The 144179-nt window shown below is 33.7% G+C and overlaps 1 protein-coding gene across 1 annotated transcript; it reads right to left on the bottom strand.

Moving 5' to 3' along the window:
• Positions 1 to 28326: 28326 nt before the first annotated feature.
• On the bottom strand, positions 28327 to 130544 carry LOC137924860 (protein turtle homolog B-like). Its single transcript, XM_068768242.1, has 22 exons — positions 130302 to 130544; positions 84403 to 84622; positions 68859 to 68991; positions 67505 to 67618; positions 60088 to 60173; positions 58266 to 58379; positions 56901 to 57022; positions 53179 to 53236; positions 51826 to 51977; positions 48444 to 48588; positions 46136 to 46266; positions 45748 to 45901; positions 43948 to 44042; positions 42556 to 42646; positions 41315 to 41428; positions 40021 to 40133; positions 39426 to 39609; positions 36614 to 36742; positions 33115 to 33204; positions 31992 to 32296; positions 29537 to 29759; positions 28327 to 28418 (listed from the first exon to the last, which is right to left on the bottom strand). Exons 2-22 carry the CDS (start codon positions 84500 to 84502, stop codon positions 28327 to 28329), a joined length of 2745 nt encoding a protein of 914 aa, XP_068624343.1. The 5' UTR covers positions 84503 to 84622; positions 130302 to 130544.
• Positions 130545 to 144179: the final 13635 nt, after the last annotated feature.

The raw sequence follows: 144179 nt of genomic DNA, 5'->3' as shown, positions 1-144179 counted from the left end.
TTTTTTATTCATTTATATATTTAAAAAGCAGTTTTAAAGTTTTACGAAAAAATAATATACAAATCATGACGGGGCAATTTCCTATCCACCTCTTTGATAGAGTCCAGCTCGCGAACGACCTCGAGTGATTATTTCGCGATGGAAGCAAGAGAGTACGATACGAAATTCGACTTGCGAAATTTACTGCAAATTGAAATTTTTAAAAACGCACCGGTAACTGTGTTTATATTTTGCCGCGCTAAAAGAAAGTGGATTGATATCGTATCGAGCTTTTACATTTCGTTAAAAATGATTGCAAATTTGAAAACAAATTTTGTTTAAATATTTAAATCTGTACTCAATTTGTGAGTAATCGAAACTAATTCAAGCTGGGGATAGCCTAGTAAATATAGATAAGTCAGGTATGATAAACGACCACTTTGTTATCACATTCCATACCAGTTCTTTAAGACTTTAATTTTGTTTTAATTAGACATGCCATAATCAAAATGTAATACAACGTTGACATTAATCTCATACAACATGGTACATATTTAAATATGCTTACCTATTGTAGTCGTACACAAGCCGGGCCATAATTATGCTGGCCGTAAATATCGGTGAAACGTTTAAAAATGAATAAAACAAGTAATTAATATTAAACAGATAATAAGACACGAACAGTCAGCAATATGTTAGGTGACTCCAAAATACATGGCTCATTGAGCAAATGACCGCTTGTCAGTGAGGTTCGAGGTTAGTTTTAGATTAAAAGCGCTCAAGCGAAGAGAGCACCTTTCAGTGCCGTGAGTTGTCACCAGTAACACACGGTATGTTTATAATATGATATTAATGAACATTTCAACATTATGTTAAAAGCGATCAGCAGTTGAACTATTATTAACCAGCCATTCAGCGTGTTTCTGACCGTTTCGTTAAAAAACCCTGAACACTATTTAGCCTTAGATCAAATTTTTGGTCTTATTTTGTGTCAAGTAATATTATTTTGTCTACTGTGCGTTGATATGACTAACTGTCATATCAGTGACGACATAAAAGTCTTGGAGATAATAAATATAACATTTATTACCAATAATAAATGTTATATTAAATTACTGCTATGCAATTATTTCTGTTTATTTAATTAAAACTTTTGTTAAATTATATAATAACGGAGGATTATTTAAAACGTAATTTTATAAGTAGACTGGCTGTATCTCATGCAGAGGTTTTTGCTAAGCATTATTATTTACTCATCTTTTTCTTTTCAGCCGAAAAACACACATTTCAAGGCATACGACTTCCCAAAAATCGCCACGATAACATTTCATTAGTAGACAAGTGTCTATTACAAGTGTAATTCTCCGAAAACGCTTGCTGAGTTAAAGAAAAACATTGGATAATAAATGGCAGCGGTCATATGATTAAAACCAGCAGGAGTGTTTTTGAAAATCTTGGACACCTTGATATTTCATTCCTTTGTTTAATAAAATATATATTCAAAAATATTCTGTCAAAACACAAAATGTATTTTTAACATTATTTTCGAAAGTAAATTATAGCTAATATCATTCTCATAAAGCCACTTTAGAAAATTACTCAGCTAGGTTAGCTAGGTGATAATACAATAAACCAGTGAACTCTCTGCAGCGGTCATAATAAAGTGCCGCGGAATAATTTACTCCAGCTTTCGAGTTGCGAATTATATAGTCGAAAGTTTCATGTTGTGGCCGATTTACGCTCTGACGGAGTTCATCCTTTATTAATACATTTATTGTTAAAAATATGAATACGAATAATTGTTTATACATTTTATGTTTTTTTTTGTGTGATGTAGAAGTATTTCGTTAGGCAATTTCTTTTCCTAGTGAATAAAAAATGGTAGATGTTGTGCCTGACTCTTTATGTTATGAATCTAATTTAATACATATATAAAAAAGGCGGTTTTGATGCCTCAAGTAATTGGATATACGATTTTAAAATCTAAAGAGTATATATATAAATATATGTATACATTTATAAATAGATAAAAATTGTAACTGCTATTTGTGGTTTTACTCCCATAAAATAAAACGTAATCATACAAAAATAATTTTCGTGAAATTAAATTTACGTATATTTTTAAATTTACTTTTTTTACCTTGAGATATCGGACAAGAAAGCTAAATTGTATTTTTTTTTAATTCGCAACATTATTTGTTTGAGGTCTCCATTAAAAATCATACTATCAAACTATGTGTATAAGTTATAATTTAGCTTAACCTTCGACAAATTAAATTAGAAAGCTGTGTTTACATTGACCTCTCAAAGTGTCCCATCAGAAAGCATGAAAATTTATTATGATGAAATTGATCAAAATATAACTGGTGTGGCTATGATTAGTGATTATTGATTGATTTATATTATTATCCATTCATCATTTATTGTAATCATTAACGTTCATCACGAGAATTAGGCAAGAGGGGCCCAATTTAATAGAAACTAGAAAAGAATTGAAATCCTTTCCTTTAATTTGAAATACTTCAACGTAAAATACATAGCTATGAGAGTTTTTATTGCGACATGATCTATAATAAGCGAGCAAAAAGCATAGCCCGTTGTTTTGGTTACACTCACAAATGTCCTTAATTCAGCTTACAGCTTATCTTGTCTTATCTTTTTACGGGATTGTTTCCGCAACGAAGCTTATTGATATCACTTTTCGTCAGGGTTCGCTTTTAGTTTAGCCAACTTCTGAATAAAATCCAATTGACCTTTGTTGTTGGAAACAATCTCAGGGTGGCCTCTCGGTGAATCGCGGTGGGTTGCCTTTGCGGGATGCTACCTCTGTACACTAGATAATTACGTGAAAAGCAGTTTCTTTCTCTTACAGATATGGCATGCACAAAAGAATGTCTGCAACATCTAAAGTAAGCAGAAGTTTGTTAAAAAGAGACTAACCACCAGACGCATTTTAGGTCGCGATGGCCGGAGGTATTGGAGAGCCAGTAGGCACTCTGTGTTTGGCACTAATCGGTGTAACGTAACTCCTGAAGATGCCAGGTGGAGGGGTGAAACACGTGTTGGGTGATTTAACGGTGGTAGTTGTATAATTCGCATTGTTTGCCGCATGCGCAATTATCAGCGGGCTGGTGGGCGGTGCACTTTGTTGCACGACTACCATTGCATGTGCGGAAGTGGCTAAATATAAGTCCTTTTCTTACCAGTAGGTTATGGTAAAAGCGTATTACAAATAAATTTTATAGCGATGTTATTTCTAAGTGAAAAATGATGGACAGAAATTTGTATTATAATAAACAACATGGCCCTAAAAGATGTTTTCTATAACGTAAATAACTTATTCGCCTCGCGGCTTTATAGTATGAAGTAGCAATCAATTAATAGATGTTACTATATTAGACTTGATAAAAACAACAGCAATAACGTCTTCACCTCATTGACGATACTAAATCTTTTTTATAACACTAATCGGCCAGTATTGCGAGAATTTACTCAGAGGCAAGCCGCCGTGAATGCCTTTCGCCTTTTTTATTCTTTTTAAAAATGTTTCCGGTCGCTTGTAGTAATTGACAGCTGCATGGATCCAATCGATTTATAATATCACATTCAAGTATACCCATAATAAATCTACCAGAGTGTTACCATTAAAAATATATAACAAAATGTAAACCCATTACACTAGTCTTATTTCACAAAAAAACTACGTGCGATCTCTACATAGCATAGTGATTAATTTATTTTTTAAACTTTATTGATATAATAGTACTAGATCTCTCTTAATTTCAAGACAAAATAAATACTGCTGTTAAGAATTCTTTACAAATCAATCCACAATACCTTCAAAAAAAGCTTTTTTTTAATTAAAGATAACATATATGCACTATCTTTCTATGAACACGGTGCATTATAGTCATTGATGTTACAGCTCATAGATGCCCACTGTAAGGTATAGGCCCCTTCCAAAGTTATATATGGGGGATATACCATAATCGCTACGTTTTCCAGACGGTTGGTGATCTCATTGCGGTGTTATGGTACGCACAGGATGCTTTTGCCCATCCTCTGGAAACTTATTTGTGAGCAATGACAATATATAATTAATGTACAAAGTGTGGATAAAAAAAATTCCCGATAGTCGAACCCGCGACCTACGATTGCAAGTTTCAATCCTCTACCGCAGGCCACCGCTCAAGTGCCATCTATATTTACTTACACTTTTTTTCAAATTGTGAAATGGCGAATTTATATAGTACATATAGGCAATCTCTACCAGTCAACATACATATGAAGGTCGAGTTAGAAAATGGGAAAATACTATCTGCTTAATGAATACTATATCGATTACATAATTATTAATATACATTTAAATTAGAGGTGTTGGATGCAGGCGGCTTCCGACCGGCCTTTTGAAAATCTAGGAAAACCTACGTCCAGCAGTTTTATGTGTAAAATGAAGATCATTTTGATAAAATATGGAGTAAGAAAAGGATCAATATTTAGCCACTTCCGCACATGCGGTGGTAATCGTGCAACAAAGCGAGTTGAGCTCACTCTGTGTTTGGCACTAATCGTGTAACATAACTCCTGAAGATGCTCCGTGGAGGGGTGAAACACGTGTTGAGTGATTTAACGGTGGCAGTTGTGTAATTCGCATTGTTTGCCGTATGCGCATTTATCAGTGGGCTGGTAGGCGATACACTTTGTTGCACGACTACCACATAACGATTTATTAATTCACATTTATCTTTTCTTAAGGAAAATGTTCTGTGTACATTCCTATAATTTTTATGTAAAAAGAATAGTGTTTATATATTTCCTACATGTCAGATTGCTGCTTAAGATTTTGGTCAGTAATTAGATTAGACCATTTGTAAAAGAGAACTGTAACTAAAATTGATTTGTTTAATTTTACATATTTTTATACAATGTATAAAAATTAACCTTTTTCAAATTCCGTAATCATTATTTAAAAAAAAATTAGATAACTACGTCTAGTACTCAGTATATGACACATAAAGTCGTCTCAAATAAAAATATATGCATCCCCATATTGCAATGAAGACGTCAGATCGTATTTATAATTTACTAGCGAAGATGATTGCCGAATGTGACGTCATAACTCATCTGCCGTTACATATGGTGCACGCTTGTAGGTTATGACGGATTTAAATTTCACGTGTGTCGATCTATGCTGAATATAAATTGAAAGTAAAAATTTTACACCGAAATAAATCCGTAGATTGACGAATATTCTAATTAACTTAGTATATTTTTTTTATTATAGGAACACCGCGGCTTAACTTAGTATACAGGTTGATTGGTTATAGGTGTAAAAGCTTTTAAGGTGACGAATTTTTACTTCATTTGCTATTAATTATAATACACCGTGTCCAAAAACCAATGTATTCAGAAATAATAAATTATGTAATTATAATACGGTAAGAAAATTTGTTGTCAAAATTTGGATTTCTATGCGTTAAAATTTATTATTGTTTACTATCTGTCGCGGCAGACTGAGTTGCCTAAAGCTATTGGTCTATCGCAATTCCAGAGAAAATTTAAATTAATTCACCATATGTCAGAGAGATCACTTTATAAGTGAATCGAAATTGGTGCAATAGCTTTAACGCTTTTTGCTGATAAATGACCTAGACATTCACCCTTTTAAAACTTTTACATCTTTAACCACTCACCCTGTATAACGATATGGTTTTATGAGATTGTTGTATAAAAAAAATAAAATAAATTAGTTGTTATTTTTCATATAAAAAAGTTTATCCTTAATCGCTTCTAATCTGTTCTCTGAAATATTGGTTCATAACAATATCAACAGATTGATCCAAAAATTTATAATTACGGCATATTATAGAGAGAATTGTTTATTATAAGCAAAACATCCTCTCATTTTATAAATTATGAAGGTAAAAGTGTTTACAATAAATCTAACACTGTATAAGATAATTGTAATTTTTATTTCGTAAGTTTATTTTCGTCTTTTTAAATGAGTCTTGTAGATGTTGATATTTGTATAACATACAACATTCGTTAATATTCAAATGCAATATGGGGATAAATTAATTTAAGACTGGGCGACTCTTAATAGTTTAATGTACTGAAAATGAAAATGAAACCTAACACGCATTATAATATTTGCAAGATAACAATTTTAATAATAAAATCGTGGCGTTGGTAGACTTCCCACTGAGTGGAGCGATGACACAGTCAAAGTCGCGAGATGTCGCTGGACGCGGACTACGCAAGACCAATAATCGCGGCGATAGCGGGAGGCCTATGCCCAGCAGTGATTGTTTATCGGCTTACTTGATGATGGTGACGAAAAGTTTTGTTCATAACCACTTATTTCGCGACATTATCCAATGGAAACTTTATATGCACGTAATTAAATAGTCATGATTATCATGACAGTTGTACGATAGACGTCCACTACTGTATAAAAGCTTTCCTTATAGATTTATAATGACACCCGTTAGGAGCGGCATTTATCCTGCGTTATCCGTCGATTTTAACCAGGTCGCCTGTCCGGTTAGTGTTTATTCGTCCAACGTTGCGCTTAATGACCCGTGGTCTCCACTACCGAAGCAAAAAGCCCCAGCGGACATTTGTCCGTTCTTCACGTTATATGGGCTGCCCATTGTCACCTTATCAACTTATCAACCCACTGGGCTTTGTCGGTGACTTTCGTACGTATACAGATCTCATTTCTAGTTCGATCTCATAAATAAACTCTAAGGATTTCTTGAGAAAGTTTTGCCGTAGCAAAAATGGATAGTTTTATTTTTACACCTTACGACTATATCGCTTTTTTTCGTATTCTCACCCCGCTAGACATACATAGGCCTCGATCTAATCACTCTCTGTTTTCCAATATAATCTGAAGTCAAAGCGTCGTGTTCACCAGATATAACTCATGATAATCTCTCACTCATAACATCCGATTCATCAAAAGATTGTATAAGGTCTTTAAAATAATGGGAAATTGCGACAAGATCAATTGTACTTTTATGCTGCAAAAGGTGTTAATTAATAAATAATCAACCAAACAATCTCGAGTTTTGAAGGCAAACGACCTAGTTAAACTAACCTAGTAAAGTGTAATTAATTTCAGCTGACAATGCAATCAAAGTATTTAATATAAATCTCTAAAGCTATTCACAATCTTAAAAGACCCCCATCACAGCTTTTAAATAAAACGTTTTAGCTAAAGACGAATTTAGAAAGTTCAAAGCGTACATACATTTCCGGCGGCCATGTTTTTTAGACTCGTCGGCACGTTTTTGTAATTGACATCCGTTCCGACAGATTAAAGAGTGCGTTTTTGCAAAAAACATTATTTTTTACTTATTTCATATAGGTTACGAAATTTTAGTATTATTTTGTGGTGTCTTATCGTAAAATCGATGTTTTCAGAAATAATAAATAACATATTGATTGTATGGTAAAAAAAATCTTTTTCAATATTCGAACAGCTACATATTAAAATTAATTATTGTCACTATCTGTACCCGAGGACTTTGTAATGTCAGAAACATTATGCCATGTGTACACACATACAACACAGCTGAATTTAAGAAGGTATATGTTCCTACCTGAGTTCAGTTATGTGCAGTTTAAATATGGACTGTCTTATATAAAAGCTAAGCATAATTGTCTTGTTAGTTAATTAGTTTATTTAGACATTGTATGCCTACAGAACTTTTAAGCTCATACCGCTGCTTTAGTCAAATACCTTTGGACAAATTACTCGTGTGACCGACAGCCATTGGGGAGGAATAGTTCTCGGTTGGCTACAACGAGCTGATAGATTGGGCGAAGGCACTTCCCCACTGGTTGGACCGACGACATAGTCAATATTGCTGGATACGGGCAGCGCATAACTGGTCCCTCGTAGTGGTATTTAGGAAGAAGGAGATTTAATTATATTTGTTTCCGAAGGCTGGTGCTTCAAAGTTGTGTTAATGCTACGAGTTTTAAATTTCTCAAGAAAAAGTCCGGTCATCTACTTCACAGTCACGTCCATAGGTATACTATATTATTCCTCAAATGTGTCTATTATTAAATAATTACAACCGAATTTCAAGCGCCAAGTGGAGCTGAAGTATAAAAAATGTGGGTTATTAGCACAGACGTCATGCAAAAATCCAAGGCACACCATTAGTGGCACTCGACCGCCGCGCAATATTTTTTATTTGATTCCTCCGAGCACGTCCCCGTAATTGACAGCTGCGTTCCGCTCGATTTATGAGCCGAAAGTCTTTGTTTTGGCATAAACTTTTGAGTTCGACTGATATATTTTATTTAAAACAAACAGAAATTAAAATACAATGACAAAATATTCGCTTTTATTTATTCTATACTAGCTCACTCGTAAGGCATCGTACTATCAAAAGTTATTGTTCTGTCGCAACTTAAACAAAAAAAAAAACAATACACAGTTATCACTATATTTACATATTTATTTCATTCAACTGTTGTATTGTATACCAGGACATGGAAATATAAAATACTTAAAAGAGGAAGTACAAACGACGGTCACGTCGCAAGCGGCGATTTCTTCCTGACAACATTTGAATGAACTTAAGTTCTAAGTAAAAATAGAGCGGTTAGTAATCAAGTGATAGAAGGGATTGTAAACACATATCATAATAATAACAATTGACATAATACATAAACTATATATCCATAATTATTAATTGTAACATCCTAATAGTATTCGTAAACGACGAATACTTAAACTAATATATTCTATTTCGTACAACTCAAGACGTTAGTAGACGCAACGAGAATAGGCGGATCAAAGACATAGTCAAGTTAGCGATATGACACAACAAATGAGTTTTACATTCAACCCTTTAAAACTTTTAATCCTATTTACAATCAGCCCTGTGTAAAGTGATCAATGTAAAATATATTACAATAACTTATTTTTATGAAAAGCCAATAACTTACTAATAAATAACTAAATAAACTATATATAGATATTTTAAGTAGAATTACTACAGAAAATATGAGAAATAATAAGCTACTAATGTAATATATACAAAATATATCTCAAGTAAAGATTATCATCGCAAAACCATCATCAAACAGATATGAATGTGAAGCTTAGTAGATTTGATAGCGATGTGCTATAAAAGGGTTTACAGCTGAGACGTATGGCCACTCATGCAGATTACACGACACGCAAATCTTGTTATATTATAATAAAGGTAAAACTTGCGGTGTACACCGTAAACCTTGTAATTTTGCGGTGCTATAGTAATAAGCTATTTTAAGTAACAAAGATTCAGTTATGTAATATTTTGAGTTTGAAGAATTCTGGTATGAGAATACTGGTGTATAAGATTTCAATTGACCATAACTATAATTTTCAAAAAAATTATTTCCACATTTTTAAAAAATGAAAACCATTAGACGTGAAAGGCGACATTGCAACGCGACCATACTTACACTTTCAATGGTTCCCCAAAGAAACATAAAATATTTATTAAATACGTACGCTGACGATCACACACCAAGTAAAGCCAATATAATGATTCAGAAAACAAAACAAAATAAATATTGAAGAAACACATAACGAGATCGCAAATATTTATTCTTAAAATAGATATGAAACAGGATGTTTGTTTTTGGAATTTTCCAAATTACATAGCCAACATCTTTTTAATACCGCAATAATAATAAAAAACTCAGAGGTAAAAAGATTAGGTTCGCGTTTTAGGTTTAAGTAAAAAACATATAAATAAATTTGCCCGCTGTGACGTACCACCACACGTTTAGATGTAAGCGTCTAATTCATTCTTAAATTTGTTTTCGTTGAAGTTAAGGTCGTAAGAAAAAAATATATGCAGGCCGCTTGTATTGCTATTCAAAATCTATGGAAGCATACCTTGCCCAGCCATGGACATCTTACAGCTGAAATGATTAAAATGATTGAGTTTTAATTAAATATACAAAGAAGTGTCGGCTTTGTACAATTAAAGACAACGTCTGCGAGTTAAATCAAGTTATTGTTTACACAATTGCGCGTGGTCAATCGCAAAATCTTTTTAAATATTCTCAAACTCAGCAATAACAAAAAATAACACAGAAACATATATCTTACATCTAAGTTCATGAATGATGTCTTAATAATATTAAAGATTTACCAACTTTTACGTACGTCACGTACCAAACCCTTAACGTAAAATAAAGCTCATTTGCGGTCAATTAATATATCGTATACCCTATACAATTGGGAATTTTTTAAAAAAAAATAATTGACTTAATAATGAGTAAAGGTAAAAGGCATAAATTTCAATTAAGAAGATTTAGAAGGTCCGATCCTTGGGGATTCTATAATGTTTTGTATCCAATAAGGATCTATTTTCAGAATACAATATCTTTATTTATAAAACTTATGCCAAAATTACAACTTTAAAATTTAACAAAACCTTATTTTCGTATCATTTTGCAACATATTTATTGTATGATATTTATTCCGATAAGTGACGCTGAAATTTATATTACATTTGTTTAACATAAAAATGAAGTAAAGGCGTAAATTGTTTTTATAGTAATTGGTACGTAGACGGTGATTCCTTATATCAAATATATATTGAGAAGTAGAATAACACAATACTTATAAGCCAAAATTTCATTTATTTTATGAAAAAAGTGACGGATGTTGTAAATACTAGAAATAAAAATAAACCCCTAACGACTAAATTTCATCTACAAAATTTTAACAAATCATGTATATATCGCGCACAACATAGAGTATAAAATAAATAAAATAAATACATACTCCATGGATCTGTGTATGCAAAAATAATAAAGTTCACGTGACATCTTATATCTTCGTTTTCTTAGTTTTAAATCAATAAGTATATTATAAAATAATTCTTATTGTAACATTTAAGGTTTTTTAGTTGATCGAAATGTGCGGCATTTAATTTGATAACTTATTACATTATTGATATAATAATGTTTGCAATAAAATTTGTTAAGGTTCTTCTCAGCAAATCAACTATCCGAGTCGGTGGTAGGTTACTACTTATAAAGTGGAAATAATCTTCGATTCAAATATGTATGAAAATGCCTACTTGAGTAAAGGTATCTTAAATTTAGAATTTTAAATTTTGTTTTTTTTTACTGAAAGTAATAGAACAATGAAATATATTTTAGAGTAAAGATAATATCGATGTGTTATAAGCCTGAATCGATTACTTCCAAAACTTATCTAATTTGTGGCTATACTGTGTTAATTTATAACTGAGTTAAACCCATAATAGTCTATTAGAGTGGTCGTTAATAAACCGCTTCGCACTAATGTAATACATCTGCAAAACCAGCAGTTGTATTATCAACCTCTATGTAAGTGTTTAAGTTCTGAAGTTTTGTCTTTATGACTTGTTATCCTTTAATTAACTTTTTTTCTTTCTCTGTTACTTTCTGCTTTTTGAGGCAAGTGCGATGCAAGTCAATTTGATGTTTTCATTTATCATTGTATTATATTTATAAAATGTATTAGACCGAAATAAGATCGCCCATTGTATTTTTTATTCATTATTATGAAACTATTTATATATTTCTATATATTATTTATATATTATATATATTTTCTTCTAGTGTGTACAGTAAAGAATATTAAATTAAATTCACAGTTTTCTGAACATTATATTGGATCCTATAGAGTGAACAATACCCATATAAAGATTAGATAACTTGATGAAGTCGAGTCTTAGATGCAAATAACAAAAAGAAATGCTAACATTTACAAGTCTAAAGGAACGTGTTCGAGCAAATCACATCTATTTCATTAAAACTGTACGAGAAAACAAACGATCAGGAAGTCAATGTTGAGGGGCCGTTAAAGAGAAACAGCACTAAATTGTTTGTCGTTTCAGCCCACACACCCCCACTACCAGATTTAGATCTTCCCATTATCAATGGGGGAATATACTATAATCGCCACGCTTGGCAGATGGGTTGGAGATCGTAGTGTGGCATTATGCTATACAGAGGACGCTGCTGTCCTATCCTCTAAAAATTTATGATCGCAATGCTATATAATTAATGCACAAAGTGTCAATTGTATATAAGACTGTATCACAGCAATAGAACCCGCGACCTCCGACCGCAGTTCTCAGTCCTTTACTGCTTGGCTATTCAACTAAATTGTAACTAGAATAGAACTGGGCCACGTCTGCGGCCATATAACAACAGTCGCCACATGTTTAACTGTAGTTTGCATTCTAATGTTGTTTTTGTTACTCTAACCACGCTAATATCTGCGAAACTTTGTTACAACATTAGGTTTTTGTTTACATATTAAGGGATGTGTCCAATAGATAACACCGTTTATTTATTTTGTGTATTTAATACTCCTTACACATGTTCATAGTCTGCTTGCGTAGTGTTTTAAATACTTCTGTCACGTACGTAGGACATCATTAAATCGGGAGAAGTTTATAATTGTCAACAATGTAGAAAGTAAAAAGGATATAATTAACTTACTTGTTAGATTGATGCAGTTACAACACTGTGCTTTGAATGTGAAAAAAGATAGAAATTGTGAAGGATGAAAGGAGAAAGTGAAATAAAAGAATAATATGACGTCGTAGAAACGTAACATCCCTTCCGCACACATGGCGGGGGGAACGAGAGGTCCCCAAGAGGGGGAGGCATAAATTAAATACTCCTCCGTGTACCAGCCCATAGAACTTTCTAAACAGTAATGCCACGAGAAAAATTTTAGCATGATTAGCCACGACCCTTAGTCATAGAACATCTACAAAAAAATTGCATACGTAACACCAAAAAGAAAAATTGTGGTACCATAACAATATATAATGGGCAATTATCACTGGAGTCAATTTCTTACAAACAAGCATAGTACAGAAATAGAAGAACGACTAGTAAGGGGTATTCAACCTTTACTTTGTACAAGATGGTCCAGAATATGATAGATGTACTGTAAAAATAAATACATAAATTCATTCACAAACATGATTATTGAATGAAGGTGTAAAAGATTAAAAGGGATGATTGTAAATATAATGAACAATATTTACAAACATATAATATAATATCATATATATATATATATATACATATATATATATATATATATATATATATATATACATATATATATATATATATATCATATAATATCTGTATAAAATGATCACTGTGAAATATAACGACCAGTGTATTTTAAAGTTTCAAATCAGGTTGTAACAAAACCAATACAATGCTGTGTAGTGCATAAAAATAAATATTCTAAAATAACATAATATGAATATTAAAATATGAATATGTAGTCGAGAGAGATGACTGTCGAGCAGCTTCTCTTATGTAATTCAACTTTGTACACTTAAGTCTGTACTTTTTAATTATTTACATCAATAACATTTGCTAGCAGTGGCATTCATCATTATTATTTCAATTATAAGACGTCCGCAGCTGGGCTCAGGCCTGCTGCATAGATTTCTAATAAAACCTGTAGGAAGAGGCCTGCATCCTGCGTTTTTCAGTGTTCTTAAGTCTCCAAAGCCTTAAGGTTCTAGTGGTCATCTATTTAGCACGCTATGTGGCCCATTGTCACTGTCAATCCGCTGAACAATATCAGTCACTTTTGTTCCTCTACGAGTCTCCTTAATGTTCTTCCTATTTTTTAAAATATTTTATTCGGGCTATAAATTACGTATCGAAAAAAATTCACAGTCTCACTCACCATTTACGACCGAAAAGATATTTTTTTAATTATTTGGTAAAAATATTAGTCGTATTAATTGTCATGGATTCCTTCGCTCATTATAAAATAGCACGATTAACTGTTTTCATTTCGTAAGTATTTATTTCGTCCCACTTCAACACGTTCAGCATCGGATGTGCGGAAGATTACCACGTCAACTTAATAAAGGTCTTTTTGTTTTTATCACATTTGTAATTACGAAGCATTTTCTTTGTACATGCAGTGACGTAAAATACGAATGAAAACTGTTCTTTTAAAATAATCAACAAGAAGGAAACTGTTTTGAGCTATGATATAAATCAATTTTGTAATAATAAGAAAGTTCTCTTATCATATGCAGTAATAAGACGGGAGTAATATCATATCATAGTTATAATAATGTTACTTACTCTAATACTTATATTAATAGAGCGTGTAACGTTTAATAGAATTATTTATTCATTATTTTAGTTGATATTCTTTATTGTACACGTTAAAATACATTTAATAAGTTTTACAATAATATACAAAAAAGTACAATAGGTCTTATCACACAAGGCTTAAGTGGTCGCTAAGAAACAAATACATATAGATCATTCAAATAAGCGACCGCGTTGGACACAATAGAACCAAACACAACGTATTTACTATTTTTCATTGAATCTGGGAACGTACAAAAAATTTCTAGTAAATCTAGGAAATTCAAGGCATTTATCATATATAATATCATTAATAATCTTGCTAATTATTTTAACTGACATAAACCAAAGATTGTTTTAAGTTAAGTAAGCTAAGAGTTACTTTAAATTTTCGCAATCACAACAAAGGCGATAAATAAAGGCGTTGCCACACCGGCGCGGTCCAACAACGACGGTAACAATAAAATGCCCGTTGAATGCACGTATATTTAGAAGTGCCTCCCGTTATACTGTTCTGTCAGCAGCTTAATGGCGTCGAGAGCTCGTTGGGAAAAAGGATTCGTTTAAAAAATTGGCCACGGTCGTTGTATTTTACGAACACAGCTTTTTGAAACGCTCTCTAAAATACCTACATTTAGTTTTGAAAGGTGTGCGTATATTTTTTTAACATTTCGAGTGCAAAAATAAAATGTCCAGTTTCATTTTTTTATTTTTTTATGCCGCGCCTTGCTACTCACGTCATTCACTAAATGGCCAGTTTGATTTAATTATGTTAATGCCTTTTTTAAATATGATCCAACGATTAAGTGAATACAGTGTACATGGTAATAACGCCTTTTATTGCACCAAATGGACAAAATAAAAAGATTAATTTAGCTAGAGCTACATCAACAAACACGCTTTCATCTCACTAGATGTGTTATTACATATAATTACAAAACGTTAAATTATTTTTATTCGTAAATCCATATTGCTTAGAAGAGTGTCGAAAAATTAATAAATTGAAATTTTACAATCCTTCATAACACATATTTCGTATTGAGACACAGTGGCACGTCACGTTCACACGTCTTTCGAATTTAGCTTTCGGTGTGCCGCGAAATTATAGTTCAAATTTTAGTGTGCCGTAGATCAAAAAAGGTTGCGAAGCACTGGTCCAAAGGTTTATTTTTCGTAGACGAACTTCACTACTTGTCTTAAACATAATTAACTTTGTGATTGTACAGTGCAGAAAGCGCTTAGCTTAAATCTCTTTACTGTAACTAAGCACGATCATTTCATAGTTCGCAAAGTCTTGTAAGTGTTTAGCGGGTGCAGGCGAAATACGAGTACCACATTCTTAAACCCTAGATCACCAGTTTACACGAATAGCAGGCGGAAGTGAACCCGTGCATGTTCGTGTAAATTCAATCCAAATGCAGTGACAGCATTTACCTTATTGACGGCATTCGAATTTAAATCCACGTTCGAATTTGAATTCGAACACGCAAGAGTTGTTAAAACAAAAGGTATTGTGGCCTCAGTGGCCAGCATTATAACGTGTTCTTACATGAACGATACATATTAAAAGAAAATAATTTCAACATTAATATAAAACCTCTTTTTATCTATTTTAGACAAAGGGTTCACGTGGTATTGGACTACTGCCATATGAAGGCCTCTTCGATCTTCATACAATTCATTCTGTGCCGATCCAACCTAATAAACTCCCATTGTTATCTCGTTGCATCCGTTATATCTTTTACATTTTATTACATGCTCGTGTACTTGTTATATTTCTAATTAATTACCAACCCAGCCACTACGGGTTCGTTATACAATTCCACCCTCTCTTGAAGCTTTTCCCACATCGTAACCAATTAATTCTCGCACGTAAGGCTTCATTGGAACGATCTGACTTAATTGTCTAACCAACGAGAAGCAGTTAACAGTTATTTATCTGCTTTGTTTTTATTCGTTATTACAATTAAGATACTTTGGTTCGTTATTTACTTTTCTATATATTTCTATACAAATGCAAAAAACTATGTTATAAAATATAGTTCTTTTATAAAATATAGAGCAGGGGTGGAAAAACTGTGGCACGCACGCCACATGCGGCTCTTTGAACGATTATTTATGGCTCCGATTAATTGCCCAACTATTTCAGTATTTAAATTTATATAACCTATGTCAGCTCATGGAAAATCGAAACAAATTACTAGTGTGAATAAAAATTATTATCATTCCACCATAAGATTAGGGAAATCCAAACACCGATCATAATTTACTAATCGGCATCTTAAGTATTTTTAGGAGTGCCATTATATCTATTTTATTATCTATTATATTATATTCGTTTGTGTGTTTTAAATTCGTAATAAATTGGTGATCGCGAAAAATTTTAAATTTCGAACAATGGCTCGAACCATCAAGGAGTTTTGTTACCCCTGATATAGAAGCATGCAAGACAAGACAATGTGAATATCGGCCGCTCCTTCTGGTCAGTCCATCATCAACACTCGCGACGATAGCTTATACACTTTTTCCCTTGACTCCTTTTCCTCGCCACACTTTCCAAAGGCGTAGTACAGCGGTTTCAGTAGCACTATTGTTACGTATAATATTATATAAACTTTAGCTTCGATTTCGACGCTCATTCGTTTAAGACAATTTAAATAAGACTAAAAATTTATCTCAACCCACGTAGCTTTTATTTTCTTCTCTACCAGTATACATAACGCGTTTATAGCAAACGATCCAGCGTGTCGACTTTTTCGGGCATCATCAAATCAGACTGCTAAACGTTAAATACAGTCCAATGACAGGTTCTCTCTGAGGCTTTTGATGCCCAGATAATCTAGGAAGTCTATTCTAAGAGATATATGAATATAGTAACATTCTGGAAGGAAGGCCCTTCTGAGAAATAGCAATAGTAGCAGTTAATATCGGGGTTCCGTATAGAACTTGCTTTAGTTGCTACAACGTCTAGATCAAATGCCCGCGGTTCGCGACCCGATGAAGCTATGTTTTTTTTTAATTTCCTCCTTAATGGCCACTCGTTCCCCCTATCGTATTAAGGTCCCTGACCTTATTTAGCAATTATTCTATTAATTGTTAATGTTTTATTTCTCTTCAAAATTTCTACTGCTACATCCTGTTTTATTCTTCACATTTTATTTTAATATTTTCTATCTCTTGCTTCGCTATATTCGTTACATTATTTGATATCACTTAAATTACAATTTAAAATTCCTTATTTGTGTTTTATATTTAACATTTTTTTTCTTGGTATACCTGACCTTATATTTTTAAATCTAATATTTATTTTTGTTTTTTACCCTCTTAACAACTTTTCTGAAATAATCTATGAATTTGCGGCGGCGTTATTTATCTGCCATTAGGGAGGCAACGGTGTCACTTTTCACCTTTTCCTTTAGCTCCATTTTACACTCATATCCTACTTTTGCAAATACCGAGCGTTTTTGCGTGCGGCTTTAAGTATCAATAGACAGCAATTATCTGTGACAAAAAAATATATCGCTATGACAATAACAATTGACACTTTGTTCGATAATTTTCAGTTCCAATCATTCAGATAATTTTTATTGTATTAATATAATTAAAACTAACAGACTAATCAGGTTATAAATTAGCGGTGTAGTGTATGTATTCTAATTATAGTGATTAGTACATAGTTATTTTTTATTTGCTATTTTAAATAACTTACAGGGTGATGGGTTATAGATGTAAAAGCTTTAAATGGATGAATATATAGCTCATTTATCAGTAAAAAAACCTTATAGTTTTTACACCTATTTTAATGACCCTATATAAATTTATCAACGTGAAATATATACCATTAATTATTTTTTTCTACTAGCATGTAACAGGCGAATAATTCCAGCCAGCACGAACTATGCAGAGACAGTAAGTAAACAATCATTAATGTTAATATTTAGTAATACAAAATTTTAAGCCATCTTATTATAAGATAAAAGATAAAAATAATTTACGTTTATTTAACTTAAGAACTTATGAAAGAACTCATATGAATCGTCATCTTATTATCTAAATAAAATTTATTAAAAGAAATAGATTCTTTTAATAAATTTTATTTACGCCTCCACTTTGCTTCGCAAGGCGTTAAAGTTGTGGAGAAGAAGCAGGAAGAAACTCCACGACAATGTATTGTCATTACGTTGTTACACATACATTCTTTCTGAAGCCATTTACAGCTATTGAGAAATACATTCACTCCTTTAAAACTTTCATATCTATAATTAATCATCCTGTATGTATTATAAGTAATCTGTACAGTCATCATATGTCCATTTTCATTATTCTTTATTGTTGTCATGAAGATTGCAATAAGACCACCTTAGTACTTTACTTATTTTGCCTGTAACATGAAGTCTTTAAATGTCCTGTTGATCTTTTTCTTCTTATTATTTTTAGTCGATAGACACCCTCTGCAAGGCACAGGCCTCCCCCAAAGTTCGTCACGATGACATATCTTGCGCTGCCTGCATTCGCTGTTGATGTTGAAAATGAGTATGTCATAAGTTACAATAATTAAATAATTACAGGCTTTCACAGTTATTTTGACTACATTTTCACCAGGAACATCTACGTGAATGCGCTACAGGGCAGTGAAGAATTGATGGTGAATAGTATGACATAAAAATTATTAACTTACATTATATCTTTTTACAGAAGTACTCGTGTAGAATTAGTCTTATATCTTAGTTACACGAAAGCTTATTGAATTTCCTGATCACACGTGTTGAAGGCATTGGGCATACAATTAATTATAGCAAATATAGGTTGTAAAATATAACGCAATCTCAACCCAAGTTCATTTGTATGAAGTTCTTTTTCAGACAATAGTTGACGGCTCGGTTACCTGGACACAAATAAATATGTACAAGTTACAATGTAGAGAAGAAAGTAAAATTCGTCATTTAAAACCGAAAATCAAATTCGAAATATTCTTTTTCCAAATTCTGGTTGTAAAGACATTAGATTTATTCCTTGCCACGTTTTATTATTATTTGGAATTGTAAGTGTAATTTAGAGTAGCATAGCAATTCTTTAGCATGCTTCATTAAAAACTCCTCCCTATGTAATTTTTGTAAAGTTTTTGTTTAATAAACTATCCAAATTTATTATAGAAAAATTCAGATATAACTATAGAAAAATATAGTTTTCCCATATATACAAGGAACGTAGAGAAAAAATACAATAACAAAATCAAAATCAAAACATTCTTTATTCAAATAAGCTGTTAAAAGCCGTTTCGTCAATCAACATATAATGTTGGTATTGTTAGTACTAAATGAAGCTATCGCCAGCTCAGATGGCAGCTCTCTACTGAGAGATCAGCAGGCGCGAAACTCAATGGTTGTTCTTTACCAAATATAGTTTTACAAAGAGTCAATGACAAAAATTAGCTTTCCAACTGAGCATCACCAACATTTAATTCAACACGTTAACATTAATATAATATTTTTGGATAGTACGATACACTTTTTTCAAAAATACGTTTTCAATATTGATTTTATATTTCACTGAAATTTTTTTTGGAATTTTGTTGTATATACTACGTAAACCTTGTGCCATACATTTTTATTTGCCATTTCAGTCGTAAAAAGTCGACAGCTGCACACAGCCTCCGTAGATTCCCAATGGGACTGGTCGGAAATAGCCTGCACCTTAACAATCACGATATGGGCGGATGTCGAACGCTGGGCTTGCCGGTCTCCAGTCGAAAGCCTTAAGGTTCTAGCGGCCATCCGTTCTTTGCACTACTTAGCCTGCTCACTGCTACTTCATCCTACCATGTTTAATATTAAATTTTATTTAAAAATCAATTGGCGATTTTTTTTTGTAATGTCTTTCTCAATCACCCTATTACTTTTCCTAACTGATTGTAACTCCGTCTGACTCCATCAACTATTTCGTAATTTTTAGCATTGCTTGATGTATTGTAGCATTAATTGGTAACTTCGGGCCTAAACCAATTGACAATTTTGTTTTGTAATGTCTCTCTCAATCACCCTATTACTTTTCCTAACTGTTGAGGATTGTAACTCCGTCTGACTCCATCAACTATTTCATTATTTTTAGCATTGCTTGATGTATTGCAGAATTAATTGGTAATTACGGGCCTATCAATATCTGTTTTGACAACTTTTCGGGACTATGACATCTTGATCATTTTTCTTCATTTCCAAATTAATATTGTTGACTTATATTACCTAATTATAAATAGCTATCACTCACTATTTTATTATTAATTATATAGTTAACATATTTTCCTAGATAATGTATAATTTAATCGTAATAAATAATTTACAAAACACCTGATCTAACTTCGAAGAAACAAAATTCTAGAAGCTATTCAACAGCGTATAAAATTTTATAATTTTTCCATACATTCCTTTATCATTCATAAAAAGCGACGGTTTATTTTTAAAGTCAACTCTTTGCATCAAGACACAAACTACAACAATCAGGTTTCTTTTCACAATAAACCTACCACACTTTGAGTAAAATTATTTAAACGTAACATTTAACACGGTGTTTTACGTTTGAAAACGCTCAACTAAAGGCTTCATGTTCTGTGAAATGCAACACATATAGTGCACGCTATTGTTCACTATATAAAATAAGGAACATTATATATTGCAAAGGTAAAGTAGTTCACACATTGTAACGTACCACACCGTGATCATAATATAGAGGTGTCAGAATAAGAATAGTAAAAACAAAACAAAAGTAAATTAGAGCCACTAAAATTGAAAGTGAACATTTGTACTCTTTAAAAATATATTACATAAATTAAAAAATATATACAGTAACATCGGTGGTATAAAATTTTGAAAGAGAACCAGTGCATGGGTCTACGGCTGCGTGTCCACCATCTACTTTGCTATGTGACCAAAAAATTTAAAAATACGCTATGTACATAACGTCTCCCCATCGAATAAAATGGTAAGTACGAAAATGCAACTTTTCAGGAGAGACGAAAAAATAAATATAAGTTGTTGTACTTCTAATATTGATATATTTTAAATTATAATCTTTGTAAAGTTTGAAAGCTAATTTTATATCGAAAAAAACTTTGAATATTTATAATTGAAAGAACGCTTTGCGCATAATCTTTTTAATCTTATTTTTATTTAGAGAAAAGAAAGATAACTTCGCCTGTCTCTACCATTTTTAGCTAGAATATTGTGGAAATAATTGACAAGGTATATTGGAAAGGATAGATTGCACATATATAAAAATCCTATAGAAATGATAACGGGGTTTATCATTTTATAGCGGAAAAGCGATTATATACACCGAGTTCCATCATTACAGATTCATTGGTTTTACAAGCAGTCCACGGGATTCGTAACATTCCCCTACACCATATACAGTTACTTTCCCATTACGATCTTTCTACCTTAAGTACGGAACGCTGCAGTGGGTAGACGCCTTTATCGTTCAAGGACCGCCCGCGGTGTGAACGCTTTGTGACATACTGCACAAGCAAATTGCACTTTCATTGTTTTAGCGTACTGTATAAACACCCATCTCAACGGCGCGATTTTTATTTCCAACAATTAATGGCTATTTGAAAAGAACTCTTCAGCTGCCGTTTAGTTTTTTTTTTTTTGTTTTGTCAAGCTCCCCTTTGTGTTTTCGGCTAACGGATTTTTAATTACCCCGATATCGGTCGCATGACTATGGGATTTCTCGTTGATTGATAAAAACGGAGCTATGAAATAATGTTTCTCGCCTCTCGGCCAATTTCTACCCACGTATTTGTAATAGATAGACGTGAAAATTTGCATAAACATGCATAAGACAGTAGAAAAATTACGAAGCATTTTTTTATTTAAATAGAATCGATGGATTCAGTAACAATTTATCTGTCATATATAAACAGAAGCGATACACATTAACATATAATTTTTTTTTAAATAATTCTAACTGAAATAGTCAAAAATATTACATAAATCAATTTATATTAATACGCACTTAAGATCACTTAGTGACCACTTAAAAGAAGAAAATCCGAAGAGTCCAATTTAAAAATAACTTGCTCCCCTATAAAGAGAGATCTTTGAACTGATCTAAAAATAAGTACCACAGATAACAAGTTTTCACCCGTAGATTAATACAATATTACGACAAGAACCGTGTGGCACCTACACGATAATCAGCTGAGGTAAGTAACATTTACAAATTAGTCTAAAGAGTCAGACAGTAGTCTTAGTTCAAATTGAAAACATGTTCCTTTCAAAGCAGTTGATTGACAAAATTTGGTGTTCTGTAGAAACTGCTGACTGTAGTTCGTCATCGCTGTAGAGAAAATAAAATAAAATCTTTATTTATTTCTTTTGTTATTTATTTACACTTAATTTTACACCAAAATAGAAATAAAAAATATCTAAAAGGAAATGAAACAAAAATAGATAACTGAATGAATTTATTTTATGGTCCCCGTATTTCAGGGACCTCTCGTTTCACTATTATTTTTTTTAAGTTATTCAGTATAGTTTTATTTATTTTTCATCTTTCATCTGTCATAATATTTGGAATTCTATCATCTTCCTTCTTTCCTTCATTCTTGTTGCTTTTATTTACATACTATCTATGCATAGCCTTCCATCCTTTGCCGCAATTTTTACAATTTTCTAGTACATTTTGTTTGTGACATACTTATACATTATAATTTACAATTCTTATTCGATAAATACAATAATTTACACAGAGGTACAACGGGCAGTCACAAAACACTATATATATCAGAGTATATTACACTTGCACATGTACATGTACATATATATTCACATAGACATACAAATTCATTCATACATACACTATACACACACATATTAAGAGGACCAGAAAGTAATATTTTCTTAAGTTAAATTCACACGACTACATTTTTAACAGGTTTTTATTTCTAATTAACAATATGTCCACCTTCGCTATCAACAACCTTTTGCCATCTAATATACAAGTTTTCAATGCCAGAGCGGTAGAAATCAAACCCCAACCAGAAATCAAAAGTTTCAGAAATAATACATAACGTAATAATAATAAAGTAAGAAAATGTATACTTTATATTAATATTAGTTATTGTATATTACTTGCCAGAAGTTATTTACATGTCGTATACGAAGACAAAAATCAATTTAAGTAAAATATGTTAGAGCGATCACTTCATACAGAGTGATAAGAAATAAACCTAACAGCTTTAAACCTTGTGTTGCTGACCAATGAGCTATGAATAATAATAAAGTCCGACAAATTTCTTATGAAACTGTAAAACAATAGAACACCAAAATCAGTTACACGGAAGATTCAATTTTGAATTATTTACACTCCATATCAACAATATCAGTGACAATATTAACAACACGCTGCAACGTTTTAGTAGTACAGCGTCATCTAGCGGAGAGTAGCTAAATTAAAGTTGAACCACGTATTTAAATAAATCAAAACATGTAACTGTACACCCTATAATGTGTTTAATTCTCTCTATTCTACTTATATCGGTATATAAAATTTTATAATTTTATACAAATTCTCGGTATATACAACTAAGATTATACAACTAAGACAAGTTGTAAGAACAAACATGGGGAAGTCATTTTTCAAAGGATTTCTCCACAAGACAAGTTTATAACCTTTAATGAGGGTTCAAGGCGAATTACTACAGCATCTTTGTATTATTGATCACATTACTGATGCTCGTGACGCCAGGATATGGAGTAATCTTCAAATTTATTATGCTGCGCCTCTTATATCCTATGTCCGGCATCGTGGAACGCGAAACAAAGATTAGTGACTAAAGCTTGTCTAGTTTAGGATTTATTCGTCACCTGTTAGATCCTGTTAGATCAGTCTCGATTGACCTACTTCAAAGTCCACATCTTAGTCCGGTAGCTGAATATGAAGAAGACCAAAAAATTGACAAGTTTTATTTTGGTACTTCTCGAATGTTCGTCTTTCGATATATGGCACTTTTGGATTTTGACTCTACCTCCCAGTTTCAGCGCAATGTGTCCGTTGAACGTAAACCTCTTATAAAGATTCTCAATACAAAACAATTACAAATGTATATTTGTATTATATACGTATCTATTTGCGTCTTTAAATTAAAAACTACGTGAAAAAATATATATAAAATATTTTAGTTAGTTAGTTTAATTATTGAATATGTAACTGAATTTAAATGCATCGATAACCTTAAATAATTTGATTTCAAATTAATTCCAATGTGCCTTGTAGTCTCAAGAGGCGATACTGGATGAGCATCCAGGATACTGATTCGTCCCAATATCGGGAATGCGCTTGACTATTGTTTGAATAATAGGTATTTACTAGATTTGCATTGTTATTTTAGGTTAAAATTAAATGTCAACATTCCTTGAAGTAAATGCTTCCTTATGTTACACAATCACGCTGATTGTAGGTGTAAAATCTTTTAAGCGGTGAATATATACTCGCCTATTGGCAATTAAAGCATTGTACACTCTTTACAAAAATTAATAGTTTTAGAAATATTTAACAACGTAATCATAACAGCAAAAAAAATTCTAAATGTTACTACATTTAAAAGTAAGTGTTGCTTTATCTGTCCTTGCAGGTTGTGGTGGAAAAAGTTATTGGCCTGTCGCATTTCAATGAAAAAAATCATATTTCAGCCATTTCATACAGGGTGAATGGAAACAGGTATACTCTTCCCTTTTGAGCTATGATTTATGTGTTTTTGGATTTGTGTTCGTCCGGAACAGGATAATAAGTATAATAGACATATGATTTTTACCAATTTAATAAATAATACCAATTAATTTAGTTAATTATGTGCAATCATTGACAGATGGATATACGCAAAAAATTCTCCGTGTCAGACAGCCTCTTTTCAGAGTCTGTTTTAAGAGAAACAAGAAGTATTGGTATTTTACGAAAGTTAAAAATAATTCAATAACAAACATTTGCATTACATATCGCGAATCATTTTAGACGCCTTTGTCTATCATCGAAATTTCTCATTTTGGTCGCATTCGATTTGATTAGTTAAAAAGCGTGAATATGCCGGTGAACAGTGATCATCATCATCATTTCAGAAAAGTACGACCACGGCATAGGCCTACCGGTAAGAAGCCGCCATATATAATAATAATTAATTGTGTAATAAGAATTTAACTAATAATGTTATAATAGAAACTTAACAATTACGGAAACAGCACCATCTATCCACTAAAAAATAAAAAAGAGCGATAACACGCCAATAAACAGAACGGTTACAAATTTATAAAAGAAAAATAGTGTAACTGATCTGTTTTGTACTCACCCGAATGAAATTTACAATTTTTCTCTCTAATATGACAGATATTTTGTGTTCAAATTAAATTTTACTATTCCATATGACTTACTGTCGTTAGACCGTCAAGACATGGTCAACTTACCAGCATCTAAGTTCAATTGACTCGAAATCCTTAGCAACGAGCTAAATGTATTTTTACAAAAACAGAAAGAATCTTTAGAATCTTTATTTTCAAACAGATATGGATATAGTTATGGTTTCCACAGGATGCCTTTTATCACATAGCTATAGAAACAATGAAAACAATTATAACATTTTAAATAATATATTATTTATGCGCTATCATTTAAAATGTTATATAAAAATTGTGACAGACACGTTATAAATACAAGAAATAAAAATTTATTCGTAGCGTCGAAATTTTGCGTTCAAAAAGTTAACAAATCATTCATGATTCTATGTGTAGGCATATATAATAAAGTTCCAAGATATCTTAAAACTTCCTTTTCTTAGTTTAAAATATAAAATCAAGAGTAAAAAATTAAATAAACTTTATTATAGAACTTAAAAGGTTTTAACTGATCGTTACGTGATTGATATTATAATGTACACATGAAAAATTGTTAAATTTCATTTAAAAGAGCGACTGTTGAATTACTGGCCGGCTATTATTAACAGATCAGCGTTGCAATCCGATGGTAGGTTACTACTTATAATGCTAAAATAATTGGTTAAACAAAGGCGCATGTAAATGTCTATTTGAATAAAGATATAATTAATTTATTACAAGCCAAAATTTCCTAGTTAAATACAACCCCAAAATGAACTTGTTTAACTAAGAATATCAACATAAAGTACATGAAGTTTCACTATTCAGTACCAGATGGCAGCCGGTAACACATTGAATTGTATTCCCACAGAGGGACACTTAGCTGCATAAATGATTCGACTTTAATAATTTAACTCTTCCAGGGCCTGGCTTTACAGCCATAATTTACAGTGTACTTTTTCTTGTTATAACGTCACGCAAAACAGGATAATGTAATCCTCATTAATTATAAATTATTCTAGAACAAAATAAATAACTCAGCTAGTAACTGATGATTGTGGAATGTCCTATGTACCACACTCCTTACTGACGTTGTTATTTAGACATCATGACCATGCACTTTTAACAACATAGGATTATTTTATGGGTGGGATTCCTCATCATAAAAAACTATTGAATTAAAGTATTGAACCTCCTTTTGGTGTAATATGAGAAAAGTTTTGATAAAATAATTGAAATGTATACACCTAAGTCTTTTTTAATACAGTAGACACGTCCATTAGAAAAGCAGGCAAAAAATCCAAATTTGAAAATGTTCCACAACTATAAATATGGTGTAAAATGAAAAAATCTTAATATATTTGAAAAAAACGTGCAAATGCAGTCATCAAAATAAATCCATATTACATAAGTATTTATTGAACAAAAATAATTCGTTTTATTACAAGAATTTTTTTTCAAATAAAAATTTTATTACCCTTTGAAATTTGGAATTAAATAGAATTTTGAAATAATATGTAGAAGTTTTTGTATGATACTCTCAAAATAGTTATCAAAAAAATTTAGGGATTCGCGCTAGAACAATAAATTCGTGTAAAACTGTATATTTATTCTTATTATTAAACCGCGTCATTTCAAAAAGTTAGATTTGTTTTGGATTTATTAGATTTAAAAAACAAAATTCTTTAAGAAAAAGTTAAAACTAAAGCAGTCTAAATCAGCACGATCAACTTTATTTACCAAATGTTACATTACATTGCAAACAAATAAAACAAAGTAATTACTTATTAACAAACTTTAATTAATTTCTCGATAATTTTACATTTCAATTTGAATTTATAGAGCTTAAATCACAAATAACTTTCGTACGACTTTGTATACAGTCTCGTATTGTACAGTCACGAGCAAAAATACGTTACTGTTCGTTTTACTTTAACATGTTTATATTCAATAATAATTTCTAAACATTTCTGTAATCACATGTACATTTTTTCACGTAAATAAACTTTAATATATGTATTTTATCCAAGATAAAGAAATTATAGAAAAACTATCTTCGTAAATATTTAATAAAAAACATTAATTTATGCAAATAAAATGTTATGTTCAATTGACTTAAGATATTTTCTGGTAATTTTCCGTTTGCCAGTCTATGGTCTGGACTCCAAATCTTAAGGTGACAGCAGCCATCTGTTCATCATCATATTAGCTGATAGCCATCCACGGCGAGGCTTAGATGCCCTCAAGATCTTCACAATGACCGGTGATAATTATAAATTTTACTGAAAATTAAAAATCACTTAACCTAGGAAAAACAGGCTTTGACGATTTTATTAAAATAAATTATACAAAAACTATAATTAAATTATAAATAAAAATTTACACAATTATTATGGTCCACTTATATTAAGTAAAAAAAAAATAAAGTAACTAATTTTCTAACACTCTTAATTAAAAATTGGTAACAATAGGCTGAAAAATATATTAGAAATATTTAAAATAAGACTAATATATTATACAGAAGGATTTATTTTAAAAAATTGACAAACAATTTATTTTTCATGAATAATTGTTTAAAGTAAACATCATAAACAATACTATATTAACTCTATTAAATGAACATATATGCAATGAACACGATATATAAAATTTAATCTGCTCTTCTGTAATAGACTGTACATACGATAATAAACACCCTGTAGATTTATATGAATCAGCGCACAATTACCGATCGTAATGTAACATATGTTTACTCGCGAATATACTAAGTACATTTTTAACATTAAGTACTATAATCAAGTTGTGAAAGTACTGAATAAATATTTAGTATTTATTCCGTCATTTCTCCGGGCTCCGTTCCAGTTTCCACGTGTCTGGTGGCCGTTTTTGTGTCCTTCGTTGGTCTTTTTTTAGGCGAGATTGCTAAAAAATAAATATCACATTTCAATTATAGATTCAATAGACATTTCATTAGACTCAATAATATCTTATAAAGGACCATATTAAAACTATCATAATTACATTTCTTGCCTATAAAATTTAGTTTTAATTTTAGTTTGATGACGTCATAGGTAATAAAACGGCGAAAAAAAGGACCTTTACTAACTAAATATACGCCTCCCCCGAAAGATTTCCAATACTAGTTAGAAACAGCCTGCATCTTTTAAATTTTACAAAGTTGTCTGTCTGATATTTGAATTAAAATCCTTAATCAAATAAATAAATAAATCATCATCAAATAAATAAACCAACCATTTAGAATTAATCTTATTAATTAAAACTTATTAGATACATTAACAGGCCAACAAATAAAATTAAAAATATATTTATAAATACATCTCTTTGAAAATTATCCCTTTGGTGAACAGAAATAGATGTGTCTATTGCGACACCAAAATGATATTTTGACGACGGACAACACAAAGTTCACACAATCGACGTGTGATATTATATTTTATTCCACTAACATAAACTCTATCTATATGTCCTAAGATAATGGTTTAAAGTTATTATTTGTGTTTAGTCTCCTGCCGTCTTTCTGAGAGGAAACCTATGGCTCGACTGTAACATTTATAATAGTTTAAGTCAGGGGTCGGCAGCCAGTGGCCCGTATGGGATTGCAGTGCGGCCCGCGCAAGTAAAAGCAGTTTCGATGCTGCACCCAAAGCATTATCATATATATTTCTGTTTCACTATTTTGTTTTATGTTCGCAAAAATTGGTGAACTTCTTTAGGCGGTCATCATCATCATAATTTCAGACATAAGACGACCACCGCTGGACATAAGCCTTTCCCAGAGATTTGCAATAGGACTGGTTTTGTGAGGTTTGAGCGGCCTCCAATAATTTTAACACGGTCGTCTGTTGACCTTGTGGGTGGACGTTCTACTTTGTGCTTCCCAGTCCGTGGTTTTCCCTCCCGGTAAGGCTTTAACGGCCTTCTGTTTGTAGGTATTGCAGTACTTAGGCCTCCTACTTCCAATGTGATCGGTAAGAAATGGCATTTCCAACTTTAATCTTAATAAGTAAAATAAAACTTACGATTGCTTCCCGGTCGTGAAGTGTTATAGTCTTCGTGTTTATAATACACGCTGTTGTTCTCCGTACTGACCCGTACGTTGGGGACGCGCGGGTCACGCAAGCCCCGCGGCATGTACCTTTCGAGCTCGTGTAGCTGTGATATGCTGCTCTTGCGTAACGCGTCGCTGTACACTAAAGGTGGAGGGAGATACTCCTCAGGCGGACGCAGTTGTTCCAGAGGTAACTATAAATAAATTTATTTTTGAGACAATATCAAAACATAAAAGTATTGGTACAATTCACAATAGAATTATATAATTTATCTATATATAGCATGACTGCTTCCAGGCGTACAAGTTTAAAAGTGATAAATGAGTGAAAATATATATTTTTAGATTTAGATTTACAACCTATCAAAAAATCATACTTTTTAAAATAAAATCGTAATATATTAAAAAAGATAATATAGTAAAAAAGCGTTTTTAACCTCTTGATTTCAAACATCCTGTGTAAAGTGACCACCCTGTAATATATAACATTTTTTTTAATTGGAATACAACAGGCCAGTAACCACTGAGAGAAAAAAGTACTTAAATATTTTACATATGTAACCAATCATCCTGTATATAAATCGATTGAACTAAGCAGTAGCACGCTTTTTTAAATTCTGTATAATGTATGTGATATCAAAACTTCAATAATGCTCTGAATAAGAAAAATGTTCTCGTAAATGTTTGACGATAAATCGCAATTGAAATGAAATCAATCTTCGTGCAACCCTAGAAGTTTTCTAGAGCGAATTCGAGATTAGAGAAGCCATTGGGATGAGGAAATAAAAGCCGGGTACGCGAGGGATATCTGCACAACAATGACGACACACAAGCGTTTGATATTATATCAACAAACTTTATTATTTGATATAATATGAATTCAGATTATGTAATAGGTTGAGAAACGTTTCTCCGCGTTTTATATGAAAGTTCAAGACATATTTTTCCAATTTTATTTAAATTGATCTATAACATATAGGATCTCAAAGTGACATAATGCCGTGGTTGTAGAAAATTTGAGACTTAAAATCAAACGAACGCAAAAAAACAGTTTTTTAAAGGCGCCCGTCTTTAAGGATTTCTCTTTCCCCCTACCATGGTAAAACAAAGCCTATTTATATAATTAATAATTGTCACTGAATATTATTATTGTCATACTTCTCTCATATTTAATATATTCTATTCGTTTCTCTTTTTTTGCATTCACAATATCTTGCATTCATTTTCTTACCTTTCCTTTCGTACATCGCCTCATTTCCATTACCTCTGCAGGATCCTACATTTACATTTTCTTTTATGTTTGATTTTTACATTTATTTTCCTTTAGTTTAATATTAATACACATAGTTTTGACAGACCTCTATTGATGTCAACCTACCACTGAATAAATAATTCTGAAATTACTGAAACACTGAAGGCACGCCAGGCCAAGGCAGCTCTATGTATATATACAGTCTTGAATCGGAAGATAAAATATTTGTGATTATCATTTTAATTTAATCGATATTTTACTACTAAAATACTATTTACGACACTCGACCTTAATTTTAATATGTCCCAAATAAAAATTATGTTAAATCAAACTCACGAATATAGAACAAAAATATAAGCCAAAATTACGTAACTCTTCCCTCTTTCGCCAGAGTAGATATTTACACGCAACATTAACTCAATAACAATGTTTACACAACATTAAAGAGAATAGGATAAAAATTAAACGGTTTGTTTAAGACAACCCAAAAAAGAATAAACTGTATATTGATGGAATCAAAACAAAGTAAATTTAAATTATAGATGAGTTTGATTTTGTTTTTATAACCAAGGTAAACAATGATATTTGCAATAAAAGAATAAACACTTGTAATAAGACAAATATGTCGTAGAAAAAATTAATAATAGACGTGTGATGCCATTGATTGTTGTATATATGAAAGAAATAATAATGAGATTAAAACGCAGGTCACAAACAGCGGTACAGGTCTGAGATTTGCGATCATAAGTCTCGGGTTCGATTCGCGGAATACAATCTTGATTCACACTTTGTGCGTTGATTGTATAGGATTGCCACTTTTAACCAACAAGTTTACTGAAGATGTTAAAAAATAGTTTAACTCTTAATAGCCTGATTTACGAAAGTGATTTTAATATTAATTAATTTTTAATATTAATGTGTTTGCTTAAGGGTCTAGATGAAGGAAAAATAGATTTTTCTTAAATTTCGTTGGAAAGAATACTACACAACAGTAAAATTCGTACAGCTAGCCTATAAAAAACTAACAGTAATGTGAACATTCGGTTTAAAAGATTGGTATCAAAAATTGAAACTCTAGGCTATTAAGGGTTAAGCAAATCATTCCGAACCAATTAACTTTAAAACTCTTACATGTGTATGTTTGTTTTAAAAATAAAAATAGTTTTCAACTCACCAAATCACTTGTATCCAATGGCAACGCATTTTTATATCTCAACCAGTCTTCGTAAACGTTATCGCACGGCTGCCAGCAAACGTTTGGTCCCAGGTTTGGCATTGGCGCCAGGCTTTGCTGGTACGCAATTGGTACGCGGTACTTGGTATGATCGTACTGACTACTGGCAGGTAGAGAATGGAAACTGTCAAAGTTAGATGGCTCGAACTTGTCAAGATTTGTTTTGGACATTAAAGGCCGATGAGAATTAATGGAGCAGTTGTCGGTAATTTTTGATTTTATCGGTATTATATCGGGGTTTTTATCTGCAAGAAATACAATAGAAAATGATCATTAATAAATAGTGCATATGTATTTATATAAACATTTGAATGTCACAATTTAAAAATGTCATAAGTAATATAACTTAATAGATAAAATTCCTATTTAATATATATATATATATATATATGTATATATCTATACATATATATGTATAAATATCTATATATATATATATATGTACATATCTATATATATATATATATCTATATATATATATGTATGTATATATATATATATATATATATATATATCTTGTGTACATTGAGATGATTCGACGACCTGTTGGAATGATAAATGCCTTCACCTGAGAGGAATGGGCAAAAAAAAAACAGTTGGACGATACATAAAGTAATACATAGGACTACTTATTTAATAAACATTACAATAGCTTGAAGTAAACACATCATCCCAAAGGTGTGCTATCTTATATAAAGTCATTTACAATGCAATAATCCTTGGTACACGAAAGTTCTTTGATATTTTTTTTAATCTAGTAATGGATATTTTCTGTGATCGTATAATAAAGGTGTATATATTGTTCAGAGAAATATTTGCTAGCTCGATGAAGTAGTCTCAGGTACACATGATTTATTTTGTTTTTATAATTAAATGATATAACTTATTACATCATTAATGAGTGAATAAATTAAATCTTTATTTGATCAACACCAGTCATTGAGTCCCATAAATAAGTACAAATAAAATAGTAATGAATAAAATTTGCAGATATAGGGCTTTTACAATTAGCAACACTGTGACGACAAAACATTAAAAGTAAATAAATGAACCATATACTCACCCACGCTATCATTACTCTCCGTTTTTTTCAAACTCGCCAGTAATACGTCGGAAGTGTCGTCTTGAGGCCTCTTAGCTTTTTCATTGTTTTCTAAAAGAGAACAATAAATTAAAAATATACATTAAATAATCATGAGTCCTCGAAACATTTGAAAATTACGGCTGTTTTATGAGAAAATTTTAAATTCATATTTGAGATTTGTTATTTATATACGTAAGGAAACAAATTGAACTTCATTATAATGACATCCTTAATTTTCAAAATAAAACTACGAAAGTTTCAAAAGTGTTGATCTGAGAATCCACTACAAATGTTATCAAGTTTTTCGACATCAATATCTTAAATGCGTTTCTAATTTTGAATCAACACTACGATATACTTGCATGCTTCAAGATAGGAATGCCAATTATCATAATTTGATAAAAAAAACTAGAATAAACTTGGGCTACTTTATTATTATAGGTTCATCACCATCATCATTTCGACCACAGGCCTCTCCAACACATTTCCAATAGTATTGGTTGAAAGCAGCCAGTATCCGTCTTCCGACAATCTCTACAAGGTTGTCTGTCTTCGTGGACCATCATGCCCTACTGCGCTTGCGCAAGATAACCCTTTTCTTACGGCAGTCCGTTCCGCCGAATTGACGCTACTGAACCGGGCATGTGCGCCGCGAAGTGAGCACATTGTATGGCGGTAAGCTGATGTTCGAATTTTCTCATTTGTGTTACATATATAAAGATTTCACTGGTATATTAATTATAAATAGAAGTTAAGATAATTCTTAGTAATTTATTTGGCTGTAATAAATCTTATAACAGTGATCTACACATAAGCCCACATTACAAGGTGGATGCCGTCTAACTCCGGCGTTAGTAACGAAAGGGTTAAAAGACGATAACAAAAAAAAAGAAACTAAAAATTAAAAAGCTACATGTAAACAAAATATAAGCCTCCTCAAACATCGCTATGATGAACGGTGTTGCACTGCCCGCATTCAAAGACTTCCAACATCTATAACGAACCCGTCAGTCCTATCTACGTCGCGCCTACCAATTCGTGGTCACGACTCAAAAATCCGTATACATTAAAAAAAAATACATTGATCTAATTGTGTATCGCAATAGTATGACATACATCATATTACATATAGTAAATAATTAACATAGTTTTAATTAATAAAAAAACGTGTGGTCACCTTAAGTTGTATTTAATGTCAACCAAAAATCGAAATTCGATTCCGGCGCATCTAATTTTATGTCCATCATAATCTAAAAACGTGTGCATCATAAACAGCGGCAGATGAGTTACGACATCACATTCGGCAATCATCTTCGCTGGCAGTAAATTATAAATACGACCTGACGTCTTTATTGGAATATGAGTACGCATATATTTTTATTTGAGGCGACATTTTACGACTGCCGCAACGTATGCGGCAAAAGGAAAACGTCATTACAAAAAATTATTATCTTTAATATATTTTGGTTCGAATTTTTTTTAAATTATCTACTTATAAAACCCTGGATCGCTTATAACATTTATTATTTTGCACCAACAATAAAATAACATTAAACAATATCATTACGTACTTAAATAACTAAGTTGGTAACCAAACATTTTAATTAATATCTATTAAGATGTATTGTTATGGAATTTCTTCCTGTTTCTTCTCCACAACTAAACCACTTTGCGAAGCATATAAGAGTCCAAAATAATGTTCTAATAAAGAGACTAATATATAGCTACCTCCGTTATTCATAGCGGAAGTAGCTATATATTAGTCCAGTTCCCTTTCTCAGTTAGGATGGACTTCCGCGAGGTAACGCAATAAAATAAGAATTCTTTTAAATTCCAATTATGAATAAATGAATTTTGTCTTATCTTATTTTTACTTATAAGTAATTATTTTTTTCCACGCTTTTACTCGTACGCAAACATAAATCACTATATTAGAAGCAAGCTATGTATATATTATTACGTACATTACACAACAAAAGGACAAAACAACAAACAATGTTTTAAACTGTATGTACTGCCGTGAGACCTTAGAACCTCATAAATATGGTACTGACGGAAGAACAGCGCTGTCGCAGTGTTTTGTTTAACGCTCAACAACATATGCTGTCAGCTCTTCTCTTAGTCGACACAGTGTTGCCAATTGAAAAAGTACAACATCTACCAGTTTCATTTATTACTCTATTACATGTTATAAGATTCGTAATTATTTTGTAGATCATATAAAGACGTTTCTATTCTATTCTAAATTCAAAAAATACACATGTTGTTACTGTAGATAAAGTTCACTTTTGTTGTGTATTGATTTTGAAGTGAAACGACGTGCGATCATTTTATGTACCTTACATTGGACACTGGTCTGCTACGTACATACGCGGTAATAGTAATAATACTGCTGCCGTAATGAAGTACAGTCGACGTTATACACAGGTTGAGTACGAATTAAAAACAGTAAATACTCCTCGCACCCATTACAATAGCGAAAGTTAGATAATGAACAAAAATTTAATCAACAACTATTTACGAATGTAAATAATGTTTATATGACTAATTTCTATCAAGATAGAGATCAAATTCAAAACAGTAATACGGCTGATTAACATTTTATGTCGAGACCAGCTACAATTATGCCCATCATATAAATACGACAGGTTCCAAGAAGAAAAGGTGTTCGCTCTGAAATAAGATAAGGATGAAATCATGGTATTAATACGTAAAAACGACATCCAAACCTCGTTACGCCATCTAACGTGGTAATAGATTTTTCATAATAAATCGTGAGAGGTTTTCACAGTGTTTCGCATCTTGAGTCTCGTCCGTGCAATACACGCATGAGACCGAATGCCGGCTAGGCAAAAATATAGAGAAGGCAACACTTGCCTCCATTATAATCGAGAAGGATGAGAGAGAGTGCGTCCTCAATTTCTTTAGGAAAGTTACACAATATGCAATAGAAAGGAACAAAACATAGATGGATAAAACATTGTAAAGTTAATAAAATAGATTCATTGATGTTGAAAAAAATAAATCCGTGATAAAATTGATGTACACGAGAAAACATTTAAACCAATTAAAATTGTGATACTGTAATATAAATAGATAACTGACGTGTTTGAGAATGTGCGAAAGGAATGGAATGATTAAGAAAGGAAGATGGAATGGTAAAATGACAGGAGGGAAAAAAGATATTGTGTACTATGAAAGACGAGAACGAAAATAAAAATTCAAGTGAAAAAATATTAAGATAAACAAAACTCTGTTCCCAATTAAATCCCCAAAAAGGTCCCCAATAGCGGGGGCCCTAAAAAAATACACGCACGAGTTCGTGTGACGTGATATTGCTACCGCATGATGGACACTGTTATACAGCCAGTGGGTGCCTGTTGTTTGACGGACAACGACGACAGATATATCACATTCATATATTTGCCTGTATACTTCTTATATAAAATATAGCGTTACAGCAGGACTGTAAACGTACCTCTGTTCTTGCCGAAGTACTTGCAGTAGCACATCGTCGCCGACACAGCAGCCGTTACCGCGAACAGCCCCATGGCAATCAGCACAGTCACCAGCAACGTCGTCAACTCGACTCGAACAGGAACTTGGGCTATAGAATCGCATTGTAATGATAAAACTTTACTATAAAACCCAAATAGAACTAATAAAGTGCTACTGAAACTGCTGTACCGAGCCTTAGGTATAAGCGGAGTGAAGGGAGGGGGAGTGTCAGCCCTTCCACGCTGCGCTGTACAGCAGTTTCGGTGGCATTATGGTGCTACAATATATATAACTAATCTCATTATTTAAGAGGTAAGGATGTGTTTACATAGAAGCAAAATGTCACTATATCTAAAGTTTCAATAGATGTATTTATATAAATATTTAAATTCAACATACATATTTTTTACTTTTATTTGCAGTTTTTCAATAAACATATTTTTGTTAATTAAATCAATTGCGCCTTAAGAAAAATTGCAAATTTATTTATTTGTAAAATTATTTTTAGATAAGTCATTTAAAAAGTTGTAAAATTCTTTATTGTGTTGTTATTTTGATTGGTGACACTAATGTTACATCTGCGGAAATCACTATCATCAGCCACAGGACGCCCACCACTGGGTATCTACCCCGATTCAGATTTCTATAAATGGCCTGTTGTCATTTAACAATAAGACGTTTATCAAGTCACTATTATGTATGCTTGTTTATATGAATGTTTGTTCTTATTTTACTATAGATTTTGTACCATATTTTCGTTAAAATACACATGATGAATATGGTTCCATTTAAGCGTATGTTGTATTAATAATTTACTGCACTTGTATGTTTGTTCTATTTAAACTGAATGCTTTAATGTATTCGCAATATTAATATTACATAACAATAAACCCTTGAAAATATTAACACTGTTGTTTATTATAAAAAGTAAATTTAATCAAAACATTTCATGTTATGAAAAAGTTTGTGTTCGGAAATATTAATATTAAAAACAATGGAATAAATATTAATTAATACCTTGATACGCACCTTCGAAAAGGCAGTACTTTATTGTAATTTACATTTAAATGCGTATTAATCATGAAAGAGGTCAGAATAAAGACCTGACAATCCAGATCGTGCTTGCGTAAAATTATCTATCACTTAGGCCACATTACATGTAGGAGCACGTATAATATAGAGAAGCTAATAGTTGTCGGCCATTTAGAGGGTAAAAGGGTAAGCGGATAATACCTAATCGCTGAACTGACGCAATATTAAAAGCTTGCAACACCACCTTGCACAGATTCGTAAAAATTTCACAAAATAGAATAGTTTTAAAAAGATGATAAGAGAAACACTCTAGACCACGACACTCGACAGTCATGAAAGAGCGACGAAGAAGAAATACCTATTAATAAATAAAATTTTGCTCAAATTTTACTGCCAGGTTCGGAATTCGAAATTCTAAATTCAAAAAATTTAAATTCAAAATTGACTGTACTTCATACATCATATAAAATGACGATTTTTAATAGACACCGTCAGTTTTAATTACTCTTTATACCATACAACTTTTTTAATTCGCATAATAATCTTAATACACTATATTGTACATTTAAGCAAGATACAAAAAATATAATAATAACACAGAAGTACAATTGGTAGTTTCGAATTGAAAAAGATCTAGAATTTAACATAGAAGTACGAAAACAGAATAATTACAATATAAATAGAATGAAGACTACTAATAAGGGCATAAATAAACTCCTCCATAAACTTAGAACTTGTCAACGATCTGTGGCAGAGGTTCCCTACCTTTTTGTGTGCCACGCCCCAATTTAGCCGTTCTAATATTCTTATGTCCCTCTATGTATCATTCTTAATTATTTAAGAATTTGCTAATATCTAACACTGTATTTAAATGACCTGGATCGAAAGAGTTAAACTATTGCCGAGTCCATTTCCAAATGGCCCTCCTGTGGGATGTGAATCGTTGGAAAACTCTGCTCTATAGAAATAAGCATGCTTGGATACTCAAAATTAGGCAATAAAAGGGCACAGAACTTGAGAAAAGTCCTGTGCAAAAATTGAAAATGCTGTGTCAAAAAGTAGAAATCTAAATCTAAAATGTCCATGAGCCCGTTACATTTTGAGAGAATTAAATGATAAGTGGACATAGTCCTCCATTGTATGGCGTACACCTAGAGGCAACGTAATAAGGGAAAGAGGCAGATTCTATAGACGGTGGTGCGAAACCTTAAATAAATTGCAAGGCCATTATGGATACACAAAACAAGAGACAGTGAGAGTGAGACTACTCCGCTAGCTCAGTGACCCAAAGTGGGTCTTGGCCTCCGAAGCGAGAGACTTCCACTTTCCGCTATCTTGCGCCATCGTCTGCCATTGGCTGACATTCAATTCGCGCAAGTCTGCCTCAACGCGATCGATCCAGCGATACCTGGGTCTACCCACTGGTCTTCGACCCCTCGGTTTTTCCAGGTACGCTACCTTCACGCTCCGATCCGATCCCATTCGCTCCAAGTGACCAAGCCAGCGGATTCGTTGAGCTAAGAAGAGCTCGAAGAGACAGTGATAGATAGAAGTAATTGCGGTTGGCCAACATAAAACAGAATTAATAAATAATATGTGGTAACGCTGTATTCTTATTGTTAAACTAACTATTATCCGTTTCCTGGTAGATATATACAATACTCGGCTCACAAAGCAAAACGCACACGATGTTTGCCTTACATCGAAAGTATAAAAACTATTGGACCTTTTACAAATGTACCTACTTGTTACGTACATACCCGTTCTCCTCTCAGGATATTTGAGCAGTGTACAGGCGAGTATAAATGCGTCACTGGAGCCTTTGGCGTTATGTGCCCGAACGGACAGGGTGAGCGGTCCGCGGGAATACACGTCCGATGCGTCGAAAGCCGGAATTTCGTTGCTTATGTTGCGCAGAAGTAAACCTGTCTCCGTGTCGTATATCTGATGAAATAAAATTGTATGTATGGTGGAAATTAAGATTAACATAACAGCTGGACATAGGCCTTCTAAATAGATTCCCGATAAGATGGGCAGAAAGCCTGCTTAAGGCGTCTTCCGACAACCTTAACAAGGTAGTATGTCCATCTTATTTATCTCGTTTTATTTAAAAAAAAACTAAAACATTTAAAACAAAAAAAAAACTTATATAGATTTTCAAAGTATGGACACAGACAGACAGAATGATAATAAAAATATGGAACAGACACAGTGCTACAGAGGTGCTCCATAAGGATTTTAAATAAAATACGACAATCTTTTCACTTTAAATTGACTTGTTTGTAAGTATAAGCTTTAAAGATATATGTATGTAAAGGTTACATGCCCTGAAAGTCATTTGTTTATAAAGCTCACCTCGAGTACAAACCGTTGCCGCACCCCGCCGTCGTAGCCGGGCGTGCAGTTCAAAGACAGCGAGTCGAATGTCACATTCGTTACTTCACAGCTCTTCACGCTTGACGGCTTCTCTATACGCACAACAAGTCACATTATCACAAGGCTTATTGAGTATTCTTAAATCGATGAATATGTGGTTGAAAAAAAAACGTATCGCATTTGATCATACAGACGATTTTGGTTATAGGTGTAAAACCTTTAAATGAGTGAATGTATATTATATGTATATATAATAGCTCTGTTTTTATTAATTCTAATTTGTAGCGCCAGTGTTTTTTTTTTTCAATATTTTTTTCGCTTATACTAAATGCAGATAATTGGCAAAGAGTTGCCGCTATTTGATACGGATCTTTCTTCTCCCAGCTACGGGTCACGACTGCGTTTTATCATTATTTTCATTACAGGTAAATGTTATACATATAAACAATACAATTTGGAAGTTTTACTCGATTATACATTAATTGGTGCATTATTTCATATCAAGTCGCTGTCCAAGCGCTACAGACCGTTAAATGCCTTGAAGTATAGGACAATATGCCGGGCCAACTCATCAAAAGATTCTGCCATAGATTTTTTCTTGAGGAGGTCCGGTAAGTTGAACGGAGATATATTAAGGTTTTCATTCGTTTGCTGTCAATTATTGTATACTCTATCCAAAAATCAATGATTTCAGAAATAATAACTATCTTACTGCAAATTAAATTTATTTATTATTTACTATCTGTTCCTGCAGACTTTGTACTACTAATTAATGTAGAATATTTCATAATGATCACTTTATACAGATTAATTGGAAATAAATGTAAAAGGGTTGATTTGTACTAGGATCTTTTGCCAAAGGCCGTTACGCTAAGGTCTATCACAGCGCTATATCTGCTGCTAAAACTTTGAAAGTATATTCTTTAGGAGCTCAAGATCGAAGCGACTCCTCACGGTAATCGCTCATCCTCCAATTTGTACAGATTTGGCCCGATTCTTGCTAAAGAAGAGAATGGCTTAATATAGAGAAGTAGCCAAACTTTACAAAAAGCGCTTAATATGGAAGTCACAGGAACATCCTTAAATATGTACGCCTAAAAGGTGAGAAAGAGATGGCGAATGATTGTAACACGTCTGTCCAAGAGACTGAAAATGTAGAAAACGTTCAAAATTGTCTTCGTAAAATGTCCTCTTAAATATGCATGTATAAGTTTAAATTTTACGATACCAAAACACAGTATAAATGATGGAGATTTATCCCCATCTCACTTACCTGCTGGTAGGATATGAAACAGACATGGCTCGATCTGAACCCCAACGGAGTTTGTACTGGAACATTGCACCCAGCCGTAGTCTTCCACGCTGCTTATAACGTACTGCAGCACACCTTTTAAGACAGATTTCTAATGTATAAGGAATAAACGTTCGTGCAACTGATGACCATTGGAGCCGAAAGTTCTGGAGTGGCGACCACAAGCTGACAGACGCTACGTGGCTCACCATTAGGTGGACTGATGCCGGAAGTCGCTGGATATAGGCAGCTCCGGACTGGTGATCTTTGAGGGAGGGCTTATCCCTTGCAATGGTCTTCATCAAGAAGAACGAGGCTCAAAATTTTCCTCTACTTCCAATAATTTAAAATCAACAATCGAATGAGAACAACTGATTGCATCGCCGACTCATAAACACATGTAAAATTATATTAATTGTGACATCATTAGAATAGAAAATAATTAACAGATAAATTATAAGAAATATCCACAGGAGATATATTGATAGTAAAATAAACTCTGTGAAAGAACCGCAGACATAAAAAATGATAACGCTGGACTCCCCCTGTAAAACACCCGATCTTTATCACAATGTAAGGGATACGCGAAATCATTCCCAGGTACTTTACACCCTTTATTATATTTGATAACGTCTGTAAAACCCACATATGTTAGATATAGAGGAGAATAAAAAAATATTTAATACATATACGTATGTATGCATGTTTTTAAATTTATTTTACATGAATCAATTTGCTACATGATTTATAGTTATGTACTTCTAATTTTCTTCTATTTGACTGTAATTCAGCCTTTATTTAGTTATAATTAAACTTATGGCCAATTAAACAGTTCATTGCACGTATCTACTGCTGGTCTTTACCTAAAAAACAAAATTATTCCTTTTAAAAGACCGACATGCGCAAGATGACCCATAGATCAAGCTAATTCGGACGTTAGAGTAAATATGAGTGTAGAGATGTAAATGTTGAGTCACAGGTGGGGGGGGGGGACGATTGACAATATGCACAAGAGATATTTCAGAACAGACGGATTAACACCTTCTAATCAATGCAAATAATAGTGGACACCCCAACCAGCAATTTTTGTAAATGTAGCACGTTGACTTTTTAACAAATTTGTTGGAATAACCCGCTTGGTTAGTTATCACCTGATTTCAATTTGACGTTGATTTATGGGAACTGAATAAATGTATACGTTGAAATAAAATAATTGAACATACCTAATTCGTAAGACGAGTGCGTTGCAGATGTTTTGAGTTCACGTTTGCTATGCGTCGAGCTGTTAAACCACCATCGGTATGCCATCGGTTTCTAACAAGAAATAATTACCAATAATTAATATTTATACACTCTCACTAAAATGATCAAGATAGTAAAAAGTAACTATTATAATGCTACCGAAACCGCTGTACCGCGCCTTAGGGAATGTAGCAAGAAAAGAAAGCATAAGCGAAGACTAATGGAACGGAGCGAACGATACTGTCCCCGTCTTGTGGCGCCCATATCCAAGGCGCGGTACAGCGGTTTAAGTAGCACGATAGTAACCTTATTTTATAGGAAGTTGGATTTGCAAAAGTAAGTCAAAATAATTGTATTTAAATATCAATGCGCTGAGATAGCAGTGGGCAGATCACATATCCCAGAATAGATGATCACAGAGGCCATTAGATTCTGGAGTGAAAACCACAGAACGACAAGCACAGCATAGAACTTCTTGGTAATCTATGGATGCGGCCTAAGTGTCGCAGTGGATGTTTGATGGCAGAAATGATTATATACCAATTACCGAGTAGTTATTATCAGAGCATCTTGTATCTTTAAATGGATATATCACTTAAAATAAGAACAAGAGAATGCTTTTCTTACCTTATGACATAAAATTGTTAAAATCAATTAGTAGATTTAAATTTATTACCACTGATAAAATAATTTCGACACGAGAAATATTAAGATGATTTATAACGGTTTAAATATTCTCAATATTTTAAATTAAGAAAAATGAGCGCCGAAAGAAATTTTAGAGGTTGCTACTAATGAATTAAGAACTTTTTTTTTAAATTATTATCGTTTCTAACGTTATATTAAAAGTAGCCGTCTAGTCGTTAAGAAAAAAGTGATCCATCATTGTCACTGCAAAGCCATGTTCTTTGATCAATTAAATTAGAAAACCATGTTAAAATTGGCTACTTTATACAAACCTTTCAGATAGTAAGAATATGGTTTCTTTAATTTCATCTTCAATTATAAATCGGTATTGTTACAGTACCCGGCGATAAATATGGCATATCGACCTTTGGAAAGAGACAATAGCACGAAATACGACTGACAAAATGTCACATAGGTAGTGTGGGACAGAGATAATGCTCTACGAAGCCAAAATAAGCCGATTGTCTCTTTCCAAAGGTCGATGTGCACTATCTATCGTGGGTACTGTATTTTATTATTACTATTTTATATTTATAAACATCTTATTTCTCTCTTATTATCTGTTTTATTATCTCTTATTTTCTCTTATATCGCATATATGTAGAACAAAGTTTATTATTATTATTTTAACAAGAACTACTACTTCAATTGGATTTTAATGTACATACAGTTAACGTGGAACTTACCTTTGGATTGGCGTCAAGTTCGCATCGAATCTCCACTATTTCTCCCCTCGCCGCTCTGATCAAAGTCGGCTCTTCAGATTTGCATGTTGGTACGACTGTCCAAATAATAAGAAAATCAGGTGTGCCAACATACAAAGAATAACCAAAACAGGCTAGAGCCGAGGCACCAATGGGAGCCCTCGTGCTTCGCTATATATAAACGTTTAGGCTTTAAGCAACATCCACGCCTTGCCCATGTGTAAAATATGTCACTTAAACAGTAGTATATCAGGTAAAAAAAAACATAATTATTTTTTTTTTGTAGAATTACATACGGGACAAAAAAAGAGTCGTGGCCAAATTAACATTAGGCTGTTTGTGTGTGAAAATGTTTCAACAGTGCCAACAATTGCTATCGAAAAAAAAATGTAACGGAAAAGTGTCCTATTGAAGATTTATCCATGACAAATTAAAAAAGAAAAAATACTATTTTATTAATATATATTAGCTGCAATAAAATACACGATTAATTGATGTAAAAAAATCAGAAAACATAGGATATAATAAACAGAAACAAAATACATCGACAATAATAATAAATAAGACCAAATTGATTTCAGAACTTCGCTGCAATATAGCCCACAGCCACTGTTTCATAACTCAAACGAAGAACACGAGAGATAATTAATAATTAAGTCGCAATATAACTTTCATCTTAACTGAAATGCAGCTTCTTTTATTGGTTATCAAGTAATGTCTGTTCGTCCATTGATATATATTTAAACCACTTTATTTTTATTAAATTTTGACCATTATTTTAACACCAATACACTATATAATATTGCAGAAACTTTTCAACAAACAAAAATTTCATTACAGAAATTTATTCATGAATTTTAAATCTTAAATTTGCAGGTAATTAAATATAAATAACTTTATCACCTTTAAAGCTTATTATTTAATGGACAGTTCGCTACTGAGCGAAATTAACACATATAACCTATCGAATCCGCAAGTAGAATTGGCAGTGTGCAGACCACATAGTACGCAAAACAAACGGTCGACCGCTGCTATTATAAATATACATGCCAACATCTGAAACAGACCAGTGGACGTCTTACGATTGAAATGACGACAATGACCGGAGCTATGTAGTGGCAATAGTCGACATATGAATTGTAAAACGAACGCCAATGATCTGTTGCGAAATAGTATCTCCCAGTTACATCTATAACTGCTTCGATTAAATTGAAATGTTTGGATATTTAAGATACTTACTAGCATCTCTTTGTGCATTATGTTGAATTTTAAATATTAAAAACTTAAGAAAATAAATCGTTGCGAAAAAGCAATGGAGAGAGCTATGCTCGGAGTTTCTCTACTAGATCGAGGAAATATGCAGCAGAATCAAGAATACCGACCATGAAATATTTCTCGTCTGACTTGCATTGAGCGGGGCACATTGCACGTGTAACCTTCAGCGGTTGGAGCCAAAAGGTATTCGAGTATCGACCACTAGACAGTTAACGCGTCGTGGTGAACCAACGACACAGACCAGATTTCAGGAAGTCGTTAGATGCGAGCAGCGCAAGACCGGTCATCGTAAAAATCTTAGAGAGAGACCTAAAGCTTAGCAGTGAGTCTACAGACTGACATGAAGATGATGATGAAAATACAAGACCTGCTTCACTAACGGCGTTTCTTCTCAAACAGCAAGACTACCGAAAAAAGCGTTAGATATTGGATCTACTACAAGTTTCAGTCATAGATTTGGATCAAATATTAATTTTATTTCCCAATTTAAAAAAAAAATCTATTTACATTTGACATCAAGCAACAATGGCTCGCTGTGTCCATCACCCAAGCTGTTCTTGGCCGAGCAGACGTACGCGCCCGCCGCACTCCTGGAGATACGCTGAAGCACCAAGCTCTGATTGGCCAGCAGAACTCCCGTGCCCGGCTTCACCATCGCACCCTGGTGGAAAGATCATTAAGGTCATGATGACAATGAGAGATGTACATTTCTTTCAAAAGTATTTATCTGAGTATGTATCTTAAATGTTGTTATTGTAAGTCCATTGTGAAGGCCACAATAAATTGAGCAAAATTATGTTTTATATTATAGAGAACAACTGATCACTGTAAATGATTAGAAATTAATAATATGAAAATGAGTAAAAAATGATAATAAATATTGTAATAACATTACGTTGTGTGTGAACACGACATGTGTGTGCGAAGGATGTGCGCGAACTCTGCAATCCAAATAAACGTCGGAACCTTCCACGACTTTGTCGGCGTCTATATTTGCACCGACGCTTAGCTTTACCACTGGCAAATCTGCGAACAAAGCCTCATTTACTAAGACAGATTTAAATTTAATTAAGATTTTAATTTAAGCTTAAATAAAATTACGTAAAAAAAATTATATTACCGATTACATTTATCGTTAAGCCTATGATAAGGGCGACCGAGCTCCTTTACAGTCTGAGCCATGTTTCAAAATTTAAAATGAGCATTAAATTTAAAGTGTAATACTTTTTTAAAGAGAAATTGTAAGTATTGAAAATATATAAATAAAAATACAAAATATGTGTGATATCATAAGTTTTCAGTGATTTGAGATGCAGATCAGTATTTGTATTACACTAATTTTTTTGTTGAATAAAACTATTAATACTGGTACTTTGTTTCGATTCCCCAGGAACTATGACATACGCAGTATAAATTTATATATCGAAATAATTCGATAATCAATCGAAGCTAAAAATAATCGTTCAAAGAGCCGCAAGTAGCTCGCGAGCCGCAGTTTGGCCACCCCTAGCGTATAACATAACAATGAGATATATATTTACATAAAAACAATAATCTCTTACAGGCTAGTTAAGAAAACAAAGCAGTTCATAACATTAAAATTAATAAAATTAAAAAACAAGAAAATTAAAGAGTATTTAATTCACATTTAAATTATGCTCCAGAAAACCGTTCAAGAATCCATTTACATAATTTGCAAATGCAGTCAAAGTGTAAGTCCACTAAATCGCTAAATCTGTTCGCGATTCGGTTAACTCTTAATGTTGGCGAATTTTCATCAAGAATTTTTCATGTCATCATCTTCACCATTACTTCATCCGTGCACATCAACTGCCAGACTTCCAGCCTTCACTATAGATTTCCTATAAGACCGAAAGCCTTTACCAAGTAAACTCTTCCTTGAGGGTGGACGTCCTATGCAGCGCTTACTGGTTCGTGGACTCCAGTATAGAACCTTCGATCCCAAAACCCATCGGTCTTCTGTTCTGTCTGTTATGTGATCACTACCACTTACACATACTAAACTTTCGTCTTAAACAAATCGTCTCCAAGTCTTATTAAGCGACTATGAGTTTGCCAATGAGACTCTTTGATTGGGCAGCAGTATAAAAAAACTCAACAATATAACTTGCATATAAATAACAATTTCATTATCGTTGGATCTCCTATAGCTAGAAATGTATGATTAATGAGCAATTAACAAAAATTATTAATTTCTATCTCAAAAACCAACGACTCGAATTGTTTACTGCGCTAACAATCTAGACTACGGTATTAAAATTTAAGATATGACCTCTTTAGTTCTTGTCTCAGACCATTTAGATAAGTATAGAGAGAAATTTTAATACTACATAACTTTAGAAGCGATGTTCTAAAACATAGATTGAATATATTCGATACAATAAATTTACAAAAATTTCAGTACGCGAAGTATATAGCATTAAGGTTTTTTTTTAGTCTGTAAACTTCTATACAAATTTATATAAATGCTGTAAAAGTGGCTGCAGTGCAGTGCACTCGCTTTGAATTTCACGACGATAATGGTTAAGGATTTAAATTTGTTTAAAAAAGGAACTGAATATTCTTAAAAAAGTTTTCATGCCGCTTTTTCAATAGTGTCCCAATGTTATGAAAAATAAAGACATTTAATTTTATTATTAGACCTATAGAAAATAATTGTCCATTTCTATTGAAACGATAAAATTAATATTAAATGAAAATCTTAGAAGATGTTACCGAAATATACACCTTTAATAACGATGAACAAAATGAATTTATTATTTAGTATTCATACAGAGATTTCTCTTTTATTATTAATAAAAATAATAATAAAGCTTTAATTTTATTTCATACATGTTATTAACTCGTGATAAATAAGCATCATTAATTAAATACATTATAATTTAATCGTGAATTTTATTATGATTTTAATTAAAATAATATATAATTTTAAACTATTTTTTTTAATATGTAGACCATGCAAGGGTATAAGCTATTTATTTTATAACTGTAATAAAATATCTTTAAATTATAAAAACATTAGAGTTTTTAACCATTGTAATAAAAACTCTATGAAAACACGTTATATTCTTACATGTAATGCCTGCCATTATTATGAAAAGCTCGCAAATATTTTTACTAAAATCCTAGAGAATAATATTGTCTATTGTCTCTGCTGTAAATACAATATGATCCATATTTACACTGTATCTCCAGCTTCCAGCCGTCTTCTCGTGTAGAATGAATCAATGTTGGCTGGACCACTCTGCACGACAATACCTTGCCGCCATCTTCGATAGCCGGCACAAATGTAAGTACGCTGCTAGTGATGTTCCCGTCCAATGCGGTCTGTTAAAAATAAAATAAAATACGATAATAAAGTAGACATTACTTTAGATATTTTTAAAATGTTACTGGTAACATTACGCACTTGTGGAGACGTCGAAGTTGTCAAAATTCAACAAATTATGTAGAGTTATTTGTAATTAAAATTGTAATTTTTATGTTAGTTTATCGAAATTTGATATTTAATAGTATATTTAAAGGATCAACTAATTAGGAACGGTGTAATTTTTGATTCAACATCATTATTTCAGCCGTAGCAAGTCCACAGCTGGACATAGGACTCCAAAAGGGCATCTGTCCACCTTTGAATGAACATCCTATGTTGCGCATGTTTTTTCGTAAAAATCTATTTCAAATAAAAAAAAATCCTACTTGTTTAATACCTATAATTTGCATCTATTTATGTCACCATACTGTAATCAAACAAATCCTAGTTTACTAAAATCGATGTTTCTTAATAATTAAAAACTGTAAAATACAGCAAAAAAAACAATTTTTTTTACTATAGTTGCCAAATATGCTGAAATGGCTTTTTTTTGGTTCCGACTGCCACTGCGCCACAAATGAAATTTGTAGATTTTAAAACAGTGGTAGCTCAGCGGTAAAGGACTGAGACTTGCGATCGTAGGTCGTGGGATCGATTCCCGGGAATCAGTCATGTATATAAATTACACTTTGTGCATTAGTTATATAGGGTTGCCACATACAGCAGGGTTCTTTGCGTATAATAATATCATACTGCGATTGACAACCCGCCTGCTAAACGTGGCGATTATGGTATATCCCCCAACAGATATTTTTGGGGGAGGCATACGCCTGGCAGCGGACGTCGATGGTCTGAAATGAACGACTGTTAGTACAAGGATATTGCGTCCTCGCTATATAAACTTTAACGACAAACGTAATTTAAAAATAGTAGACTTTCACAAACAATTTAATTTATTTTAACAAAACCATCGTTCAGTCATTGATGTAGAAAGAAGCCCACGTAATGCTCCCAAGGGCACATTAATTTATTACTGAAACATCATTAATAATGTAAATTGCTTCCTAAATTTAGCCAATAGCATCTGAGAGGGCGCATATTAAGTAACATTAAAGTACCTGTAATTAATACGGGTCCCGGGTTAATTGATATTCGTATATTAGCTTTCGTTCGCGTCTGTACTTAATGTTAATTACTATTTAATTGCTTTAAGATTTTCTTAATTAGTGAAAAGTAAAATTTTAATGGCAGCTGACTGAGACTTGCGATCGCAGGTCACCAGTTCGATTCTCGGGATACAACCATAAAATTCACACTGTGCATTGATTATATAGCTGACGAACAAGTTACCAAATTATGGGCGTCGATATAGCGTTCCTTGCATACATATGGATGAAAATTTCCGTTTGCTTTCTTATAGCAAGTATACTCACATATAGTTGGTAAGAAAAAACACTTTATTAAATCTTTAGAATTTGACCGGCGGCCCATAAGGAAGTGTTCACATATCATACGTCAAGAATGCGTTCAGAACACTTCACAAGGATCTAGAGACATTAAATTGTGTTTTATTGTCTACTGTTAACGATAGTCTGCGGGTGATGTGACCTAAATAACGTAAGATTTCTCTTCAAGCCTATCGTGGAGAGCCTAGTCTTAATCTAGAGTTGATCTAAGATGGTTTGGTGTGTCTTGCTATAAAAGGTATGCGTAACATTTTAAGTAAGAAAAGGACCAATATTTAGCCACTTCCGCACATGCAGTGGTAGTCGTGCAACAAAGTGCACCGTCCGCCAGCCCGCTGACAAATGGGCAACTAATGCGAACTACACAACTGCCACCGGCAAATCACTCAACACATGTTTCACCCCTCCAAGGGACATCTCATCAGGAGTTATGTTACACCAGTGCTAAACACTGAGTCCTCTGTGTTTGGAAGTGGCTAAATATTGGTCCTTCTCTTACTTAGGATGGACTTCCGCAAGGTAACGCCTGATTCCATTAAATACGCGTAACATTTACTATAACAAAGTTTCGATTACTTTAATATAAAAAAGTGTTTGAAGACAATAATTTTACACGACATCTAAGGATGAACAATGTACAACAAATTTGATTTAATAATATAGAATCTGTAGAATAGAGCTAGTTTTTAATATAACTATACCTTTAATAAATTATTGGCGAATATTGTTTTATATCTTGTGTAATAAAAAATGTTACTCTTTACGTAATGATATTAAGAAATATTCAGTAAAACTCAGCAATAATAAATCAACGTGACAATCGACTAAATGACGGGACTAGCGAGGCGAAGCATAAAAAAAAAACAAATAAAACGTGACATTTTATTATTGAACACGAAAATGTTGAAAAAAAATTCACACACCTTTCAAAACTAAACGTAACATTTTTTTAAAAAACCGTTTCAAAAGGCTTCGTTAGTAAATTACAACGACCGTGGCCAATTTTTTAAACGAATCCTTTTCCAAACGAGCTCTCGACGCCATTAAGCTGCTGACAGAACAGTGTAACGGGTGGCACTTCAAAATATACGGGCATTTTATTGTTACCGTCGTTGTTGCATCGAGCCGGTGTGGCAACGCCTTTATTTATCGCTTTTGTAGTGATTACGTCATCGCTATTTGATCTGCGATATTTTTTTAACTTTTAGCTTTAAATAGTGACTGATGGTTGTTTTTTAGGGTAGCTACTCCTCTTTCTCTTAATTAAAACCTGTCACCATCTACTTTGGCTACACAATTACCAATACTGGCTGATTCGAAGCAGACATATGAAGACAACGCACTGGCTAAGAGCGCCTAGTGTGAGCTCTGTGACATATGAAAGAAGAATATAATTTAACTACGGGTTTTCTCCTTAATATCTTTTACGATGCCGAGACGCTTTTGAGATGTGGTTGAAAGACGTTTCCGCCTATTAGCTGAACAGCGCGACGAACTAATGCCTTTGAACTGAATCAAATCAAAATCATTATTATTAGTATGTCTCTAATGAATGGTTGAGTATTTTGGACATACTGATTGATCGTCAACTTAGTAATTGGCAAAGTGGAGGGAAAAAGCAAGTACATGAAGATCAATTCGGTGGACCTTTGATGCGTTATACTTAAACTATTGCAAACTTAAAAGTACTATACATAACAAATATACAGTCTGGTCGACCTACCGCTCGACATAATTAAATATTCAGACCAGGTCTATGTCCTGCATCTCGAGGTAGTTTATACTTACCGTTTGAGTGACCGTATTAAGCTTGGTGCTTCCCTTCCACCAGGAGATCGTAGGCGCTGGTCGTGCCCCCACCACTTGACACGTAAGCGAAGTGCTACGCGCTGCTACGAGCGTACGCCGTCCGCCTTGTATTCGCACCCATAGCGGCCGTACTGGTAACAAACATCGACAGTTATTTAAAAGCTTTCCAGCGTAGCAACGTAGAGGGTAAAAGAGAAAGAACTGAAACATTTAATAAATCGTAGACAAAGACTGCTGTAATAAGATTCAATTCTTTGTTATGATCCCCTATCGACAGGACAATAAATAATCAAATACAAATTAAAACATAGATTAAGGATTTTGAATACCGCAACTGTTGACATATAATCGTATATATATATATATATATATATATATACATATATACATATATATATATATATATATATATATATATATATATATATATATATAACATTGGTAGGCGACGGCAGCGTGGTATTATGGTACACAAGAGGCTGCTACCCATCCTTAGGAAACTTGTTTGTGACAATCGAATATATTTAATCAAAAAGTTTGAATTATATACGATTGTATCTTGGAAACCGAGCCCATGACCTACGATCACAAATCTTATTCCTCTACTGCTGAGCTACCAGTGCATGCATTTTTTTCTCAATTTAATAATTTTTTTGTTTTGCAGCATTTATAAAGACACTTTTACAATCTACGAGATATTTCAATAACTTGTTATAAATAGCTTTTTAATTACATAATTATTCTTTATTCATTAAAATAAAGCATCTCATCAACCCAATGACCTGGCGAGGGGAGGGTGCGGTCGTTTCTAGGGCACGGTGCCCGCCCTCAATGCGAATCCAGAGCGAAACTGACCACAGACACGTTCATTTTTTTCTATTTTTTTCTTTATATTGCTAAACCCGCGCTCTTTCTTTTTCTGTATAACTGTGATTGTAAACCACAATGATAATAATGGCTATTTGATTTGTTGATTGATTTTAATTACAACGAAATATTAATTACCGTTATCATTTCAGCCATAGGATGTTTACTATTGTATATAGGACTCCTCCATTGTTTTTTCACGATCGGTCTAAATCGACCTGCATCCAGCAGCGTTTTTCTACCACTAACAAGATACGACTTATTACGCCCTTACCATTCCGTATTTATGTGTAAATAAGCAGGTAAATGAAATTAACGTAAATAAACGCGTCTGAACTAAATTCTGAATTAATAGCTTTAAATTAAACAATTCAAACAGTTATTCGATACATTTCAATTGATCCACTGTAACAATGCGACCTATACATTCTATAGCTCATTGAATTACGTGTACAGTTTACTTACAGTTCATATCGATGGATAGAGTGCGGGACAATGGCGCTATTGATGGATCCGTCACCGCCTGCGTGGAACAATATAATTGTTAGTTATAATTGAATTTATCACCTCTAATTGATCACGATTAGCCTTTGAACGCAACTGTATACAGTAATACCCCGCTTTACGCGAGGGATACGTTCCAAAAAAAATCGCGTTAACTGAAATTCGCGTATAACGAGGTTTATGATTAAACATAGTAAAAAATTATTACAAAAAAATACAAATCATTTTAATCAATCACTTTAATTCTAGGAACACTTTATGCAACGGAAAAATACATCTATTGTCTTTTGGGTAACGTTTTGTTAACGTTCTTGTAAAATACGTTCATAACACCCAACACTGTTTTTAATTGTTTGACAGATGGTCAAGACACCATAGAGAATTTGATGACTCATTATATTTAAACCCATTCTTTTGCGTAATTTGAGGCATTTGAGCGCGAAATTTGCAATTCGCGTTATAGTGAAACCGCTTATAACGGGGTCGCGTAAAGCGGGGTATTACTGTAGTTACTTTCAATGGTAAAAAGTGAAATATATCAATACAGTCAGTTACTGATGTTATAGTACACAACGACAAGCTATTTAAATAAATATTTTCAAAATCTTCTTATGTACACTTGACGTGGTCAAACGAAACATATTTTATTAAGGCTCATACAGAGCTGGTTGCAGGGGAGGTAATACAACACCCTACTCCAATCCCCATGACCCCCAAAGCCATGACCACATATGCCGCTCGCGTCTTTATTACGAGTGGGATCTCGACCTTAAAACGTTGAACCACAAGAACCTCGTCTTTGAAAGTAAAACATAAAGATAAAATTCCTTTATCTAATTGATTCAGGCGTTACCTCGTGGAAGTCCATCTTAATTAAGAAAGGAACTAATATATAGCTACTTCCGCTATGCAGCGGTAGTCGTGCAATGAAGTGCACCGCCCGTCAGCCTGCTGATAAATGCGCGTGCGGTAAACAATGCGAAACACAACTACAGAGATGTTATACCGACTTAATCGACCTTAGGCCGGTCGGTCGGTCTAACATCTCCTGAGGATGACCTGTGGGGTTGTGAAATACGTGTAGAGTATATTATCCGTGGTAGTTGGTAATTGGTCTTTTACTCAATATTGGAACTTTAAACAGAACTCCTATTGGTCTACAACTTTTTTTTAAACTGTAATGCTACCACGCTTGTTTTTTTTAAATTATTTAAACTAAACAGACGATAATTTAAAGTATTTCGTGTATATTACGAACCGTTTTAACATTGTAAAAACGAATCTTTAATGCAGTTACTTTAAAGTTTTAAAACTCCGGCGGTGTACAACTCTTTTTTTATTTTTGACCGCTCTTCACAAAGAAATTCCACAATAACACATCATTTAAACAAAAGTTTAACAATATTGACAATATTTATAATTTTTCTTTCAGATATAGCTTTAATGAAAACAAAATAATCAAGCGACGTCATTACCAGGGATTCTTAGTTTACAACAACGACGAACAATAGAAACACACTTTTTTTACAAATTGCTATCACATGAAGTATAAATATTTTGATTTTAACGTTATATCTATTATCAAAGATAAAATTGTACTAATAATAAATAGACACACACGTGTAAACATTTTTTAATTACGTTAAATGGAATAGTATTCTTCTGTGTGTGTATGCATACAAAAACATACACAAATGTTTGTGTATGCATGCGTGTTGTGTAGTTATTGTGCGAGAAAAACTTTATTGCGCCACGGGTTTTAATTTATAATAATACCTTTTATATAATCGCATTAATACGAACTAAGATGAAGTGAAAATTCAATTTTAAGTTTAATTAAATTTACTTTCTCGGGTCAGACAGAAGCCTCTCCATCTTAATACTTTAAACGTTAATTGATAGATGGCAAACAATTGCAATATACAAAGTAATTGGATATAATTTGAAAAGCTTTAAGGAGTAAATATATAGCTCATTTGTCTATAAAAAGCTATTACCTCTATTTCTAATCATCCTGTATGAAGTGATCACTATATTTTTTTATTGCTAGGATCTATGTTCCACAGTTATTATCGTCTGTGTTTCTGTTTTACATTTACGTTTAATATTTAAGATTTTTTTTTGCTTACGTTTTTGCAAGTAAGTGTTTACTAAGCTAAGTAATTTAAGTTTCTTCTTAAACTATTTCCTAACTTCAACTTTAAACAAAAATATATAATTTTTTTCAACACACCTTGAAATATGTAACATTATTTGATTTTTTCTACCAAAATAAGAGATGCCAGTAACTTCTGATATAATAAAATCTTCAGGGACTAATAGAAAGGTATATATATACGTATTTATGTATATTTCATGGGATCAGGCGTTACCTTGCGGAAGTCCATCCTAAGTAAAAAAGGACCAAAATTCAAACACAGAGTCATAGTCTCTGTATTTGGCACTAATCGGTGTAACATAACCCCTGAAGATGGAGAGGTGAAACATGTGTTGAGTGATTTGACGGTGACAGTTGTGTAGTTCGCATTGTTTGTCGCATGCGTATTTGTCAGCGGGCTGGCGGGCGGTGCACTTTGTTGCACGACTATTACTGCATGTGCGGAAGTGGCTAAATATTGGTCCTTTTCGTATTTATGTATGTTTATGTGTGTATATTTTGTACACGTTAACTACCCATTATTTATACTTCTACCTTTTCTACACTATGGTTGACTGTAAGAGATTGCCTTATGTGATAAGATCGCCCAGTGTCCAATTTTTTTGTTTATTATCATGAAACTATTTAAATTAAATAAAATACAGAAATTGACAATTAATGAGCTATACATTCACTGTATATGCTTTCTGACTTTGTACGGCCAGAAGTTATTAAAAAGTCTTATACCAATAAAAAATAATTAACATATTTCAAAATCATCCTTTTTTTGTTCATTTTCACTTGCTGACACTGATAACCATTCACCCTGTTTACATTAAAATATTTTTTATTTTACCAGTAACAAAAAAAGTAATAAAAAGTAAAGGCAAAAAGGTTTTCGTCGTGCGGTTTTCAACCGCATTGCCGCGGCACTTTGTGTGTCGCCAAAATTTCATACGAGTCAAAGTACGAAGGTTGAATTTCTCATTAAAATTACTCTCATTGACATAAATCCTTTGATAAACGTAATGCTTTTTAGCAGTAGACATTATTTAACTTTCAAAATTATTATTAAAAATTGCGCGTATATTTAGGATAAGTATATAGGATGATTGGTTATATCTATAATAGTTTTAAGTAGTGAACGTTAAGCACATTAGTGAGCAAACGAAAATAAAAAAGTGATGACTCTGAAAAATGTCACCTATTGTTTTCTATTAGAATGAGACAGGTCTATAACGTCTGGCAGTACAAAGTTTGCAAGGATAGTGGACAATAATTAATTAAATTTCAATTACGTAGTAATCCGAATTTGAAACAAAAAAAGTATTTTTTTTAATTACTTATAGGCAGCAAATGAACAATACATTGACTCTTTTAAAACTCTTATGCCTTTAAGCAATCATCCTGTATAACTTATAAATTTACCTCTTTATATGTCGTCTCTAAAAAAAATTGAGAACGCGCTAAAACCGATAGATATTTTATAGACAATGCTGACAAACATTAAATATGTTCTATCAAAGTCATCAAAAGTACCACTTACCTGACAAGTAACCTCAGTTCCATAATCAGATCTATGTAGATTGAACATCACTCTGGCCTTTCCTTCAGAGTTGTCTAGCAAAGCGTGGGACTTCCACCACGACACCCGAGGTGTTGGCCGACCTGTTATACAAGAAGTTACTTAATTATTTCTTTTGTCTTGACTTACACTTGACATTTGATGACGCAGAGGATGCTTAGCATTAAACCTCTGTTAAAGTAGCGTAGCTCGAAGATTTCCTGGGAAGCTTCGGCTCGGGTCCCTTCATGTTACAGTTTCATCTGATTACGTCAGAATCGCTACTGACCTCCAAGAGCGTTACCCCAGACTTCGACCTGACCAGGCATACTTCATCTGTATGGTCATAAAAGATGATCTCTATTCACATGAGTTTTACTAGACTCATTTATTTTTATTGCACAACAAAGTTCTCTCTCAAAGACCACCAGTCTTGCACTCCTCGCATCCAGTGCCTTATATCCTTGACTATTTCGTCCGTCCTTCTAATAAGCCAACCCACACCTCGTCTACCGAGTCGCAGTTATCACTCGAGAACCTTTCGATCCCAATGGCAGACGGGTATACCTACGCAACAAACCACAAGTCAAGGATTTAATGACAGGAGTCTGATCAAATATACAATACAAAACACCTGTGAAGAAAGACATGTAAAGCTGCGTCTACTAGACGAAGAAGTTGAGGATAGAGCGAGATGGACGTAATGTAGTAGGAAAGCAGACTCCATCATTTGAGGGAACAAACGCTAGGATGAAGAATCTTTTTGAACATACTAATTTTAGTTTGACAACCACTACAAGTAAATTACACACTAGTAACCAATGCTTAATTTGTCTAGATATTTATTCATCATCGTTTCAGCAGCAAGCCGTGCACACCTAGATATAGACCCCCCTCCACCCCTACCCATTGAATTCCAAAAAAAGGTAATGAAAGCAACCTACATCCGGCGTCCACAACGTTCTTAACAAAGCCGTCTGTCTACCTCGTGTTACGTTGCGCATCCTGGTAAAAGGTCCCCACTTTAGAACCTTTAAAACGCTGGATTTTTGATCACCTTCACTATTCACCATTTGTTCTGCTAGCTGTGTGACCAGTGTTGGGCATTAGCTCTTATAGATTTCCCTAGAATAGTGTCCAACGTCTCTGGACCATCCATTTCGGACTATGTGGTCTTGCCTTTGTTACTACAACTCACCTGTCTAGTGATTAAAACATTGCAGGTACATAGTTTAGTAAAGCATTAAAACACCAGGAATGATGGAGAAAAGCTTCGCAAGATGTCTAACAAGTCATGTAGTATTAACACAAGTTTCCGTTAAAATGCAAAAAAGGGTTCTTACTCACCACCAACAGCAATGCAAGTCAAGTTCACCGGTGTATCCTCGTCGTAAGGGCCCAGTACACTACCCTCCACTTCATCTCCATCTTGGTTTATAACAATCAATCTATCCGGTGGTACTAAAGACAAAGAAAAATTGTAAAATTAATATTACATTAAATATCACATTGTTTCCAGAAAACTTAGTAATATTAAATATTAATCAAAGAACATAAACACATACAGGAAGGACATTTAAAAGTTTTACAAAAATTAAAAAAAAATACCGAGTTATGCAGTCGATGTGTCTTTTCATTCGATAGACGCCGAATGCAAGGCAAGTCCTCTACCAAAAATATCTATGGGAGGATATACTATAATCGCCACGATTTGGAGGCAGGTTGGCTATCGCAGCGTGGTATTATGGTACGCAGCTACCTCTGGATACTTTTTAAGTAAATAAGACTGCATCCCGGGAATCGATCCCGCGACCTCGCACTGGACTACGATCGCAAATCTCAGTATACTACTGCTTGGTATCATAAATATACAGTAATTTAATATAAACATACATTATCATGTGGTGATTATATATTCTACAAACCTTCCGATACCTTTCATAAACTTCTGTGGAACTAAAAAGTAGTAAAAATCAAAAATTCTTTAACAAATCGAGTACTTGTTTCCTTCTCGAGACAAGATGCTGCGTCATATTACTTAGTTACGTGAGCGACAGGCCAGAGGAGTGAGGTCAACGTCAAGCTAATTCACTTTGCCGTTGATAGCGGCGACAGTTACACGACTCAGTGGTTCACGCCAGTTTGTTGCGAACACACATGAGATTAATATGTTACGACGGGTCCGCCAATACACAAGGGAAAAATTTTATTTACAATGTACACAAGTTTTTTCACAGACATACGGTTGAAAAGGTATAGATCTAAAAACTTTAACGGGGTGAATTTATCACATACGTTAGCAGATAGGTTTTAAAACTTTTACACCTATTTTTAATCAGAAAATATGTTTCATCAATTGTTTTTTTTATTTCTATTGGGATGCGGCAGACCAGCAACTGACAGTAAAATGTCTGTTGGGACATTGAAAACCATAATTATTTATATAGTATACGTATAAAATCTTAAAGCTTCCATCTGTTAATCAGTAATAACAGCCAAAAAGCGAAAATTCGCTAAAAAAAATTCGGATACACAAACCGTGTAAATTACAAAAAAAATTATCTTCAAGGAGCCCTTAAAATAAAAAAGTGGAAAGATATGTCTAATATAATAGAAGAAGAAAAAAAAGATATGAATTAATATGAGTGTTGACATTGAAAATAATATTTTAATTGACTTACGGCGAATCGTTTTTTTATTTAAAGAACTGTTTTGTGTCATAAAATAAAATTTAATGAACACTTTTAAATGCGTATTAATATTTGTAAACACCAGAGATATAAAATAGAAAGGTTTTATAAAAAAATTTCAAAAGATATATCTGTTCTCCAACATCCTATGTGCGTCTAGTTAATCGCACCCTCCCCATGTCACCGCTCGCAGACCTCTGGCAGTGATCAGTACTTCCGCGTTCACTTTATTATCTGTTATGCGCACTATGCGGCTTACCCAACTTCAAACATACTTTAATTACCAAAGTATAGTTTCATATAAAACAGAAGAATTGCGTCTATTACTTTGTATGAATTACTCGTATTGACGTAATGTGTTATACTGACTGAAACTTAAATTCTTGACTTATGTGTTGAAGGCTTATATCAAACTTGTGGGTGGACGTCCTACGCTGCGCATGCCCACGTAACATAGCAATAACTTAAAAAGTACCTACTAAGCACTGTCAAGTTGAGCCGCGTGTTCTTCGTCGGCGACTTGATGAAGTCCACCCTGCATCTGTACTGCCCGCTGTCTTCTGGCCTGTTAAATAGAAACGTACAATGTGAGAAATATTCATAACTAAACAAGAAAGGACCAATATCTAGCCACCTCCGCACATGCAGTGGTTGTCGTGCATGAAAGTGCACCGCCCGCCAGCCCGCTCGTAAATGCGCATGCGACAGACAATACCAACTACACAACCGCCACCGTAAATTCACTCAACACGTGTTTCACCCCTCCACGGGGCATCTTCAGGAGTTGTTACACAGATTAGTGCTAAACACCGAGTGTTTAGCACTAGGTGTTTAGCACTAATCTGTATCTCTAGGGCATGTGCGGAGGTGGCTAGATATTGGTCCTTTCTTGTTTAGGATGGACTTCCGCAATGTAACGCCTGAATCCATTAAAAATATTCATAACTGTTTTTAGGAATCCTTGTGTATCAAAATTAATCTTGAAGGATTTGCGCCGGAATTAAACGAGCATTATGATATACACCTATCCCCCGATTTACACGGTAGATACGTTCCTGAGAAAAACGTGTAAATCGAAAGTCAAAAATTTTCAAGTCAAAACCGTGTAAATCGAAAAACTCGCAGAAAACGCATAATTTTGCTATTTAACAGTTGTAATTTTTTTCAATAATTTTAGGTGTACACAAAAATAAAAATGGAATGGCAAGTTAAAATATTTAATATATTACGGAAAAACTGTTTTTTTTATTTAATTACAATATACATTAAACAAAAGTAAATTACTCTCATTCTTTTTTTCGGAATCGAAGGTTCGAATTCTCTCTCGTCACTCGAAGTTATTTGTGCCGATTCGATGTTTGAAGCAGAAATATTTACATTATGAGAGATGGTAATAAAATCGGATGTTAAAACAAAAAAATAACTATTTTGGAAAACCGTGTAAAAGCGAAAACGTGTAAAACGAGTACCGTGAAAATCGGGGGATAGGTGTACTTAAATTAATATATTAATTCATATACGGTAATTAATACAGAGCGTAGTGTGACCTAAACAGGAACTAAAAATCTGACAGTTCTGTCAGGGTTGCCTTTACAATAGTTGCGTTCAGGAAAAAGCCATATGTTTATTTTGTTAACCACTAACTGTTGTCGGCAGTAGGATAGAATAGGGCAGAGAACGATGACATAGTCGCTGGAATGGTGGAGTTAAAACGTGCAAGCTCAGCGCACGGGATAGTATAAAACTGTCAGAAAAAAAAGCCTGGATTAAAATAGTAGCGGAGAATGACATTATTGACAACGACCCTGAGTTATTAGAAAACTAAAAAGTTAATTAAGTTAGAAGGCTCGCTCGGGTAGCCTAGACTCTAGACACTGCATACTTCATTTGAAGTTCTAAAGCCTTTCTTTGGAGAATAATTACAGAAAACCCCAGAAAGGTTTTCTATACTTGGACTCGATCGAAATGCGTTTAGCGTTCCGGTAGGAAGTTGTCCGAAAGAGCCAGACATTAGCTAGTAAAGCATTAGCGCTATAAGTAGTGGAAGTAACTCAACCGAAGAAACAAAGACGCTTCTTGAGAAAAAACCATTACGTACTCGGCGGTTTCACGAGTATGTTGTATGCTGTCTCGACTTGGACGGAATATCTAGCAGCGAATTTTTAAACTGATAGTGAGAGGAATAAACAAACATATTTTTACTTTAATTTTCTGTATCTACTACAAAAAGTCTTTTATATAGTCACCATGACAATGCACAATTTCGGCTTTGATTCCTGTTTTAAAAGCACTGCAGCTAATATAATAATTGCATCAACAAGACATATATATTTTTAAATGTAACAAAAGAATACATAGAACAATACTTATATATTTATTTATGTATATACTAAGACCTATGAAATACTTTATTAGTCTTTTAATTTAATAATTCTTGTAAAATATCACAATATCTGGTTATTTTCCTTTTTTCACGGTAAACATCATAATCTTATTAAATATATCTATTGAAGATTTTCTTTAGATGTTATATTTCTCTTGGATATTTATTTACCAGAGTCTTAGTCACAAACGCTTAGAATACGTTTAATATTTCCTAAATTTTATAATATTATTTGCTAAACTTATTGCATGTTACAGTTTTTATTTTCTCTTGATTTGAATTGAATTGAATTTCTTTTTCAATTAGAAGAGTGTCCTAAAATTCATAACAACATGAAATAAGGTTGTTTACAGTGCTGTCAAAACCTGTTATATTCTTGACCTATTTCAACGACGCTCTACTAATGTCCAGTTTTTAAAATTACGTTTCGTTATTTCCTGATCCCTGCTCCATATTGCCATCCTCAGGTTGAACGCCAGTATTTGTGAGGGGGTTGCCGTATTTACTACATCTATGAATCTTGCGATCGCATCTTGAGTCTCGTCCGTGCAATACACGCACGGAGTTCGTTGGGCGTGATATTGCTATCGCATGATGGTCACTGTTATACAGCCTCTTTAGCCACTGAACCTCCAGAACCAAAGTTTCTATTGTATATGTAATAAAGAATATAATTATAATAACATATAAACTTTTTCTTAATTATTTACCGCCATAAACAAGTATTGTGAATGTTGTACACACATATAAGCAGGTACATCAGAATTCCTAATTCTTATAAGGCGTAATTGTAACATTTAAATTTATCACCTTTTAGTGTGCTTTTCTAAATAAATAAATATAATGAACGAGGTTTAAGATGACAAAAATAAGTAATATAATTTTCACGTAGCCCATTTAGGACTGTTATCTCCATAGGTTCATATTCTACAGGTTGGAAATCGCTGACTTTACGGATAAATTTATCGACATTTCACCAGGGGTGGGCTTGTATGGGGTAACTATATAAATTTATATAAGCATTACTTAGTGATTATCAGTTGAGGCTTGTTAATCAGATATATCCGATGAAGGAATTTCCTCGCTTCATCGAGTCAATGAAGGCGGTCGCACTAGTTTAACGTGTGTATGCCGCTATCACCTTTTATGAACGTGCTTGGTTATACGCCATGTTGATTTTATGACACTAATAAATCAACTATTAGCTGTTTCACGATAAATATCAACTGATATTCGATCTTATAAAGAAAGGCGGAGTACAAACTTTATACCGGTTTTTTATGTTATTGCACATAAACCCATCAAGTGGTTCAATTTTCTCCGGCACTGCTCTATCTGAACGCTATATACACGATGATTCATATTAGCCCATAGATGCACTATGACTGTTTTTACACTACCCACACACAACATCGTATCCTAAAATTAATGATTTCAGGAATAAAAAATCGTACTGTTAATATAATAAGAAAAAGTTTTTTTTTTTTTAATTCATTTACTACATATTAAAAATAAATATTGTTTACTACCTGTCCTAGTATATTGTAGTGGCAGTAATGATTTGCATATCGCATTCCAAATAAAAAATATTATGTAAAGTATTTTAGAGTTGAGTTTATACAGGATGTAAAAGCTATATCTATATGATGTAAAGCTATATATAATCTTTGCTGACAAATTAGCCCTAAATTCACCATGTAAGAAGCTAACAAAGCTTTTACAACTATATATAATCAGCCTGTATATGTGCTCTACTGTAAAATTGTGATCTTGACTCCTTAGCGAACATGGAAAGCCACGATGGCTTCTAGCAGAGAGGACCCACAACGAGTAATGCCTAACTTTGAAACCGATCGAACCATGTAATTTAAAGTTGACTTTATTGCAGCCGTGGGTGGAGACCGGTCGTTTATTACACGCCCGGTGTTGTGACATGTATATGATAGTTTGATAGTATTCCCAACGACTTTACGAATTTACAAATTAACAGTTCAAATATTTATCGATCATTAAACCATGTTAACCAAGTTCTTTTCTCAACTAGATTATTTGTTCAACATGTTTGGCTTTATGACATGCTATAATAAAATAACGTTTAACATTTAGAAATTTATGAAATTTATTGCTTCCATCATGTTTATATTGTCATCCCTCACAATTTAATTAGACGTAAGTAATATTTAATGGAATCAGGCGTTACCTCGCGGAAGTCCATTCTAAGTAAGAAAAGGACCAATATTTAGCCACTTCCGCACATGCAGTGGTAGTCGTGCAATGAAATGCACCGCCCGCCAGCCTGCTGATAAATGCGTATGCGGCAAACAATGCGAATCACACAACCGCCACCACCAAATTACTCAACACGTGTTTCACCCCTCCACGGGGCATCTTCAGGAGTTATGTTACACCGATTAGTGCCAAACACAGAGTCTGGTTACATCCATTAAACCGACATGGTTTAATGGATTGGTAATTTGAAGTGAGAATGCCAGATAGGAAGTGGAAACCACGGACCTGCAAGAGCAGCGTTGGTAATCCGCCCAGAAGGTAGACAAACCTTATTAAGTTAGTTAATATACACGAGATGCAAAGTTCTTTACATGAGAGTAGAAAGCGGTATTTTTCTCTGTGATGGAATTTTATGGTATCGCTGGCGGGAATGAGGATCAATAAGTATATGAGTGTAATGTATGGTGTGAACAGAGAACATCATTATATGACCAACAAGGGCGTATACAAAGTAATCAATTAAATCATAACCAAAATATTCTTTTAACTTTGAACATAAAATATATATCGGCATTGTTGTTGTTCCTACAGGAAGCTACCACCAGCTCTGAAGTCAGTTCTGCTGAGAAGGTTATAGGTGTAATAAATTTAAAATAGCGAACGTATAGCTTCTTTGTCAGCAACAAACTTTAAACCTTTTACCCTGTTTCCAATCATCCTTTATAAAATAGTCGCTGTGGAATATGTTACATTATTTTTCTATTATTATTTTATTTACTAAACCATTGATTTTTGGATAGGGTGTATACATACAAAAATCTTTTACAACTATAACCAATTATCGTATATACGAAGACATTATCATATTTAATGGAATCAGGCGTTATCTTGCGGGAAGTCCATCCTAAGTATGAAAAGGACCAATATTTAGCCACTTCCGCACATGCAGTCGCAATGTTTGAAACACTGTGTTTGGCACTAATCGGTGTATCATAACTCAGGAAGATGCCAGTTGCCAGTCAGTTGTCAATAACACCCGTTTGGCATATCAACATATGTTGAAATCGCAAAAACACCACGTTTTTGCCATTTCAACATCGTGGTCTCAAGAAAGAACCTGTTTAAATATACCTAAAAACTTTGCTCTTTAGTTATGGCACCTAAAACGAACTTATTTGGGGAACATTAAGTTAATATAGTTGTTGCGAACTTCAGTCGGTAGAGTAAATTTACCTAACTTTTACCTATAATCAAAATATTTTTAATAAAAGATTTAAAAATTCTGAATTACGTTGTTTTTTTTTCTATTATGCGACAGGTTCATAGCTTCTGACAGTACAAAGTCTGCAGAAACAGATACATAAACAGACAGTCACTGTATGTTTGACACTAATCGGTATAACATAACTCCTGAAGATGCCCCGTGGAGGGGCGAAACACGTGTTGAGTGATTTGGCGGTGGCAGTTGTGTGATTCGCATTATTTGCCGCATACGCATTTATCATCGGGCTAGCGGGCGGTGCACTTAGTTGCACAACTACTACTGCATGTGCGGAAGTGTCTAAATATTGGTCCTTTTCTTACTGATGACATTATTTTCATGTCAAATAAAATTAATCTCAATAACTATGTAGGTGCTACATAACGCCATCGTCAGAAGCAAATTAAAAAGGGTTATTCCAGAGAAATATATTTCTTTACGGACAAAAGAGAGCGCTCAGCAATAGTTCTCTACTCGTGATTAGCTGACGACTTTTATCAGTTGAACATTGTTTTCAAAAGTTTAAATCGGTATATGAGCTAAGCTTTATAGATAGACTTGAACTTCATGTTGTTATTCGTCTATGAATCCGGTCCTAGGGAAAATTCCACAATTGTATTAACTATTGCTCTAATAGATGCCTAACTGTGTTTACTATAAAGCCTCATATAATAAATTATAGGAGAACGGCATACTATAGACTATGCGAGATATTTACATGACCTGATAGTCAGACGGGTATTAAAGTAAGTAGATAGTACAAATCAATCAATGTCTTTTATTTTTGCGTTGCGAAATGTGTCAATATAGTTCAAAATAACCCGCCAGGAAGCTTCACCGATAATTACGTTTTACGTAAAGTCGATAATAAAATAGTAAACAAAAAAGTTCCATCGTTTTTTTTAAACCTACACATAATTATTTCTTGCAATATAATGCACACGTTACTAAAGGATGGAATGTACGCTTCGGACTGAGACTTAATTTATAATATCAATTATATTAAGTTAGATATAATCGCTTAAGGAAATAAAATTATGATTGTTTTAATCGTTGTTTCGGTCTATAGACGTCCATCGCACGGTGGAGGCCATCCCCAAAGATATCTATGGGAGGATATATCATGATCGCCACACATGGCAAGCGGGTTGGCGATCGCAGTATGGTATTATGATACGCAAAGGACCCTGTTCATCCTCTGGAAACTCCTTTGTGAGGAGTGGCAATTCAAGGCAATAATAAATGTACAAAATATGAGTTGTATATAATTGTATTCCGGGAATCAAACCACAACTTATGATTACAATTCTCTACCGCTTGGCTACCACTGCTCCATGTTTAAATTATACTTCAAAGCTTAGTATGAACTTTTTTTTTACTAATCGAAAATTTTAAAGTGCTTGTAAATTATGCCAAGAATTATATTAAGCAATATATGTTAAATGTTATGGAGTATGCTGTATATAGTTTAAAGATAGTTTTATTTGTAATACGTATATACACTTGATTGTTTTCTAAAGAATAGAACATAAATAAGCGAATACGAGTATCTACTAGTGCCCGATTTTTTTCGTACTTTCGTTTCAAATAGTATATTTTTTTATCAGCGTTCTCTTCTGTCAGCGTTTACAAATTCTTTTACTATATCTTCTTTCATTCTTAATATTTTCTTGTATACTCTTTTCTTTCATTCAAAATCCTTCCACAAGTCGCCTCTATTCTTCGCCGCACTTATCACAATGTAGTTTACCATCTTTCTTTATTATGTTATTACATTACTATAAAAATTTGTGGCGGCTTTCTTTATTTTCCATTATGGTCTAGTGGTGACCACGAGCAGGTAGATACGGCGAAGGTAGGTACACCACTAGGTAGACCGTCGACATAAGATTGCGTAAATACGGGCGGCACAAGCCAAGACATCTTGGCTATCCTTGGGGGAAATCTAAGTTTTGCTATGGACATCTATTAGTTGATATACTGATGAAGGAACTGAATTAGACATGCAAGTTTTTATACATACCTTAATCTAGTCAGTGTGAGTACAGCGGGCGTTGTGTTAGTTCGGAAAGACGCTCTCGTGCCCAGCGTTGAAGGGTCCGACCAGTGAGATGTGACCCCTTCACGAGTGTCCAACCTGTTGTACATGAAAATTAACACAGAATTTAAATGAACTTCGCCGTCAAAAGGTCGACACTTACATTAATAAACATGACTAAGTAATACAGATAAAATTTCATAATGATTTGATTTTTGATTTGCTTTTTTTGCTTTAAATAATAGGAATTAATCGAACTAAATTTCAGCCATTGTTAGATAAAGGTCTTCTCTATTGATTTCCAATAGGACCGGTTGGAAACGGCCCTACATCTAGTGTCTTCCGAAGACCGTCATTTCTGTCTTGTCCACCATGAGGGCTTTCATCAGAACATTATGACCCTAGCAGCTATCTGTTTTGCATTTAACCTGTTCACTGTTACTTTAAATTGTCAATACGTCAGTCTATGCCGGTTATAACAATAATTTGAAATAATTTATTGTATTATTTCATACGGATATGAACATAATCCATTTTAATTTAGTATACCCGAAGCTTAAAATTATACTGAATAAGCAGTAAGCCCCACTAAAGCGCTAACTCACGTACGAAGTTCGGAGCGACGAACTAGTCTCACATTTAAGCCTGGAAAAATTTTCCCATTGTGAAACTTTAGAGGCTACAACGTTTCAGAGGGAAATATGATATGAAAATGGTACGCGTTTTTTATATAATTCTCACGTTTAATGTTACCGTGTATATTATCACATGTACCGGGTGAAGTTAAACTTATTTTAAGGTGAATAATTTCATTTGGAATTACATGTGAATTTCTCGTGAATGTTGAATATCTTTATTTCTTTGTACACCGTACCACAAGGGTACTTGACATAATATTTATGCGCTTAATACGCGTTCATTACTAAAATAAAATTTAAAATATTGTACGCTCTTTATATTTGTGTAGGTTTATATAATGTTTGAGTGTTTTTTACTGTAATAATTAAATATAAAATTGGATCAAGGCTATGCTCGGGATTTCTCTACCAGATCGAGTCAGGACTAAAGATGTTTGTAGGCGAATAAATGTAGCCGACATAGCCCAGAAGATTACTAAGTTGATTGTTGATGTTGCTTTGTTGACAGAATAGATGTCACTTTGAGGTTTTGGAGCAGAGACGTCCCTCTAAAAGGTGGACAGTCGACTTCATGAAGACGCTAGATGCAGGCTGCTTCCAACAGGACTTTTTGGAAGTTTATAGAAGAAACCTATGTCCAGTACTGGACGTCCCACGACTGAAATGATAATGTATACGTTAAAAATTTTGTATTGACTTACGAATATATCGGTGTCTCGTGACCCTGTTTGTACCAGATGACAAGCCCCACCCGATCTTCAGACAAGGCTGGTCGGACATCGCATGGGAGCTCCACACTCCCACCGGTGGGTGCATGAAGAGATTCCACTTCCACTGCGAACAAAAACAATTAAATTTGAATTTTTATATTTTAAGTCAACAAACATATGTATAAAAATTTATGAAAGTGATTCGATCTTTTAAAAAAAGAGCATAGTTTGACAATTAAAAGAAGTCATATATAACACATGGCAATCAAGAACACATACCATATGTTGATTTTTATTAACATAGGCTAAGTTCAAAAAGAGTCAAAAAGATATTATTGACCTAATCATAGAGCTCTGTTACAGGCCATATCATTTATATTTCATCTTCTGTTATATATTTATACTAAAGTATTTTTCTTCAAACAACAAATAGTGCATGAAAGCCCATGTCCTGCACTAGACATCGTATGGCTAAATGATTATGACATTACTTATGCTATCATTATAAATGAATCATTTTATTTTTTTAAAGTAATTATTCAGAGTATATATTTATTAAATTTCTATAGTAAATTGTTGTATTTTACACTACTTATTTATCCTATTATCCACATAGGTATATTTACAGGGAACATCCGTAAATGATGGAAAATATGAAAGAGGATGCCAATATGATAAAAACCAGAAGAAGGTTGAACTCCCCCTTCGACTTAAAGCTACTGCGTTCCAAACGCAACCTCATCTAAGAAGAGCTCTACCTATTTAATAAACTCAGTCAAATTACTTTTGTTGTCACTTCTTCCTTAACCCACTTCAAATATTATTTTTTTTTTAGAAATATGGGGAATGAATTTCTTAAATTTATTGCAACACTATTTATAGGCATTACTTATGATCGTAATGTAATAGCGTACACAATTGTCCACGAGTTATTAAATCCTGTCATTTATGCCTACAATTTTATTACGTGTTGTTTTATTGCTTTGCGTGTCATCATCGCGGTTTCAACCAATTGACGCCTAACGCAAGGCATATGCTTCTCCCAAAAAATATCTATGTCTTGGCAGGTGGTTTGGCGATCGAAGTTTGGTATTATGGTACGCAGAAGAGACTGCTGCCCATCCTTCAGAAACTTGTTTTCTGAACAATGGCAATGCTATATAATTAGCCTATTGCCTAAATTTTTGCCTAAACATGAATATAACGAGCCTGGCTCGTGAATAGATCGGGGGAACCGAAAGTCAACAACAAAAATATATATATATATATATATTCTCGTGCTCTCGTATCTTTTAAAAGACAATTTCGTTCGAAATTATTGAGTACACACAATACAATTTAAACCATAATTTAAATATATAAACTATAATCTTTGATCCCTGTTTAGTAATGTTTTTCTTTCTTTTGTCATTGTTTTACTATAAATCATTAAATGTTCTCAGTGAGATAGTTATAAGGTAACAATTGTAAGTAATTTTATATTTCTAAGTTTCTAACTTTGTACTTTCTTACTGCCTTTTGTTACCGTTAAACTCCAATAAATTAAGTAAAGTAAACACGAGATGATTGATGAATCAAGTAACAAAATCAAATATATGACAGTATTGGACTACAAGAGCAGTAAAAGCAATGCCAATATGACGAAAAGGATGTGTCTTTATCAGAGACATTTACATATATTTTTCATTACATTAATGTGAAGTTTTTTGCGCATCAGTCTGATCTATTTACCACGCATTGACACGAAACACTTGGGCCCGAGTTTGGTCAAGCTATATGGCACGGCAAGGGGTTAATACATAACGTGTGAATTATTTAAGATTGCATTCCAGAAATCGAACCTGCGACCCACGATAAAAAGTCTCAGTCCTCTATCGTTGGGCTACCACTATTTGCTTTGCATATAGATAACTTGAATTTGTTCATAACCATAAAGTCACAAAATTTTATATACTTTCATCGCGATAGAGAACAGATAACAATTACATAGGAAATTACTGGTTTAATACAGTTGCGTAACAAGGCGCTTAACGTTATCTCACAGGAAATTATATTTTATTATCCTGGAAGACATTACATTGTCATGAAAATAGCGAATCTTAGGCCCATTTTAAGGGTGTTTGGGCGGAGTATATTTAAGACCGTTTTTATAGATGAACGGATAAGATAGTAACTAGTCTGCGTTATTTCCTTCTAATTAATATCTGAGTTACGCTACGTATATTGCAAGATTAAGAAATATTCAAGGGAAAATTAAGTATATGGAGATGTCGTATTCTGTTAAGCGGACACGGGTATTGCAAGCAGTACCTTAACCGTTTTGAATTAATCGACAACGACGCATCTATTTGCGAAGGCTACAAAGTACAGACCTTTCATCACCTACTCAGACACTGTTCCGAATTCGAATACAATAGAGTTAATCACGTGACTCAATACGAAGATACAACAAAGTGTGAATTGGAAAAAAATATCGCAAGAATCGAATCCGCGACGTACAATAATAAGTGTCAGTCCTGTACCCTGGCTTGATACTGCTCAATGATATCTGTATGATGAGATGTTGTAATTCATACTATATTTTTTTTCTATCTGCTATCAAAATTGCACTTTAGATACAAATAGCGTAATGCGATGCAGAAGCAAACCAAACTCCTGCAACGCTTCTATGTATGGTCGAGAAAAAACAAAGGCTGTATCCCGGTTTTTTTTTTCGTCTAAGACTGGACTTTTCCTGCCGCCCAAATGGATTTCCAGATTCCGTATACCCGTGGTTCAAGATAGCAGGGTGCAGAAGGCGTCTAGCTCAAGACCACTATGGTATCGTAGGTAGGCCTATAACACTCGGACCGCTAATATTACTATTTCATCAGACCGGGATACCGTCGAGATTTTAAATCGTTTCAAGGGTCGCTCCATGGAGTGACATTACTCAAGGCTCAAAGACCCCGAAATTACCTTGGCTTCGGCAGTCAGTTGTCAACTACAGCCGTTTAGCATGCCAACGTGGTGTTTTTGCGATTTCAACATCGTGGTCTCAAGGAAAAACCTGTTTAAATATCCCTAGAAACTTTGCTCTATAGTTATGGCACCTAAAACTAACTTATTTGGGGAACATTAAGTTAATATAGTTGTTTCGAACTTCAGTCGATACAGTAAATTTACCCAATTTTTACCTATAATCAAAATATTGTTTATAAAAGATTTAAAAATTCTGAATTACGTTTTTTTTTTTTCTATTGGAATGCAACAGGTTCGTAACTTCTGACAATACAGTCTACAGAAACAGATACATAAACAGACAGTCACTCTTTGTTTGACATTAATCAGTGTAATATAACTCTTGAAGATGCCTCGTAGAGGGGTGAAACACGTGTTAAGTGATTTAACGGTGGAAGTTGTGTAATTCGCATTGTTTGCCGTATACGCATTTATCAGCGGGCTGGCGGGCGGTGCACTTTATTGCACGAATATCACTGCATGTGCGGAAGTGGCTAAATATTGGTCCTTTTCTTACTTAGTCACTATTTAGTTATCCGAATTTATCAAACGCTTTTTCTTATTATTATTACTTTAATATTTCTGCAATCATTAATTTTTTGTTGGCCGCAAATGATCTAAACATTAATCTCTTTCTTAGCTTAAAGCTTTCATATCTACAACCAATTACTCTTTATAGATGATCTCTGGCAAAAAGCTCAAAATTTAGTATTTAATTTGATACTATTGTATATTTATTAGCCTGATCGCTACACTTGATGAATATAAAGTATTGGTCAACAAAACCTGCGCAAACAACCGCAACGAACACAATGTTATCGCAAGGACATATAAACTGTTCGCACAGTATTCACTGTTTAGCTTTGACCTTAATCCACTATATTTAATGATACATCAAATGACTCATCTCTATTATTACGTCAAAATCTATGTATAAATAGCAGTAAGTACTATCAATTTTTTTTGAGTTTAATTCAAGCCAATGTTTCCAATAATGCTTTTAAAATCGTATTCAAAAATTATTCATTCAGCATACGATGGATTATATCTCTAATTGACTTCATACATGTGCCACTTGTTCGGTTAATAAATGACTTACACATAAGAACAGACAAAAGTAACTCAGAGGGAATTCGTATTTAGTAGTATAACACTTAAGTGCTCAACATATACGCGTCCTGCCTTCTTAAAATAATCGTCTCCTTCATTGTCCTCCTCACCGTTCTGAATTTCTCCAATCATCTTTTCTTGTGAAATCTATTCTTTTATGGAATAAGCTGCCTTTGGAAATCAGGATGGCAAAAAGCCGTTACAGTTTCTAACGGAAACTTCGGGAACATATACGTCAGAAATTAGCAGAATCTTCACAACAGTAGTTATTATAAATTATTTTTATCTACAAAGCTATCCCAAAAGTAGTACCATTATTGGACATGTGTTTCGATCTCTGCTTAATACTGAGTAAGCATTTATCCAGGCATTAAACATCTTATTCAAGACACCTACCTTTTGGCCATTTCTGACATAATACAATAATATCTAATAATAGTATTAGAAATCGAACGCTTGCTTTATTCTTTAGAGCAACAATAACAAGCCTAACATACGGTATTCAAAATATTTCCTAAGCGATTGCTCTAAAGCAGAGGTCGGCAACGTTTGTAATGTAATGAGTGAAAACCTAAATTCAAAATTTATGGCGAGCGCCAATTATTTTTTTACCTAAAAAATATTTTATAAAACATGTTCATATATTATTTTTTTTATTTAAAAGTTATTATTAATATTAAATAAATACAGAAGAATGTTTATAAGTATACTAAACAGGGTGGCAAAACCAATGACATATTTTTTACATAAAATTATTTTAATAGGACATTTGGGTTGCCATATCATCAGAAATTTTTTCATAATCGAACAAATACGATGTTTTGAATTTCTTGTCTAAATTAACAATATTTTAAGGGCGCACTAAAATTTATTGAAGGGCACAGTGGAACCCCCAGCCGCCGCGTTTTTGACCTCTGCTCTAACGTAATATAATATTGCGAAAGACGTGAAATCGTATATTATTTTAGCTACAGATTTCCAATTAAATTTTTGTATACAAACATGTATACTTGTAATCTCATCCTTGCCTTTCTCTTCAGATTTGATTTCAATTTCGGATAAATATCAAATACGGAAATTGAAAACCTTTATATCCAACGTCTGGACATCTCACAAATGCGATACACATCTCGGTCAACAATTTTTATATATCTTTAACTGGTCAAAATATACTTCTATTTTCAGTTTACTGTCAAACTGACGAATCTATATACATATGTAGAGGTCTATATACATATATATATATAGAGGTTACCTTGTTACATTTATAATAAAAATAGATTTAAGTGAAAAGTAATATTAGTAAAGTAGTAAATTAATTTAAAGCAGAAAAGTAATAGAAGTAAATTTATACAGTAAATCGTGAACATAATATTTTTCGAAGAATATCGTAAATATATATAAATAACTTTTTAAAAAAAATAATCCATATACATATTTGCTTAAACATACATATAAACGTGTACATATTAATTACAGATACAATAAAATACATAGTTATGCATACAACAATAAATAATAAAATAATGTTTTTATTTTCGAATTTATATTTTTAAAACAATATTTTCGTTAAAAAAAGTAATTTACAATTTTATCTTCAATAACACTTCGACACGTAATAAAAACGCATTACTCAAGTGGAACACGACAAGGGAAAACTAGTATAGTGTTTACCGCTTTACCAGTGACATTTTCGTGACCCTTTCGTGTCCCTTTGGTACTCGAAGGCCTGTCCGTGAGAGTCACGCGATATATATCCGACTTTATTTCGGATAAATTTTATCAACTTGGAATCGAGCTGGAATATATCAGACAGTAGTACAAAAAAGAAATAATGCTATACTATGATCTTCTTGCATCGTATCCCTCATTACTAAGGTTCGTGATCCTTTTTGAAAATTTGTCCTGGAATATGTTACACTGTGTGACGGTCTTCGACAGTGGTTTGTACCTAATCACACCGTAAGTCGAAATAACTCCGACGACTCCTAAGTTTGAAAGAGAAATGCAATTGCTATGAATAACATTCCGTCCATATGTTGGTGTAATGATTTCCCTAACGATTGCGCAAAAAGAGAATTACCGTACATCGGATATTATTTAGGTAATAGATGACAGACCGACGATTTTATGATTTTGATTTTTCTTACAGTAACGCAACAAGAAAGAGTTACACCACACTTGGCCGATCGTCACGCTCCCGTCACTTATTATAAACGTCATGTTGTATATCATCACGTTTTTGAAAATTAAAAAAATAACATACGGAATTCCGTGAATCGTAGTCTTGTAGTTTTATCTATTAAATTAAACCGTGGGCCCCTAATTTTTTTAAATACATATAATGATTTATTACATTTGTGGAGTTGGACACAGTAATTTTTTCTGAAATGTAAGTTTTGTTTTCGTTAATACTATACAGCATACAAATTTAATATGAGTAAACAAATTATAGAGAAGGAAACGATATTCAAAGCATTTAACTCCTATTAATTAGTTTTAACATTAATTCTCGTAATTAAAGATTTAAGGTTAGGAAAAATAGAAAATTTATTTCTCACAAGTCATTGACATATTGTCACTTTGATATTGACAGTTAAGAAGTGATGAAATTATAGATAATTCAAATAAATTAATAATAATTTCCATAATAATGGAAAGTACATTTGCCTTATATACATGTGCATTAAAGAGAAGACACCTTTTTTGGTTTGTAAGGTATAAAGCTACTGTGTTTAAACGCCTTTATTTTAGTTAAGGCTAGTCAATGTATCATTGTGACGTCTTGCATATCCCAATGGCATACACGGTGGTTAATCCTGGTATAGTCACGTACGATCCAGTAATTAGGTGAGGTTATAAACATGTGCGCTAAAAGCTTTCGTGGAAATTCTGAATCAACTTCATCCCCATATGAAGTCACGCGTGTCCCAATTTTTATGACAGCCGGAGTGACGGGCGTGAGGTGTGCGAATGAACTCCACGGAGTTTCCAAGTACCCCGCGCGTTTGATGTTTCTTTTGCCTTTGTTCCGAATAAACAAAAGCTAACGAACTAATACCGAGACGACAGTCCGTTGGGTCGACAGGCCCTGCACATATACATTGGTCGTGTATATTTATGCAAACATATATAAACTTATACAGCACCATTTTTAAGAATTTAGATTATTTGCGTCAAGAAAAAACTACGTAGATTTATAGATGTGCATAATGATCGTATCATATTTGCTTATTTTTTACTTCTTTTTTTCTATTGGACTGCAATAGAAACAAAAACACACTTCCGTTATCACTTCTGAGAATGACGAGAAAATATTGATCAATTCACTTCATATTTTTACATTTTTATTACGGCACTAGAAGAGTCGTGCAATCCAGCAGTTGTAGCTCTGCGGTAAAGGACTGTGACTTAGAAACGTGTGTCCGGGGTTCATTTTCAAAATACAATCATATATAATTCACATTATGCGTTATTTAAGATGAACAGAGGATGATCCTTTGCGTACTATAATGTGATGCGATCACCAACCCGCCTGCTATGCGTGACAATTATGATATATCTTTAGGGGAGACCTAATCACTGCAGATGGTTTGTACGTATGCTGAAACGAAGACTAGAATAAACTTCGTTTTTCTTTCCTCATTTATCAGAGGTAATAAAAACACCTGCTCCTAGCTGTCAAACAAATGACCTCAGACGAAAAGAGGAATTGTAAAGGTTTTCTAGTGATAATCACAACCTTATCCGTTTGTTATTGTTACGACATTAAATCGGTAATAAGTGATCATACATTATGCTACACGTTTTAAATATTATTGTGATTGCATTAAACTTTTGACTGTCCAAGCTAGTCGCGATCTTTAATACTAGAATATAGATTTTTTTATGGGTCGAACCTCACATATTTTATTATGTATTAAAATTAATTATTGTTTACAATCTGTTCCTGCAGATGTTGTACTGCTAGAAATTATTGACCTGTTACATTATAATTAAAAAAAAAATTAATTTTATTATATTAATCTCCTTCAACTTATCATGATGGGAAAGGTCGCTGGTAAAAGGAAGGTTGGTAGGAGAAAGAAGTCGTGGCTTCGTAACATTAGAGAGTGGACCGTAATCGCCAGCGCTGCTGAGCTATTACGCAGAACTAAAAATAAGGAAGAGAGCAGGAAGCTGATAGCCAACCTGCACTAGTTGGAGAGGCACTTCAAGAAGAAGAATTAATTTTACATATTCCAGAGTAATTACTTTATACAAGATGACTGGAAAAGCTTTTACATCTGTATCTGCTCCGTATATATAGTACGAAATCTGTCTAGGCAGCTAGTAATAATTAAATCTTCCAAAGAGAAGGTAATCTTCTTTAACAGTCGATTATGTTTTTTTGAATTATCCAATGCAGAACTCATCTATTTATGGGTGTGAACAAATTATAAACCTGACTGATGGTATGATTGACGAAAATTAATACGATTTAACGTCGTACATTCATCATTCAGTGAAGTGTTGATTGTCGGTGCCAATTATCTGCCAGTCGAACAACGCTGCACATGTCGTTCGTTAGTACGTCGCTAATTGCTTCGCAGCCGTAGGGTTCGGTCGGCGCACGCGACCCCAAAACTATTTCGGTGAATTTGAAAACTTATATTTAGACAAATATAACATCGTGTTTTTATTACATCGTTAATGTAAACCCAAATATGACTTCATTAGAGTAACGAATTATGGATCCTCACCGTTCATGAGATGCACTATATACCGGTAGAAGAGAGTGTATAAGATTGGGATTGACTTTAGTGGACTGTATTTAATTAAAACGCCTTGGTCCAGAGAATGAACTAATTTATTAAGAATTAATTTTACAAGTAAGGGAAAACACGTGTGCTCGGTGGCGGTAGGGAGCAGAGAGAGCACAGATAAAAACATATTTTACAGATTCACCAAATCATAGATAAAATCTTAACTAAAACATTTTTTGTTGGTACTATTGCCAACAGAGTATTGTGCAATCTGTAATATACAAAAGAAAATTATTAACGAAAAAAATTATGACAAGACACAATCCATATATATGGTCGTTGTCTTTTCAGCCTATATATATATTTACTTTATTAGCTCGCGGATTTCGGATCCGCGAGCCTTGAGTCCGATGAAGCTGTAAAAGCCAAAACGGCTAACAGCGCGCATCAACATCTGAATATAGCCAGCAGCCTATAGACGCCCACTACAAGGCTCAGGCCTCCCACAAAGATACTACACCTCACGTGCAAGCGGGTTGGCGATCGCAGTGTAGTATTATAGTACGCAAAGAACGCTGCTGTTCCTCTGGAAACTTGTTCGTTACCAGTGGCAATCCCATATAATTATTGCATAAGATGTAAAAATTATGAGATCATACCCCTGGCATGGAACCCGCCTGTTAAGATCGCAAGTCTCAATCTACTACCGCTGAGCTACCATTGGTCTATTAATCCATATATATCTTTATATTTTCAGCCGAAGGACGCCCATTTTTGTGCACAATGCGAGGCATATGCCTTCCATAAACATCGCCCTGGTGACCGGTTCTGCGGTGCTCACGTTCAGCGAATTTCCGTGACCATAACTATGCCGACGGTCCACATAGTGGACGCCTACCAACGCCACGTCTACCAACTCGTGGTTGCTTCTCCGGGACCTTTCAAGCCAAACGGCCATCGGTTGCACGAGCGATGTCCCTTGCCCACTGCCATTTCAGACATCCGTACATGTATATACTTGATAATCTTGTATATATGAAAAACTTGTTATAGTATTCTCTAGGCTTCAGGAAATTCGTAACTTGTTTTTTATTTGGTTTAACAGTGTACACTGCTTACCTAACCTGTCAACTGCCTATGGACATATCTGTTCGAAGTCCCCGGGTGCGTACGGGAGGGATGTGACCGAAATAAACTAGGCTACATTATATCTTATCACCTTAAAATAGAGTTTAAAATTGCTCGCTCTGGATGTACAACAGACCACAGGATCAAAAGCAATCAGCGCCATATTGTGGCAAAAGAAAAATACACTCATGTATAATGTCTTCGTATTATTATAGAATCAATTTACAAAAGTTACCTCCTGGCATTAGTAAAATAGATTAAAAATGTCAATCAGAAGCCTGCAGAACATCTATATCTAGTCGACAGTTTTCTTTCATTGGCCCAAGATTATACATTAAAACAAAACTATTATCTTAAACTGTATTTCCTTTCTCCGTGTAAATGTACCAATGTAACAACAAAATGGTTTTTGAAACTTTCACAACACTATTTAAAAGAGTAATTCCGTTATAGGAAACACACGTGCACACGTACTTTTACGAATAAGTGGCCAATATGATATACACACACACTCATCTTTATTCATCATAGTTCATTACTAATGAGAATTTTAGCGAAAATATTGATTTTGATGTAACAACATATTTTGTGTTAATTAAACCTATTCTATTGTACACTAAACAAATATTTTTACCTGTAATGATAACCTTTTCTGTAATATTTCACTATTATTTATTATATATTTCACTCAACATTTATTCATTCTATGTTTCTCTAATTACATCGCACAACTTATAGTGCAAATTGAAATAAATTAACAAGAATTTGAATCTTTACAACTTCAAACTTGATGTGTCTAATGATTTATAATTCACTCCATTTAAATTACATTAAAATATCCTTTCTTAATAACAAAACAAACGCTAATAAAACCTGATATATCTCTTTAATAATTAATTTACTTATTTGGCCTGGCGGCGACTTCTCTGTGTTCATACGCGATCAAAATTCATTAATAACAATATACGTCAACATTAATGAATAAACACAACACGTGTCACTAATACCATTTACTTTAAAACGCTAATGACAATTTACTTTTAATTTTTTCTTCGTGGGTGGTCCAGTACAACATATATCATCAATCCTTCATCCGCTCCTTTGTACATACTAATTGTACATCCGACACGTGAAATTTTAAGCAAATTTTAAGCCTTTCATGTACACTACATAGACACAATTATTTTAAGACGCAAAGTTGCGCGAAGCTAGCGAATAATTTCTAGCAAAGTTAATTCTTTTCGTAGCGTTTTGTAAGATGAGAACATTGTTATGTATAACACAAATAGAACTTCTTTTCAGCCGATGGCCGCCCACTGCAAGGTATAGTTCTCCCTCAAAGATTGCTGCGATATCCGGTCCTGCGCTACTCGAGAACCTTTCGGCTCCAACGGCCATCAGTTCACAGGTATTGGGTATTATACCTGTTAAATATTGGTCCTTTTCTTACTTAGGATGGACTTCCGCAAGGTAACGCCTGATTCCATTAAATATTAGGTATTATACCTGCAGTAGTATCGAAACCGCTGTACCACGCTATAGGTATGTACGAGATGAGACGTGTGGGGTGGAGGGGGGAGGATAGACCACGTCATTCGATTGCAATTTCAAATTTCTGATTGATACATTTGTGCCCACAATAATTTATAGAATTGAATTATTCTTTCGCATCCGAATTTCAAATTCGAACGCCGATTTAAATTCGGACGCCATGAGTGAGATAGGCGCTGACGTTGTATTTGGATCGAAATTGTAAATGTATGTATGTAATCTACATGATATCGAAGAAGGAACAAAACACGCGCAGGGGTGGTCTCTCACCTCCACTCGCACAACGAGTACATGTTAATCTTTCAAACTGTTTTCAATTACAAAGAATTGAAATATAAATAGGAGGATATTGCATTCTAACGTAATCGAAAACAAACAAGCTAGTATTTCCTGGTTTCATCTGCTATGTAATATGTTTCAAAGAGCACAGACAGACACGTAAGTGATTCAACTAGAATCCGCTCATGCATTTTCGATAAGGACGCAGATGTGTTGTCTCTTGTGGCAACTTAATGCCGTTTTCGTTGAACGCTCCCAACGACTCGAGCCGGAGAAAATACGTCTATACAAAACCGTCATAAATGCTGACTGCAATATTTCTTGTGGTATATTGCGATCCGAATTTCATTTGCGTAACTTTTTGTATATTAATCCCAGAATTTATAAGAGTTACTGGTCCCTGAGAAAGAAAGAAATCCAAAAACCACACAATTATGGTTAAGAAGTACTACAACATATATACAAACATACGTATTGCACATTAATATTAACTTAAAGAAAATGTTTCAAAAAATCTATTGCTCGAGACGAATGCATATATGTATGCGTATATATATATATACACATATATATAAATTATATATGTATATATATATACATATACGTATATACGAGTATATATATATATATATATATAAAGTTTTTAGGTTTCTCAAATGCAAGCCAGCTTATTTCTCGAACAGGCTTTTGGTGAACATTGGAAAGGTCAACATTTTTTCCTCGTAGGAAGAGCAGTCTGGTCAGTAAAAACGCACTTCAATACAATGCAAGGAGGCCTGGGTCATCAGCCCCGAGCAAAACATCCTGCTCCTATCTCTACAACGCTTTGAACCCGGAACCCGCACGGTGAATCTATGGGATACTAAGAAATTTGGTCCGTTTGTCAATAGTTTCATTAAGTAATCGGTGTAACATAAATCCTGAAGATGCCCCGTGAAGGGGTGAAACACATGTTAAGTGATTTAACGGTGGTAGTTGTGTAATTCGCATTGTTTGCTGCATGCGCATTTATCAGCGGGCTGGCGGGCGGTGCACTTTGTTGCACAACTACCACTACATGTGCGGAAGTGGCCAAATATTGGTCCTTTTCTTAAACAGTTTCATTTTTACTTTTAAATAACGATTTGCAAGGTCATTTTTTATGGTCACCAACTTGTAACTCTTTTGTAGACAACTTTGTACGATATTACTACACTCTTCCAAGTTGAATCTGTGTACTATCTAGTAATAAATTTAAGTTCAATAAGCAAATACTTTAAGTGCTAACATAGCTTGGGAATCAATTGCTCTACTACTGTAGTAAGGGTATCGTAAATTTGACCACAAACAAAGAAACTCGATTAAAGTTTTTGTGGACTTTCTCAGATCAGAGCATTAACTTTCGTAGCTTTAAGAATGCCTTTTATAAGAGTTTAACCTGATTCTTCGTTTATGGCCAAATCCTTCCTTCCAATCTTTGATCGTGGAATGGCTTACTGCAGAGTATAAGGCGTGGTAAGTCACTGCGTATTTTTAAGAAAAAGGTTAAGAAATATTTGCTAGTCCTGTGATTTCCAAAGTGGTCTATATCGACCCCTAGGGGTTTATGACAACCTGCAAGGGGTCTACTTCAGCGAAAAAAAATTTGGGGGTCCATGAAACGAAAATGGGGGTCCACGATAGTGGATCTCAACACATACATTGATGGTACCTATTTACTTACATCATACTATCTTATAATATCAAAACATTTACATTATTTATAAAAGTACCTATGAAGTAAAAAAATTATTATATACGTTTATAAAATTGTGTAAGTTATAGGGAGTTGGTATTCGCTTTGTGGTCTCAATACATTTTGAACTTGTAAAAATCTGAGAGTCGCAGTCTCAGAGCTTCGCTACCTTGCACTGACTTGTTCAATTCGTCACTCTATAAATACGAATATGGGACAAATACGTTTATTCGTTTCCTGAATCTTGGAAAGGAAAGTGCTAAGAATATATTTTAAAAAATATAAACAGATAGTATATCACACAAATTATAGTGAGTCAATATCAGGTAAGTAGGGGGTCTACCCAACACGGAAAAACATGGCAAGGGGAAGTCTGTGCTAGACCAATGATTATTCATCTTTTAATTAATTTTTTCGTTCATGTCAGTTCAATGTGTTTATTTATTATTACATTTATAATTATGTATTATACTGTATTTATTATAAGTACCTGCTATACATATATATGTATGTCTTTTATATATGTACACGTTAACTACTCGTTATTTATCCCTCTAGTGTTTCCATACTATGGTTGTCTGAAAGAAATTATCTCGAGTGATAAGATCGATATATTATGCACTTATGTATCTATTTTTCTAACGTGTACAATAAATAATATTAGTAAACTAACCATCGAACGGGTCAATAGTATTCTTTTCAAAACATACAAAAGTGGTCACTGTAAACATATGTGGATAATAGTGTAAATAAATTTCCATTCGTCATACAACATTCTAGGAGTCCCTGAACATGGCCTGACATCTAATGATCATCAGTTACTGTAAAGAAAAGCGTGAGGATTCAGTTCACGAGTGTTATTAAGCAGGAACTGACGCTAAGCGGAATTATAATAAAAAGCAATCCGCAATCGTGCTCTATCGACTAATAAAAAGGCATATCAAATGTGAACATATCTCCCGTACCCTTCGATTTATACCAACCAATAAAAGTATACATAGATCGCAGAACAGACGGTCTCTGGAACCTTAAGGTTCTGGAGTAATCACTTTGACAAGCCCACGAGGTGGACAGACGACCTGGTAAGGTTGCCAGAAGGCTTTCATCCGGTCCTTTCGGAAATCTACGGTGAAGGTTGTTCACCAGTAGACTTGCTTCAGCTAAAATGACGATGAACATAAGCCTTTTAACCTAAACATTACTACATTTTTTTATTTACATCAGCATTGTTATATAACATTATGACATAATCCTTATCTTAGAAAAGTTATGTGACATAAAACACACGAGGCTGGGAGAATTAGTGGATGTTACATATCTCGTAGATTATGTCTTAAGATAAGCTCGTTTCCTCTTTATTTTTTTCCACGCCGCTTATAAAGAGTACACGCCCAATTTGACACTTACTTCAGACAATATCATTTGTAACTTATGAACGTAAAACAAAAGAAAAATAACAAAAGCGTGTCGATGTCTTCGTAATATGATGTTATACAAGAATGTTGCGGAAATAGTGTAGACGAAAGATAACTTTTTAATTTCAAGGTCTAAGAACTCCCCTCAGCTTATATAATCATCATCGTCATCATCATTTCACCTATAGCACGTCCACTACTGGACAAAGGTTTTCTCATATTTCCAATAGGACCAGATGAAAAAGGCCTCCATCTAACGTCTTCCGATGACCTAAACAAAGATGTCTGTCAACATTGCAGGTCGACGTCACGCTGCGCTCTACAGCCCTTACTCACTATACAACCTTAAGGCTTTAGTAGAAGTCTGTTCTGCGCGCTATGTGCTCCCTGCCACTTTCAACTTAATCCGCAAGGCTATGTCGGTTAATTACGTTCGTGTATAAGCTCCTTATATTAAAATATTATTTTATGACACTATTGTTTTTCTGTAAAATAAGGCTTAATAAAGGTTTCTTACAAGAATATTGTGTAAACATATATAAAAACCGCAATGATTATTAACTATAAAAGTTTAATTAAAAAAAAGTACTCACACGACTCCTCAATAAGCACTTCCTGCTGACTATCGACATGGTAATGAAGAAGAATACAGAGCAGCACTAGTTGAGAACGATGCACTGACATTATCGACATGGCACATCACTAGCACTTATTGAAAGTCTAATCACTAAATCTAGTCAACAATTGTCACATATTTACACTATATTGTTTTGTCAATGGTCATCACTGAAGCATTCCTCTGCTGAGATATATCTGAAACAAAATATCAATATTAGTCATTCTAAATTCAAATTAAAAAAATCTTCTCGTCTAAAATGCCATAATGTCTGAAGACGAAAGTCTTCGACCAATGTATGTTGCCAGTGATGACATACGGCTCCGTGACGTGGACCTTACAAAAGGGCCTCATAAGGTTTAAAGTCAAACAGAGAGCAATGGATAGAACTATGTACGAAGATTCTCTGTGATGCGCGTACCGAATCAGAAACGAAGGGGGGGGGTCTGTGAAAGAACCAAGGTCGCCAACGTATGAACCGATAACATAATTAAAGTAGCGGGAACTAGCTGGATGCTGCACCACTAGTATATACATGCAATCACACTGTACTGATCTATATGTGAATTATTCATATGTTAAATTAAATATATATATATATATATATATATATATATATATATATATATATATATATATAACGATGACTATAGCTAACGCAATCAGAGAGAACTATGATCTTCAACTGTGGGGAAAACAACGAGAGAAAGAGAGACTAAATACCATTCCTCAAAAAGATTAGGTCGGAAAATGAAACACTACATTGTTAGGATCGGACCGTAAAATAACTTATCAAGTGATTACCACGCCTGTCGTTTTCTGATGAAAAAAAGTCAACACGAATTGATAACACATACCAGGATTATAGCAACTTAGTTCGTAAAGGTTCTCATGTGTCAACCGCCAAAAGGACGTAAACGATAACATAAAGTTACCCAATTATGGCGCTTTAGTTTCAAATATAGTGTGTTTGGTTGGTAAACAAAGATGCAACAGTCGGATGGCATATTGACCTGTATTACATGTGAATAAGCAATGTTTTCCCGTAAAACGCTCGTATATTTTACGAGGAACCAGCGAACCAGTGTATGTAAATACGGTCTCAGCGGACTGGTAAATGTATAATGCGGATCCTTTGATGCGGGATTAAAGCACCTGACGTCGCCACGCACTAGCGCCTCGATGAGCTTTCATTTTAATATTGAATGTTTTTCTTTTTTTTTAATAAATAACGTTCCGATTTTGAATTTGGAACGAAAGGGTTTTAATATAAAATGTTTTTTTTTCCTTTGTAGTGTGCTACGGCTGTGAAATTATTAAAGATTATTTCATATTAGCTGTGTAAGCATTCAACAGACAAACTTATTTCAAATTAAAGGTTATGTTAAACCTTTGAAAGTATACAAGGTAATTTGTATATATGTTACAGTAAGACATTTTTAATAAACTCCAAGCATAGATTCTAATAACTATCATAGGCAATATGAAATTTATATAAGGGCAGATTTATTACAGGTGTAAAAGGTTTAAATGGATGAATGTACAGCTCATTTATATGCGCTTTCAGCTAATTTAGTGTTTAAAGCTTTTATACCTATTCTCAGTCTGTATAAAGTGATCACTTTTATATATGCCAAAATAATTTATAATTTTCAGTGGAACGAGATAGAATGTAACTTCTGACAATACTAAGTCTTTAGGGACACTTTGTAAATATATTGTATATTATAGTATTCCGAATAAAACATTTCTTTACAACCCTTTCTTTAATATTTCTGAAACCATTGATTTTTATATGGGGTGTAGCAAATAGGCTAGTAATTCCACCACTATATAGTTTTAACACCTATACCAATCAGACGGTGTATGATTTCATTTTTTTTATTTTGTTATATTATTACGATATAACAGCAATTTCACATGTTCGGATTTAATATTAATAAATTAGACTACCTTTTTTTGTACTTCCATGCTTCGCCTTTCTTCCCTTTTCTATATTCGAAGATCAGTTTTTATTGGTTAACTATGTTTTTACATTATAAGTTATTGACTCATTTGTTTAAATTATTCATATATTTATTTATTTTACGGAAAAACCGATTGATTTCTACCGCTCCGGCATTAAAAACTTGTATATTAGATGGTAAAAGGTTTTTGATAACGAAGGTGGATATATTGTTGATAAGAAATAAAAACCTTTTAAAAATGTAGTCGTGTGAACTTAAGAAAATGTTACTTTCTGGTCCTCTTAATATGTGTGCAAGTGGAATATACTCTGAAATATGTATATATATATATATATATATATATATATATATACATATATATATACATATTTATATATATGTGTGTGTGTGTGTGTATATATATATATATATATATCAATATTCTATTTTAACATTTACAACTTGGGAATAAATTGGCAACGTTAAACGTCCAGTAAAGATTTCATTGAAGCAACTGACGCTCGTTGTCTTCACTTAACACTCATTCGTCTGCGTTCTACTTAAGGCAATTGAGAAGGCATCCTATTTATATTTCTGTCTTATTGATTCGCGCTTTATTAACATGCGAATAAATGCCTGCGTTCGAAATGCAAACCTATTTTGTTATACTGATATAATTGTTCCGTTACTTGCATTCAATTGTATATGTAATGTACATAAATTAATGCAATCAATTGTGATCCATATTATTATTTGAATAATTATGAGAAATTATAATTAAAATAAAAATAGGTCTAATGCTACATCATTAAATAAATATATAACTTTATATAACTTACTAACTTTATCATTTTAGAACGCATTCACGTCTACTGCTGGACATATCTCTCATAGATTTTGATAGACTTTTTACGATGAACTAAAATGAAGAATGTGGAGTTATGAACGTATTAAAAGAATAATCATTCACGTAATTTTTCACATTTTTTTTAAAAGTAGCAATTAAATTTCTTTACACCCTATCATTGCGAGTCATAAAAAGAGTACTTTTTATTATGTTATATATTCAACGGACATTAGCGTCCGCGCCTTTGTTTGTACAATTACGTTAAATGTTTCAGAATTACTTATTACTCACGTTTTTGCAACTTACAGTGTTAACTAAGTCTCTTAAACTATTTACAAGCTTAAATCGTAAACTATTTAAAACTAACTTAAAGTCAAAAAATATGATTTTTTTAAATCACTTGTGTGTTGTCTGTTCTTGACAACGCCCTAACAATGACCAGTTTTTAAAATTACGTTTCGTGCGACCACTTCCTCATCCCTACACCAAATTACCATCCTCAGGTTGTACGCCAGTATCTGTGCGGTGGTTGCCGTATTCACCACATCGATTAATCTTTCGATCGCATCTTGAATCTCTTCCGTGTAATACACAGTTTATTTGACATGATATTGCTACTACCACATGATGGATATTGTTATACAGCCCGAGGGCGTCTATTGTTCGACGCACAACTATGACCGCTTCTCTTTTTAGCCCCTGAACCTCCTGGAGCGTCATTGAACCCGCCTCTATACCGTAGCCTTGGCTAATGAGAATGTTTTAACGGCTTGGGTGTGAGTTAGGTACGAGGCGTATCTCCGATTTCCTAAATATAAAAAGTGCTATCATGATGGTCATCGTTTGTGTCTACCAGCTAGGAATAAGCTTAGCCCATAGCGGCCTGCATTTGGCATCTTCCGGTGACCTTAACACAAGTGTCTGTCCTTATGAGCGGACGTCTGACTCCTCTCTTGCCGGTCAGTGATATCTACTTCTGAATATTAGAACTCTACACTTCAACTTGCTAATCCATCTTTGCTCTAACGGAATGTCGATACACCAGATTATTGCATGCAGTGCTCCGCATTCGGTGTGCCGTAAGTCGAATACAAATGTGCCGAGGTAAAAATAAATAAATTGAAATTTTACAGTTTTTCATTTGATACACAGTAGCACGTCACGTTCACTCGTCTCTCGGATTTAGTTTTCGGTGTGCCGTGATATTCTAGCAAAGATTTTAGTGTGTCGTAGATGAGAAAAGGTTACGGAGAACTGGTATAAGATATTATAAGTGTACATTGTTATAGAAGAACGAATCGTGTAATAAAAATTCAAAGCACACAACGTGAACATTTACCCTTTCATTTACATATTTACTATCAATAAACCTATATAGGATACACACTCGAGCATGATATCGAAAGCACTCAACCACGTGAGTGTACCGCGGATTTGCGGCTTACAATTCCCGCAAATTCTTTAAAGTAATTTCTTATGTCGCTTTCCGCTGCTTCACCGAAAAAAAAAAAACTGTTTACTGGTTTAATTTTTTTTTTGGCAACCAATTTTTAAATGATCAATGATGTACTCGATTATTTTGATTTCATTTAGGCTATATCTATAAAGTGTATATGTATAAATCTCTGTTATTTAACTATTAAAAGATGTGATGCCATAGAGTTTCTTCCTGCTTCTTCTCCACTGCTATAACACAGCAGGGTAGAGTAAAAATAAAAGAGATAAAAAAAATAAGTTGTCGATCAATAAGAGTTCTGTTAAAAATTACAATGTTGAATTAACATATTTTATCTTATCATAATTTTAAGCACAGTAACCAATAAATAGTCACATTTATTATTTATAAAACACTTGTTCTGGTTTATTAGATTTACAGGAAAATGAATTAAAAACTTTTTTTACGTTTAAAGTTGCATTTCCGTTCGTCATAGTTATTCTAAAGTACCTTCAAACTTCTTTACTCATTCTGATATAAAAATAAAAACTTGATACCGATAAGTGTACCCCCCATTTTCCTTGTTACTTGGCGTCATCAGTACATTAGTACAACACTTAGCGTCAGGCTATCCAGTCCGTTTAAATAGCTAATGTAAAGGCCCAGGCCTCTAAGGAATGCTCAAGTTTTGTTTGGTTAGAGATCTAGTCTTGGCGCCTTGATTACTTTACTATATCAAACCTGCCGGGGCAGACGAGTAAAGTAAATAAACATGGATCAAAACAGATCAAAATGTAAATCTGTAGTAATCTAGTACGAAGACGTCGAAAGTGAGGCGATGAATGAAAGCAATAGGAAAAAATTAAAGGAATATGAAAAATAAAAGGTCATTTAAGTTTGTGAAGAATAAAAGATGAATAAATAAATGAAATTGAGAAGGAAAAAAGTTGAGAACGCATAATAATAAAATCTACAACAATTATTTTGTGAAAATAGTCCCTACGCCCAAGACGGGAAGTATAAGAGGCCCCGGAAAATGGGAGCCATAAATAAACATATTGGGACTGTAAAAGCCAACCAGGAAACAATATATTTATTAATTTCCATTACCCCTTAGGATAATTTATACTGTTTTGCTGTGGAAGTCACAAGAATGTGAGAAGAAACCAATTTTGATAGAACTCGAAACCGTGATGTTAGAGCCAAAAACAAATTTAGACATGATTCTTTTGGTAATCTATTTCAAAAATAAATTCTATACACAATAGATCGAACAATTAATAACCAAGCTTTACAATAACGTAAAATATTATAAAAGCACTTTTAACGAGGTCTAGTTTGATTATATTACACGATTTTTTTATAATTGCGATTGTTTAACGTGGAAGTTATTCTAGGCTCCGTTTTTGCCTTTTTAAAAATCGATCTTTTCACCAACCTAAACTACCATTATATATATATATATATATATATATATATATATATATATATATATATATATATATATATATTATAATTTAGTAACATTAAATGTGAGTGTATTGTTAACATTTGACCACAAAACAATTATTGATTTTATGATGTCACAAGTTTTATTTCTAATCAACAAAATATACAGCTTCGTTATCAATAACCTTTTGCCATCTAGTATACAAATTTTTAATGAAGGAGCGGTAAAAATCAATCGGTTTTTTTTTTGGTAAAATATATCGACAGAAACGACATTACTTTCCGGTCCTCCTAATATATATATCGTGCGTATTCTTACAAAGTTGTATGTAAAAAAAACTCCGGTCGTCAATGAAAAAGAAAGCAATTTATAAATGGAATCCTTATAAAGTTAATGAAAGTAACAACAAAACATTGAACTGAGCTCTAATCCCGTCCTTACGGACCGATTTCGTTTCCTGTTGAATAACAATAAATCTCCTTATCACTACAACTGTCTCCCAGCGGACATCTTGATAAGCTATGGCATTAGGGCGATGGTCCTCGGCATCAGATACGATCGGCGAAGGAAGACTATTACTTACTGTAATTAAAATAATTGAATAGCCCTTCATTTACGAACGCACACACTACCAACCCTGTAACATTACTTTAGCAGACTTATACAGTAGATTTTTTAATTGACTTAATTTGTCAGTAACATCACGAAGATATAAAATTAAAAAAATATATACATGTAAGCATATTATGTTACAAATAGACGCGACGATCTATATAGATTGATTGGTCATAGGTATAAAAACTTTAAAGGCATTAATGCTCTATTCAAAGATCAATACATTTAAAGTGTTACTTATAGTTTTAGAAATTATAAATAAAGTAATATAATTGTAAGAGAAAAAATGATTAGAGATAAACATAATAAAATTACACAGGCTGGTATTTAATTCCATAATAAATATGCACCTAGTGTTATCACTAGGCTATTAAACTTAATCCAAATAACTCAATATGGACGAATTCATAGTGATTTCCCTAGATTTCAGATCTAAACACTATTATGACATCAATAGTGTTGACATTCCAAAAAGATATCGCAGTTGAACGTACTATAACCATTTATTTAAACCACAATGAGACGTAAAAAATAAGAAGAAGAAAAAATAAAACTGAAGGCAAAAATATACACTAAAACTGATTATGACAAAATGAACACTGATAATTAATAAAAAAAAATTCTACGTGAATATTTGACGTGTTTCAATAGTGTAAAATCGGTCATGATTTATTGTCAAGAATACTAACTGGGTGAAAAAATGATTTTCAATCATGATCTTACAGACCGTCGCCGGCAGATCAGTAGAAAGAGCAGGGTGTTTAAAAAAATACATCAATTTTAACAAGGTACCCGTATCTCTTCTGCGTGTGCCTTGTTTAGTGTGATGTGATGGGATATGTACATATAACGTTTATATAAGACCTCTTTGTAATGTTGGCCACAACGACCACAATACTTTGTGTTAAATCATTCTTACAAGTTCCAATTAAAATTCAAACGACAATTTCAATTCGAACGCCGTTAACGTCACCGCTGACATTGCAATTTTTTAATTTTGGAATATTGGAATCGATTTTAAGGAATAATACGAGCAAGAGTTGTAATTAACTGCCACTCGCAAAACGAGTATAAATATTTGCAATATATATCAATTTATTAATGATTTTTTATAATTACATATGTGAGCATATACTAGGTTATAGATGTAAAAGATTTAAAGGGGTGAATGTATTACATTGTATGTAGCCAATCATTCTGTATGTACTAGTTGGTGTTATATTTACAATTGTGCTTTTATGTATGTAAATATATGCGTTGGTGCGTGTTTTCATATTTTTTTTTTACAAAAAAATTATGAATAAAATGAGTAATATGATACTCTGGGATATTGCATTGCAGACGTCGACAGAACGGGCGTGGGAAATGGCCACGACCTGTCCAAGCGTGGGATATCTGCACGTGCGTCTACGCCTGCGCTGGCTGTGTGTTATTCGATGATCATCACTTTGAAGTCACCAATATATGTATTTAGGAATGAAGGTTGATATAATAACAGTTTTTTTTACGTCATAACGCGTATATTGTCGGACTCTAGTGTAAATACGTCCTCTGGTAACACGTCTATACTCGCTAATCGCGTATATATCTATGAAAGCATATAAGCTTGCCTATATGCAATAATTTATAGGTTAAAACACAAGCAAACCAAAACAAAAAAACACTGCTCAACGTCGTACTTCAACAATAATCAAAGCTCGCAGTTAAACACACCAGTCCGAACATAATAGCTCGTTACGAGCTTGGGTAGCTTTTTTATTATTTTTAAACGTTTCCTTCGTAAGAGTCGAGAATTAATTTTATTACTTTGCGTGATCGCATGTTTTGTGAACGCTTCGAAAAATAACATCAGATAGTTCAACACTTATGAATATTTATTTAATATTCAAATATTCGAAACACATCCGATGTTTACGTGTATTAATTAAATTATTTATAATTGGGATATTAAATTGGTTACGCGTATTAATTAAAACTTTCCAAAATAAATATATCGAAATTATTAAATACATTATGAATTTATTTTAACTGTTATCGATATAAAGATAAATAATTAAATTAAGTGTATTTACCAATCAACAATATTGTGAATAGGGCTTACAATACCGTGATTCCGAAATCCCGAATATCGGAATCCCGGACAATTTTTGCCCGTTATTGAAAATTGGTATTTATGTAAAAATACCGGTATTTTGGTATTACATTAGTTGATAAGAAAATTATTTATGCACAATATGAATGTCATTTAAAATAATATTAATTAATTACAAGAATTTTTTTAGAAGATAAACAAACAATTTCATTTTATTAAAATCTGTATCAGGCATATTTATTACACATACATAGCCGATGAACCGAGTATGGCGCCATCGAGAAGCGACGGTGTAGGTAATGTAAAGTGAATATTTATGTTTTACGCCTACTGCCTAATGAATAGGTCTCGTTTATACAAACACGTAAAGTATGTAACACGAAAATTATTAAATATTTTAGATTAGATTGTTTAATTTTGCATATCATATGTTAAATTTCAAATATCGGTATTCAGATTTCAGTTCGGTATTGTAAGCCCTAATCGTGATTGTAATTCAAAATAAATGGTCGATAATATTATTACTGATTTTAATCTATCGTCTTAGTCATAGGACATAGCCATCTGTACACCTTACGTGTGGATATCCTGCGCTACGCATGCCGGTCTGAAGTCTCAACTCCAGAAATTTAAGGCCTCAACGGGTATCAGTTCTGAGCGCTATTTTACTTGTCCACCGCTATTTTAACTTACCAATCCGCTTTGGCTACGTCAATTCATTCCACAGTCAAACCCCAAGCATAACTCTCCCTATGGTGCATTTAGCGACAGCTTCTAGCTGCTATTAGCTATTCATTTAATTCCGAATCGATATTCAGATATACGTAGAACTCCCGGCTTTCATTTCATCATCTCAATGGATTGTCTAATCACGAATTCGCTCTACAATTGTCAGAGCATAGCTCTGTATAGTAAACATATATTCATAACAAATTATTAAACTATTACCTAGAATTATAATATTATAATCCAATAACAAAGGTTTATATTATTATTTATTTATAGCATTGTTTCATACAAATTAAAAATTAAATTTTAAACAATTATAGATCTTTCGATCAAGATGTTTAAATAAATATATTACAAATTGATTATAGATTTATAAGGATATCGGTACATCAGTTTCAGATACTACAAATCATTTCATAATGATTTTAAATATTAAAATTATTAGGGGGACCGGAGAGTAATGTCGCTTTGAATTGAATTCACACGACTACATTTTTAACAAGTTTTTATTTCTAATCAACAATATATTCACCTTCGTTATAAACAACCTTTTGCCATCTAGTATACAGATTTTCAATGCCAGAGCGGTAGATAAATAAATCGTAATAATTTTTTTTGTAAAATATGTCGACAAAAGACATTACTTTCCGGTCCCTCTAATATTTATTTTTTATGATCTGTTCTCGCAGACTATATCAAAAGTGATATAATTCAGAGTGATCACTTAATACAGGATGATTAAACATAGCTGTAAAAGGTTTGAAATTTTTTATTACAGGTGTTAATACAGGTCGCTCATTCTTGCAATGGACGAATCAGGTGAAAGTTGAACACTGAACATTTTTGTTTTTTATTTATTCGTTTTACTACTTGAAATACATAAAAACTTTTAAGTTTATTAGATACAATAAAAAAATCTTGTTTGATTCTTAAAGGTTTGAAAGGGATAATATAAAATTGAGTATCAAAGAAAAATTCCATTTACGTTTATTGTGGTCTCTTCTCAGATCATTTCGAGAGGTACAAAAAAAAGCATTCAGTGATATATTAAACATTACATCACGTAATCCATCCATACCTAGGGCACCATCTATCTATGTAGATTTAAACAGATTAAATAAAGATTTGTGTATCGCATTATATAAATATATACAACGATAACGACGGATGTAAGAACGGATTTATGGTTCCGTCGGATGTTTTGATAAGGAAAATTCGAGAATTGGGGCGATGTGGGATTTAAATGGATAGACAAGACTGGGGCATGGATTAAATAGTCACCACTTAAATGACCACTTTATCGCTACAGAAACTATTGTGCCGCGCCTTAGGTAATCGCGGCGAGGTGGGGAGCGAGGAAAAGAACGATAGCGCCGCCACGCGACATCAATAATCATTATAAAAACGGATGAATCAAAGTAAACATTCGTAGAAACATAATCACAGAGCTTTGTTCCGAACAGTATGGTGCGTGTGCAAGCGGAAAGGGACCTAAACATCATGGGATCCCGGACGAGCGTTTTGGTATAGCCGGTTCCTTAGATACGGTCAATAAAAATCTGAATCAATTCGATTAATCTATGATATGTATTGTCTTTCACCGACCAGACTTTTTCTTACCTAATCAAATTTCAAATGATCCTAGCAATGTTGTTTTGAAAGCCAATCAGATGATGTTCGCTTTTGACAAGCTTAAAAACCTCCGATGTTTCAGCTCCTAGACGCTTACTTCAAGGCATAAGCCACGCCCAAAAATATCTATGGGTATCAACCCTAATCTCCATATGGCAGGCGAGTTGGCGATCACAATGTGATGTTATGGTATGCAGAGGACGCTGCTGTCTAACCTCTGGAAACTTGTTTATGATCAGTTACATTTTATAAATAATGCACAAGGTGTGATTTACGTAAGATTATATCCAGGGACACTAACTCGCGACATAAGATCGCCTCTAAGTCACAGTCCTTTACCGATAGGCTACCACAGACCAAAAAGTCTTTTAAATATTTTAGCAGGTAAGAAAATAGTTTCTCTATTATACCTCTCGCTCTTATTTATATTTATTTAATATTTTTTATTGTACTTGATAAGATACATAACATACAGATACAATAATATACAGAAAAGTACAATGGGCGGTCTTGGTATATGGGGGCAAGCGGCTCTAAAAAAAGGGATAATAAGGCGGTTGTTAAGTATGCAACGAGGCTTTGCCATCAGGATCACACGGGCGTTCAAGACCATATCCACCACAGCCGCTCTAGCACTTGCAGAACTCACCCCACTCGACCTCAAAGTTCAGGAGGTACAGGCACTGGAATTCACAAAACTCACCGGCGCCTCTCATCTTTTACCTTCTGATACAGCTCTAGAACGCCCTACACCACCACACAAATTATTGCACCCCGCTACCAGAGTATCCATTTCTGTCCTTTCCCCCTCTAGAGGTCGTAATTACACAGCACCCTATCCCCATGCTTTGAATATTTACACTGATGGGAGCAAGCTGGAGGACTCCTCCGTAGGAGCGGCATTCGTTGCTTTCATGGAAGGCCGCCAGACTGCTTCCAAAAAATACAAACTTCACTCGTTTTGCTCGGTCTTTCAAGCTAAGCTTCTCGCCATTTCGAAAGCCTGCTCGTGGGCCTGTTCAACATACCCGAACACATACACAATTATTCACACGGACTCACAATCTTCCATCGCCGCGCTGCAGAATAGAAGCAACACCCACCCCTTCGTCACACAAATTCACAATCAGATACACCCACGCGCGCCAGCTACATTACACTTTACATGGGTCAAAAGCCACACAGGCGTCGTCGGTAACGAGGAAGCCGACTTGGCAGCAAAGAGTGCTGCCGCAATGCACTCTACACCGGCTTATGTCTACTTCCCAATGAGTTTCGTGAAGAGCGCAATCCGCGCGGAACACAACCGCATTTGGCAGGCTAGATACGAGAGCTCGGCACAGGGTCGACATACCATAGGACTCCTTTCGAAACTCACCGACATAAACAAACTGCGAAAACTCATCAAGACATCCTTCCATCTGACACAACTACTAAGCGGGCACGGGTACTGCAAGCAGTACCTGCACCGTTTTAAAATAATCGATAATGAGACTTGCCCATGTGACGACTCCACAGTACAGACTTTTGATCGCTTACTCAGACACTGCTCCCGATTCGCATCCAAAAGACATAACCACGTGACCTTATGTGAAAACCTTAATATATCTCCGTTCAGCTTACCGGACCTTCTCAAGAAAAAATCTACAGCAGAATCTTTTGATGAGTTGGCCCGGCACATTGTCCTAAATCTCAAGGCATTTAACGGTCTGTAGCGCTTGGGCAGCGACTTAAATAAAATAATGTAGCAACTAATATATAATTGTGTATTCCAAATTGTATTGTTAATATGTATAAATTTTAGCTGTATTTACCCGTAAGTGAAAATTGTGTAAAAAAAAAATTGTAAAAAAAAAATAATAATATAAAACGCTGTCGTGCCTCGCAGCTGGGAGAAGAAAGATCCGTATCAAATAGCGGCAACCCTCTCCCAACTGTCTGCGTTTAGTTAAAGCGAAAGATAAATACTGTAAAAAAAAAAACACCAGCGATACAAATTAGAATTAATAAAAAAAAAAAAAAAAATGGGCGGTCTTATCACACAAGGCAATCTCTTATAGACAACCATAGTAAGGAAAAGATAAAAGTACTTATAAAGGGTAGTTCACGTGTACAAAAAAAATGCATATTCACAAACAAATGAACATAAATATACATAAACATACGTAGACATACATACTTAAACATACATACATACGTATATAACATATATACTTACGTCTAACACAAATTTTTACCCCGTTTAGATCGTAGTACTTGTTCACTTTAAGTTCTTTAAAGTTTAAGAATTAGCACAAGGTGGAGATAATAAAGATATTAAAACCATTTCTGTAAAATAATAATGAATAAAGAACCATCCATTTAAAAAGGAATGAAAGGTATCTTTTTCTTGTACTTTAAAGACGATAAACGTTCACGGCAAGGCATAGGCTTTCTGTAAAAATCGACACGAACGTAGTATTGCGCTGGCCACATCCAGTGACTTCCTGCAACCTTAACTATACCGTTGATCCAGTTGGGGGAAACGGGAGGGGGATATGGTGTTCCCCTACCATAAGCGGTGCTTTCCAAGTCGCGGGATTTTAGGGTGGGGCCTCTAAACTCCCATTAGCTTCGGCGACTCTGACGCGGACAATGGTTCGACGAGGTCTCGTACTATCGTGATAGAACTACGAGGGATTCGAGGGTAGCGTGAACCATACACGCACCCCGGGACGGGCTATTTAAAGCAGCACAGCGCTAGAGAAGACCGCGTGGCGATCCCTGACCGGGAGATACCGTTGTTCTTCGTATAGCGCAGAGGGCGACCACCCTGGGCTAGTAGGAAGGAATCCCACATACCCTTGACCTTCCCCCAGAGGCAGGGCATTTTGAATATCTGAAGGACCCCCCCCCCCCCTAAACCAAAAAGGGGGAGGGGAAAATCCAAATAATAAGCGTAAAACAGCACAGTCACTTTCACACAAACACAGTGATCTATAATTGTAAAAGCTTTAATGGAGTGTATGTATAGCTCACAAAAAAGAAAAAAAAATAATAATCAGCTGTGATAATTATAAAAGTCGACTAAAAAAAAACTATGATATAGATAGTAAGAAACCGAAATAATATTAATATTAAAAAGAGGCAAATAAAAGTATAAAGCAAAAATAAAAGAAAATGTAAAAAGATTATTGCAGGATCCTGCAGAGAAGGTGATGGAATTGAGGCGATGTACGAAAGGAAAGGTAAGAAAAGCAATGCAAGATATTGTGAATGGAAAAAAGTGAAATGAATGAATTCAGTGAAAATATATTATTTGTTTCAATACTCTCTGCTTAACCGTGAAAGGAGAAAACAAGAAGCTTTGTCAACAAAAAGTTTTTAAACCTATTTACACTCTGTTATAAATGTTGCAAAAATATTGCAAATAAGCAATATATTAAGTATTATAAAGCCTTTATATCTATAGCCAATCATCCTGTATACAATACGAGTACGATTGTCATGAACATCATAACCAACGTGCAAAGACATGATATTTTTTAAATGCTATATCAACAGGTTCTAGAAACAAAACCGGTACTAACAAGCTGTTTACTGGACATCTAAACACATCATACAGCCAACACGCGAGATCGCAACGTAAGATAAAAAAAGTAGCAATTATTTCCAGTAATACCAACGTAATAATTCAAATATAACGAATAACAAACAGAATAAAAAACACCAGCACTTAGCGAGTAATTAGAGTCCACCTTAATTAAACTTCTCATTTATCTCTATATTATTGACAGTAACAAGTTTCGCATTTGACGTTCGTTAAATATTTGATTTTCATGTACCGGATGGAGAGAGCAATAAAAATAATTAATAGTGTTAATTAAATTAGCACATTCTCATATGCTAGTTAGCGTAACCGGATTATGTGACGTCGTAGGTAGCACTGCTAAATTAATATTTATAGCTTCATTGACTTTATATATATATATATATATATATATATATATATATATATATACGCACTCGCGGCTCATATATGTATATAACATATACATTTATGTGTCGTTTATTCGATCACATAAATCATTTTTTTTTAAAATCGAGATAATGGCAACACTAAATACAATTGTACAGTATCTTTTTATTTTAAAAAAGTATGTTGACTTATATATATATATATATATATATATATATCAAAAATGTTTCATTAAAAAGTTGTCTTACCTAAAACCTTGATATTATACAACATAAATGAAGTAATAATTAACTTCAAAAATACATCCCAATGAGGTATCCAAACTAAGTAAGCAGCTGTCAAAATTGTAATTAAGAACACTTGCTTTTTATTGCTAATTTCATCATCATCATCATCATTATCAAATCATCCGCTGGACGTCCACTGCTGGAATTAGGTCTTCCTCATTAATTTCCAAAAAACGGTGAACGGATAAAACAAATATCTTAACAGCACAATGTTTAAAAGTGCAAACTGATAAAATTATAGAACAGTATTTAATAACACTAAATATGATGTTTATTCTAAATAGATTGCAAGTCACGTTATAGCGTATATTGAAATTTTTAAATCATCCGTTATTAATCTTTTAACGACTAAATGTCACTTAAAAACATTCAGTTAAGCTCTATTCAAGCCCGCTAACTTTAAACCTCAACGAATAAAACGAAATTAATTCGTACTGAGCAAAAAAAAACTAGAAACACGACTCAACGGTTTTCCGTATTCAGTCGGGCATGAAAGAAATACTTTTAAAAAAAAATTAAACAAACGCCAAAAACACAAAAAGCGGACTTAAACAAAAGATTGGCGCGATTTTATCGAGTACGCATAAAAGAGGTCAATAGACGAGCCCTACTCGATTTCATTGTGGTTTCACGAGTACCGACCCTAGATTTTTTTAACACCGGAAACGGAAGGGGTGATTGCTTAAGTACTAGGGATTCGTAAGAGCTGTCCATTAAAACCGTTGACGGAAAAAAAGGTTTGTTAAAAAGCTTAACACCGACAAGGCGGCGACGCACGTGCTAGACTACCGCTATTTTTTTTTTAAATCAATAAACCAGGTTTATTGTATACATATTACACTTGCCCTTGTATTGGCAGTTTATTAGTTTTCGGTCGAATAATGAAATTGCTCTGTGACACTTCGTACTAATATCAGTTACATAAAAGAATTTAATTTTGTTTGTACTTCATACGAAGTGGAAAATACCATTCTACTATTTCATTAGAAGTCATGGCATTATTCATCCACAAGAAATGAAAAATATTTACGTAAGACGAATAAAAAAAGGTTGTCAAAAGATAGGATACTTGCTGTCCCGGTGTTCTATATAGATGTGCAAGCTTTGAAAACGTGCATATATAGCTTATTTGTAAGCAAAAACCTTTAAGGCTTTTACGCCTACTTCCAATCAGCCTGTACGTGATCACTTTTAAATATGTTACGTTATTTTGTTTTTTTTTTTTCTGTTGAGATACGACAGAGCAAAACTCTGGCGGCATAAAGTAATTTTAATACACGGAAATTCAAATTTCGAAAAGGCTTTTTCTTGCTATTTATACTATATCGTAACGTTATTTATTATTTATGAAATCATTAATTTTTAAATATACACTAATTGATGGCAAGTGACCATTTATACCTGCGAAGCTTTTACGTCTATTAACAATCACCCTGTATTTGCACATATGACGGGTTTTTTTTTTTGAAAATGGCATAAGTCACTTTAAAAAAATCGAGTTGATGGCAAAAAATAATACATTTGAACGGCATCATTCCATTTTTAAAAAATATCTCGACTTAAAAACAAAGTGACTTATGTCAGTTTCAAAATACATGGCTTATATGTATAACCAAGTAACATAAAAGTGAGCACTATTCGTACATACTAAATAAACGTCCGTATCTATCCGCAGCCCGCATTACGCTGCGCACTCCATCGGAAAGGGCTTACGGCATTATATTTCCACAACGTACCAGATTCTAATACACGCAGACGTAGTGTTGGTAATATTAAAACGGATCCGTTCGCTGAATTACAATCCGTCCAATTTTGTCAGGGATTTGTATGACAAAGCCGGGATCGAGATGTAATGGAAATACAAAATATATTATCATGACACAAAGGACATTATAGCATTTCCATGTTATATTAATTTATGTTGTATTTCTATGATATCACCATATAGGAAGATAGACGACCACCGCAAAGCTAAGGCTCTAAGATCTCTACGTTGAACAGTCTTTTAATCTAAAATATTGTAACATTTATAAATTAACGCCGTGCTGATCTGACCATCATTTTTGCGCCATACGTTAATTTGGTTGCAGTCGATACGGCAACAAAACATGGCATTGTTACGTGAATGCATCCGTTGTAACACGTTGATACCGGGATTGTGTACACTGTTAACCAAAGCCCAAAGGCGAGACCGCATGCTGTTTCTCAATCGTCGAACGGACAAGTTGGATAGCCTACCCCGTATTGATTTACCTAAGCTAAGGCCTCGCTCTAAGATCTCTACGTTGAATAGTCTTGCGGTGCCCGCATCTAGCTACTTTCCGCGACCCTGACTTTGTCGACGGTCTACTTAGTGTCGCGTTTACCGGCTAATGATCGTCACTTGAAACACTTCCCGCCTCAACAGTCATTAGTTCCATGAACGATGTACCTTACCCAATGCCACTTTAGACATGAGAATGGTTTACTTTTATTTAACCGAATGAAACGTGCGTTCTCTACTCTGAGCGTCAATGGCAAACTCAGTGGTTCAACGAGCCATGGAATACGCGTGGCATTTCTCAACACAGAATCAGGAATGAGGATAGATAAAGGAAAGTACCAACTTAGCCTAAAGAAGTAGGCAGTAGGCAAGCTCCAAGGGCCTTACTTTTCTGTAGTAAAGACAACGGATCAGCAAGCGCAGTCCACCCAAAAGGTTGATATCATCGTTTTAGCCATAGATTTCCAATAGGACCAATTTGAAGATGACTGCAGCCAATATCTTCCGAAGATCTTAACCCTTTCGTTTCCAGGGCCGGAGTTAGCCAGCTTGCACTGGACGCCCCGTGTATACCAGCGCCGGATTTAGACGACATCCACTGGACACGCCATGTGTACTAGTGCCGCATCTAAGTGGTATCCATTTGCCCTTCCTTATATTGAATTGTTATTGAATGCGCCTTTACTTAAAAATAATTCTTGGAAAATATAGTATGTATTTGGAAACTAAAATTTAAAATATAAAAAAATCACCGCAATAATATTCTACTAAGGTTGACAGAAAGGCATTTTCCTTTCAATTTATAAATCATCAGGAATAAATCGAGGTAGAAGGTACGTTGTGTGCAGTACAAATGGCAAAAGACAGGAATCTAAATGTGAATGTAAAAATTGTAGCGTGCCAAAAAATTACTTAGAATTATCGTAACTTCCATTTTAATTAATTTACCAGTAAAATCTTTAAACACGTAACATTTAAATGAGAAAATTCGAACATCAGCCTACCGCCATGCAATGTGCACTCTTCCCGGCGCGCTGCCCAGTTCAGTAGCTTCACTTCGGCGGAATGTACTGCGGTAAGGAAAGGGTTAACGGTTTCGTCTATCTACCTTTTGAATGGACACCGTAAACCGCGATATTTATCTTACTTTGACAGTATTCATGGTTTGTTTTTTAAATGTTTGTTTTTTTTTCAGAATTTTGGATGTATATAATAATCTTTTGTAGTCTTTGGACTTTTATGCAACAAATAAACAAAAAATAATTTATTTCTGCGACATACAGACAATATATACATTAGTTACGAAAATTGTTTGCAGTTGGAATTCATTTCATCGTAAAAAAATAAAGAAATGTGATAGACGAAAACTACAAAGTTACCCAGAATGAAGGTATCTTAAGCAGAATTTCCCACGGGAGAAAAATGTACTAGCCACGTGAAACAATTCGTTACATACGTTTCAACCACTACAGTTGATGGGTGTGCAATTTGACGCAACCACCGAACGTTTAGAGACTCGCTTTCAGCACATAAGGGCCTATAAGCACCTTTTTCTTTTTGTCTCAACAACTACATCAAAGAATGTATTAAACGCACTCGTATGATGTATGGTTCATAAATGTATGAAACAATTTAAAACGTAAAGATTATTATTACTGATAATGACATATAAATGTATGTACTCCGCATCTAAAAATAATATATAGAAATACGTTAAAACAACAAGGAACTAATTGGTTTGAATTTGCTATTTAAATTTATGCTCGGAAACATCATTGTATTAACATCATCATCGTCATGTCAGCCGATAAACGCTCACCGAAAAGCATAGAGCTACCCCAAAGGCTTCTACAATGATCGATCTTGCCTGCTCGCTTCCAGCGAATTCCAGCGTCCTTGATTTAAAGCACACTTGCGTCTTAAGGCTTCAGCGGTCTTTTAATCTAAAATATTGTAACATTTATAAATTAACGCAGTGCTGATCTGACCAACATTTTTGCGGCATACGTTAAATTGGTTGCAGTCGATATGGCAATAAAACATGGCATTGTTACTTCAATGCATCCATTGTAACACGTTGATACCGGGCTTGTGTACAATGTTAACCAATGCCCAAAGGCGAGACCGCATGTTGGATAGCCTACCCCGTATCGATTTATCGCGCCACCAATAGAAATCCGTTTTCATCTTGAATATTTCCGTTGTTTATTAAAATATTATAATCAATATGGAGAAATACACTCTTAAATCTCTTAAGCAACGTTTTATTTCTGAGATTCCGCAATGTCATCATCCTTATTTCAGCCGTAGGACGTTCATTGTTAGACATAGGATTCCTACGCCGGCTCAAATCCCACGGCGCGCGAACGACAACCGGATCAGTTTTAAAACGCGCTGCCTTCGTGTTCGTGTGCGACGCACCGGCGACTCAAACCGATCCTCTCCCAACTCCGATATTGATTTAGCTAAAATGTCTACGGGGAGAAGAATCACACTTTTTTCCAAAAACCGCGTAGACAACATTTAGGCAATACAATACGTCAGGCGACGCATCTGACGTATTTTTTTTTAATTTTAGGATTATGGATCCGCGAGCCGTGAGTCCGAAAAAGCTGTAAAAGTCAGAACGATTAACAGCATCCAGCACCAATCGAATATAGCCAACATAGGATTCGCCCATTGTCATAGGATAAGTTGGACTTTAACAATGTCATCTGTTCACCTTGTGGGTTCTACGCTACGCTTGAAGGTCCTACTCCAGATCCTCAAAACTCTAGCGATCATCTATTTTACACGCTATGTGACACACCCTTTACCCCTCCGATCCGCTACGCTACTATAGTTTACCTATGCATCTCCTCCTTCCTGAAGATATCATCTCGAAGAGAAATCTCAGTATGAATCCCCTCTTTATCAATGACACCAAGTGAGAGACTTGATGTTTGACTGTCATAAGAAAAGTAGGAAGAAAAATGTTTTCTTCCAAGTGCCCTCAGATTTTCCTTTCCATGCATAAATAACTTAATATAAATTATAATGACTTGAAGAGTAACGTATTCATAGAATTCTATTACATAATATTCATCGTATAGAGAAATATCTATTCAATGTTGCTATTGATAAAGATAACAGGATAAGCAATTACCAGTAATGATCAATTTTCTCCAAGCGACGCTTCCAAAGCATTTGCATTTAAATCCCTAATCGAAAATTTGGATGTACATTAAACGCATTATTTGGTCGTTAGTGATAGTGTTAAGACTCGTGGTACATCAATTTGAACATAATAAAGATAAAATAAGCGATCTTCTTCAACGGTTTTTTTTTATGGCCCCCGCTATTGAGGGCCTCTCGTACCCCTAACTTTTTGGGATCAGGGACTTTATTGTTCAATATTTTTTTTCAGTCTTTTCTTTATTTATCACTCTCTTTCACGCGTCACAATATCTTTCATTCTTTACTTTTCTCCTTCACAATATCTTTCATATTGCTCTCTTATACCTTCTTTCTTTCCTCGCCTTTCTTCCATCATCTTCTTACTCTAAGGTGGCTAGGTAGATTTTATTTATTTTTATTCTTTAATTTTATCTTACATTTATTTTATCTTTATTTACATATTTATTTTACTTTCTTATTTCTTTATTACACATTTCTATTTCTTATTATTAGTTAACAATTAATTTTGTGCAGAGTTTATTAAGTACCTTATTCTATACAGTTCTTCTTCAACGGTTATATAATTCGTTTTTCTGGTACAAACAATTTCATGCAATATGTTTACTTGATGGTATTACAAACCGTCTACCTACTACAATGCGATGCTATACGGAATTTTTAAATGCATCACTTATGTATATAAAACGCCTATAAATATCATCATCAAGTCAGTCGTAGATTCGTATAACAACCTTCCGCAAAGTATTATGAAACTAATAAGACGAAAAATAAAATCGATTAAATCAATCTCAAACCTGGAGCTAGAAGTAGGGAAATTGGGATTAATTTATTATTATAAATAATCTATGTATGAATAATTTAAATATAGCTTGTGTTCAGGTGTAAGATGCCCACAGCTGGACATATATATATATATATATAGACCTCAACCATAGATTTTCAATAAGACCGGTAGGCAGCGACATGCACACGTCGTTTTCCAACGACCTTAAAAACAAAATTTCTTAAAACCAAAATTTAACTTTTAGAAATAGATTTCAACCTAATCCAACCATCTAGATATCGGGTCGGGAACCTTTTATTTTATTTGCATTTTAACCAAAGTCATTATCACTCTCATTTACTAGTGCTGACAAAGCTTTTTATTCAATATACACACATGCGCACACCTTTTAGTCGGCTGAGCTTTTGATGTTGACGGTGCATAATCCGGAAAATGTTTCCCGTGTCCGGATTATCGCGTGGGCCTGCTGATGGGTTACGTTGAAATGTATATGCAATAGAGATTTAAATTAAATAGACAGTGACAAAGTGAAATTTGTATGCAGCGGAGCTGTGGTAGGAGTAAGGGCGAATAACAGCGTGATCTCTCTATAACATGTTGAAAGATTTAGCTATGTCAGATTAATACTGAAAAAGGTTTACAATGCAGCATTGATAGAAATCAGTTAAGGTAGATAGAGGAGTTTTGTCGGTGAAAGTAAAATAATGAATTAGTTATTGATTTGAAATCGGTAAAATGCATGGAAACCCTTTTCCCCCTCTCCCACACTCCATATCTTTGGAGTTCAGTATCCGTGGCTTTGGCACCTGCGATAAAAATTTAAGGAATTGAAATGGCCCAAGTGTAGGGTTGGCCCGAGATGGCCGATCTTAGTATATACAATAAGCCGGTCAAGATTTTTTTTTAATGGTCCCCGCAATTAGGAGCCTCTCGTACCCCCTATCTTGTGTGGGACAGGGACTATTCAACATTATTTAATTTTTTCACATATTTTTTTTATTTCCATTATCGTTTTTCATACATCGTATGATCTTTCGTTCTTTTCATTCTTGCCACAATTCTTCTGTTTCCCTTTCGCTCTGTAACGTCTTTCATACATCCCTCATTACTCTTTTACATTGTTATTATTTTATTTCTATACAGGATTATTACAATATCATTTGATTTTACATTATTTTTAGCCGGTAAAGATGCGAGCAGGTGGAGTTTATCACTTTCGTCTATTGACTTCAGCATCTAACTTAGCTTTTGTAGAGGAAAAGAGGTTGCGGTGGGAGAAGATTACGTTGCATTGTTCTCTCTACCCTCTACCACTAAGTGAAGTTGCAAGTTGGCGCTAGAGCTATGCAAGATTCTCCATTCTTCACGGTATAATTACGGGCAGTGGTAGTACCAAAGGATAGATCCCGGTGGCCGAGAAAAGCTTCTACTTATGAGTATTTGCTTTGTAGCCAAAAGGCCCAGAGATCCGACATCCGCGTTGGGGGCAGAAGTTAAAGGCGATATTTCTCCCCGAGACGGGGCTGCATATCCGGCTTTTATTGGCATCGCTGCCGAAATGTAAAAATGTAACCGCCGCTTCGACGTGGACCTTCGTGGAGGTTTTAATCGCTGCAAGTACAATAAAACTGGTCCTTGAATCTACAAGGATACGCATTTACCTACAATGCTAATTCATTTCAGAATAAGTTTTGTAAAAAAAAAACTAGTTTCGTCATCATAATTTATTAGTACTTTTTAGGTAAGTTATAAATAAAAAAAAAACCGAGCCAAATACATGATTAAAATTTTAAAGTATGTCCGTTCTCCGTTCTTATCTTGTTTATTTTTATTGTGCATTAAAATTTGTTTATTCTAATGTTTATTAAAAATAAAGTTTTGTAAATTATTAATAAGCATTTAATTTTTTGACACTTTGATTAAAAAGGTTGCTAACCTCTGGTATATGTTTAAACCTACTAAACATTATCGCGAAATGAGTTATTAAAATAAAATTATACCATTCCTCTACCGCCCACGGAATGTACATTATCCGCGTGTCGTACCAAGAAATCGAAAGATCTCACAGAATTGAGATACTGCCTGGAAATGACAAGACATCCCGCTGTCAAGCCGTACACGACATAGAAAAAATGAAATGTGTTTTATAAAAGTTCCCAATAACATTAATTTGGTTCATTCATACATTTCCGAGAAGCTCATAAATTTATTACTAAACTATCATTCCATTTTCACTTAAACACATAGTTCTATCTAAAGGAAGATTAGTTATTGTTGTAAAAAAATTAAAAAGCTTAATGTATAGCCAGTTTGTCAGTAAAAAGATCTAAATCTATTTCCTATAACCCTGTTTGAAGTGATCACTTGTATGTTCATTCGAAATGCGACAAGCCAATAACGTCAGGCAACATAAAGTCCGCAGGGACAGACCAATAATTAATTTTAATATGAAGAAATCATAAAATTTTAAATGCTTTACTTGACTACATTATCTTTACACTATTATTTTTAAAACCATAGATTTTTGTTTAGGGTGCATCATTCATTAATTGACAGAAAAAAGTTGAACCTTATCCCCTTTAAAGCCTTTGTATTCATAAGTAATCACCCTGTACAGTATTTTCGCATCCTTATCTCGTCATTTATACTGCTCCAACGGGTAATAAGTAAAACAGAATCCTGTAAAAAATTAGGTGTAGATATGGCCAAACCATTGTCGTGTCAAAATATATGACAAGACTGCAATATCGAGAAACATAAAAATAAAACTGGTCAATTCCTCGATTTTTCCATATTCAGCAACAGGTCAGAGAAGAGGAAATTAAAGAAGGTTGATTGATATCGTATGGATGATTTCGAAGTGTACTGCTGGGAGAAGATGCTGCAACCCCGTGCACAGAATGAAAGGTATCACATTCTTCGCGATCAAAATATCAAAAACAAGCTTGGTCAAAACCTCGAACAGCTGGTGGTGACAGAAAGAGTCTTGGTCAAACGTCCAAGAGGTCGTATCTTCATCAGTTGATCGCACCAAATTCTCTCACCTCTTGACATTTACATCAATCTCCATACGCCCTACGATGGCAAAGGTAGGAACAGGTGGTGCAATTTAGAGAAAATAAAGATTATTGCAAATAAATATACGCAAAATATAAAAACCATTCCTAACTTTTTGAAAAATACTGATTAATAAGGCCGATTTTACAATTAATTTTCTAGGATTAAGTAGCCATATCTCGGATAAAGACATTGATTTATGAGACATCCTGCATAAGTGTATATGATGCTACAAAACGTCTCTTATTACTTCGTTATTATGTTTATACCATCACTCACACACAGAGTTGGAGAGAATTTAATAAAATGTAAATTACATTCAATAACTGTTGACGCGATGTAATACATATCGGCTTTACGCTGAATGTTAATGCATTACCAGTATTGATATAAAGCTCAATAACGTTGTTCTTCACTTCAGGCACATTGGCAAGTTCATGGTCGCTTAACAAGCCATGTAGAAGGCTTTACTCGGGATTTCTTAGGAATGTGAGACGTACGAAATAACCGATATAGTCCAGCGGATTGGTAAGATAAATCAGCAATAAGCCAGGTCGCAAAATGCGCAGAACAGATGGAACCTTAAGGTTCTTGAATGCAGTTCGCGAATCGATAATCGCAGTATAGGACAATGTTAAGTTTGTCGGAAGATGAATAGATGTGGGCCCTTACGGGGAAGACCCATGTCTAATAGTGGATGATCTTCAGCTGAAATGATGATGATTATTATATATCATCAAGTAATATAAATAATTTATTTAATTGTTCATCTGAAGTGGCAGTAGGCGAAGCATATTGCTCGTCCAACCTTTGGGGCCGATAGATTTTCGAGTGGCGACCACGAGTCGGCGTGGGTAACCCTCCCACTAGGTGGACTGACGACATAGTTAATATCGCGCGAAGTCGCCGGATGTGGGCAGCACAAGACCGATCATCGTGGCGATCTATGAGAAGACTTTTGCTTTGCGGTGGGCCTTCATCGACTGAAAAAAAAGAAAAAAGATTTTCTTTTAGGTCTTCCCATAGATCGCCACGATAATCGGTCTTGCGCTGCCTACATCTAGCGGCTTCCCATGATCTTAACTATGTCGTTTTTCAGTCCAATTATCAAAATATTTATATATTAGTTCTATAAGTATGAAATTAAGTATCTATATGGAAATAAAAAAGCAAAAAAAATATAAACCTCAAGTATTAATTTTATTAAAAATATCTTGCATATTATATATCATACTGTTGTTAAATATTATCTGCTATTTATAGAGAGCGTTTAATTTTTTGCTAAAAAATACGAAAATTAAAATGAATTAATTTGCGGTTGCTGGTCGATATAAACATCATCATCATAATAATTTGAAAGCTCGTGTACAAATTATGTCATAACATAGTTGTTATCACATAATTTATATACACAATTTACCTTAGTTGCAACTGAAACGAAATCGATTCTATCCTGCATGCAGTCACCTCCTGGACGGTGCAGCCAAATATCATCTAGATCATGGTTGCACAGACTTATTAGGACTAGGGGCCACTCGGGCAAATCATGAACTGATGGCGGGCCGGCCGCCAGAAGTATAGGTTATTAAATTTTTATGGTTTTATTCTGGAATAGAATTCAATATTTTTCGAATGTTCGAGGGTATTATTTTTGCTGTCGGTGGGCCATCAGTATTCGACCGGCGGGCCGCATGCGACCCGAGGGCCGCGGTCTGTGCATCCATGATCTAGATGCTTTGGACTCAGTGGACCGAATTAACTACGAAAAGCTCTCAAATAGCAAACTACACACCCTAAAGCATCGTCGTCGAGTTGCCAGCTTGTCGGTTTTTTTTTTTATAAGATGCACTTTGGAGAGTGCTCGAAGGCTCTTTTCGAACTGATTGAGCCATCCCCATTTCTTTATCTAACTACTAGACTCAGGAAAAAATTTGATCCATACGTTGTTGACATACTCAAAAGTCGAACTAAACGGTTTGGCAGCTTGTTTTTGATGAGAGTCGCCAAGATTTGAGCGACCTGCCTAGGTCTATTTTTCTTGATGAGTTGAACACTGGAGCCTTTAAGAGTAGAGTGAACTGGTTTCTTTTGGATGGGCGTATACCACCTTCGTCTTCATATACACTTTCCATAAGGTGAGATGGAAGATAAACGCAAAACATGAAATGACATCAAAACAAATTAGTAACTATTCGAAACAAAACTCTGTTATTGTGTTACCGAAACCGTTGTACTCGAGTTAGAGGTAAAACAATAGCATTAATTTCGAATGAATTTGAATTTTGAAATTCGAACAAAGTTGTAAACGTTTGAATTCAAAATTACCTGTTTATTATATAGGCAATTTCAAAATTAACTTGTAATGTTCTACTCTCCTAGGGGTTCAAATGTATACGGCTAAGCATCTTTGAAATCCAGAGTCCTTCAGGTCATTAGCAACATTTCTAGATAATTGAGATTCCTCCAGGACTATTTTAAATAAGTTTTTCGGTTCTACTCACACGGTAAATATTTGCTTTGACTTTGAATATACCTGCAATGTTCTAACAATGTGTTTTACCGTAGAGAGTTAGAATTCAAATTCTTTCGAAAAACATATTTGTTAGTTGAAAATTTTCGAAAAGTCAAGGAACTTTCAAGGTTCAACACGGCAAAAACTCAAAGGCAATTAAGCCATTGTTCGTATTCTTTACGCATGTTTGTTGCTGGAGATCGTGATCCCTTGGAAACGGTGTGATTTTTTTCTTCATTATGTTACATCACTTTTATCTTTGGCGTCGCGGATCGCAGCACGGAGTCCTTACAACTACTACGACTACGTTTGTACGACAGTCTGTATATAGGGTGATCATTTATAGTAAAAGCTTTAAAGAGATAAATTTATAGTTATTTTTTTAGCAAGCACCTGCTAAGCGTGACAATCAAGGTTCATTCCCTCATCTCTCGTCATATCTCGGGAGATTCCTATGCCTTGCAGTGGGCGCCTATAACCTGGAACGATAAAAATGCGCCACATAGCAACCTCGACAGTCAAGCTGATCTTAAATATTTAATGGAACTGCATATGCGGAAGTGGCTAAATATTGGTCCTTTTCTTACTTAGGATGGACTTCCGTGAGGTAACGCCTGATTCCATTAAATACTCGACAGTCAGTTACCTTCAGACTTATATGAATAAAAGAAACCAATCAAACATTTATTATTTCGTAGCTGAAACTAACTTGAGAGACGTGTTATAAACTTAACACATGCTATAACCATTGAGACGTTAAAGTAAATATATATTTGAACATAAATTCATATTCGCATAGGATTAGAGCGTAGAATTTATCTATAGCTAAACGCCGTATGCTCTCCTAGTACACTTCGAGAATTGCATAGTCTGCGAGTAACATCGGTTCAATTTACTCCATTTGCAAGCTCCTACATATTTTTGCATGCCTGGTAAGTTAGTGGATTAGAAACTGAATATGCTTACTGAGCAAACCTAACATATTTTTATTTATTTATTATTTTCAAAGTATCAATTGAATTATTTGGTCAGAGAAGTGATGTTTATTTATTTATTTAATTATTTTACATATAATAGTATTAGGCTTTAGCTAAATAGTTAATTAATAAATAACATTAAAAGAGCTCTTAAATCGTAAAAAAATAACAAATGCATCATGCAACAACATAATGTGAGTTAATATATCACACAACACTCGTTACAAAGCTATAAACAGAAAAATAAAAATATAATTTGATATTAATTAAATTAAAAATGTAAATAGAAGTTGAACATGTCTGCAACAGTCTTTATTTTTCTATTGACATTTAAATAAACCTCATAATGTGACATAAGCAAGCTCGATCAGCCAATATTGGCTTGAAATATAAGTCACATTGATTAATATTATCTATGAATAATTATTTTGTTTGTATATCTATGTATAATACATAGCAACTGGCAGCCCTAGTCGCGATCCATTTGGGAGCCCTTGTTTCAAAGAAACATCCACTACAAAGCCCTACAACGGTGATCTCTCGGTGAAACAACGGACCCCAGAACATAGTTCATCTTCGACATCCTTCATCGCTCTATCACATGTAACCCAGTGAACAAAAAAAAATCTGTTAGTAAACAAATTAGAAAGTTGACATAAAAAATCTTTTTTTATTTTAGGATCAATATTGTAGTCCCCTGGTCTTTAAATGAACGGTCTTCCGTTTGGCAATTACCGAATAAAAGAGGTTTTCCCTAAAGAATAATATAAGCTGTAAAAACTTAAAAGCAACCTGTTAAGACTTTTAAAAGCTGTTATAAATTTGAATATAAAATCAAGAAGGTCGATTAATTAATTTCGCTTTTTAACATCTTTCGCTGAACTTTTAAAGTAAAGGAACAGTTTATAACAACATAAAGAATCTGTTGTTTTTAAAAGTTTAAAAAAGTTGAGGAAAATTCATGAAATACAAATTAAATATGATAAGTACAACTTATAGTATAAGTAAATTTTTGCAATTTTCACACACACATAGACATGTTATTCTATATAATTACGTAAAGTAAAACGTGTGATGTATATTGACATATCAAACAATGAAAAATTACATTTAAGTTCCAATGGTTTATGCTCGCCTGGTCCTTGTGTAAGAGTAAAACAAGTTTCGTTTTTATTTAAAAAAAACCCCGGAGTGTGTTCACAAACGCTTCTTCAATATTTATATTCCACTGCTAGTAAATAAGACGTATAGAAACTAGTTTTGTGCAATGGTAGCTCAGGGGTAAAGGATTGAGACTTACGATATCAAGTCGCGGGCTCGATTCCCGGGATATAGTCTTATATAATTCACACTTTGTGCATTAATAACATAGGATTGCCACTGCTCACAAACAAGTTACCAGGGGATGGCAGCAATAATACCTCACTGCGATCGCCAACCCGTCTGCTACGCATCGCGATTATGGTATATCCTTCCATAGATATCTTTGGGGGGACTATGCATTGTAGAGAACGTCATAGAGCTGAAACGATGACAACGGTAAAACTAGTTTTTACTTTGTATTTTAAGAAAAAAAATTGACTGAATAAATTGAAAACAAAATTATTTAACACGACATATCAAAAAAGTTGGATCAAAAAATACGAAAAAAGTAAAATATGGCACAAAAACCGCTCTAGCATTTTAGGAAAGCGAGTGGGCTTAAAGTTTTGAGTTTGGATAAAAAAATGGAACGTTTTTATCACACTTGATTTTCTCTTGTAAAGGTGTCAACTGTACATTCAAATTTTATTCGCTTTTGGAATATGGTTTTATTTACGTCAGCGTTCACTTAGTGAGTATTACGAAAATTACTAAAGAAGTCCTCCTAGTCTCTCTTACATTATGCGATCGTTAAATATTATATACATCCCTATATATATATATATATATATATATATATATATATATATATATATATATATATATATATATATATATAGGGGAATACAAAAATGTAAAGTATTGAAATGGAATGTGTTTTGTTCAAACATATACGAGGAATTTTTAAATTTAAAATCATATATATATATATATATATATATATATATATATATATATATATATATATATATATAATCTTACATGTTGGTCAACTTCAGATCCAGATTCACGCAACATAATGCAACACAAATTTTACATTACGTTGTAAATGTTTAGTTAAACTTTACTAAAATATGTATAGTTGTAGAGTTTCTTCCTGCTTCTTCTCCACAACTATAACACAGAAGAAGAGTAGAGTAAAAAATAAAAGATAAAAAAAAATTTACAATCAATAAAAGTTTTGTTAAAAGTTGCAATATTAAATGAATTAATCTTATTTTATCTTATTTTTATCTATGAAACGGTTAATATCCTCAGTATTTAAGGATTCACCGAAGGAGAAAAATTATTCATTTTAAATGTCGTTATGTTAACATTATTTCAGCAAACAGAAAACATACAAGCTTGGATACACACACACACACACACGCGCACACATGTACAGCCCTAAGAGTTTATTATATATTTGTTTCTTGTATTTTTAAATTAAAACTATACTACTTAACTGTATTTCCTTAACCGTCTTAAGTCTATGGAAGTAGCTTTCAACTGGTCTTTGAAAATCTAAGGGAGAGGCTTATCGGTGGACGTCCTGAGGCTGAAAAGATGGATATAATACATAGATCATAATAAACAATTTAATACTAATAAAGAAGTTCAAGGTTTATATAAACATAATTATATTTTTACTTAGAAAAATAAATATTGAAGTCGCTAACATCTTCAAAAATCAACACCGATATTTAAACATATGAAACACATGATCTTTTCGTCTTTCTTATAAACTATATTCAATATAAGTTACTTTAAAATCAATAAAGGAATAAAAAAATCAATTTGACGGCGCCTTTGTGCGACTTAACGTGATAAGTGAGCCTTGTTACAGATAATCAATGAAAGCTACTTATCATTACGGTATACAGGATTAAAATTCTCCGACATCGGCATTATGTCGCCAACTTACTGTCTTCTCTCATGCATTTTTATTAACTGGCTATCTTATCAGACGTAACGCCAGAAATCATTGGCTTGTTGATTTCAAATAGAAAAGAATTAATAAAAATTTTAACAGTGATCACTTAATTTATTGATAAAATTTAAAATTATTAAATAAATTTCGTGATAAATAAATAACGACTGATACAACAACAGCTGTTTAGCATAATATTAATTGATTATTAATTTACTCCCCCCCCCTCGTCTCGCGCGATTCTAAGGCGCGGTACAAGAGTTTCGGTCGGGCTATGAAAACGTACGCATAGCATAATGTAAAGTTATTATTTGTCTATAATCCACCATATCGGATTGAATAATACTAAATATATTAAATTGAATAATATTAAAAATAAAAATAATATTTACCGACCTGAGCCTATATTCGAGGGAGTCTTCAAGCTACCTAAAACCATTTTTAGGCTAAATGCCTTCTGCGATCTGCTTCCACAAGCCCGCGAAATCTGTAAACGGTAATAAGACAACAGTGACCTTTAGGCCTGTCGTCCACAGCACGTTTTTTTAATCGTATGGGTAACACGCCGCTCCAGAGACAACGGCTAAGTGATTTGTCAACGCTAAGATGCTATAGATGTGATCGGTATGTATCCTTATAAAAAAAGGTAAGGTAAGGTTACCATTGCATATTATGTATAAAGAAATTTGAAAAAAGTTGACAAAAAGACAAGGCTCGCCGAAGGGCTGGCACGGCATATACGACGACGGAAATGTAAAGTTTCACCGCTATTTATCTTATCAAGCTCCCACTGCGATACAATACTGACATTGCATTGTTCCGGATGATGTAGTTGCTACTAGCCCGGGGGATTGCAGCTTCGCCGGAATTGTGTTTAAACTTCGAACTTGATACAATATACTGACCCGATCGTACGTTGAACGATGACGATAACACAAAGGTAACTATACTCCTGCAAGTGTATATTGAGTGTAAGTATACAGGAGGAAATAAAAATAAAAGTAAAACAAGAATTGTAAACGAAATATGAATATAATAATAAAATATATAAAAAACTGTGACAAAATGTGAATATGATAATAAAATAAGTAAATATACAGCATGGTATTAATAAAAGCAAAGCAATAAACTGTGATATTTAAATAACTGTACCTGTGATAGGTGCGGAATGAGGAGACGAAAGAGAGGTGATGTAAGGAAGGAACATTGGTTTGGAAAGGTGGTAGAGAAATTGTAAAGTAAATGATTATGAAAGAGAGATTTTAGAGCGTATAATAGACGAGTATATCAATTAAAAGATTACGTGAAAAGAATTATTAGTAATATAACGCCCTGTCTAAAGCCAGATAGGATTGTACGAGAGATTTCCAAAAACAGGGCAATAAATAGTATGCGGTTTGGAATGTCAGCGCAACGTTGACTACCTAAATACGTCGAATAGACCGTTGATTTTCACGTCAAAAAACCGTATGTATACAACAGGCCTTAGTAAAAAAAACATACAAAGAAAAGCCCACTTAATATCAAACGTACAAAATTGCATCAATAAATAAAAAAGTAACGTAGTTCTTACGAAATTTACAACACCCTCGGGGGATAGCCCTGACCGAATCCTAAACGCGACCTTTGTAAACATCGATAGTGTGATATTAATAATTCATCCCCTGTGATTCATCATAAAGACTTTGAAAAACAAATTCGTGACAAAAAAATGTGTAAACTTTGTTTTATTACGTAATTGGAATTATAAATGACCAGCCTTGAATATTTAATGTAACAACCAAAAGTTCCAAATAATTGTCAAAGATGAAGTGATCCGTAGACGATCTATAATAGGTCAGCAAATTGGCAAATTTAAGTAGCAGCGAGCAGCCCACATAACGCGTAGAAAAGATAGCGACTAGGGTTTTATGTTTTTGGAGTGTTAATCACGAACTGGCAAGAGCAGCAGAGAAAGTCCACCTATAAGGTAAGCTACCTCGATAAAATCATCGTAAGACGCTGGATACTGGCCGGTATCAATCGCGGTCTTTCTAAGAAATTACAGAGGAAGTATATGCCCAGCAGTGGACATGTATTATAGAAACGAAGATAATAATCCTTTTCTTGTTTTCAGCCGATAGACACGAACTGCGACGCATAGGCCTTCTTCATGAATCGCCACAGAAAGACACTGTAAAAATTTTCAAGTTTGAAACAGAATAAAGTGAACAGAAAAACATTGAAAAAGGATATTGTGAAGGACGAATGAAGAGAATGTAAATAAAAAAAAAATTGAAGAAAAAAATTACACCATTACCTGTACATAAGATAGTGGGAACGAGACCCCCTCTAAAAATGATTCCCAGCCCCAGCCTCCGGCATCTTGCCGCGACCCAATAATATTTTATTTTTCCTATTGGAATGCGATAGACAAACTGCATCTAATACTACAAGCTATAATTGGTACTAATAGTTTTTTTTATTTATTCGCAATTTACATCATTTTTAACGATACAAAACTGCCAGCATATGGAAAATTCGTTGAAAAATCCTTCGAGCGAGATTTAACGAATTTGTTAAAGCCTGCTTCAATTGTCTCGATAAATTTCAGCTTTTCCATTGTTATAAATAAAACGATTTCAGAACAAAATTAAATGACGGTTAAACAAATAAATAAATAATTTTGTAATAAATTGCGCAGCTTAAATTTGAAATAAATATGAATTCGGAATTATACATGCCAAATATTTTATTTTTATCTTTTTAGTATCGAACATCGACAGTCTCATTGGTAATTCTTTAGCTTGAATCACGTATCTACTATCTGAGTTAGACGAAGCAACAAAAGCAATAAACAGTACTGATATACAAAACATCATTTAATTAAAAACAAATACAGTATCTTATATTTTATACAGTATATTTTAGATCTAAAGAATCTTTTAACAGGTAGATTTAAAATAGGTACATAAATATATATTTGTCATCAAAAGCTTCAAATCTTTCACACCTATAAAAATTAACTTGTATGTCGTGATTACTGTGAAATATTTTACGTAAATTAAGTTTTTCTTGTGACTGTACAAAGCTGCAAGGACAAATGGTATGAATTTTAATAAAATTCGAATGTTAAAAACCATTTTTCTTACATATTTAATGGAATCAAGCGTTATTTTGCGGAAGTCCATCCTAAGTAAGAAAAGGGCCAATATTTAGCCAATTCCGCGCATGCAGTGGTAGTCGTGTAACAAAGTGCACCGCCCGCCAGCCCGCTGATAAATGCGCGATTTCTTACTAAATTATCATTACATTATTTAATATTCCTGTCATCATTGATTATAAAATTGGATGCCTTTTATATCAATAGACAGCAAATGAGCTATTCTTTCAGTTCTAAAGTTTTTACACCTCTTTCCAATCATTCTGTAGTTTATATTTGCTTGTATATTAGAGCTTGTAACATTACGAAATCACAGACAAATCCTGTAAAGTCATGAGTATTTCTAGTCTTGCTTTATGCAAAAAAGTGGATGATAAAAAAGAAAGAACGAAAGGGCATTGAAGCCTTGGAAATTGCTTGGAGAAGAATATTGCGGATATTGTTGTCTTAACCCTTCCTTTGATCTCGTATAGAAATCCCGGGCATAAACTTCTCCACAGCTCCGTGAACAACTGTGAGTTCACCTATGAGGAACAGTTTCATTTGGATTACGCAACAATATTTACCGTATAAACAATTCAAAGCGGACACATGTGATTCTGTTTGGATACGATTTCTGTGGTTGCACGTATCGGATGAAATCATAATGTGGTCGCATGCAAGTATCGATATATCACATATATATCATACTTACCAATGCAAACAGCGCGCAAGCAGTTGTTTATTAAATGTGCATATTACACCTCGTATATACTATACTTATATTTATACACTGATGTTATAAAGGTACATACATCCTACCCTCTGTTACAAAGTCCAAAGGTGCGGTAGCTAATCATTCGTGAATTCAACGATGTAAATAACTTTATTCAAGTAGACATTATACACTTTTAAATCGTCGATTAACATTATAAGCAGCAAGCTACCACCGGCTCGGAACGCTGATCTGTTGAGAAGGGACGGTCAGAAACTCAAAAGTTGCTTTTTTAAATGATATTTACAATTTATTTTATGTGTACATTGTAATATCAATCACGTAAGTTTATCAAAAAATCAAGTAAAAACGCTTGTGAATACCTATAAGATTTATGTGATAATATACTTTTAATTTTAGATTTAAAACCAAGAAACGAAAGGTCTAAGATATCTTGTGGATTAAATATCGCGGCCCCCGCCAAATAAAAACATAAGTCAAAAAATGCAACTTTTAATGGGTAACGAAAAACTTAATATAGGTTATATCTCAAAAATTGAAACATTTAAAATTATAATCTTTGTATAGTTTCGACAGCTAATTTTATCCCGAACTATCTTTGAACATTTATATTTCAAAAACGTTTTGCATATAATCTTTTTATTCATATTTATACTTTACCTTGTTTATTTCGAGAGAAAACGATAACTTTGCCTATCTCCGCCATTTTTAGCAAGAAAATTATGGAAAAAATTGACATGGTGTATTGGAACTCGTAGATTGCAGCTACTTAAAAACCAAATTAAAATCGATCGGTCGCCTTTATTCAAAACCTGACCAAAGTGTGGAAGGTAAAAGAAACAGCGAACTCAGCAACAGAAGAAAAATATATTTCAATTAAAAATGTAGTGGTTAGAAGGCCTGGTCTGATTTTACTTTGCAAGTCGGTACTCCTCTGATGGTGGTGGTAAGCAATCGCACGATTTCCCGGGACTGGTCAGGCGGCAGCAGTTTCTTTATGACCCATATACATGACGACTTGCGACATATTCTGATGGTGGAGGTTTAGACCGGCCCCCCGCCACTACCAGTTTACTGTGTAGCATAGGACTCCCCTAGGCGGCAGCAGTTTGGAGGAGGGAGCGCCGGAAGTTGACAGGATGTGATCATGCTGGTGCAAGGTACGTATAGATTCAACCTCAATGACCGAAGGTTAATTTAATAATAAAATGAATGGAATGTTTATTATAAAAACAAAGGTCCCACGAGCCCACGCCACTTGAGATATACCACGCCCCTCCAAGTGTTAAAATAATTTTACTGTATCACATATTATGTGACATTTCACGCGTTTATATTTTTCTTATTACAATTTTAATTTAGGCATAAGGAACGCTAACACGCAACGTTACAATGCGTACTTCCATTCCTTTCGAAAAAACGAATAACGCCAAAATATGTCATGTATTATCAATATCATCATTTCACCGTGCGACGACAGTTCTAGACATAATGCTATCCCCATAACCCTCGAGACCGCAGTGGCTCTCTGTTCTGCATGCTGTAGCCTGCTCACTGTTACTTCAAATTGAAAATCCGTTGAACTATTTCGTTTACTTTTTAACTGTGTTTCGTAATATGGCCCATGGATCCCTACTTCTTTTATAAAGACCCTCAACTTTTTTAATTAAAACAAAATGATAATTATAAAATTAGATTACCTCTTTATACATAACTTCACTCGAAAATACTAGCAATCTAACTTTGTTAATTTTTCCGCGCCACCGTCGACCTCCGTTGAAATATTAATCGCACGAAAAAGGTAAGGGCCACTCCAGACCGGCGGGCATGGTCTCATTTAATATGCAAAAACTATCGACATGTAAAAAGAGCTTTGTCGCAGCGTAAGCACTCAAAGAATCTTCACGTGTGAAAAGGTCTTAAAAGTATGACTATGTAACGGATATTTATTATATTCTATATATCATTACATATATACTAATTGTATCATACTGTTGGGAATCATGCATCATCTAAAGAGCTCATTTTTGGACACGTAATTTCAAATATACAAGACTTTATGAATTAAATATTTCTCTCGTAAATTCCAGAGGTTTTTTATTGGTAATATTATTACTTACATTAATAACAATTAAAAGTTTAGCTGTAATATTGCGTAACAAACAGACTAAGTATTTATACATAAGTATGTACAGACAACTTAACTTAATTTTTTTATATTACTAGTCAATCTGAAAGACGTCTTTATATGCAAACCGCTGGTTTTTATTTAGTCTTCGTTGATTGTTATTTTTCAATTAAATGACTAACGGTTCAACTTAATAGTGCCCTTATATGCGTCTGCCTATATTTAACCCTTTCGCAGCGGAGCGTATAAAATGAATTACTCTCTCAGCCATTTATTCACGATAGGGGCAAAATTGATGAATAATTGTATTTGGTTATGTGACAAAATATCCGCACAGGAAGCGTATACACCTATCGTGTTGGTAACAAACGAATTAATGACCATGATCATGCAATTATTGATTACATGATAATGTAAAACAAATGTACGACACCAGAAAACGCTGTTCGCCGAGAAAAAGAGTCTATAGTCGAGAGCCGACTACTAACGCCATCTATCGGCGCCGTCTAAAATGACAACGTTCCGTTACATAAATAATAAATATTCATATTTTTTAGTGTTTACTGTAATGGGTTACATGCCACGAAAATTATGTCTAGATTAATATATATACACACATATATACACAAAGATTATCCAAATAAATATATAATAATATATGTTCTGGATCTCCGAAATTCGAATTCTCCATAATCTTGACTTCGGAAGGTGAAGGATACAGGCTGCTCCCAGCAGGTCTTATTGGTAATCTACAGGAGAAGCCTATGCCCAATAGTGGACGTAACGGCAGAAATGATGACGATGATGATATTAATCTTGTATCTCGAAGTGACGAAAAATTAAAGCGATATTATACAAGTATATTAAAGTCTCGGTAAAAAGAAAAATATAACTTCTTTGAAAAAGGAAAGAAGTTTTAAAAGTTTTGATTGACTTAGCATCAAATTTGTTAACGGCTTGTTCAATCTCAAGCGACGAAATAATACCGATAAAAAATAACTCTCAATTCAACTTTTATGCCTTTTCACCGACGAGTAATAAATTTGTACAACTTTCTTTAATGCTAGACTGCGGACCATTTAAGTTCAATTGGGTTAGCCAGGCAGTCGGGTTACTCTAGCTGTCAGAAAAACCTAGTGACGTTTCCTAGAGCAAGCAGACGTATATATATGGAAGTGATTTCGAATGTCTTAATTTACACTTTAATTTGATATCTTTTCAAGTATTATTGCTTGAACAATTGATTTTATAATTAAATTATGCCATCAATAATGGTGAACCTTCATCATCATCCGTGGGAGGCGTATGTCCACTGCTGGACTTACGCGTCCCCATTGATTTTCAATATGACCGGTAAGAAATGCTCCACATCCAACAGACTTCCGACCTGAGAACGAGATAATACCGATAAATATTTAATGGAATCAGGCGTTACCTCGCGGAAGTCCATCCTAAGTAAGAAAAGGACCAATATTTAGCCACTTTGAGTCACAGAGACTGTGTTTGGCACTAATCGGTGTAACTCCTGAAGATGCCCCGTGGAGCGGTGAAACACGCGTTGAGTGATTTGGCGGTAGCGGTTGTGTGATTCGCATTGTTTGCCGCATACGCATTTATCAGCGGGCTGGCGGGCGGTGCATTTTATTGCACGACTACCACTGCATGTGCGGAAGTGGCTAAATATTGGTCCTCTTCTTACTTAATACCGATAAAAACGACTTGAAAAATGTACTTTGAAGCCGTTTCATTAGAGAAAAAAATTCGAAATTCAAAATATCTTTATTCGAGTAGGCATTACATGCACTTTTAAATCGTCGATTATTTTAACATTATATGTAGTAAGCTTCCATCAGCTCGGAATGCCGATATGATAATGCCGATGCTGGTGAGATATTCAGGCAGAAACTAAACAAAAAACCTAACTCTTCTTAAATGAAACTTAACAATTTTTGATATATTTCTTTATTATTTAATATCAATTATACAAATGAGTCAAAAATCCATACATTTCGATCAACTAAAAACTCTTGAATCCTATATGGTTTATTTAATAATATAATTCTAATTTAAATATAAAACTTAAAAATGGTCTAAGATATGTTGCGACTCTGTTATATAGGTCCATGACATATTAAGGCGTTACAAAGTTGATTTTTATTTCTAGTACTGACGGTGTGTCTGTTACTATTTATTATGTATGAATTTAATTTTAGACGCGTAAAAATATTAAATATTATAAATGCTAATATAGAGAAATGCCAATAGAATACCATTTCCTTTTGAAACATCTTTAAGATAATTTGTGGCTTTTTAGTTCTAAGTAACAGAAACAGTTCTCCCTGCGGTTCCGTCCCATAATTAAATACCGTAAGATAAAATGCTATGAATTGACAAGATATATCTTGGAGCGACTTTCTTTTATCTAATATATATTATATATTACTATAATTTCCATGTCACAATGTTAGTTACCGTACTCCTCCGAAACGGCTTGACGGATTTTTACCAAATTTTATATGCGTATTCAGTAGGTCTAAGAATCGGCTACTATCTATTTTCCATACCCCTAAATGATAAGGGTTGTTCACCCTTAAAATATTTTTTTAAATTTTTGATCGAAATTTTTCGTTTTTATATTTTTTAATGTGGCATTAAAAAATACATACAACCCTAAATTTTCACCCCTCTACCATCAGCCCTTTATTTTATTTTTTTTTGCAAAACAACCTTTACGGGATCAGCTTGTATTTATGTATAACTGCAAACCATTAAAGTTCAATTGGGCATATCAGGCAAGGTCTAGTCATCAGCAATACCTGTGGACATTTCCTACTGTTGTCATACGTGTATGGAATTGATTTTCAATAATTGATTTGACGATCTCGTGTGATATCTTTCTAAATATTAATCATGCACTAAGTTTTTTGTAAAATTTTAAATTAACATCATATTTTTAATTGAGACAGAGATTTTCCATCATAGCAGAGTTTAATTAAGAATGATAGCAACACATCTATCTTGTTACATTTCTAACAATGATTTCGTTTCTATACACCTTAGTCTATTGTATGACCGTAACAACGGGCTGATTTCCGCAACTAAGCGACATTGCGCTCATTTTGTGTACGTTTTAGCTTATTTCTTTCCTTTCTTTGAACAAATATCGTCACGTCGTATTAAATCTATTACAATATAATTAAATATTTTATCAAATCCATAATGGGAGATGATAAGACTCGACTATTATTAACATTAATTTGTTTAATAAATATCTAAATAAGGAATCGCGTTAATGTTAAACAGTCGGACGCAGGTATTGTTGGCAACATCGTCGACCAGATGTGGGCAATATAGCGTCCCCAATGTCTGTGGGACAGAAGTGGGCATTGGTACAGTCAGTTTGAACTCAACCCGTACCGCAATTTACGTTGTTTTAACGACCAGGCATCACAGTACAGTCAGTATCATTTGTAAAACAGTTATATTCACGTCTAAGTGTATTAACATTGTACTTTTGGTTATAGATCTATTTAAATTTAATTGTGAAAAGATTTCAAAACCCAAATCTGTTATTTTTTCTAGCACTACAAATATAAGTCATAATAATAATAAATCAAACCTCATTAACACTTGAAATTTGTTAACTGTACCAATTATTTTGACAGAATTTACATTGACGTTGATTTATGGGACACTCGAAAATGTAAAACGATAATATTAACGAGAAAATACTGAACAATGGAGTGTTCAAGTCTTAAATAAACATGGATATTATATGTAGTTTCGTGCTAAAATAAAATATAGGTACAAAGTTCTAGTATCAACATGAAACGGAGTCTCCATCCCTTTATAGTTCTTAAAACGTTTTCAACTGACCTAAATTACACTTAATTTAATTAAATAAGATTTATGAAAAGGCTTTTGCCAGTTCAGCGGACAGAACTAGAGCGGTCCACCCAGAGGCGAGCGGTTTATTCATCTTAGAGAATAGACATCAATTCCCATTCATCCGAACTAAATTTATTATTTCGACCTTGAGACGAGATTACAAAAGGATTACGTCCCAAAAAGAAAATCGTAATATCATTAGTTATTATTTTCGTAGAAAGATATTAATTTGAAAATAGTTATCATTTTACCTAATTGTAACACGAGATTTTTTTAGATTAAATGTCACTGTTTCTTTACTGCCATTTACCAGATTATTCATACATTACATACATTCTATCCTATCTCGTTGGAAATCTATGGAGGTCTGTATCTAGTACTGGACGTTCTACGGGTAAAACTATGTTGATTATAATCTAAGAACATATCAATTTAAGCTTCTCATAACATTCATGTCTAAATTAAAATAAAGGATCATTTCTTTGTTATTAAAAACAGTTTTTTCATTGGTTCATAGCTTAACCAAGTTTGAAATGTTCGCGACGCCTAATCTAGCCTTCTTTACTTTAACTTAGCTTGATGATTTATTCAGTCTTAGCTGAGGAAGTAATATTGTTAAGTACATAGTATTAGGTTGTTACAAAGCTTTTCGATGCATTCGGTGGAGGTTCTATGGAGTGACTGTGTTAAATGGTCCCTGAAAAAGGATTTCTTAGAATTACCCACGTACGCGTTTAGTGATCTAGTCCAAGATTTCCCGAGAAAACCGAATCTAGCGTCTATTGGCTGCTATCAATCGTAAAAAAATAACTACAGTCAATAAAACTTAATCGCCTATAGACCGATAGCGATCTTATAGAAAGAAATTAACAGAAGCGCTTTCCCTTTTAAAGCATTATTTTGTTACCGCTTAAAATAAACAAAGTTATTTTATTTTCGGTTCACTTACTCCAACTTTTAAAGAAAATGGTATTGAGAGCGACAGAATTTAAAAACGAAGATATTCCATTTACGTCAGACTTTTCAAGCAATAATAATGTATATACTTTTAGACTTGCACGTCAATATTACTCTAAAGATTCGCGGATGTCGGAATCTAGAAAGATAAATAAATTACCGAAATATATATGTTTATATTGGTAAAGTAGGCTATATACATAAACAATCTATATCTCTTTTTACATTGGACTGCTGAACTTGCAAATATTCCTGCACCCTCGACAATTACTTATAAAGTGTTTACAAAACATGCGTCTCGACGTTTGAGCACATAGACCTGGGCGTCTATGTGCTCAAAAGCGGTGGACCGCTGGGCATAGGCTTCCCTCAAAGATATCTTTAAGGGAATATACTTTGCAAGAGGGTTTGCTATCGCAGTGTGGTATTAAGGTACGCAGAAAACACTGTTGTTCATCTTCTGGAAACTCGTAGGTGAGCAGTGACAATCCTATTAATGCACAAAGTATGAATTATAAATTGGACATAAGATTGTATGCCGGGAAAAAAACCCGCGTCCTACAACCTCATGTCAAAGTCCTCTAGCGTGTGACGGCTACACAGTACAGACTTTTCATCACTTACTCAGACACTGCTCCCGATTCAAATCCAAAAGACGTAACCACGTAACCTTATGTGAAAACCTTAATATACCTCCGTTCAACTTACCGGACCTTCTCAGGAAAAAATCTACAGCAGAATCTTTTGATGAGTTGGTCCGGCACATTGTCCTAAATCTCAAGGCATTTGACGGTCAGCGCTTGGGCAGCGACTTGAGATAAAATAATGTACCAACTAATGTATAATTGAGTAAAACTTCCAAACGGATTGTTAATATGAATAAATTTTAGCTGTATTTACACATAAGAGAAAATTGTGTAAAGAAAAATTGTAAATAATTATATAAAGCTGTCGTGCGTCGCAGCTGGGAGAAAGATCCGTATCAAATAGCGGCAACCCTCTCCCAAGTGTCTGCGTTTAGTAAAAGCGAAAAAAAAATATTGTAGAAAAACACACTAGCGATACAAATAAGAATTAATTTAAAAAGTCCTCTACCGAGTTATTGTGGACTAGACCAACGTGTACAGCCCACAATAATCAATTTTCTATTATTACGTAATTTAGCGACGCGGTTACGTCGATGTATATGTCACATGCAGTGCATATAATTGAACTGATACAACATCGAGGATCTAATTAATAAACCTATTACAGAAATCAGAATATTTATAAGAACACAAATAAAAAAATATGAAATGAAATGATATAACATAACAAACATTAACTTTAAAATAGAAGAAATAACAAAAATTAAAAAATTAAAAAAGTAAATATTAATTCAATAATTTCGCCCCAAAATAGGCAAAAGAAAATTAATATGGATAAGGCTTTTATTAAGACACCTGTAATCCTCTACCGTCAATAGGCGGAGACCTTTTATATTGGTTACATTAATAGTCTTATCTCCTTTTTTCATGCTTCCTTACCGCTAATTGCACATTTTGTATTTTAGTTTATACAACACCTGTTGCAACTGTTTATCTATTTATATTATTTTTCTTTTTATTGCCTTATTTTCTATTCTGTTCGTCTTAAATTATCTATTTATTCATTTATCTATATGTAAAACGTGTGTATGCCTTCTAGAACCTAAACTAGGTGGACTAAAGCTAGGTGCTAGATGCGGTCAGCGCGAATCTGGTCATCGCAGCTATCTTTGAGTGAGGCATATGCCTTACAATGGACGTTTATTGGCTGATACAATGCTTGCGAAGCTCGTATGTGAGTAAGAAAGTGTTAGAAGGTATAAAAAAGCCTATAAATCGTCCCACATGACTTCTCAATAGTAATTTAGCATATTCAGGTATGATTCGCTAAATTACTATTGAGTTCTCTAAAAATTACTATTGAGTTCTCTAAAAATTACTATCGAGTTCTCTAAAAATTACTATAGAGTTTCGGTAGAATACTATGCCGTCCGGCGACACCACAGTGGTGTTGTACGCAAAATTTTGGCCAACGGCCGGCGACACCACAATAGTGTCATGTGCAACAAGGGTGGCCAACGGCTGGCGACACCATTGTAGTGTCGCACGCAAAATAATATCGCTAGGGTTTTTATAAGTGCTTGTGCCCTTTGATCATGGCAGGCGAAATAGACGACACGATTATTTATAATGAATGCGCGGACGTCTTGTCTGACGTTCCGGACGATTTGGCCGATTCGGAAGAAGACATGGGAGATGAAAAAATTGAAAGTGGAACAGAATCGTCGGAAGATAGTGAAATATTATCTATAGCTCGTGTATGTCAAACGGCAGGCAAAAATCTTGTATTCATAACTTTTTAATTTTGCATATTTGACTTATACGAAAAGGTTTTAATGTAAACCGAGTACTGTACGGCTATAGAAATAAATCAATCATACGAACTGGTCATATATATTTATCTATTTTGTTTTCCTTATTTGAAATTGTAAATAGAATTATGTACAATACCTGTACGTTGCAATAAATAAAGTTAAATAAATAATAAATAAATATCCGCTAGCTCTATATTACTTATAGACTTAATTTATTAAATTTTCTACAATCATTTTCTATAAAATGTATTAAATATCGAAATTGACCGTTAAGCATGAAATGGGATCTAACAGGTTTTCAGCAAAAAAGGTATAACGGCAAATATACTTGAACTTAAAATACTGAAGATTATTTTTAAGGTCTATCAACGCTTAACTTCGTTCCTGATTTAAGTAAATATCTTTAACCATTAAACTAAGTTAGCATAAATTAAGAAAACGTATATTTTCGATTTCTTCGCAGATAGTTATTACTAGTAACACACATTGGTCATAGACTTTCATCTTAAGTCACTGAGGGATTTAAAACGTGAACATATTTCGTTGTTTCTAAAACGCTGCCCATCCGTGTAGGATTCGATGTGGTCTCTCACTCCGCCCAGCCTTATTGGCAAGGGCACAGAGGCTGAACTGGTCATAGGACCTGCTGGACTATGCTCAGGATTTCTCTACGAGGTTAAACCAGAAATATGCAGATCCATAGACGAGATTGAGACAGCCGAGGTGTTTTGCAAGTTGATGAGGCAATAGACAGGCAAAATACCACGCCTATTAAATGCTAACCAAAAAGCTACTGGGATCTTAAGGGCACACAGGTCGCTGGAAGACACTAATATTTTCCAAACGGTCTTATTAGAAATATATCGTAGAAGTCTGTGTCCAGCAGTGAACAACCTATAACTAAAATAAAGATGATGATTTTTTGTCTTTTCTAATATTTCATACAATCAGCGAATGAGACTAAAAACTTATATACAGATAACATGATAAAACAATTTAAATCTTAAAAGCAACAACGCAATTAGTGAAACGATTAAAGACGGTACAGGAGCTGGAAACCCTTCTATTTATGTGTAACCTAATTTACTTGAGTATGAAGACAATTTCCGCCAGAATTTGCATAAAACAGTTTATTACTATTAATCTTTACGTTTGACATTTAGAAACACCTTATTTGAATATATAAGATTAATATATTCAATGTTTATATAATTAAATGGTTACGCATTTTAAAATTTAAATCATTTTAATAAGCGTAACCTTGATAATTAACAATTATTGTCAAATAATGTTTACAACACTAAACAGAACATTTAAAAGTAAACTTTATACTTATTAGCTAATCAGTTCAGACAAATATATTTGAAAATTTATTAAAAGTAAAAAGGATCATATTGTAGAGGTTTAACCCTTAATAGCCTAGTTTCAATTTTGAATACCAATCTTTTAAACCGAATGTTCACATTACTGTTACTTTTTTTTATAGGTTGGCTGTACGAATTTTACTGTTGTATAATATTCTTTCCAACGAATTAAAAAAAAAACTATTTTTCCCTTCATATAGACCCTCAAGCAAACACAGTAATATAAAAAAAAATCACTTTCGTAAATCAGGCTATTAAGGGTTAACTAAAAAAGCGCATAAAACTATAAAATCGGTTGGAATAAACAATAAAAGTAATTTACTGTTTCACATAAAACAAATACGCCAAATTACTACAGCCGTTATTTTATTTCTATTTAATTTTTAGCGTATACCTATTAAAGAGAAATATAGGAATATTTTACTTATTAAAGAAAATATAAATGATAAGACAATTTAAAATACATACCAAAGATGAAATTCACGATGCCCCATTGCTGAAAAGTATGCCTATAGCACACCAAAAACAACCATCACATAAATGTACACACAACACGTATTAAATCAAACAGCCATTTTATTTAACGTACACAAATCACTGCTATCAAAGAGCACGGAATTAGATCGTATAAATCGTTTGTTTAACAACACGAGCGTTTGATCCGAGACGGTTTAGACGGAATTTATATCATCTATACACAACCAAACCGATAGAACGCCGTCGGTGCACTGGCGACTGCGCGGGTGGGAGCAAGAGGGGTGCACGGCTCATAAGCTCAAAAACTTTACCTACTAGGAATCCCATCGCTTTATCCGTTATTGAGGTTAAAAGATCGGATTATATCGAAATTCCTTCACTATTGTGGCAGAAAAACTACAATAGTCGCCATCGGTTCCTTGAATAACGTTAAAAGCGACATTTGGAATGTCTTTATGTTGGCAAGCCACCTATATCCATAGATATTGTATACGAAATTCCAGATGTTTTTTTTTGTGTAAGTTATTCCTTAGAACTCACACCTGCCGTTTCCAATCGAGATCGAATTGGGTCGGTCAAATACGATAACGAAGGCATCTTTTATTATAAGATCGCTTGCGTATCCGTCAAAATATAATTCAGTACATTGTAAATTCCATATAATTCTTTTAGTTAAGGTATTTATTATTATGTAAATTTGAGTTTGTTTTTCTTACTTAAATATTTGCTAACGGTTTTACCTCTCCCTGATTTCTTTTCGGCACTTAAATTAATCGTATCCGTTTAAATAAAAAACGAAATTATCTTAACCGTTTTAATAACAGTAAGATTCCTTTTATAAAAATAATTATATCTTATAGTGTACATTGTTAGTTATATTTTATTATAACTAACGATTTATTTTAATTAAACTGATTACCTTTAATAAAATAAAAATTTTAGGGGTTACTTTTTAATGTTAAACAGACGTTTTTAATCGTAAATATGACATAAGCGACGCCATCTTTTGGGGAAAAGTAGGACAATTCAAATATTTTCAATAATCATAGCGATGTAAACATTTGCAAAAATTTTGACTTATTTCTTTAAACTAGTTTATGAAATAGACTTTTAAAATGGTTTTTAGAGCCTATATATATTTAAATTATTGTCGCCATAAGTTGTTAATATCTTTCGCTTCTTGGATGTTTTTATTCATTTATTTATACTTCATTGTATATTAAAATTATTATACACCACCTTTTTTGTTTGACAGCGATTTTGCGCGTCAACTTTTGCGATCATTAAAGTTTTGTTCAAAATATATTGGAACAGAGAGTCAATTTGAAGCTGTCAAAAAAGAAATCAAGGTTTAAGTTAAGAGGAAGTAGGCTGGTTAAACAAATTACTATAAAGAAAGAAAAGAATGCAGGCATTTCGAAAAGACGAATGTTTCGAAACAATCGAGTAAAAATGTTATTATCTGAGAGGATTCCTAAGAAGTTCAGAAATCAATGATATTTCCATCTTCCATAATACGAGTCTTTTAAAACATTTTATTTTTATTAAATATTAATCTTCCACTGCTGTATTGTAATGTAATCGTTTATTCTGAAATATTCTACAAAATTGGTGCAAGGTCTACAAATGCAAGGTAGAGTTTTTTTATATCAGAATATATACAAAATTTAACACACGAATATTAAAAATTATTAACAAGTTAAAAAAGTAATTAATATTGTAAATTTACTGCATTTAAGAATCAGATAAATCTACATAATCCAGTTACGTTTTACGTGTAGTGCCATCTGTTAGCAGATAGATACACTAACATGAAGTTTTACCAGAGGAGGAAGCGTAAATGGTATCTTTTTAATTAGAAAGCTAGTTTGTATAGGATAAGTTAATTAAGCAGCATATGGTAGAGTTAAATCCTAGTTGTGTTAATTAGACTTAATAACTGCTTATAATTACCACCCTCTGCACTTCTACTTAATTATAAAAACCGCTTCGTTTCCTCAAGTCGTAAACCAGAGTATATTTTTTATTTTCCATTAGCATTATTGTTTCCTGTTAAAATTAATTTCAATCAAATATTTCTTAAGGATTTTTTATAGTTTCATCACCATCATTTCAGCCGTAAAACGTCCACTCTCCCTCATAGATTTCTAGTAAGATCGATTGGAAGCGGTTTGCATCAAGCGTCTTCCAAAGACCTCAACAAGATCGTCTGTCTTTGTGGGCCGTGGACCACACCGCGTTTGTCAGTCCATAGTCTCCATTGCAGAACCTTACAGCTAAAGCCGCTGTGTTCTGCGCTGTTTAACAGCAAGCCGTGCTGTTAGTAGCACTGTAATGCCAGCTTGTGTGACATTTACATGTTTTTATTAAGACATTGTTTCATATGCAAACGTTTGCTCTGATATTTACAATTGTATAACCACTATAATGTAACATATTCTGCGATATCGGATATCTTCTAGATAATTTTTTCGGCAATGTTATGAACTTCTTGTCACCCGATTGTGTTCGATATACTCGAGGCAGAGGGTCTTAGAAACATTGTGAAGTACTGGTGGGTCAAAGCTCATGCCAGGTTGGAAAGGAATGAGCAGACCGACGAGCAGGCGATGACATCCCTGACGTTGAAGACCAAGCCGGTCTACGTTGGTGTGCCTATAACGCACGCTAACTTAATGCTTAGGCAAAGGACTCTAGAAGCCAGGCAGAAATTCTACACTGAAGGTTCAACGGATAAGGTTACAAAGGCGTTCCTGCCCGTCCGCACTCCTTATAAGCTGGTTCATAATAAGCATGGTTACACCGTTCCAAAACCCAGATGCTAACAGGACTTGGGAGCTTCGCCTCCCACCTACTCCGTTTCCGACTGAAAGATGATCATGCGAATGCAACCCGAACGTGTAGGAAGAGGCACTACACCTGCTGTTGAACTATCCAAAGTACGGCCTGCGTAGGTACAATTTGGGGTCAGTTGCGAGAAAGAGGTTAGATATCGGACCGCTACCGGAGGTTCTCTCACATGATGCACTAAAGCCGCATCATCTCGACTTTATAAATAAAATAGTTCCTGCATCATTGGCTAGCAACGGCAGCTCACAACACCCGGGAAAGAATGGATATAAACCCCAAGCGTAGGTTACAGCATCGGCCTTGAGTTGTCAGCTTATCGGTTTTTTATAGGATGCACTTTGGAGAGTGCTCGAAGGCTCTTTTCGAACTGATTGAGCCATCTCCAATCCTTTATCGGATTACTAGACGCAGAAAAAAGTTTCATCCATACGTTGTTGCCATACCCAAAAGTCGAACTAAACTGTTTCACGGCTCGTTTTTTGTTAGAGTCGCCAAGATTTGGAACGACCTGTTTGGGTCTAATTTTCCTGATGAGTTGAACTCTGGAGCCTTTAGGAGTAGAGTGAATAGGTTTCTTTTGGATGGGCGTGTACCACCTTCTTCTTTATTTACACTTTCCATCAGGTGAGATGGAAGACAAACGCTCTATTGTTTCTGAAGATGTTAATGCTGTTAGCTCTAAGGCTTTTACAGCTTCATCGGAACTGAGTTCACGGAGCGGAAGGGTCCGTGAACTAGATAAGACAAACGCCTATTCCATTACAACTGTATAAAAGAAGATAATGAATCTATCGACGCGGTCCATTACCTTAGTGTTCTAAATTATACTTGGTCAACATACATTTATACGTAATAGATGTAAACAGCTTATTCTGCGTTACACTACAAGCAATTAAAATCACCAACGCAAGCTATTCTTTGCTTTAGTTAGCGCAAAGTCTATTTGCTTGTTTACACTTCATCGTAACTGAAGCGCTGAACTGAACAGCAAACAGAAGCAGGGTACAAGGGTTTAATGTATGAGAGTAGCTCGGAATGCTATCAAAGCGGTCAACCGCTTAACTGTCCGCGTGAACGTTGTGTAACGTCGATAATTTAAATTCGACAGTAGTACTTAGAACGATTCGATTGCCGTAAAGTGTTTATCGTTTTACATTCGCTGTTACAAGTGGTACTTATATACATATATTAAAGCACGTTTTTTTTTAAACAACTCAAACGTTTGATGTATAGATTTTCTGTGTTCTATATTTAAAATCAGCGCTGTAACACGGGTTAAACAGTATCCGGCGATAAATATTGCACATTGACTTTCAGAAAGAGACTATCGGCCAATTTCGGCTTCGTAGAGCGTCTTCTCTGTCTCACGAAATACAATGATTAACAAAACGTCACATAGGTATTGTGGGACAGCTAGCTGTGTATTCCCATTGTGTTCTTATATCGTCTTGCCTGTATTAGTTCTAAATTACACCCATAACTAGAATCTTTCTTTCTCATTCTTCTCTAAAGTTATTAAAAATTTGAATAAAGATCTTGAAACTTAACACATAGCCGCGACTCCTGGGATAAGAATGTACATAAATGTATTTTAAAAAGTAGTTCGTTTATTTACATTCGTATAGTAATTGTCCGAAGAGACTTTGTACTATCCAAAAGGTATTTTTTTTTTAATGGCCCTCGCTATTGGGGGCCTCTCGTACCCCTATCTAGTTGTGGGACAGGGACTTTATCTTTAATTTATTTTTTTCACATAATTTTTTATTTCCATTATCTTCTTTCATTCTTCTTATTATCTTTTATTCTTTTCTGTCTTTCATGTTATAATTCTTTTCTTTTATGCCCTTTTATTCTACTCTTCTTTCTTTCATCCTCTTATTTTGTTTTATAAATCTTATTTACTAGGTATATCACATTTATTTGCTTATATTTATTATTTATTTTGCTTCAGTCTTTTGTTTTCTTATGCCTAGGTTTAGTTTTTTTGTATTGCTTTTTTTTTACTATTATTTTATCCAAAAGGTATTAACTAGTCGTAGTTTAACAGAAAATAAAAAAAAACGAAACGCATGTCAAATAATTTAATGTTTGGATAATAAACAGTAATTATTTATTATATTCCTATTTTGAAGTTCCCCAATAAAGATTACAGAAGAAATAGTGTGTATCTGAAATTTAGGGAGCAGCATGCATTACGTAAAATAATTAATTAATTACGTAGCAAATATACAATTGTAGGCTCCCTGACATTGAATTTTAAAGAATAAATCTTCACAAACGACTATGTAATACCTTACTGTATGTTGTACACCGATTCACAACAATATACACAAACATCACTGACAACAAAGTGCACCGGCGGGCGGTGCACATTGTTGCACGACTACCACTGCATGTACGGAAGTGGTCAAATATTGGTCCTTTTCTTACTATATTACAGTTCTATCAAATGCTTTCTGACGTATCACAATTCGTTCCTATATTCAATAAGTTATTCACTTGTTTAGGGATGCAATAGGAACGTGCCGTATGGAATGAGAATATTTGGAATGGAATATTTCACTTAATTACTTTTACACTAATTTTAGAGGCCCACCAGAAAAAAAAATTAAATATAGGCCGTTGGCTAAAAATGTTGTTAACCTCTGCTCTGGGTAGATAAATATGTTTTTTTTTCATCTAAATCTGTAACTAAAACTTATGTATTATCAAAGTCTTACCGTCGGCCTTAAAAGTTGGCCGTCGACTGCATCATGTACAATCCTTCTAACGATATCCCAGTTAATAAACCCGGCAACTACGCATTACTTTGATCCTGTCATCACACATCCAAATTCATTAATTTCACAGACTTTAATATACAGGACAATTTCTCTAGAGACTCATGTCGTGCCAAATACGCTATCGAGCCTCCGAGCTGGGCGCAGTAAGAAAAGTAAAATACACAATTATTCGCAGTCAGTCAAGAACAAGTCGCTCCCTCGACGGCAAGGTCAGTTCGCAAATTTAACAACATAAATACCTTTTTATAATATAGGTAAAATAAAAAATAATATACAGGGGGATTAGTCACTGGTGTAAAAGCATTAAAGATATGAATGTACAGCTCATTTACAATGGTTTCATATATAACGTAAAATAACATAGTAAAACACAGCGTTTCAAAAATAAGGATGACTACGTATTAAAATTAATTATTATTTATAATCTGCCCATGTAAACTTTGTATTGACTTTTTACACAGATATATACTTTAAACAGATTGATTTTGTAAATACATGTAAAAACTTTACTACCTTTTTGTTGTCAAATAAGCTATTATCATGACAGCCGATTGACGCCCATTTCATAGCATAGGCCTCCCTTATAGATCGCCATAATGACGGGTCTTAAAATATGCTCTTTGCAAAGCCTTTACGCTTATAACAAATAATGTACAAGATATCGTGTGGGTAAGTGAGGTATAGCTCATTTGCCATCAATATATAATAAACCCTATCTGAACAGTAATATACCAGATGTAGAAGACTGTTTCTAGCGATCGTAGATTACGGGTTCGATTCCCAAGAAACAATTTTACGTTATTCACACTGTACATTAATTATACTGCCACTGCTTATAAAAAAGTTTTCACGATGGGCAGCAGCGCCCTCTTCTTACCAAAATAACACGCTGCGATCGCGAACTCGCCTGCGCAGCCTGGCGATTATGGTATATCCCCACAGATATCTTAGAGGAAGACCTCTGCCTTGCAGTAGGCGTTTATGGTTTCAACCGACTACTACACCTTATCTTTATATCAATGATTTCAGAAATAATTAATAAAGTAATAATGATATAGTTAGAGAAAGCGTGTTCAAAATTCATACTGCGGCGTATTAAAATTATTATTTACTGTCTGTCTCTGCCGACTTTTGTACTGTCAGAAGTTACAGGCCTGTCGCATTCCGATAGATAAAATAAAACACACTGCAAGACATGTTCCTACCTAAAAGTCTTCTATCATGAGCGGTCTAGCGATTGCGCATTTAGCGACATCCCGTAAACAAAATGTAACATGTTTTAGAGTCATAACTTTATACAAAGTTTACATGAGCTAAACATTCACCTATACACTTATAACCAATCACCCTGTATAATTCTCGTAAATGAAGTCGGCTCATCTTTGGAAACAATCTACGGACCATTATTGTTTAAGACGACCACTGCACGATAAATTCGATAGATACATTTAAAAAAGATTAAAAAGAAACTTTAATTGACTCGAACTCAAATAAAAACCGTTAAAATATACACATTATGCGACAAATCGCTTCATTGTCCAACGTTGTTTGTTTATTTTTAAACTTTTAATAATGGAATACGTATAAGGAAGGGTCGTAACAGTCCAAACGCGGTTTGTATTTTAATAAAAAGGTCCTAACGTGAAAGAGTTATGCGCCGCCCGCCACGGGAGGTCGCCACGGAGCGTGGCAGAAACCAATATGGCGAGATTATCTTTAAAAAATGACTACCAAAGAACAATGTAACGGCCCGCGTTTACCGCGTTTCGAAATAAACTCGCGTCTTTGTATAACGTAGGTGTTGATTTATGTTCACATGCTTGTTTCTGGGTTCACCTTTCTCTTTTACGGCATTTTAAAAACCATCTTTGTTCACCCAATATCTCCGACACTACACAGACATTTCTACCTAAGATCTATTACTATCATTATATCAGGCAATAGACCTCCGCTTCCTCGCCTGCAAATATCGCCACAGTGATCTGTCATCGCTGCCCGCATTATGTAAATAAAGATAAGCATTTATTAAATTTTTGATTATGCTTGTTAAACAGAATGTTATTTATAACTAGCTTTGCCCGCGACTTCGTCCGCGTGGATTTAACAAAGATATCTTTAGATTATTTAGTTTTTTTACGTCTAAGATTTTTTAAAACAAAAGTAGCTTATAGTTTTTCCATTTTAGAGGATAGACGGAACAAACTCACATACAGAAACTCTTTTAAAAAATGTTATTTTGGTATGTGTACCTTATATATATTCATATATAGTTATTTTGACATTACAAACAAACACTTCTTTTGTATTTTATTGTATATATGTTAAACTGTTTGTTAAATAATTCAGATATTACATTTAAATTTTTTAAAAGTCAATATAATTACAATTTTGATTAAAAAATAAAGAATCATTGTATTATTTATAGACATAGTAAATATTTAATATAAGGTCCCTTAACGTTTATGGATCTCCAACTATTTTATAAGTAAAAAATTCAACGCCTTCTTTTAGGTTATAATAAATTAAACATTTTATCTTGCTCCACAAAATAACAGAACATTTTTATTTTGAAAAGAGAGTTATTTCATAATGTCTACTTTTAGATATTTTTTTTCGCTATCACACCTAGAGCTATTCGTTTTTGATTTTATCTGTATACATCAGTGTTTCTCAACCTTTTTTGTGCCATGTCACACCTTTCTAAAATTCTTATACCTCCCTATGTAACAGCCATTATTATAATTATTTAAGAAATTACTTTAAATGTCCAATTTGGCACCGAAATCTAACATTACATTTAAATGACCCGGAGCGAAAAGGTTAAACTTGTGTAGAGTACATTTTGGAATAGTCCTATTTAAAATCTAATTTCTCTTCTGTGTGGCGTGGGTTTTGCGTTGAGAAACACTAGTTTATAGCATGTTTGATTAAAGGTGTAAAAGCTTTAAAAATGGTGAACGTATAGGTAAATTGTCATCAAAAGGCTTTTCATCAGTTTTCAATTATTCTGTATAAAGTGATCACTCTGAAAAATGTTATATTTTTAAATGGTTTTATTTATCCCGACCCGTACGGAATTTATTTGTTTATTTATTTGGGTCAAAATTAGAAAATGAAATTTATGCACCTTCCTGTTGTCAGATTCATCTGAAATTTGGTGCACACATTTGATTTAGATGACAATACAATATAATAAAATCAATAACATTATAAATCTAAGATGGCCGCCGATACAATATGGCGGATTACATATTTTTCTTTAACCCCCTCAATATGGGTATCAAATGAAAGGGCTACACTAGTAAAACACGATGATTATGTCAAAATTTAAAATTCAAGATGGACGCCGTTCCAATATGGCTGACTAGGTACATATTTTTCCACAACCACCACAATATGGGTATCAAAAAACCGTTTAACTTAAAAGTTTTTTAAATGTATTTATTCATTGTAATGCGACATGTCAATAACCTCTTGCAGGGACAGATAGTAAACAAAACTTAAGAATAATATGTTATAATCCGAAATGGTATATTATGAACTATATTATTATTACGTTACTATGCATGAAATTATTTATTTTTGGATAGGATGTACCAAACATTAATTGACGGCAAATGAGCTATACATTCAGGCTTTACATTTGTAATCACATTGTATAATATCAGAAGTAGATCTATTTACAGACCTCTAGCTATGCGTTTTCGATTTTATCTGTGCACTACAATAAACATTAAGACATATTTAATGACTCAAAATTTACAGGATAGCATACTATAAATAATATAATATTAATAGAATATTGTAATAAACATACCATTATTGTTCTCAAAGTTTTTTGGAGATGACTCGAAGTAATTTAAAAAAAAAACTTTGACGTATCGTTCTGAGATGTTGTCATTTATGACAGATGTCATAAGAAGGCGTAAGGTAACTCAGAGAGCAATGTAGAGAGCCATGTTCGTAGTTTCGCAGCGAGATCGAATTAGAAATGAAGAGATCTACAGAAAAATCAATATATACAGTCACAGTGGGCGGGCGGCATATCGCTCATGCAACCGTTGGCCGTTGGGTCCGAAAGGTTCTCGATATGCAACCACAAGTCGGTAGATGCGGCGTAACCCTCTTAGTGGACTGACGGTATAGTTAAAGTAAATGAAAGTCTTTTGGAAAGAACTTTGGGAGAAGTATTTCCCTTGCAGTGGGCGTTTAAAAGATGTTACGAAAATAAAACACTAACATTACTAAATTTCTAGTTAGTTAGTGATGATTATTATGATGCTATATAATAAAGTAATTCCGACTTGGACTTTGAAAGTTATGAGCAAAATCATCGTCATTGTTATGTCAGCCGAAGGATTTAGATTTACAACAGTAACCGTCCGGCTTGCGTCCGTTTTCCGAGTATCTTAACAAGATCGTATGTCCTTATTCGGTATATTAGTTCTACGTTGTGCTAGCTGGTTCGTAGTCTACACTATATGATCTAAAAGCCCCGTCGACCATCCATTCTGCGCGCTATGTGTTCTGCACACTGCCACTATTTCTTACCAATCCGTTGAGTCATTGGCTACTTTCGGAAAACACGATAAAAGATTTTGTATTTCAAAAGACTATATTGATTTTTATTTATGTTTACTATCATTTGACCGTACTAATAAATAGGTACGTACTTAATTAATATTTTTATGTAGGTAATTTCTAATATTATAAATAAAACTACAAGCATAAATAACTAACAAATCTAAATAAACAAAAACAATATATAAAGAAAAGTAATAATCGTTAAAGTAATGCAATAAAGTTTATTAACTAACCTTATAAGTCGGTGTAAGATAATAAGCTTAAATTTAAACGCAAGTTTAATAAAAAAAGTTCAGGTGGATTACGGTCTACGTTCCCCGGGCGGTTGGGAGCTATTCAACAAATATAGTGCGCATTTACAAAAGGATTCTGGAAAGTGCCCGCTGAGACCACGTGAGGCGATGTACAGAAATATTGATAATAACATTATAAATATTGTAATAATAAATTTTATATTAATACGCTTTCGATATTTGAATATATTATAGAAAAAATATTTAATTCCCGAGTTCGATCAATGTAGCGTATAACTTTATACAGTATGATTAATTATAAGCACAAAAGTGGACGTGAATGGTCATAAATGAGCAGTAAACTTTTTCACCTTTTTTCCATTCATCATATATAGTCATCATTTTGAAATATATTGTATTATTTTTTAATTTTATTAAGTCTGGAGGGACGTAGTAATTAAAATTTTAAGAAAGCTTTTTATTACTATATAATCATTACATTATTATTTCTGAAACCAGTGATTTTTTGATAGGATAAATCATACATCAAGTGACGTCAAATGAGATAAACAAAAAAACAACGATGTGTAGTTATTCCTCTTTCACAAATTCTTTATTCAAAATAAGATGAATTATAGATATTAACGAAGTCAAGATGATTCTACCAACAGACGAAAGAATTCTCTAGTCTCTTTTTATTAAATATATCATATGTAATATTTTTTTAAATATTTGATTTACTTTAAAATAGCTTAGGGATCACAATATTCACAAAGTATGTTATCCTATGTGAAGTTATATATGTAGCGAGCCTTTTGCACGCAAACGTTAATTGGCATTTTTTTAATATAGCAATAGCGGTTGTGGAATATGCCTGGGGTAGTGTTATATGTATAAATGCTATATTAGTAAAAGCGTATATACACTACACAGAAATATTTACTGCATAGGTGAATCTAATCTTAGATATACGAATTTTGTTTTTGCTTCTTGTATTTATATAAAAAGAGCAGTGTTAGCTCAAAAGTTGAGGACTGAGAATTGCGATCTTAAGTCACAGGTTCGAATCCTGGGATACAATTTTATATAATTGCATTAATTTTGTAGGTTGCCTACAAACAAGTTTCCAGAAGATGGTCAGCAGCGTCCTCTGCGAACCATAATACCACACTGCGATCGCCAAACCACCTGCCACGCGTGGTGATTATGGCTAAAAAATATTTCATTATTTATATTTTATATACTCAATATTAACTATTAATAACAGAGTTATGTAATAGGTTAACGGTGTTAGCGTGTTGAAGACATTCAGCCTAAAAATAAAAATACTTATAAATATTTGTGCCGGCTATATTAACTGTTCGGAACTGTTGTCCGAGGTAAATTTTCGAATTCCCGGAGCTAGAACGCGTTCTAAATCTCCCTTCTTTTTATCAACTGCTAAGACAAATATCGGTAAACGTGCACCCTTATATAGGATGTGTGACCTCCACAATGTTAGTGATATTGATATATTCTCGTACTCTTTTGTATCTTTTAAAATACAATTTCATTCGAAATTATTGGATATACGCAATACAATTTAAACCTCATTGGAATATAACGTCTTGCTGTAACTCGTAATCATTACTGTCTGTTCTGCAGAATGCTCTGGATTATTGATCCCTGTTTAGTAGCGTTTTGGTTTTGTTTTATTATTGTTTGCCTTTCATTCATCAAAATTTCGTTGTGAGATAGTTTTAAGGTAACATTTGTAGCTAATTTTATATTTCTAAATTTGTAATTTCTTACTACCTTTTGTCTCTTTTTATTTTCAATAAAGTAAATAAATAAATACGTAAACACCATATTTAGTAAATAACTATGGCACTCTTTTGGAAACTTAGGAGTTACATAAGTATAGATCTAGAGATCGATAAAGAGATATATAGATATATAGCATTCAATACGTGGGTAGCATTCTGATTTAAAGGTGCCATTAGGATCGAAGTTCGATCAGTGGCTACAGTCGTACTAAAAATGAAATAAATAAATCTATATACACACACACATGTATATATATATATATAATGTCTATATCGTACATATATATATACATATACGTACTATAAATAAGCTAGCCGTCTACTGCCCGCATCGCAAACTTAATTAACGCACCTTCAACTCACCCTTGCGGCTGAAATTTCCTTAAATCCTTCTCTTCTTCACCTTGTGTTTCTACACGAAAGGAATATTCTCATCAAATTTCAAGTCTCTAAGTGCTGTGGTTTTGTAGGTTGAATGTTTTAAGGAATATAAGCTTTAAAGGGATGAATTTATAGTAAAGACATTTTCAATTAATATATTATTTACATATTGTATAAATTCAGATACTCCGTTTTAAAATTCATTATTGTTTATAATTTGCCGTTGCAGACTACATTGCCAGAGGTTATTTACCAATCTTATTCTAATTGAAAAAATACATAAAATACATGTATGTGTGTATAGTAATGTATGTATTTTATGTATATACACCCTAAACTGCACTCTCCTTCATGTCTTTCATCTCCATCCTAAGGTTGTATTGTAGAGGTCGCCTCGAGCGATAAGACTGTCTCTTGTACCTCTATAGGAAGTGTTTCTTTTTTTTAGTTATTATATTTAGTGTACAAAAAGTGTAAATAAATAAATATACATATTACACATATTATTGGAAATAGCTTTAAGGCTTTTGTATCTATAACCAATAATGCTATATAAGTACAGATTTAAAAGAATATAATACGGGTACAAATGGCGCCCAAATTTAATTTCTTAATTCAAATTAGCAGACATCCGTTTTATCTCGACAGTGCCAAAAGGTATTTGCACGCCGCGCCTTCAGCGTTGAAACTTTGATCGGGGCAGTCCGGGTATAATCTGATTTCCATGATACGTTAACAGCTTCTAAGTTTGTACTTTAATTATTAAGAGCCTGCCTCACTTCGCTATAACTCGATTTAACTTGGCCCACGGTCGCGAACGAATCTTTTTTATATTTTCGCTTGATTTTTAAATATCATTATCGAACCATACTTCGTGAGATTTAAACCCTCAAAAAGGAACAAAAGTTTTTTTAATCTTTTTTTTTTGAGAATCATTATTATATATATATATATATATATATATATATGTGTGTGTGTGTAGACTATACACCTGTGATTATTTCCCCTTTGCGATATATATCCTGTGCGATACAAGTCAGTTTGATATTTTTATTTATTATTGTATTATAATTATAATTTAAATACTATATGTTATAAGTTTATATGCTTTATATATGTATGTATGTGTATTTACAAAGCATCATGAAAAACTGGATGAACTAAAATTTCGAGTACAAAATATCTCAAAATCAGATTTTTTTTGATTAAATTTAAAGATAAGTTCACGAAAAA

Source organism: Battus philenor, unplaced genomic scaffold (assembly GCF_028537555.1).
Source record: "Battus philenor isolate CCGP_79_NKW_IND1 unplaced genomic scaffold, ilBatPhil1.0.hap1 SCAF_25, whole genome shotgun sequence".
Taxonomy (NCBI): Eukaryota; Metazoa; Arthropoda; class Insecta; order Lepidoptera; family Papilionidae; genus Battus; species Battus philenor.
The sequence above is the reverse complement of the archived record's forward strand: the minus strand, read 5'-3'. Positions and strand labels throughout refer to the sequence as shown.

Coding starts and splice junctions, on each gene's coding strand:
- LOC137924860 (XM_068768242.1), bottom strand. CDS start 84,502: ATGTCGATAATGTCAGTGCATCGTTCTCAACTAGTGCTGCTCTGTATT. Junction 46,267..48,443: donor CTGGAAGCTGGAGATACAGT/GTAAATATGGAT, acceptor CTTTGTTCGCAG/ATTTGCCAGTGGTAAAGCTA. Junction 29,760..31,991: donor CATTGGATACAAGTGATTTG/GTGAGTTGAAAA, acceptor ATTTATTTATAG/TTACCTCTGGAACAACTGCG.